General features: G+C 37.8%; 2 protein-coding genes across 5 annotated transcripts; one reads left to right on the top strand and one right to left on the bottom strand.

Annotated features, from left to right (window-relative positions):
- The first annotated feature begins 20550 nt into the window (after nt 1-20550).
- WNT3 (Wnt family member 3) lies at nt 20551-47348 on the top strand. The gene is made up of 5 exons (XM_081933895.1): nt 20551-20687; nt 39554-39795; nt 44206-44471; nt 45361-45846; nt 47298-47348. Exons 1-4 carry the CDS (start codon nt 20608-20610, stop codon nt 45838-45840), a joined length of 1068 nt encoding a protein of 355 aa, XP_081790021.1. The 5' UTR covers nt 20551-20607; the 3' UTR covers nt 45841-45846; nt 47298-47348.
- A 2650-nt stretch (nt 47349-49998) lies between these two features.
- On the bottom strand, nt 49999-119371 carry NSF (N-ethylmaleimide sensitive factor, vesicle fusing ATPase). Of its 4 annotated transcripts, none has more exons than XM_081932113.1 (22): nt 118822-118996; nt 113535-113620; nt 112367-112466; nt 110922-110961; nt 100728-100894; nt 99074-99181; nt 97930-98005; nt 92684-92839; nt 83229-83428; nt 78694-78859; nt 75113-75187; nt 73916-74103; nt 71204-71299; nt 70922-71078; nt 69020-69153; nt 66038-66104; nt 65432-65511; nt 58944-59078; nt 57450-57563; nt 55052-55107; nt 54432-54546; nt 49999-53897 (listed from the first exon to the last, which is right to left on the bottom strand). In XM_081932113.1, the coding sequence occupies exons 1-21, from the start codon at nt 118864-118866 to the stop codon at nt 54483-54485; spliced, it is 2310 nt and encodes a 769-aa protein (XP_081788239.1). In that variant the 5' UTR covers nt 118867-118996; the 3' UTR covers nt 49999-53897; nt 54432-54482. The 4 variants fall into 4 exon arrangements, with proteins under 4 accessions (XP_081788239.1, XP_081788240.1, XP_081788241.1 ...); XM_081932114.1 differs by lacking the exon at nt 118822-118996 and adding an exon at nt 119246-119371 and having other exon boundaries at nt 50000-53897; XM_081932115.1 differs by lacking the exon at nt 54432-54546 and having other exon boundaries at nt 50001-53897; nt 118822-118992.
- Nucleotides 119372-121896: the final 2525 nt, after the last annotated feature.

A 121896-nucleotide genomic window follows, 5' to 3' on the forward strand; every position in this document is an offset into this window, starting at 1 on the left:
GGGTCGCGTGTTGCATTATGGGTGCGGCACGCCCGCACACGACCCCCCTGCACTCCCCCCACTTGTGGCACGCGAGCCAAAAAAGGTTCGCCATCGCTGCACTAGATGACAAACATAAAACTACTTGTAGTAGTGGAATAATACTTTGTTAACTTGTTTTGGGCTACCTAGTTGGTCACCTGGATCAGGTCAATTGCTGTGCCGACCATTTCAAAACTGGCAGCTATGTGGACAAACACCCAACCATTTCTAAGAATTAGAGAGCAAAAATGGGCCAAAAGTTCAGCTCTCCTTGTTATTATCTCCAGGATGTGAAAGCTAATACCTACTTCCAAGTTTGCCAGTCTAAAATGCCAAAAACACTACAAGTGATCCACCTCTTGTATAGGCTGACCAGTTGTGATGAATGGAGGTAGTGCATTTGAAGGTCTGCTATTGTCTAATAGACTCTCGTGGACCACAGCAGGGGCTTAGAATGACACGTGATCAAAATAACAATACTTTAATTAGTTCTGATGCATTAAACATATGCCAACTAAGAACCTCATATACAATCTAAAACAATATTTACTAAGTTAAAGAAAGCTATGCTTGGGTTCACATATTATGTTAATATGCTTAACCGTGGTTTGTTGAATAGCACACAATTGGTCAGATTTACACAATATATTAAGCTTTAATTATGATATGCAAACCACAAGTGTCTGGGTACACACAATGTACTAAACCAAGATTTACACTATCACTGCAGAACACACTCCTGTTTAATTAGACTATGGTTAACTAAATTGACTCAATTGCCTAACTTGTGCAACACATTGAGCTACATACTGACAAGCCACATTTTAGTCTATGTGTTGTGGGAACTAAGCTTAACTTTGGTAGATTGCGCAACATCAAACTTCTGAAATAAATATAATAAATAAATAATGACATTACAGAAAGCAACCATGGTTGGATATCTACCAAACCTGTATATCTTTTCATATTACAACACCACTGTTAATCTTCAAAAAGCATAAATTACATAACTAATATCTCCTTGCATTTAGTTTTTCTTAACTTGCACTTTCTTTCTTTATGCACAACTCCCAAAGGAAGTGCATGGCTGGATATTTTGCCTTCCCTGGCAGCCAGACAGATGTTGGAGAGATTGTTCCTTTCCAGAATGGCATTTGGAGATGTATCATATGCAAATCCAGAGGATCCAATTGATGGTTGGGTCTTTCACAAGTCCTTTTATAGTCAACTACTATCCACAACAATTCCTCTTCGTAAGGTAGTTGCAGATTATTTGAAGAAATATTAATTTTGTCTAAATTTATCATTAATCCTGAAACAAAAAAGGAGTATGGTTAAAGTGGTACTTTTATAATCTATATATCTCCTTTGACAATTTTAAAGTAATTATTTGTGTGTGTGTGTATCTGTGTGCATGTGTACACATCTGTATTCATATGTGGGTTTGTGATATATAATGTTACTATTCAGAGATTATTGTTGGTGACCCTTTTGGTAAATTTTCCTATATTACTATTATTAGCTGCCCAAGTTTATATTGTATAAGATGGATGGTCATGTAAATCTTATAAATGATTAAATAAATGTACTAGGAAGACTTACACTTTTTGGTAATTTGTAAGTTGTCTTCTTTGGGTTATGTATACTTCCTGGTAATTACTTTCCAAAGAATGAATCTTCTTGTAAAGTGTTTGCTTTCATTACTCACTTCTTAGGAAAAAGGACCCCTTTTATTTTAATTATAATACTTTATTTACAGTCACAGACCAAAACACGAACAGTACAAAAGAGACACAGCAGCCAGTCACCAAAAGCCCAACTAAGGGAGGTTAAGCCTTTGATTTCATTAGCTCAAATAGAGATGTGATCAAGTGAGACACAATGCCGTAAATAAAATTTAAACCATGGAGTTTAAGTGACTCAAGTGACTATGGAGACTAGGCTGGTCAAGCTATAAGAAGGCAGTGCCAAGAGATAAATTAAAATTCAGTGACATTTAATTAAAACCCCATTGGTAACGCCCAATAAATATCTTGGCAAAATTTCCCTTTATTTTAAATAAACAAGTTAAAGTTTTTTTCAGACAGCTTATCTGTCTGGGCTGCAGAAATCAAAATGAACACCAGATGGCAGAAATGTATAGGTTTCTGTGCTGCCACTAGTGGTCATCTAGATTTCTGCAGCCCAGATATTGAAGGCTTACCAGAGACAATCCTGAAAGGTTCTGTGTGTGTGTGTGTGTGTGTGTGTGTGTGCGTGCGTGTGTGTGCACGCGCGTGTGTGTGCGCACGCGCGTGCGCGTGCGTGCACATTTATGCAGGCAGATTTTTAAATAGCTCCAATGGGTGCCAATGATGCCCCCCCCCATTTTTACTACATATGCATTATAGGAAGTGATTTGCTTGCCTTTTGCTTTTGGTTCACAGTGGTGACAGATTTTCCTAGCATATTTTTAATGATACTTCATAAATCTTTAATCTAATATGAAATTCAGTGATAATATGCACACATAAAAAGAAGACATTCATGCAGTGGATCTCAGTTCTTAATCAAACTTGTCATGACTTTGATTAGACTTTCTACAGCTTTGACAGATCATTTTTGTTAGATACTTGTTCTAACTACAGTGGTTTCCACCAAGGTCCTCTGTTCTGGAGGGAACAGAGGTTTAATCCTGTTGGTCGAAGGGTCTTACAGCTCCCTTTAAAAGGGCTGCTGTCAGACTCAACCTTCGCTGGATTGTTCTCACTTGTTGTACTTAATAAAGAGCTGTTGTTACCATTAAGCCTGTGTGTGCCTATTCATTACCCAAACTAACACTGGCGACGAAGGTGGGATTGGAAGGAAACTAGGCGAACTGAAAGAGCGTAGCAATCCAGCAAGTACATCCAGCCTGGAGCTCAGCGCAACTTCGAGCAGCCATTTTTGAGCGGCAGATTCCAAAATGCCCTCAGAACACAAAATGGCCATGCACGCCCCACCGATTCCGTATGATCCAGTCACCAAGCACTGGGACTCATACATACTATGATTTGACTGCTTCCTCAAGCCAAATGACCTCATGGGCCTTTCTGAAGGCCGCAAGAAGAACATGTTCCTCGGATACTGTGGCCGGGAAGTGTTGGAGATGGTGAAAGACCTCTCTGAGCTGACACCGCTGCAATCAGTCGCCTTGTCCGTGCTCCAGCAAACGCTGAGGACCCATTATGCCCCCAAGCTGTCCAAGCACGTTTGCCGGCATGAGTTTAACATCAGAAACCAGAAAGAGGGTGAGTCAATTAATGAGTACATTGTGATGCTTCACAAGGCCGCAAAGGACTGCGAATTCTGAGACCTTGACGAGCTGATTCTGGACTGCATAATTTGCGGCGTGCGGGACATTAACCTACAGAGAAGGTTACTCGCTAAATCTAACCTCACTCTGCAGATCGCATTGGACGAGGCCAGGATGTCCAAATCAGCCGTCAAATCTACTGAGACTCTGCAGCCCCAAAACGCTCCACAAGATGCCCGAAAGAGTACACACGTACATCACAAAGCTGCAGAGCCCGAGAGCTCAGAGGGCGAGGAAGATGACAGCTGCCACATGCGCAGTAGCCGCACCCAGCCAGCAACAAATTCAAACTGCGCCTCCCACTTTGTGCTAGCTGCGGAGGAGACCATGCCAGATCAGCTTGCCGTTTCCGCGACGCAACGTGCCGCACTGTGAGCGAAAGGGGCACATCGCTAATGTGTGCCGGAGTGAATTCCCTGCCACTGCCTGGCAGCCTAGAAGCACACCAAACCGCCAAGAGAGGCCCAACCAAAGGGCCTGGCAGAAGCCACCACAGCACTCAGAGGGCAATAGAGTCACCTACCACACGTCAATCGGCCAAGCACCAGGCAGCCAAAAAAGCTGAAGGTCACAGTCCTCATTGAGGACTCTCCATGTGAGATGGAGATCGACACCAGGTCATCACTGACCATCATGCCATGGTCTACCCTAAAGCAGGCTATCCTTAGCCTAAAGAAGAAGCATCTTCGCACCCCTGACATCTGCCTACATGATTATCAGGGAAACCGGATCCCCATTGTGGGCCAAGACACCTTCCAGGTGAAGTTCAAGCAGTTCAGCAGAAATCTCCCAGTGACAGTGGTCAGTGGCAACCTGCAGAGCCTCCTAGGGCTAGATTGGTTCCAAGACCTGGACCTAGAAGTGACCAGTATCAACGACTTGAAAGACGACGGCGCTGAAGCCATCTTTAAGGAGTTTGAGGACATCTTCGGCACCAGTCTGGGTAAGTATGTGGGGACTCCAATTTCCTTTAGTTTGGACCCCAACATAGCCCCAATAAGGCTAAAACCCACAAGAGTACCTTTTGCTCTTCGCCCCAAAATTGACAGTGAAATTGACAAGCTCGTAAGCCAGGGAATCCTAGAGCTGGTCGATCATGCATGCTGGGAAACCCCTATAGTGACACCTGTCAAATCTGACGGGTCTGTCCGCATCTGCGCGTACTACAAGTGCACAATAAATAAAGCGCTACAACAAAGTGCCTACCTTGTACTCCTTCATTCATTATGCCCCAGAATTTTTTTCGCAAAATTGAACATGGCGCAGGCATACCAACAATTGCTTGTATATGGTGCTATGGCGGAGGCCCAAACCACTGTGACACATTCAAATGTCACTGCCTGCAATTCGGCATTAGTATCACCACTGTTCCGAAGCGTCATGGAACGGCTTTTGCAGGGGATTCCTAGAGTCATCCCCTATTTCGATGACATCTTAGTAACAGCTGCAAATGAGACACAACTTTTCAAATGTGTATGAACAGTTTTGGCTCGAATTAGAGACAAAGGCCTCCGTCTCAAAAAAGAGAAATGCCAAATTAACGTGCCAAGGGTTGAATTCTTAGGGTACCTAATCGATGGCTCTGGGATTCACCCGACCACACAAAAAATTAAAGCAATTCAGGAGTCCCACACACCTCGCAATCAAACCGAGCTGCAGGTTTTCCTCGTGCTCCTTAATTTCTACAGCGTCTTTCTTGAAGAGAAAGCCACCGTTGCTGAGCCCTTACACCGTCTCCTGGTTAAGAATGCAAAGTGGTCCTGGGGCAGAGCCGTGGCTGCTGCATTTGCTGCGGTAAAATTACTCCTCTCAGTGGACTCCTTTCTGATACAATACAGCCAAACCCTGCCATAAGTGCTGACCTGCGACACTTCCCCGTTTGGCGGCAGCACCATTCTCAGCCACTGCATGCCCAACAGAACGAAGCCCCTATTGCATTTTACTCCAGGACCTTGTCTGCCACAGAGCGGAACTACAGCCAACTGGACCGTGAGGCTTTGGCTGCAGTGGCCAAAGTAAAGAGGTTCCATGAGTATCTATATGGCCAGGACTTCGAACTGGTTACAGACTACAAGCTGTTGTTGGGCTTACTGGCTGGGGACTGACCTACCCCAGTGTCATTATCACCCCGCATGACCAGATGGACCATCTTCCTAGCTGCCTACTCCTACCGTCTCATCCACCAACCAGACTCCATTTTGGGGCATGCTGACACTCTAAGCCACTGCCCGCTGCCTAAATTTCTCGCTGACTCTACCCCCGAGACACCAGTCCTCCTCACTGACTGCCTTGAGACTGGTCCTGTCTTGTCCGATGACGTTGCCCGTGACTCTGCAAAGGATTCCACCATCAAACAAATTTTGAACTGGGTGTGGAGGGGGGGGCAAGAGGCCAGTTGGGGTTGATTTCAAAATGTATTTTACCAAATGTGATGAATTATCGGTTGTTAATGGCTGTTTACTGTGGGGGGGGACCGGGTCATTGTTCCACCCAAACTGCGCATTGCAGTATTAGAGACTTTACACGTAGGGCATCCTGGAATTGTCAGGATGAAGTCTTTGGCTAGGAGTTATGTGTGGTGGCTAACATGAATGGGGAGATCAAAGAATGGGTGGCTACCTGCACACCATGCCAGGAGTCCAGACCAGCTCCCCCAGAGGTGGAGTGGGAGCGACCTCAAGCACTATGGTCTAGGGTACACATTGACTTTGCTGGCCCAGTTCATGGCCAGACATTTCTTGTAGTTGTGGACACATACTCGAAATGGTTAGAGGTAGTCCTGATGACCTCCACTACTGCAGAAGTGATCATCAAGGTGCTACAGAGACTTTTCTCCATGTACGGCCTGCCTGACGTCTTGGTCTCTGACAATGGGCCCCAATTCACGGCCATGCAATTTGAGACTTTCCTAGCAGCTCAGGGAATCAGGCATGCCCTGGTCGCACCATTCCATCCGGTCTCCAATGGTCAGGCAGAGAGAATGGTGAGATCTGCAAAAGAGACCCTCGCTAGGATGGGCCCAGGAGATTGGCAAACATGGGTTGACCACTATTTGCTAATTCAGCACATCACACCCAGTGCCACTACAGGGAGAAGCCCCTCCAAGCTTCTAATGGGTAGCCGGCTAAGGTCCCACTTAGACCAGCTACACCCCAATTATTCTGCCTTATCGCCCCCAGACTCCACAAGCAAGATTCGGACATTTAGCATAGGGGATTCGATATACACCCACAACTACACCAGGGGAACTCTGTGGATTCCTGCCACAGTGATAGGCATCACCAGCCCTTGCTCTTACCTCCTAGAGCTCGAGGACAGTAGGAATTGGAGAAGGCATATTGACCAACTCCATGGCCGCCTCTCCAACTCCACTCTTAGACAACCAGAGGTAACTCCTGCATGAGTTAGCCAAAGCCCTACCCAAATGGAATAAACACTCACTCTTTCCATGGCCAGCTCAAGCCCGAGGGTACCGGGAAACCTATCTGGTTATGTTGCAGGTCTGCAGTGAGCTCCGAACGAACCAGCTCTAGAAGCCTGTGAAAGGTTCCAGGAGCTTCCACCAAGCAGAGCTGCGGAGCAAACAGGTCCGTCCGACCTGTCCAAGGAAACCGCTCCTACTGAACTGCGCAGGTCAGGCAGAGTTACCCAAAAGCCTGCCTACCTTCGTGACTACGTAACAAGTAGGATTGTTCCATCCAAGAGGGGAGGGGTGTTAGATACTTGTTCTAACTACAGTGGTTTCCACAAAGGTCCTCTGTTCTGGCGGGAACAGAGGTTTAATCCTATTGGTTGAAGAGTCTGACAGCTCCCTATAAAAGGACTGCTGTCAGACTCAATCTTCAATGGATTGTTCTCACTTGTTGTACTTAATAAAGAGCTGTTGTTACCGTTAAGCCTGTGTGTGCCTATCCATTACCCAATCTAACAATTTTATTTCACTAAACTGCAAGTTAAGCTTAGAGGTAGGTGCCTGGCATTAATCTAAAATTTCCAGACTGGAGAGTCTAAGACAACAGGCCTCCCTTTGTGAATTTCCCCCATTGTAGTCAATAAGTACAATAAATGATTTGTATTCCAGTATACATGAATTATCTATAAAAAATGTAACATTTGAAGGAGTTCTGGGCAAAATTACAATCAATTTGTAGCTATAGAATAGATTGCTGAGTTCCCACTGTAGAAAAAGCTTTCTTCAGATACCAAATCTTAAATATTAAATCTAGAGGGGTGGAATGTGTAGTTCCTGGCTCAATGTGCTTTCTTGCCTCTTTACTCTTTCTCCATACTAATTTTCAGTATGAGTAGTCGATATTGAAGCTGCTTGCCTAAATGTTTCCCCTGCTTCCTGTTACTTTAAGTAACATTAAGTGTAAATGTCCTTTACGTGACGTTTTACAAGCTTGCCACTAATGATCTTGGGCATCTTCACAGCATTTTGGAGCCCAAATGCATGAAATTTCAGCCTTTCCCTCCCAATAGGCATCAAAGAGCCGTAGCAATTACCACAATCTCGGCGCTGGAGAAAGCTTTGTTTAGTGGATTTCAGACCCTCTGCACCAGGGAAGAGAAGAAACAGGGACACTGTATTTGTAAGGTAGCTTTGTGGATGAGTGAAGAATACTTGGGCAAGGAAAGTGCCCCTCCTGAATAAGAAATGGGAAGCTGCCTCTTGCTTGGCTCCACTTATAGGCAAGAGCCATTTCAAATATGGGGAAGGGGGTGTTTGCCACACATTCAGTATCCAGGAGGGCAAGCATAGGGACTGCTCTTCGTGGCTTGGGTGACGAGGGAGGTCAGGCTGGGATCAACGGCAGTGACAGATGGCGAGGGGGATCTGTAGCAGAGGCTAAGGACAGACACTCTCCCCGTCCTTGAGAAAGGAAGTTTTCGTGACACAAACAACAACCACCACTGACAAAAGAGGAAAAGGAGTAAAGACCTCCTGTGGGGCCGGTTGCCATGGAAACCCCAGGGAGGTTTGAATCATTGCCATCATTGCCTTGAGTTGTGGGAATCATTATGGGATGGTGACAATGAATGACATGCGCTCTTTCGGTCACAAGGCTAGCCTCTTTCGGTCATAAGCACTGACTCCTTTTCCCTTTGCGCCAGCCAGATGGGAGTCAAAGACTGGAAAACATTCCTTCTCTTTCTCTCTCTCCTCCTCAGTCCTATGCAAGATGGCAGGAAGCCGGCATCATGTCTCTGGTCAGACAGGATCCTTACTCTAACAGAGCACTGGGGTAAATTCCTCACTTGTTTGAGGCAACTGGTATAGAGAGGCATTATTGCCTCATGTGCACAACTGGGGAATACATGCACACAAATGCACATTCCTTTTAGGTTTTGATCTTTTCAAAATTCTTCGGACATGTACCTTGGATGCTTAAAATGGAAGCATGAACGAAATGGCTATATACAAATCCAGATATGTAATAAATGTTGCTAAACATGTTAGAGCTGCAATTATTTTATTACTGGTGCACATGTTAGGATAGAATAAAGAGGGCTAAAATGAACTTTTGGCACCTGTTGGACATAGCTGTGTTTAAGGAATTCTGGATAAATTCAATGCATTTCAGGGAAATGTATGTGTGAGCGGAGGGGAAGATTAAACAATAATTCTTGATGTTAAGGAGAGTGGTACTACTAGTTAGCAAGCATGTCCTTGTTTTCATCTACACAAGGAGCATAGGCAAAGGTGGATTGCTCCCAATTCGGCCTGGATTGAGAGACCTGGTAGTGGCGGTGATGGGAGGCTCCGCCCACCCGGCCGGATGCTTCTGCGCATGTGTAAAAGAGCCACGCACATGAGCACGCATGTAAGCACGAGCAAACCGGTAGCGCCAGGATTTGAAACCGACCTCTGAGCATGGGTGTAATTTTTGGGAGTTATTACCCAGCTAGCCAGCCCAAAAATGTTGAAATAATAATTCTGCCAAATGGCTCAAAGAAATGATACCATTCTCATAGCCTGTAGTTCTGTCACATCCTTTGTTGTAGAGCCCATGGTTGGGACCTTGCAAAATTTCCCTGCAATTCATATGTGAGTTACTACATTGAGGGGGGAAGCTTGTGAAGAAAAAGTAGGTCAGATCAACATAAATGGCAAATTATACTAACAGATTCCTGTTGGAGAATAGTGACTTCACCATTTTAAATTGGCTGGTTAAATGTTCTGAATTAGAAAAACTGCCTGGAACTAGAAAACAAGAGAAGAGGATTCCGATCAGTTTTTTCAGTGTTTTGCATGTTTGCAATGGCAAAAGGGAAGGAATTGTTCAAATTTGTGTACCCGCAAAGAAACAGACAAGTTCTGCTTATCTATAGGCAAGCTGTATATTTATAGGTATTTTGTATCCTTTTAGCACTGTTTATTAAAAGCCACTTTTATTTAACTATAGCACAGTTGTGCTCTGCTGTGTCCTTGTGACGCAGCTTTTACTCTTCCACAGTTCATGAATGAGGAAGGTTATCTTTAGTTGTAGTAGCTGTGGTATCAAAAATATTTATTCCCGCTTAGTTGCGTATTGTCTAAGCCGGGGTGGGGGTGCATCCTCTGGGCAGTGGACCGCTACTGGGTCATGGGCCCACTGAAGCAGGAGGTGAGTGCGCAAAGGTTCACTTGTGCATGCACAGGGTTTAGGTTGCACACACAAAACCATTCTCTCCACTCCCCATTGCCAAAACTATCAAAGCTGTCACTGCTGTGACTGTGTTACCAGTTTACAGAATCAAAAAGGTTGGGGACCTCTGGTCTAAGTGTAGCTATGACATGTGTAAAATCTGTTAGGAGTAGTTATAGACTAAAGGTAGACCTCCACTTAAGACCACAACTGAACCCAAAACGTACGTTGCTAAACAAGACAGTCAAGTGCCCCATTTTATGTCCTTAGTTACCACAGTGGTTAAATGAATCACTGCAGTTGTTAAGTTAGTAACAGAATTGTTATAAGAGGATCTGGCTTCCTTACCAACTTTGCTTGTGATGTCACAAAAAGTGATCACGTGATCCCAGGACACTGCAACTGACATAAATATGTACCAGTTGTCAAGCATCCAAAATTTGATCATGTGACCATGGGGATGCTGCAATTGTTGTAACTGTGAAAAACAATCATAAAGTCACTTTTTTCAGTGCTGTTGTAACTTCAGTCACTAAACAAATGGTTGTAAGTTGAGGATTACCTCTACCACTCAGCCGTGGGAAAAGCCTCACAATAAAGTTTGCATGGAGGATTCGGATGGTTCCAGATTCAGGTCAAGAATATATGACTGCACAGTAGGTGAGGTCAGGTCACCCCTTATTCATTTAAAGAAGAAGAAGGTTAAGTGTCATGTGAACTTTAAGTCCAATTCCAGCATGTGTTTTGGACTGGACCATCCTCCTATATATAGTTGACAATATTTTCCTTTTATTCATTGGCTGGCTCATCATCATAATTTATTGCATAGTTTATAAATTATACAGTAGTGTGATCCTAGTCATTTTTAGTTTATTCAGTGAACTACAGTAATGCAGAGCATGATTTAGTAGACTAGGCACAAACAGACACAACATTTTTAGTTATCTTTTTACTGAAGAAGACTATCATGTGGCACAAAATCACTGCTGTACTTCTGCCAAATTGTTACACCCTATGTCTCAGCTGGTAAGAATGGCCTAGAACACCCCTTAAAACCTAGATCTGTTTAAACGAAGTGCATTCAAATGCTTCTCTTTGATTCCATACTTCTAGATTTTTGTTTGTTGTTTCAATATTAAGTTTTAAAATGTTAAGTTCATCCAGAAGGATCCAGTAATGGTAGGATGCTAAAAAGGACCATGGATACTGATGGTGTTGTGAGAATGTCGTCAGATAATTAAACAGATAATTAGGTGGTGGAGGGGGTCATTTCATACAGCTAAATACCATAACTTCAAGCTTGTTTAGCTTGAAGCTAGTACATTAAATACATACTGACTGACTGAGTTTGACCATAACTTATGGCTTAGAATGAGATGCGAGTCATGCAATCTTGAGCTACTCATCAAACCATCAAATGTACAATATTTAGGCAATCTTTCATCTGCTCAAACTTTGATAAAACCCTAATCCAATATATTATTTATGTATTATATATTTAGATTAATTACATAAACATATGCTGCCAATTAAATTCATATGAAAAATATATAGAGGAAAAAATAGTAATAAAATTTAAAAATTATTAGACCAGCATAAAACTTTCATTACTTAACTATAAGCTTTATTTCTTAAAGCAAACCTTATTTGACAATTACGTATAGTGAAATCTCCTAGTAATGAACTAATTGGGGGTAGGGGGGTAGCTATTATTGGAAAGGAGGCCATTAAATCAGAGAATAGAGCATCCTGGGCACTTTTTCCATTTGCATGATAATTCAAATTGAGCAAATGACACAAATAATTTTGCACTTGGTTCTATTAAAATTAGAGGAAATATGTTTCAAAAAGGACATGCCACTTTTGGAAAGGTTTTTTTTGGGGGGTGGAGGGGGGGAATTGACTACTTCATTTCAGCAAAAGGAGCACCAGTAAAGCTTCATATATGGAGGAATAGTTGGTTAGTTATCCCAGGTCTAAGGCAGAATTCCAACAATTAAAACCAGCTTTTTTTAGTTGAGCCTTTAAAGATGTAATTGTCTTTTGAGACATGAAAATATAAATAGAACAATGGTTACTAAAAGAATCTAACTTGATGGAAACATCTTCTGAATCCTTTTCAAAGGTTCAGGGCCAAGTAAATTGCAATAGCCAACCCAAGTCAAGGTCTTTAAGATCAGCCGGGGGGGGGGGTGTCTACCTGTTTTTCAGTCTTAATAAAATTATACTACTGTATTGAAGGTCAGTGAGAACACCAGAAGACCTTGGTTTTACTCAGATATTAGTCCAGGTGGTGTTTTGTTTTGGTTTTGAGGTTTTTTTCCTCTGTAGTATCTCCTTCAGGACACACAAAGAAATTTCAGTTACAGATGAAAACTTAAAATGAATTAAAACTGATCTTTTTCCCCCACTCACGGTTGAACAATAATGCTATATTATATGTAATGCTTTCTCATCTTGCTTTAGTCTACTTCTAGATTTCAAATGGTACTTCTATGCCTCTTTATCTCAGTCTCCTACTATTTTGGGCCAGCTATGCCATTGATGTAGGGGACTATCTAGTCAAAATTATTGAAAGGAATGGGCCCTAGCATTGAATATGTGTACATACTGTGTTGTAGAAATCTTAATTTCCTATTACTCATTTTACTTCAGGATTAACTTGTGATGTTCTTTCATATAATTAGCAATACTCAAAAATAGAGTGTGCATTATAACCGATTGAAGAAATTACAAACCTTAAGAAATCCTGCACGCTCGACCTGATTTTTGGGCAGTGGATGAATGATCTAGATTTAGGGGATATTTCTATTCAACCCTTGTCATGGTCTGATCATTTCCTCATCAGGCTTGACTTCCATACCGCTACCCCTCACCGCAGGGAGACGGAACCGACGAGGTGGTTCCGCCCCAGGCACCTGATGGACCCCGAAAGGTTCCTGATGGAGCTTGGGACTTTTCCAGAATCCCTTGCTCACAACTCGATCGAAGCCCTAGTGGAAGCCTGGGATAGGGCGGCCGCTAGGGTCTTGGATCGCGTTGTGCCTTTGCGGCCTCTGACCCAGTGTCGATCCCGGGTGGCTCCCTGGTTTACCGAGGAGCTCCGGGAGACGAAACGCCGGAAAAGACGTCTAGAGAGTGGCTGGAGGGCCAGCCGGTCCGAATCTGATCGAACACTAGTAAGAATTCATATTAAATCCTACTTAGTGGCGATAGAAGCGGCAAAACGGCAACATTTTTCCGTTCTTATCGCGTCTGCAGATAACCGCCCAGCCGCCCTGTTTAGGGTGACCCACTCCTTACTTAACCAAGGAACTGGGGAAGACCCCTTGCAGGGTAGGGCTGAAGAATTTGTTCAGTATCTGCAGGATAAAATCGCTCAGATCCGGACAGGCTTGGACTCTGACTGGGTAGATTCAGGCGAGCCGACGGGGATGAATCTTGAGGAGACAATCTGGGATTGACCCTGTGACCCCCGAAGGCATGGACAGGATTATGGGGAGACTCAGTGCTGCCACTTGTGTGCTGGACCCATGTCCCTCTTGGTTAGTTTCGGCTTCCCAGGAGGTGACACGAGGCTGGCTCCAGGCAATTACCAATGCTTCATTGAGAGAGGGGTTCTTTCCCACCGCCTTGAAGGAGGCGGTGGTGAGGCCCTTCCTCAAGAAGCCTTCCCTGGATCCAGCTTCTTTAGCCAACTATTGTCAGGTCTCCAACCTTCGCTTTGTAGCAAAGGTTGTCGAGAGTGTGGTAGCACATCAGCTTCCCCAGTACCTGGATGAAGCTGTCTACCTGGATCCGTTTCAGTCGGGTTTTAGGCCCGGGTACAGCACAGAGACGGCATTGGTTGCGTTGGTCGATGATCTCTGGCGGGCCTGGGACAGGGGCTGCTCCTCTGTCCTGGTCCTATTAGACTTCTTGGCGGCTTTCGATACCATCGACCATGGTATCCTACTGCGACAACTTGGGGGGTTGGGAGTGGGGGGCACCGTTTTACGGTGGTTCTCCTCCTACCTGTCGGATCGGTCGCAGTTTGTGTTGACTGGAGGGCAGAGATCGACCCCCAGGCGTGTCACTTGTGGGGTGCCCCATGGGTCGGTTCTCTCACCCCTCCTGTTCAACATATATATGAAACCGCTGGGTGAGATCATCCGTGGTTTGGGGGTACGGTATCATCAATATGCTGATGATACCCAACTTTTCATCTCTACCCCAAACCACCCAAACGATGCCCTCGATGTGATGTCCTGATTCCTGGAGGCTGTGCAGATCTGGATGGAGAAGAACAGGCTCAAGCTCAATCCCTCCAAGGCTGAGTGGCTGTGGTTTCTGTCATCCCGATTTGTGCATCTTGCTCCATCTTTGATGATAGGGGGAGAAATTTTAGCCCCCTCAGAGAAGGCTCGCAATCTGGGAGTCCTCCTGGATACGCGGCTTAGTTTAGAAGAACACCTGACAGCTGTGACCAGGGGGGCCTTTTACCAGGTTCGCCTGGTACATCAGTTGCGCCCCTTCCTGGATGGGGATGCTCTGTGCACAGTCACTCATGCCCTTGTCCTTTCTCGCCTGGACTACTGCAACGCTCTCTACATGGGGCTGCCCTGAAGAGCACCCGGAGGCTTCAGCTGGTCCAGACTGCAGCCACGTGGATTATCCTGCACTGGTTGCCAGTTGTTTTCTGGGTGCGATTCAAGGTACTAATTATGACCTTTAAAGCGCTCCATGACTTAGGCCCAGGGTACCTGCGAGACCACCTACTGCCACCAATAGCCTCCCACCGTCCAGTACAATCCCACAGAGTTGGCCTTCTCAGGGTGCCGTCAGCCAGACAGTGTTGGCTGCTGACCCCCAGGGGGAGAGCCTTCTCTGTGGGAGCGCCTTCCCTCTGGAATGAGCCACCCCCGGAGCTTCGCATAATTCCTGACCTTCCGTCCTTCCTACGCGCCCTAAAAAGTTGGCTTTTCCAGCAAGCCGTCCTGGCCTGTTAATTTTTATCTCATTTTTTAAATGTATAAATTGGTTTTTTTGGGGGGGGGATATGTATTTAATTTCTTTTTAACTTTCGGGATGTGTGTTTTTTAATGTTGTATGCCGCCCTGAGTCCTTTGGGAGAAGGGCGGCATATAAATCCAATAAAACAAACAAACAAACAAACAGTTTCTTAATTTGAGTAGGCCACATAATTAAGCACAAAATTTGGATTTCCTTTACTACTGATTTGGAAAACAAATACTTAAAAGGACCTTCCAAGCATAGAACTTGTTTACTTTTGAATATCAGGTACTAGTCTACAAGAGTTTTTCCTTATGCTTGTAGATTTGTAGCCCCATCTGTTTTGGCACTTTTGGGAACCTGATGTTGGACTAGATGGAACTCTGGTCAGATCCACCAGGGCAATGGTTTCCAAAGTGATGCCATGAGTTCCATGACAACATGATGGTGTTGAATGAGAAATGTTTAAGTAACAGGTTCCATTGTCTAAAAACCCCTCTAGAGCTTCTAGTTTGGTGATTACAGACTCCATTCTTCCTTCCAGAAAGATGGCATTGTAACTTTACTAGGACTAGTCATGCCATATCTTTTTCTTGTCTAGCTCTGGACTGAGGGGTTCATTTTTTGCAGACTCTTCCAGACATCTTTCTGAATTTGTCGCTCAACTGACTTCCAAAACCAGCGTAAATCTCCTTGCTACCCCTTTGCCTTAGGTAATTTTCAGGGAAATCAAGACAGCTGCTTAGTGGATGAATTTCACCCTTGGAAGGGCAGCGGGGCCATTATGTTGCAGAATGCAGAACAAGTAGAGGCAAATACCTTAACTCAGCTTGTGCCCTGAAGCACAATCCAGTGGCCATTTACAGTTTGACTTTTTTAAAAGGTTGAAGCAGAAGGAAGGGGGAAGATTTACAGATGAGAAAAGCAACACAAACAAGAGATGAGAGCTCTTCCACTTCATGGAAACGCAACCTCTCTAAATCAGAGGAATCATTGCTTGGGTGGGATGGGCTGCTGAAGTTTGACTGAATTAAACCGAGGATGTTCCCAGCAGGAAAATAATGTAGAGCTTACTGCATCACATCGTGCCTCTGCTTCCCATAGAGATAAACCAGATGCCCTATTTTTTTAAATAATAATAATAATAAACCAAACTGTGCCTAGATTTACATGATACTTGGATACCAAGTTTTTAAAATCACAGTTGGTTAACTCAACTACAGATGATTGCAGTAGCAGAACACACTAAACCCAACAAACTACATTGTGGCTCTGTGTGCTATATACGCCCAGGCAGAAGGCACAAAATCTTTGTTTACTGCTTGTGATCAGCATCCAGTATTCCTTTGGACATGAATCTTTCATTGGTGGCCTCTGTGTCCACAATTTAATGCCCTCCAGATATGTTGAACCAACTACCAGGCTCTAAAGACCAACATGATAGCAAATTGTCTCTAATCTATGGAAATGGCAGAATATATTTATACACTACTGAGAGAAGGGAGCTCTCCATTTGTCCTTCCTCGTTTTGTTTAAAAACATGTATGGCTACTGCTACTTACCACTTGTTTTTAATTCATCATTATGGAATGGATCTATATTCATTGATGATTCATTAGAACTGGGAGGGGCTGTAATTCCTGCTAAAATTTGCTTATCCTGCAAAGGTCTTCATGTACTGAGCCAACTATTCTTCAGTTTAAAATCTCAGTCCTGAAAGTTGGCTAATTAAAGTAAATGAGCTTTACTGATTTATCATTGCACCATCAACATGCTCAGGTTCTTTTTCCTAATAATATAAGCAAAGAAAGTTTTAAAATTACAGGAAGTCCTCAACCTACGACCACAATTAAGCCAAATTTCTGTTGCTAAGCAAGACAGTACTAAAATGAGTTTTGCCCCATTTTTCCACCTTTCTTACCACAGTTCTTAAGTCTATAACACTGTAGTTGTTACGTTAGTAAAACAGCTGTTATGTGAATCTCGCTTCCCCACTGACTTTTCTCGTCAGAAAGTCACCAAAGGTGATCACGTGACCCTAGGACACTGCAGCTGTCATAAATACATGCCAGTTGCCAAGCATACAAATATCTGCCAAATGCAGATAATATTAAATACTGTTAAACTTAAACGCTGTTTTCAAAGAACTAGAAGGATAATGTTGATGCAGATTGTGATTCACCTATCAGAGTATAAAAATATAAATGAGTCTTCTTTCTTCATCTTCTGCTCACTGGTTCAATCAGGAGCTATACCATCCCTCTTCCCTGTCTGCCTGCTTGGGACTATTTGGCTAAACAATTTCTAAAATGAAAGCGATGGATGTTTTTCTGATCAGCTGATACTGTTTTCTGCTTCTTTAAGCTTCACGGTTTGAACTGTTTTTGCCTGATTGTTTCTGCTGCTGACTGGAAATCAAGCTACTTGCTTGAAACTAAAAATCAATAGCCTTTGTGTTCCTTTGACTGCTGCTCTGAACTCTCCATGTATCAGTTGCTACAGTAGGCTTTCAAACAGAGCAGAAGCCTTCATCAAGCTAATAAAAGCAAGTTCGGCCTGAAATGGGAGACACTGCACATGAATTTTCTCCTAAGTTTACAGCACCCTGTTTAGTTAATACATTAAATCCCTCCAGATTCTATATTCACACTGTGGAATCCATTATTAGTTGAAAGGTGACACGATCCAATGGCACACAGTATGCTTTTCTTGGAAAATATCCCTACATTAATTCCTGTCATTTCTAGTAGACTCTGGAGAATCACCATCTGAACATCACTGGATTCACTAGGTTTTGCCATCATGGGTTCAATTGTCTTAAATTATATTTGACTGGGCTTACACAACACAACACCCAAAGAAACCACAGGATAACTCTAGGGTTGATGTGAAGCAGGTTAGTCCTGAGCTACGTAGACATTCCATTGGCCTAACAGTGTAAAAGGCAATGTCTTCTGTTCCTATAAAAAGCAGGGAAAACAATTCATTTTGAGGGTACATATATCTTTTAACAGAAAAGACTTTTACATTTTTTTAATTTTTAAAGTTTAGTGTTGTCACTATTTATGCTTAAGCAATTTGTGTTTAAAATTCCAGATTTTACAGGACAAAGACAAAATATTAGCATTAGTTTTATTTATAAAGAAATAATCCATCAAATTTATTGTTCAGCCATATTATGAATTTTTTAATTTCACAAGTTGAGACATGTACATCACCCAGGCCTTTGGTGATAAACCAGTAGGGTGTCATAATTCTTTATTCCTGTCATGAAAACCATTTGCAGAAGTGAGAAAATTGGGTGGATCATAGTTTTATCTTAAGAAAATTAACAAATCTGAAGGGTCCTTGTTTCTTACAATCCCTTGTTCGGGAGTAAAAGCATATTTTTAATCCTTCCTCCCAACTGGCTTAGTTTTTTAGATTACATGCAGGGAAATGCTGTGAAGAGCAGTAGCTTGAATGCAGAAAACTGCTTTTATAACCAGCTTGTTTACTTACTATATTCAATTATTGATTAGATTTAATCATTCCCTCTTTGTTTCCTGACAACAACCCTGCAAGTTATTTCAAAGTCCCCTAGGGAGCTTCTGTAGTTGATATTTGGAACCAGATCTCCTTGATGCTAATCCAGTATCTTATTCTTTGTACGAAAGTGGCTCTCGGGAAAATATGCTCAGTCTGAAATTGCAGGTCATATTTTATCCAAACATATAAATAATTGGGGGTTGAGAATAGTTTTGGTTGAGAATAGAATCCCCTACTTCCAAGGCAATTTTACAAGTTATGCACCTTCACTGTCTTATAGCTGAAAAATTATCTGTGTTTTTCAACTGAATATCTTTAATTATTTATTTAAACCATTTCTGCCTCATTTCCTCAAGGCAATTAAAAACAAATGTAGGAAAAGCAGAAATGAAAAAGAAAAAAATGCAAAATTGAATTAACAATATGCCTATCTCTAAATACATGAATTACTGAAAGTCCTTCAATAGCGCCATGAAAGAACAATCACATCCAAAACATCTCCTATCCTTTTCTAGAGGCAGGCTTTAGGCTATGTGCATGCAGAGATGGGGCCAGGCGGGCTTCTTCAGGGAATCCATAATTGAAATGCAGTGACAGAGAAGACATTCATGCTCTCCACCGAAGCTGACCAGGACTCCAGATAGTCACTGTCACTTGGTGTGCGACATACTGAACTATTTCCCATAAGGCCACAGTATTGCCTCATCAATTGCATTCCATTTACTGATATTAATGGCCATAAAATATATTTCTTTGATTTCAAACACAATGATTCGCTTGCCATTCTACAGATTATCCAGGAGGAAGTAGGGGTCCAAGGAAGGATTTTCTGTTTCTTCATATTATTAAAGTGTTCAGGATGTAATCAGTTTGATTGTAAGCCAGCAAGGTAGTGTGGTGGTAATTCTCCTTTTATTTTTTACATTATTCTTGCACACGGTCAAAATAGTAACGATATTATGGTATGCAAATAGCACTAGAATCATGACAGACAGGAGAGGCTCTTGACATAAATATGCTTTTCGCTAATATTTTGCCAATATGTTTTCAAATTTCTCTTTCCAAAAGCATATTAATATAGTCAATAGTCCATGCTTAGAATCCAATTTGATCATGCGACTCTCTTTATTAAATATGTGAATGAAGAATGAGTGAAAAGTTTATTACATACAGTCAAAGGACCCAAGAATAAAATAACATAGAAAGAAAACAGCATACATTTTGACATTTCATGGGAAACAAATTATTCAAAAAATGGTTTCTTCCTTTGTGGGTAAATTAATCTCTCTTGACCCAACTTGTTGCATCTCAACCTATAAATGTGTAAAGGACTTAAAAAAGAATGTTTAGAAATGTCGGTATCAGAATGGACTGAGACCGTGATGTAAGATAGGAAATATAGTGCAGTTCATATATTAGCTCTTTAACATCAAAAAGCCTATCTTAAATGGCTGCAAATTCACATTTTGTACTTGCCATCCAACTGGCAGAGGTATACATAAGGAGCCCTAGAAAGCATACAAATGAAATTCAAGAATTTCCCCATTCTCACCTTACCTTCTAAGCTTAATCATGTCATGGCAGATGAGCCATAAACTGTACATCCCGTGGAGAGTTAAAAAAAATAGGGGAAAAACACAAAGGGAATACACTAGAAAACTCTCTTTCAAGGTTTGCCTATTACTCTCTGTAACAAGAAACATTGCTGTGTTTGTGTGTGTGGGGAGAAATGTTGGGATGACTGACAGCCTTGAACTATAGGCTCATCCCTCACCTTAGGCCGTGCAATCTGATTGGATGCTTCCTGACATCTCCAAAGCACAGCACATTTTAATAGACGCTTTGGTAGTTTGTCAGGGGTGGGTGGGGGAAAAGGTTCAGCGAGGTGCATTTCTGACCAGCACAAAGTCATTTTCCACTTCAGGAATATTTCTTGGCTTTGAGGGTGTGTGTACATGTGAGGGGGGAGGGTGGGGGGGTAGAAATACCTGTGGGTTTTTTTTCAGGGTGGGATTGTTTTGTTTTGATTTTTTTGGGGTCCTTAAATGTTTTTCTGCAAACTTCGTGGAGAGTGCTCTTCTCCTCAGCACCAAGCCTGGACTAATGGATTACCACCTGCTTGGATTAACTTTAGCTTTTTTCTTCGGTGATACAAAGGTCCTAGCCGGTTACCCTATTTGGTGGTAAGATTTCTTTTCTCCTCATCTCAAACTTTTTGGCAGCCTACCTCTTTCCCCCTACTTCAGTATATTTGCATTCTCTCTGCATCCTGATTCATGTTTCTCTCATCATTTTGCTTTTTCAGAATTTGTGCAAAGTTCCTATGTGCTCGCCTCGCTTTTTTCATTTTGGGTGATACTTAAAATATTTTTTCCTTTTGCTTGAAAAGCATTGTGTCTGCCTCAGTCATTTGTGCATCAGAATAATATATTGGAATGTAATTTATAAGCAGCAGGCATTGTAAAGACAATCAACTAAAAGAATATAAATATTAAACTACTATCAAGATTCACTATTTGGTATTTGCCAGCAGATCACAAATGTCTATTAACAGTGCTATGTAAAATGACTCCTTAGATGTGCTCTTTCACTTTAAATATATTTGCTTAATGATGCCAACATCTGCAGAAAAAAATATCAAGAAAACAACCAAGATCTAAGTTTTAACTTCAATATTTTTTGGGAATGACAACAATTTGACATTTTAATTTCCTGCTTGCTTCATAAAAATCTTGACTCCATTTAAGCAAACCAAGAAGATAAAAGCTAAAAATTATTTTGCCAAAGATTCATTTCCCTGTACTGGGACATGGGATGATCTGGGATTTTTTTCAGCAAAACCAAAATTTAGGTTATTAAAAATACTTTAGCGTTTAATAATCTAATGTTGGCTTTTCCTGTTGCTTAATTAAAATATCTCCTTATACTAAAATGTTTTAAACATTTGGATTAGAAATATCAACAGCTTCGAGTTAACTTAATATGGTCTTCCACTACCACTTTCAAAGTTTTCTTTTTATGTAAGTTATTCACTTAATTCCTTTTTAAATATAATCAAAAGTGTGGTATGAATATAAATTTAAAAATGTTTAATTTTGAAAAATAGGTTGTGTTGTAAAATTTTGGTTTAGATGCCTCATATAAATAATAAAGAATAAACATTCAGTATATTTAACAATGTTTTTAACCTTATTTTGTCTGATTATATGAAGATAATTGAGAAAAATTAAATCACAGCAACATCAAAAAATGCTTGTATTTTCCATGCCAAATGGATATGACTCATATATATTAAAGTTCAAAAAGGTTCTCCTGTCAGAATTTAGATTAATCAGATCTCTTTTAGCCTCAGGTTTGATGAAACAAACTTCCTATAAAAGAAGCTGTAAACTATTAAGAATCAAACGTTTTGTTTCAAGTAGAACTGTCAACGAGAAGTGATTCAGAGAATTTAGTTCAGTAAACAGAATCTGTCTGTGCTGCTTATTTAAAATTAAAAATTTCAGGGTATAAAGAAAAACCTTGGTATTTTAGTAAAATTTTGCCCTTCCAATCATACTTCTTAACGTAGAGAGAAGCATTATAAAAAATCTATTTTCTTCCAGTCTGCTTAATTTTTCCCTTCCCCTAAAACCTATTCTTCTGGTAGATATCTTTTGTCTCAAAGAAAAAGGATTAAGCCTCTGGATTTTAAAATACAGACATACATAATTCAACAACAATATGCACCTACGCATATTTTAGGATAATGAAAATTATCTATAGAGAATTTATAAAGCGTCACAGTGACTGAGCTGTGCTTTTGGCTTGTATAGTTGTGTTTTCTAGTACAGTATAGAGCAAATGTAATAATTACATTGAAAAACAAGGCTCAGAAATGAACAAATCAATTATCAATAATTGATAATGAGCTGTAAGTTAGTATATACATTTCATAGCAATCCTCACACCTTATTTTATTACATGTTTTCTAACTTCTAGTCATTCAGTTCCTTTCAAATTCAAGTGATTATTTTCACTTGATGTGAAAGTTTATGTACCTATATTTTGCATTATTTAGCAGGATTTAGGTGAATTGGGAAAGATCTGAATTTATTTAAGTTTCTTGCAAATGTTCAATCCCTCCTCAGGATATAATTCCAGCTGAAGAAGATAGTCAGTAAATAATTGTTTAACAAACAATAATAAGAAATAACAATCATGCACAATTTTGCAGAAATAAGTCAAAGTGCATACAAATATCAATGTATTATTTTATTAATGTATAGAAGGGGAGAGAAATTGTCAGTCATAAAATATGGGACAGCGGTCAACTTTCACATATATAAAAATGGTAACGTAATAATTTACTTCTGCATTAAAAAATAATCCAGCATTTTAAAAAAAGATTTAGAATTCTTCAAACTAAACAGTCTAACTAAATAATGTAATTTTGATCACCTAGCCTTATCTTGAGTCAGTTTGTTTGAGCTACATACTGAAATTCCAGGTGCAAAAGACAATGAGAAAGCTAGTTAGGGATGTTGGGAATAAAAAATGAATATATCGAAAAGTGTGAAAAAGGCAGGTTGCATAGTTTCAAATTGCCTGGAATGGGGAGGGGGGAATGAGGCAAAGAGGAGCAGGGACAGGTAGTGTGGGTTGGGTGTACACACATACATACATATACATATATAAAAGTGCAAAGGCTGGCTGAAAGCTTTGCATAAAGAAGAGAGCGAGCAAGAAAGGTGATACTAGCCTTAGTTTCATTACAATATTTTCATACGTAGTTCTGTATAGTAATACTATAGCACTATTAAATCTAGCCAACTGAGCACAAGAGCACAAATGTATAAAACCAGCCCAAAAAAATGAGATTCTCAGAGAATATGTGCCAGTATTTTTCTCCAGCACTCCATAGCCCATCATCTCAAGTTGTGATGACAGCTGTGTACGCTGTTACATGTCATATATTAGAAGAATATAACTGGATAACTGGGTAAGAGTGACCTGGCCATCTTTGACCCAAGCAGATATTAGGTATGACAGATTTCTCCTGGGCTTATGGAGAAGACAATGACCAGCATAGAAGTCAACTCTTAAATGTCCGTGGAGATTGTCAGTTATCCAGGTCATGGTTGTCCCAAAGGTTCTTTTCAAAAGGTAACTGGATTTCCTTTGTTTTTTCTTTGAAGACATTTTGCTTCTCATCCAAGAAGCTGAAAGAACTGAAGAATCTTCTTGGAAGAGAAGCAAAATGTCTTCAAGGAGAAAACAAAGAAAGTCCAATTGCCTTTTGAAAAACATCCTGGGTCAATTCTTAGATCCAAGACTAAAGGTGCTGTCATATACATGACTTAAATTGTGTCCCATAAAATTAGGATACAAATGGAAAACCTATGTTGGCTTAGATTTCTATATTTGACCCCACCTTAGTAATATTCGCTCTTGTGGAAAAGTACTTCTCCAATATGATCTTCAATTTTCCAGGACCACTTTTGGAAATCTAAAAAACAATGACCTCTGGCTGACCTTTAAAATACATCCCTTGTATATGCTTTGTTTTTTTAAAAAAAAATCGAAAGAGAAAGAGAGGTTGCTGTAGTTGAATTCAGATGCTAGTTTCTCCCAAACCTCCCTGATTTTCAACTGAATGATCGTTACATTGTTTGCTTTTGGTATAATCAAGTTCATTCCATATAGAAATAAGATTTTATAATTCAAGAAAATAGGGAGAGAAGCTTGATCATTAGGACAGGTGGTGGCATTCTCACTTGATTAAAAAGGAGCCAAGAAATGGGAAAAGTCAAAATCTAGAATTGCATCAAACACAATGACATTTTTTAAAAGGAGAAAATCTACTGTGATTTGTTTTTCTTTGTAAATCATGCTTTGGAACTGTGTGTGTGTGTGTGTGTGTGTGTGTGTACATATATATATTTCTTTCACTGAATTTTATAGAGTTTGAAAAGCTTCTGAGAATGCTGCAATATGTGTAAAAAAAAACCACAAAAAAGAAGGTGCAATAATCTTTACAGCCTGGGCTCTGGTCCCTGCAGAGGGCTGCTTTCTTTCTAGAGCTGTGATGGACCTGGAGTTGGATTTGCCTCTTCAAAGTGATATAGTCCAGGACTAATATAACCAGGGGTTGAATGGAGGAAGAATAACAGAATGCCCTGGACCACCTACACAATCCTACTGAACATTCCTCGGTTTATAATTCAACACTTGGTCTTCTTTAGAAAGTATCCTTGAAACCAAGGAGGTAAGGCCATCCAAAATACAGGAATGCCATAGGAATTGTGGAGGGCTTTGGGAATTATTTTTAACTTCATTGGCACTCTTGAGGGGGGGAAATGGACTGCAGTAAGAAGACCTTACCAGCTTCTTAGTGACAGAAGAAAGTACACAGTTTGGATTTACTTATTGTGCTAAGTCATTACAAAAAGCTATAATGTAGTTTGATTTGGCCCTACAAAGTTATATGAATGGCACCATACAAATTCTTTATTAATCACCATTTCTGAACTCTAGTATACTTAGATCTTTTCACTAGAACTCTACCAAAATCAGACTTTCCCTACCTGTCAAATGTGACACAATGCCATCTTGGTGGTTGGGAAGGCAACAATACTTTAGCAGCTGAATTTCATCTTTAACATTTTGCCTGCTGGCTTCAGATATTAATTGACAACTGATGTTGCCAAAAGCCCATTGGCAAATTGGATGCCAGCCAATGGATAAACAACTATTGAGTCTAACCAGTGAGATGAGCCATAATTATGTCTATGCATATCCAAAATCAGTATCAATAACATTTAAACTCCAGATGGTGCAAATGAATTTGGAAATTAGATCTATCAAGGAAGAAAGTGCAGAGATGATTAAATTGGACAAAGCTCATATTCCAGAGCTGAATCTTGGCAGTAGAACATTCACCATAGCTAAAGATCAGACATCCTGATCAACTCGCCAATCTACAGAAACCCACTATTAGAGTGTCCTTTCCCAAGCTGACCTTTTCTAGATATGCTGAATTACAATAGCCATCATTCTCAACCCACAAGGGATTATTCCTGCTGGATATTGATAATCAATGCTATAATTAGATACTTAGAAATAGGTTGATAAATACTGTATTAGGTGCACCTCCATGGCCTCACTTTAAAGAAAGGGTTGGATAAACAGAATAATCCATCTGACGTCTGTCCAATGATTCTGTGAAAACTGTAGAAGTTTTTCAAAGATAGGAGAAAAGCATTTGCACATTCTCAAAGGTATTATTCCATCTCACCTATTAAGCAAACTCTTCCCTCCTTTTTTGTGACCTTTATCTTATTTCAGGCTTTTCATACTTAAACATTTATCCCACTTAAGAGAATATAACAAATGAAATGAGTTGGAAATTCAGGTGTATGATTTCAGGAGTAAGACATTTGGCAACATTCTAGAATCAATAAATTGCAAAGAACATTTATTCCATTATCCCCCATAGTTCCCCTATGTATTCCCTAGATATTTACTGTGTAAAGAATGAATATCTCCTTTCCTTTATTTTTTTAAAACATTTCTGAAACTTTCCATCAGGCTAGCTAAAACCTTAGAAATTGCCAATACTGTATTAATAATTACCATGTTTCTAACATTTCCTATGACAGACATGTATGTATGTACATGAATAGTACAGCATAAAATGTTTAAAATTGTTTAGTTATCTACATGTAACTAGTTTACATAAAGTTGCTTAAATGATGTCCTCATAACTCTATACATAAAATGAAACACTCTGCATTCAAATATGACATTTCCATTTGGCTTTGTCTTCCACAAAAGCGGTTTTTCTCATGAGATGGATTTCCTGGCTAGCATTTATTATTTGGTTTGGTTTTGAAAAGGAGTAGTTACAGGCGTGCTTAATACCCATGGATGTTTGTTCTCAAGATGCACATTTTTAATTTCAGATTTTTTTAAAAAAATCATTCAGTTTAGGCTCCTGTGACCAGAAGTTTTTAAATTAAAATCTTGGATGCCGCGAAACAGTTTCTAGAGTCAGGTATGTTCTTGACTTAAGGCACAATTGGATAAATTTTGGTTAATTTCTTTCCATGCTTCCATCACAATTCAAAAAAATAAAATTTACCTCAATCTTCCTCTGGGGTATTAGGGACAAATTTAAAATAGCCCATCTCACAGATATTGTAACAACACCTTTGGATAAACATTTCTGATGCAATTTATACCACATACAAAATAAATATGGAATAAATTATAATTAGTATTAAAAAGACAGCTAGATGTTAAAAGTTATATAAAACAAACTGACAGTCAGATTTATTTAAATATAAAAGGCTGGGGAAAATGGACAACCCAGTATCTGAATTTTATTCATACTCAAATTGGCTGAAAAGGAAGATTTACAAAGTATTTTTTTTCTGGAATTCAGATCAACTGTTCATTCCTAGGAGTGAAAAGGTTCTCCTCTAGAGCAGCAGAAAACCAACTATAACTCGCCTCCTTATTTCTTTGGAAACTGTTAAGCTCCCCGTGGAATTAGAGATAATTAAATTTTACTCCCGACTCTTGTTCTGTCTGTTCAGGTACATTTAAAAAGGTTCACAGGCCAAGCAGAAATTAACAGACAAACATGTTAGTTTTTAAATTATGGGTTCCCGCCCACTCTAAAATATGATTCTATTATAACAAATTCTAGATTTTACCGTATTATCAGGTTGCGGGATTTCGAAAACATTATGAACACTTTTTGGACGGCTGCTCGTCTAGTCTTCTACACCTTTATGTGAGTTCAGATCGATCGATCGACCTTAGTGAGAATGATGGTTGAATTCTACACGATTGCACCATTACTGCAGATTTATTTATTTTTAAATCGGGTTCGAATGTGATAACTGTTTGCCGACACTCGGGGGTCATTTGCTTCCTGTGAAGTAAGAAACGCGCGTGCTGGGAATTAGGAAAACAGGCTGGCTTGGAGAGAAGGGCCGCTGGCTAGTCGCAAGGGAAGAATGAGGCACGGCAGATGAACCTGGGAACCTGGTGCTCAGGGCGGCCGGAAGGTGCGAAGGGAATTGACCCAACTTTCTGGAATGCAGCTACTAATGTACAGTAAGGGAACAGGGCTCCCGACATAAAAGCTCCAGGCGGATCTGATAAAAGATGACAAGGCTTCTGAAAAATGTTTAAACCTGTTCCCCTTCCCCTCCTCTCCTTTCTTTGGGCCACGACAGGGGAGGAAGCGTTAATGTACTCTTAACATTAAAGCCGATTAGGAGAGCCAAGACTCAGAGTAGGAAAATAATGAAACACTTTTAAAACTCATCCTGTTATTTCTAAATCGGCCACCGAGATTATTATTAAAACAAAGAGTTGGTGTCCTAGGTGCCTGGTGGGATTTAGATTTCTCAGACTAAGGAATTCTCTTCTAGACATATAAAAGGGGAGGGGGGGATCGTCTCCATTTCAGCATCTCCTTTGATTCAGATTTAGTAACATGAATTATTTAGGAAAGCAGACAGATTAGCAGTTAAAATCACAAGCAAGTGAACTCATAAAAGGTAAATTGTTGTTATTTAACTTGATGCTTTTGCAATAGTGTATTGTTTTATTTTGTACTTTTATTTACAAAAGCTTTCCAAATGCTGAGATAATACATCATACATTCATACATCATTTGCAATCTAATATATAAGAAAACAAAGTAGAGAAACATTGAAAAAAATAATCTCTCAAGGTTTTTATTACCATTGATACTACCTTTGACTAGTGTTAATTATGCAATTGCCTTTTCATTTAGTGTGCTGTATGAACAGTCATTGTTTGCAGAGTATGGTTTACAGCTTTATGAAAAGAGCATCTGGCTTTTTTAACCTATTATGGTTACAGAAATTGGCTTTGTGCTACGCAGAATCTATTTTCACTTAGTTCAGATGTTGAACTGATTAACCTGAACTCACTGGAAGAGTTAAAGGATATAGCCAAGATATGATTAATTATGAATAATCATGCTTTTAACCTACCTAATTATCTGAGTTCATGCAACCAATTGAACCAACATAGTTTTTCACAAACCACTAAATAACAGCTGGACAATTTATTATTCAGTCCAACATGAGCCTTCTATCTTTTTGTGAGGTATACTATGCACAGTGCTACTAACTGATTAAAACTCAAGCTTTGATTAGAAAGAAAAGAAAGAAGCTTAAGCTATTGCAACTCATTCATATCAAAGTAACCGCAAGATAACACATTGTAAGTAATGAAAATAAGGAGGAAAAATATCTGATTCTGAAGAAACTAAGCATTAAATTCAAGGACACACATCCCACAATATAATAAATTAAAGAGATTGGGGAACAGCTGTATTTTCCTTCCCTTCAGCCTCCTTGGACATTGATGGTCTCCTTTACAAAATGAAGTCAGGCAAGAAAGATTACTGGAAGAGGGAGGAACAACTCATACTAGGAGTCTCTAATGTTTACTGTAGAGGAGATGAATATTTTCTTCTGGTAACATCCTTGGAGTCTGCAGAGTTGACACCCACCTCCAATACACTTGACCCTTTGGCACAGATTAAGAGGGGTGTTGGTGAGAGGGGAGAGAAGGAATGAGAATTTTTTTTCTTTCTATAACTTCCTTTACTTGGGATGCAAGGCCAAGGTTATAGACTGATATATGTTATATACTTCTCATTAATTTCATGGAGGAGATTTCACTTTTACTTTTTATGTGAGACTATAAAAATGATGACTGAGTTCACATACTGTTGTAAGACATAATTGTTTGGTTTGGGCTTAGCATGATGTTTGAAGCCAACCATTAATATGTTTTACTTTGTAGTGTTAAATCAGCCAGTTTTGGCTTGTTTAACCGACAATAATGCAATGTATGAATTTAATAGGTTTTTATGATTTGAGGCTGCCCTATATCAAGTGAAATAATGAGTCTGAGTAAAGTAGAATTAACCTATAAAGCAATCCCGTTGTTGTTGTTCTTTTATATGGCATGGGCACACAAATAAAAATAATATGCCCAGAATTACCCAGATCTCATGGCCCTATTGGTTTATTTGTTTTTTTTTAATTACTCTATATTTTAAAACAAGCTGATATACTCAAACCTCAAGGATGACTGGCATGCTATTTTGTCATAGTTAAGTGCTCTCTCTGTGCAGGTTGGAATCTTCCATTCACAGTGTATTCTCATGAGTGCTCCTTGGTGTCAGATCTTTATTCAACCAAGAGTGCTGATTCTGAACAATCCGAATAAAGAACTGGCATTCTTTCATCCAAAACTAGTTATTGGAGTATGTGTATTATATAACTCCTGAGCAGAGTAATGTGAATGGGTTCATATATTTTATTAATTTCAAAATATATTTTGATTAGTTTTAGCTTAGTAAGTTGTGCAAAGAACTAGGTAGCATTTTACCGTATTTATAGGATAGATACAGAATAATAGAGTTGGAAGGGATCTTGGAGGTCTTCCTGTACAACTTCGTGCTTAAACAGGAACCCCTATAACATTTCAGGCAAATGGTTGTCCAATCTCTTCTTTAAAATTTCCGATGTTGGAGCCCCCACAACTTCTGGAGGCAAATAGTTGTACTGATTGATTGTTATATCTGTCAGGAAATTTTTCCTTAGTTCTAAGTTGCTTCTCTCTTTGATTGCTTTCCACACATTGCTTCTTGTTCTACCCTCAGGTGCTTTGGAGAATAGGTTGGCCCTCCTCTTCTTTATGGAATCCTATTAAATATTGAAACACTCCTATCATGTCACTATTAAACTAGACATACAACTGTTCTCCATGTTTTAGCCTCCAGTCCCACAATCATCTTTATTGCTCTCTGCATTCTTTCTAGAGCAGAGGTGTCAAACTTGCATCATCACAACATCAAGTGACATATCACAATTCCCTCCTTCGCTAAACCGGGCGTGGGGGTGACTAGTGTGTGATGTATCCGGCCCAGGAGCCGCAAGTTTGACAGTCCTGTTTTAGAGTCTTAACGTCTTTTTTATATTATGGTGACCAAAATTGGATGCAATAGTCCAAGTATGGCCTTACCAGGTCATTATAAAATGATAATAACACTTCACGTGATTTTCACTAGTGGCGAATATCTGTAGCTCAGATGTAAGATGAGGATGGCTCATTCTCCGAGCTTGTGGGTTGGTTTCTGAATGTTTCATAAAGGATAGGTAACATATTCAGTGTAATAAATAGCAGAACACTGAAAACTCCTAAATTACATTGAAGATGTTACCTACCTTGGTAACGAAATGTTCAGTAACCAATGCACAAGCTCAGAGAATGAACCTTCAACCACACTTCACATGATCTTGATTCTATCCCTCTGTTACAGTGGTAGGTTCCGGATTCCGTTGCAACCGCTAAGGTTGCAATGGGGCCTGGCGTCGTCCACATGTATGTGCACAGTGCGCATGTGCACACATGCGGTGCGCGCCTATGTCCTTACCTCAGCAACGCTCCAACTGCTCAGCGGAGCATTGTGCAGGTACCGTGTGCTCCGTGCACATGCACGGAAGCGCCAAAGAGCTCAAATACAGGTAAGGAGCTCGGGCGAGCAGGTGGGTCCTCCGGAGCACCGTACCAGAACGGTACCCAGTGCTCCAGGCAGGCACCGGTACATCTGTACCAGGGCATATTGCCTGCAACCACCACTGCTCTGTTAATGCACCTCAGAACTGTATTGGGTTTTTTGGCAGCTGCGGCATACTGCTGGCTCATATTTAAGTAATTGTTAGCTAGGACTACAAGATCCCATGTGCACTTACTACTATTGAGCCAGATATCACCTATTTGATACCAGTGCATTTGGTTTTTCTTGTCTAAATACAGAACCATCATTAGCACCATTTCTGGCTTTAGAGTTTACTGCAGCCTTCGAATAATCAAACAAGAATGTTCCAACTTCATGTCAGCCATACATTTGGATAGGGTGGGGAGCACACTTGGTGACGTAACTTGTCATTTCTCTTTGGCAGGAGGCTTGTAGCAGTATTGGTGCCAACAACTTAGCTGCCTGGGTGCTAAAAATAAGTCATTTCTTGCCCTCAAGTCAGGTTCCCTCCAGAGTTAATAACAACAAAGCAAGCAGCCTGCTAAAGAAGAGTTATCTCAGGCTAATCACCTCCCTGGGGCAGAGAGCTTGTCAGAGTTCAGGCAGGCAAACAGGTGATGCTGTTCCTAAAGCAAAGACAGAGAGGATTGACCACAGCTCTTCCCACACATGCTCATAGAAGATTCAGTCCTGACCTGCCAACAGGCCTGATATCCTCTCCTGAGCATTTTCAAAATTTGAAGCATATTTATTGTAGAAAATATCCACTGGAAATGTCTATGAAGATTCTCAGTCATACAGATCATGGTTGTCCCAAAGGTGATTTTTTTCAAGAGGCAACTGGAATTTCTGATTTTTCTTGAAGATGTTTCACTTTTCATCCAAGAAGCTTCTTCAGCTCAGAAGATTTGATTTGATCATCCAGGAACATACTTTCTCAGTAATGCTACTTTAGAAGTCTAAAACCCAATGGAGATAGTTTCATGGAACAAGGTTAGTAATGTTTGTTAGGGTTCAGTTAATATCAGTGTAGTCCATTAACTAATTTTCAGTTCTAGGCCGAAGAATCAATTTACGTTAAGAAGTGCTGGATTTTAAGAATCTTATTTTAAGAAGTGCCTATCTATGTTAACTGATTTTTAGTCAACAGGACTAACAGGACATTTTTTTAAAAAAAAGTGAAAATGGCAATCACAATCAAAGCTACAGCCATTTTTATGTGTGCCATAGAGCTTCAATTGCACCATCTAGGACTCCATCTTCTTCTCTCTTTTTTGCCACAACCTGCAGACAATCCTGCCCACCACATACTCCACTGGAGGAAAGGAAGAAAGATTGAGGGGATGCCATCTCTAGTCACATTTTTGCTGTGCACCCACTTACTGGCATTACTAGATTACCTTCAAAGGAATGCAACTTGTAAGAGAAAAGTGGGTCCCTACCTCTGCGCTACTCTTCATTGTAAATACATTTATCTCCCAATTCCTTTTATGCTGGTGAATGCCCCAAAAGGCATTTAGGGGCAACATCTAGCATTTTAGGTTTTATTTTCAATATGGTTGGAGGAGCTGGGAAAGATGATTAGTGGTGGCCAAATTCAGAACTGACCTTACTCAGAAACAAATTCTATTGGGTTGATGGAACTTGTTTCCACAAATTGCCATAGATGCTCCAGGGTACCTTTTGAATGTACAGTTGTGGGTGATTTTGTGTTGCTTACATGGTGGGCTGATTCCATTGTGGAGGTCTATAGTAGAAAACTCCCATTATAGGGACAAGAGGATTTAAGCATCTTCTAATGAGGTAGCCAAGGAAACGGCCCACTAGGGTTAAGGATGCCATCAACCCCTGCGGTTGCCCTTTAGATAAGGAGCGCTCTCAGCTGGGAGAAAAGAAAGGATCACAAGGAAAAGAAGCTTTGGAAACTCCTTAAGACATCTGAGGCTGTTGGACACTCCTCTTGTTCTGTCCTGCTTGCTTTTATAATAAAATTCAGACAATGGCATTTGTTGACACTCCCCTGCATTCAAGTGGGAATGCTGGAGAAATTCTCAACTTTTCTATTTCTTCAATAATATTCAGGTTCCATGCAAGCTCCTTGGTCTTATTTCTGGAGCAGCACACCTACCTTATTTTAATTGTTATGGACTTCCTCTTGATCTCTCCACATATGGAGTTTCTTCCAGTTCTTAGCTACTCTTTTTTATGCAGATAACTGATAGATATTTAAATAAATCCACACAAAGAAAAATATTATTCTGATTATGCAAGTGTAATGTCATTCCTTTTGCACTCTGATTAAATGAAGGTGTACATACTGTATGTACACAGCATCAAGTAATGAGTAAAATGATGGAAACAGAATTTCCATTCATTCCACCTGGGCCCATCCTAAAATTAATTTTAGAGATTCTAGAAGATAGTCCTCTAATATTGTGTAATGTTGCAATGGCAAAATGATGTGTGTGAATATATTAGATTCTGGAAAAGAGAGAGAAAAGCACCCTAGAAATCTTAAGTCATACTCTTAAGATTATGCAAACAACATCTGTATTAATATTTTATTTCATTTTTTTTCAAACATGGGGTTCAAATTTTGATATTTTGCACACTTTGCAAGTTTACAGTCTCCCATTTTACAAGTTTTAGCTTGGTTTATTAGTACTGTTTTGTTACGGTTGTTTTACTTATATAAGCCATTTGTATATTTAGACAGACAGGCACTTGATGTTAATACTTTAGGGCTAGTTGCCAATGTTGACTTCCCTCTTGACTGAAAATGTGGTTGCATAGGATTGTGATATGAATAGCTCAACGTAAACATATCAGTTGGAGGAATTAAGCTAAAGGAGAGAAGGTAAGCAGGATAGCAGCTGATATGATCCATGCTCATTTGAGAGCAAAAGGAAAAAAGAGGAGGTTGGGAAGCTACTGTAATTAGTTTAATTAATTTTTCAGCTCCAAAAGGAATAAGATGGGCATTATCCACATTACAAGCAGACATGGAGACAGTTTTTTCCCTTGTGCCATCACTCTGCTGAATACCTAATTCTCACAGTACTGTCTTATGCCTAAGTATATTTAACCATTTAGTATGGCTGTATTACTATTATCCTTCTCATCTTTTTTATTACCTTTTCTTGTTGGTATCATTATTAGGATTATTATTACTCTGAGAGTTTATGCACTGGAGACAAATTCCTTGTGTGTCCTGCTCTGTTCTGTTCTGGCTAGGTTACGTCTGCATATAAATACATTATCTAATAACTCATCACATAAAATTATGTTGTAGTTTCATTGGTTTGGAGTAAGGGGTATGGGTGAATCAGATCATTTTGCCTACATTGTAATCCATGTGCTTGTAATTTGTTTGTTTGTCAAAAAAATCCAGCAAATATCCTTACTATTTTATTTCAATTCAATCAATGATTCTACTCCCAAATTATATTAAGCCTTTTTCTCTGTACTATATGTGAACCTACTGTGGCTTGGTAAAACAGATAATATCTTAGCCATGATCAGCTATATCATACATATAATCAAGTCAACAAGGTTTGTTTGGTCTGTTCCTAACTTGTTTTTCAGACACCCATAGTATTGCTAGCCATACTACTCCAAATATTCTATCAACTTTGGGGTATCAAAGCCATCTGTTTTCTATTTTTTGTGTGATATGTTTTTTGCCCAAGTATTTGCTAGGAATTGGAGAAAGATCTTTGTGTAATGAAATTAAATGCCTGCTTATTTACTGAAAATCAGGAATATGTTATAACCTTTCAGACTAGCACATTAAAAGTTATAAGCTTTCACAACCTAATTACACCATGCATCTGATGGTCTGTGAATTATAGTTCACAAAGATATGCTAATAACACATTTAATCTGAAAAGGTGCTATCAAATTCCTTCTGACATATGGCTTCCATAGACTAATACAGCTCTCTGACCATAGTATCAATTTATTTATCTCCCACCTTTATTGTTTTTATAAATAACTCAAGTGGCAAACACAGATAATGACTCTTCTTCCTCCTATTTTTCTCCACAATTACAATCTTGTGAAGTGAATTTGGCTGAGATCGAGTGACTAGTGCAAAGCCACCCAGCTGGTTCTCACACCTAAAATGGGATTATTCTACTATTATTCAACCACTACACCAAACTAGCTCTCGTGAGTTCCTGGGACTCTTTACTGTGGCGTGTCTCTGTCTGAGTTCTTGGTTTTTCTGTTTCTTTGTTGGAAACCTTGTGGATTATGGAGGATGGAGGGCTGAGTGCTTTGCCTGTTTGTACCTTCATACATGTATTTACCTCCAAAGGAAGCAAGGAGCAAAAGCAATTCAGAACCAGCAATACAAGTGAGTGGAGTGGATAATTTATCATGACTGCATCCCTCCTTTCCTTCAAGAAGCTGCAGGATGCATTTTTCCATTTCCCTCCCCTGTAGTAATCCTGTGGAACATGCTGAGAACTAGTGATTCAGGCAAGAAGCTGTGAAGCTAAGCCATTAATTCTACATTACTGATTCTGGTCAAAGGACAATAAACTTACGATGTTGTATTGGTTCGCAGGTGATAGTACTGGCATGTAAAACATGAAAATGAAACAGAACAATTCATTTTATATTTATGTAGCAAATGGGGAATGACCTGCTGTAATGGGCTGTGAAAGTAATGTTAGGAGACAGGAGGAAAAGGAGCTACAGACTCGGCAGTGGCCAGACAAGAAATATCTCAGCCCACAGAAGAAATGGGGGCAGAAAAAGCATCTCAGTAGGGACGCTTTCTAATTCTCTGGAATTAAGGCAAGGAAGGGGAGAAGGGCTTTCAGACTTGCATGGTTCTGTTACTGCAACCTTACAATAAAGGTAAGTATTAGTATTTATGATTTTGGTTACTTATCTGGACTGCCTGGAAGGGCTGACACCTGCTCATCCCAAATTAGTGCTGAGAGTACTCCGGATAGCCCCCCAAAAAAACCCTTTTTCCCAATAACTTATCTTTTTGAGTAGAAGTGTAAGATAGGAATAATCAATATTTCTTTAATGGGCACTACATAACACTCTTTGGGCTTTTGGTTTGCTAATAATTGATTTTAACTTTGGATAGACCCTTTGAATATGGAAAAAATAATAGAAAGGTGCCACTTGAAGATTGGCTGAAAAGTAAAGTATTATTTTCTAGCACTTAGTTTTCTAAAAATGCCACTGGACCCCATTCCTAGGCAATGAAAGAGCTAGAATATTGGCTAACGATCAATATCCCCAATGTTCTCTCTAAATGGGTATTTTATGACTGGCCATGCTTATGTGGGGAGCTTGTTAGTGAATAGGGAAGACCCTCCCTACTAGCAGCAAGCATTGAGGACATGGGGTCAACCTTTCAAATTGTCCAAGAGCCCTCAAACAATTGCCTCTCTTTAATTACCACAAACCCAACTGCATCCAACTTATTTGATAACATTTGGAAATACAAGTGTTTGTCAACAGCTGGATTTCTATCCTTTATTGGGGAGTGATTAATGTTTCTCAATATAAATCAGGCTTATGATATTTTCGTCTTCCACCTGCAAACAAGATTACATGTTTCTCTCCAAATGTAGGTGGTGAGATTATTACTTTTCTTTTTTTAATTATTAATTTTACTATTTTCCCTATTGTTCTATGTTTGAATTTATAATAGGTTTAGAGAGACTCTTCTCACCACTCCATACATTTGTTATGCAGTTGTTGCCTAATGCTTTTGGGATTTGGATGACAGATCTAAAAATCTATGTTGACCAGAGAGGACACAAATTGAAATTCATCACATATCATATTATCTGGGTAGGAAAGATTGAATAAAAAAACAGAGTTGATGGAATTAAATTGATCATAAGTCACAAAGGCTTTGCTAGGTCAGACCATGCAGCACATCGAGGTAATAAAATTCGTCTACAGGTACTAAACCCCAGAAACTCAGATTCAGCACTTTTTCTTGGATAGCTCCCTTTGCAAGAAAACTGACCAGCCCAAGTTCTAAACATTCATCCTTTTTAAACAACTAACAATATGACTTTTTCAAATATTTAAACACAATATTCATTGTGCTCCATAGAACACCCTAATATAGCAGGTTTGTTACTTATGAACCTACCAACCATGTAGTTAGGAAAGCAGCACCTTACTAGGCTTAAGTATTAATGGCATCAACATACACGGGGGCCTTTACAGAAATGTACAGTACAGGTAGTCCTCAACTTACAACAGTTCATTTAGTGACCGTTCAAAACAAAACATTGAAAAAGGTGACGTATCATTTTTTACAATTATGTCAGTTGCAGCCTTCCCATGTTCATGTCATCAAAATTCACTCACTTGCTAACTAATATTTTTGATAGTTGCAGTGTCCCAGGGTCATCTGATCATTTTTTGCAACTTTCTGACAAGCAAAGTCAATGTTGAAGCCAGATTCACTTAACAAACGTGTTACTAACTTAACAACTGCAGTGATTCACTTAACAACTGCAACAAGAATGGTTGTAAAATTGTTTTGCTTATCAATAGAAATTGTGGACTCAATTGTGGTCATAAGTCAAGGACCACCTGTATGTGTAAGAGGAAGAATATTTCCACAGGGAGAAAGCAGAATTTATAGTCTATATTCTGGCAGCAGAAAAGGGGGTGAAGGATATGAATTACAAGACCCCCAGTGCATTCTAGAGGATTGATGGGGAGGGGGGAATCCTCTGGCTTCACAAACAGATTTTCTAAAGTACCCATACTTCCTGAACTTTGCCATCATACCCTATGAAATGAATGTGTAATTCTAATATTTTCTGTCTACATCTGTGCAAATAAGAAAATTTAAGCAAGTTAAAAAATAAGTCCTAAAGATAACCAGATTAATATGTTGATTTCGTAGTAAGGCTAAAAAGATATTTTAGTGGTGTTAATAGTATCCATTGAGAACGAACGAGACATTGTGATTACGATGTTGGATTAGGGCTGGTAAAAGTCTCCCTTAACGCCACAGGACCTCACTCAGCCTCAGCCCAATCCACCTTGCAGAATCTTTGTGATAGGAATAAAATGAAAGGAGATTCTTGGGTAAGACAAAATTTGCTCCTAGGGAAGAAGCAGAATATAAATCTAAAATTATATTCATTAATGGGGCAAACCATAAATCAAAGAAGAGATAACCGTTATCTCATTCAAAAGCAACATCTTATAATTCTTCAGAAAGGGTGCCTCCAGGTTTTAAGAGAAATATTTTGAATGATGGAATTTAAGATGTCTGAGAGAGAGAGAGAGAGAGCACTTTGAACTTTATGCCATGCTGTAATAGTTTTTTGATAATTTATATAATTATGTTTTGGCATGAACCACTTAGGCAGAATTAATGCTTATCTGACTGTGAAGTTCAGCAGGCATAGCATTGGCATCAGATATAAATTTTATCCCAGCCAAGTTGGGATATTTCCAATTCCCAGCACATTTAGCCAATGTGGATTGGATAATGCTATTATAAGTAAGTGATGTAAAATTAAATGGGAACTTTTGCCCAGAATCTGTTTCAAACATATTAACAGAAGCATGGCTTGGGATTTCATATAAGGTGATTTTTCTGGCCATTTTGTGTTAAAATATCCTGGTTTCCTGTCTGGATTTATTCAAACAAGAACATTCAACATATAAACCAAATCATACACAGTTTATGCAGTTAGATTTTTTTTCTAACTATGAATATGAATATTCTAAATATTTTTCTGACTCTTCTATGGTATCTATCATTGCATCTTTAAATTTATTTTCCAAATTTACTTTGTCTCGTTTTATTTAATTTATTATTGCTTGTTTCTAATCAACTGGATCAGTTCTTATTTCTCCTTCCCTGCCTTTCATAATTTTATTCATTTTTAAGAATTTTTCAGGAAAAAAACATTTTCAGCAGAATAAATTATTAATCAATTAATTATCTGCCTACCTCCAATGGGTTATGAGACAATCAATGTAATTCATAAGTTGTTGAATTCCAGTGTTATTTAATACAACCAACGGTAAGGAATGATAGCTTTCAACAATATATTGAAAACCACATATTGCTTACTTCCTTATTGCAGAAAAAATATTGCTCATTTGAAAAAGAAAGTTGAAAGACAACTGAGATCTTTTAAACAAGTTATCCTGGATCAGTATGTAAATTACCGATTTTATGCTAGAATGTTTCAATATTATGCAAAAATAAATCTAACAAATCTTGAGTAGAAATAGTTGAAGGAAGCATTTGACTAACATATCTACGCTACAGATAAATCAATCATTTCTGAGTTTATCTAGAAGAAAACGTAGTAATCATTGTATCCTTCAAGAGAAGAACCTATGAATTAATTATGTGAGATCCACTTTGGACAAACATACGTTGCTGGAACTTGACATGTTGGAGACCCAGAACACTTTCAGCTATAGACTGTATCTATTCTCTCCATGCAGGTCCCTTGCATTAGGCCAGCAATATACATCCCTGGGCTCCCAGCCAATTCTCTGTGGTTCAATTCCTGGCTTAGTGCCTAAGCAGCTTCGCTTCTGCCGAAACTACATTGAGATCATGCCTAGTGTGGCTGAAGGTGTGAAGTTGGGAATTCAAGAGTGCCAACATCAGTTCCGGGGGAGACGTTGGAATTGCACCACCATTGATGACAGCTTGGCTATTTTTGGGCCTGTTCTAGATAAAGGTATAACACATGGTATGCTGGGGGTGGGGGGACATTAGGCAACGTGTTTTACATGCTGGAATATTAGCTTCTGTGTTCTCCAAGTATTAGGAATGTTGTGGGGTCAGGACTGGGAAAGGCTCTGACATTGGGAGAATCAATTTCATCAGAGCAAAAAATGGTTAGATGAGAATAAAAAAAAACAACCTCCCAATACTCACATATTGTGATTAGCCATAGTTGATTTCCTTATCCTTGGTTGAATAAGTCATTGTGATTTTAATAAATTCTGCATGCTAGATCATAAATATTGGGTTGTAAACCACAAATGGCTTATACTAAAACCAAAACATTGTTATGACATAGTGTAATTTATGAACTCAGACTCTTTTAAAATAGTTGCATATATTCATGGTTTGAGTCATATTAAAATCTTAATATGAATTCTATAAACTGAATTCTAATGCTTCATGTGAATTCAGTTTCACACTGAACAAACACATAGTCCTGAACAAATTAAAGGAAATATACTGTATATGTCAGGGAAGCAATTATTAAGAGGATGGTAAAATATTCCCAAACATACTTTCATAGGGAAAGAGAGAAACCTATTATTCAATTATTGAGTAAACCAGAACCAAAGTCTCTCAAAGTAAGTGCAAGTCATAACTCCAAGGTTTCTTCTTCTTCTTTTTTCCTCCAATGTCCTCCAGTCTACATTCCCAACTGGGAAGTAACTGAGATATCTTAAAATAAAATAGTCTTACTTGTAAGAACTGACCATTTTGTGAGAATGTAATTGCACTTCAATTGTATACCAGCAGTCCAGAGAAAATTATTAGGAATTGCAAGTCCCAAAGAATGAGGCTTTATTATTTATGTTAAAATTTCTGAGTTTACTGAATATATTTTCTTCAGACAACTGAAAAAAATGAAAAGGGTATTTTAAAAATGTGGGATTTTCACACAGAAACTAATCACCATCTAGAACACTATAATACACTATATATAAAGCAATGGAAAAGATAGCAGTAATTTTTATAGATATGGCAATACCTTGAGGAAGGGGATGGTAGAAGAACAGAGCAAAAAGAATTGGAAAAATGTAAACTATAGAGCTCTGATGAAAGAAATAGGTAAATTTAGCAAAAGTTTATAATGAAGCAAATGTTTATGACAACTAAATATTTTGGCTTTATCAATTGTGAATTTTAAAAAACATTTAGAAAGAGCACACATTACTTGCTACATGTTACTTGCATAATTCTTAGGTTCCTGGCTGGAACTCGAATTTCAAATATGTGGTTCGCTTTGTTTGTTCTTTGAACTGTTATTAATTAATAAACACAAATAATAATTTTAGTTCTATAATTATTACTTCATGCAGTAAGTTCCAATCAAGCGAAACAGAAGGGCTGCAGAAATGCCATGTTTTTGCATGATAAATACAACTCATTTTAAATTTTCTTTACATGTAAAGAGAAGGAAAAATGTGCATATCTCTTTCATATTAAAAAAGAAATAATCCTATACAAAAGTAGCACTACTATTTTGAATATAATATATATGCCAATCACTAAATAAACATATCCATATTAGTTTTTTGGCAAAATCATGTAAGCACTAAGTACTTACATTTTTTCAGAAGCAATATTAAATAATTTACTTGTTTTTACACAGATACAAAACACACCTCCAAGTCAGTGTTTTGACTTCTGGTGACTGCTTAGGGAATTTTTTTTGGTAAGCTTTTTCAAAAATTGGCTTGCCATTTCCTCCTTCCTAGATGAAGAATGAATGACTGGCCCAATATCACCAGCTGGCTTTGTGCCTAAAATGAGACTAAAATCCACAATCTCCTGGTTTTTAGGCCAATGCCTTAACCCTACACCGAAATAACTATGAGGACCATTATTTCAAACATTAAAAAGCAGGACTTCTACAGAATCACATCCAGAAACTATTATGTATAACATCACTATATGACTGTTGCTACTTACAAGATCTGAGATAGTAAATTAGCTATATTTAATAGACATATTACTTGTTTTGTTTTGGCTGAATGAATAAGGAGCTCCAATTTAGTTACACTCTTTTCATTAAGAGAAGCATCCATCTGATCTGGAAATCTAGCAATGTAGCAAGAATTGTTCTGTGCTTTACATCCAGAAAAAAAAAGGCTGACAAACGCAGCCTGCTTAGTATATCAATAACTGATTGGCATCTTAAGAACTTCCTGTTTGGATGACTTGCTTTTCACTAAAAGGGTAAATTTACTTTAGCGTGGAGATGCAGATTGATATGCATATGTTTCTCTGTGCAATAGTTATGTTGACATAAATAACTAAATAGCATAAATCCTTGAATGCACATGTGACTTTTTTTCCACTGTATGATCATTTGTTTTGTATAGGGCAACCGGCAAATATGTGAGCCCTACACAGGAGTCTCTCCTCAGAAAATGTTCAGCCTAAGAAAGTAAAAAGACAGGTGAAAGGGTTGAGGTGTGGGTGGGGTGTATGGAAAAAACAACAACACTTGGGTCACATGGTATGCTGAGAGGTTAAAATGTGTAACCTATTTTTACAGATAATTGTTTTAGAATTCCATAGCAAATTAAGGAAAGGAGCCTGCCCATATTTCTGTGGAACAAATAAGTACAACAAAACCTGTATCTCGAGGGCTTCTGTGTTTTGAGAAAAGAAGAGAGACTGCTTGGCTTTGCAGGCTGCAAATGGCCTACAGCATTGTGATAACCCAGCAGTGTTTTTCAGCTGTGACACAGATGACAAATTTGCATTTAAAGAGGAGCTGGGAGCTAAATGGCAGAGATTTCAAGGCAGCACAGTCGGTGGGGAGGGAGAGAAAATGAGCTTATGGGCAAGAGAAAAGAGCTAAGCTGCAATCCCCACTGTGCACCAGAGCAAGGGATATCATTCCTGGCCTCGAACTGCTTCACAACCCCGCACCATTCACACGCCCTTTGGCCACTTAAAGCTCAGGAGGGGAGAAACAGCATTAGAGGACTCAATAGAGATTTCCGAGCCTGACTGGTGGGCTCTCAGGGGGATGGCAGGGCAGGGTGAGTAGAGGCCCCGTTGCCAAGGGGTGGCCGCAGAGAATGCCAGCATGGGCACCACTGCGCCTGGCGGAAACATTCCACATTATGTGGGTAATACAGTGTGACACTCCACAAACAATGGCAAATCGAGTGTCCCAGCAGGTAACAGGGTCTGGATAGGAGGCCATGACAGTGAAGCTCTGTCGAGTCCCTAATCCACTCAAGCTCTGCTCCCCCCTTGATGCCTCTGAGAACTTCAGTTGTATCACTGGGAAACCTCTCCCAGCCACCCCCAGCCCCCTTTTCCCATCTACGAGAGAATTCCAGGGTATAATTGAGAGGGGGTTAGTGGGATGTGGGCTGATTCTTCTATATACACAGGCTCCAGGACAGTTTTAAATTACCCCCTGGATTCCCACTTTGAAGATAGCATCCCAGATCCAGTTACTCTGGTTCATTCCCAAACTGTGAATCCTAGAGTTCTGCCTAATGAAAAGCAGTTGCATTCTCCCATTACTCTTCCTTTTCAGAGACAGAACCATTTACCTCGCTGGAGCCTCGCATTACTTACTGTCCTGTTCAAATGTTTGCTGGGAACAATTATTTAAATTATAAATGCCACTATTTTAAAAACTAACCTCAAAGGGCCAGAAGACTCTTCAAAACCAAGTCAGAGCAGGGCAAAATGATAGTCCGCATCTTCTCCTTTTTCTTCTCTTCCTCTTTTAAAAGGGGTGCTTTTCCCGATTTATGGCTTAGGCTCTGGCTTAATGCAGTGTATCAAGGCAGCTCAGCTGGTACTTTATTAAAATTAATGAAACTACAAAACCAGACAAAAATAGAAAGGAAGGGCAGTCGTACACACACATTTAATGCTGTAAATGTAAATGACTTATCCAATTATTTGCAGGAGATTGTTTATTGTAACCAACTATGATTCTGTTTTGCACAGAACATATTCACTGGATCACCTTAATGCTATGCCAGCCACAATTGTAGAGGTCAGATATTTCCTATGTCATTCTGGAGAGATCAGCTAAATAACTTTCTCATGTTTTGCTGCATTGTCCCACATACTATCCTTGTGCTCTGTTCTAATAACATCTTTGCTACTTAAGAGCTTCAACTGGCCCAGGAAAAAAATATTTTCATGTCTGAAATAAGCAAGACAATTGCTAAATTCTGTTCATAGAATGTGAGGGTCACTTCAGTGTAATGCTGGAATTAACCTGTGATTTCTGGTGCTATGTAGTTACAAATTGAATTACTTTAGTTTTTAATTATTCATATTCCCATATTTTTGTTATATCATGGAATAGTTTTGATCGAGTGTAACTAAATAAATTGGGTCTTTCCACCTTCTTTTCCAGCTACACGAGAATCAGCTTTTGTGCATGCCATTGCCTCTGCTGGTGTAGCATTTGCCGTCACACGCTCGTGTGCTGAAGGTACTTCCACTATTTGTGGCTGTGACTCACACCATAAGGGACCACCTGGCGAAGGATGGAAATGGGGAGGCTGCAGTGAAGATGCTGACTTTGGGGTACTTGTCTCACGAGAGTTTGCAGATGCCCGAGAAAACCGTCCAGATGCTCGCTCTGCCATGAACAGGCACAATAACGAAGCTGGAAGAACAGTGAGTGGTTTCCCTCTTTATATTCTTCTGAAAAAGAATGGGCCACAAATCATTTTTGCCCTTCATTCCTGGGGATTCATGGCTGGAAAGTTGGTCAGCACAAGAGTTCAAATCTCAGCAGCCCTCTGATCCAGACTAAAGCACTGTTGATGGCTTCATTCAATGGCAGATAGAAATGTCTCCCTCTTTTCTCCTTATCAGCTGCAGCCATTCAAGGCCTGCCATTCAATCATCTTCTTCCCCTTGTCACCATAGCTCATGACCCACCAAGAGACAGAAGAAAAACATATAGAACCCTCTGCCCTGAGAGCAACTGTGTGCCCATAGAAGTAGCATTTCTGGAGATTAGGAAAAAGAAAGTAGATAGGTGTGTATTTGATGACTCAGGCAAAGGGACTAGCCAGTTAAAGAGATCAATTACATTTTTGGCTTATCCAAAATTCCTGAGGCATTTGCTTAAACTATCATGATAAGGGAATGACTGCCTGCATCATTCTCCAGGCAGGTTGTAGTGACTACAATTTTCATCACCCCTTGTCAACACAGCCATGCTGTCTGATGATGATTCGAGTTTTAACACTTCTAGACAGCATGAAGTTGGAGAATGATGCTTTTTTAAAATTATGTTCCTAAATTCATGCTATCCCAATTCATTATAAATTATTAAAATAACATAATTCTGTTATAATTTTGAGGAGTGCAATGCCCTAACAGTTTGATTAACCATCATTGGTCAAACTAAAGTTATTCCTCTAGAAGAGAGGACAGATGTGTTTGTCTTTTTAGTAGCAGGTCAAAAGGCTGTAAGGACAAAATTGTTCTAATGAAAATGGCATAGAGGAAATCCTAAAAGCTTGACTCGCCTGATTTTTTGTTTCCTTTTGCACAGACTATCTTGGATCACATGCATTTAAAATGCAAATGCCATGGCTTGTCTGGCAGCTGTGAGGTTAAAACATGCTGGTGGGCCCAGCCAGACTTCCGGGCCATTGGTGACTACTTGAAGGACAAGTATGACAGTGCTTCAGAGATGGTGGTAGAGAAGCATCGGGAATCCCGTGGTTGGGTGGAGACACTGCGTGCCAAGTATGCCCTCTTTAAGCCACCAACCGAGCGTGACTTGGTCTATTATGAGAACTCACCCAATTTTTGTGAACCCAACCCTGAGACTGGGTCATTTGGTACAAGGGACAGGATGTGCAATGTGACCTCACATGGGATTGATGGGTGTGATTTGCTCTGCTGTGGCCGTGGCCATAACACTAGGACAGAGAAAAGGAAAGAGAAATGCCATTGCATCTTCCACTGGTGCTGTTATGTCAGCTGCCAGGAATGCATTCGTGTTTATGATGTTCATACCTGCAAATAAAAAAAGGTATGTGTGGGGCAAAGGACTACCTAGAGCAAAATAGATATTTTGTTGTTGTTGCAATAGTAGCTAAAGAGTTTTGAGAGGGAAAGTGAGTTTGAAGTTCATCTCCATCCTAAGCAATCTTAAATAACAGGCAGTGTGGACATGCTTCACACCTGAAACATCTGTGAAGACTCCTGTGCTATCATTATATGACATGCTCAGGAAATACAAAATGCTCTATAAGAGCAATCATTATTAAATAAAACCTTACATGAATTTTAATGCAATGAATTTAGAACTTTCCCTAAGTTAAGGCTATAGAAGACTTCCTTCCCAATGTTTTTGGCATTAGCTACTATTTCTTATACACAAGTATGCAAAGTGGGGTCCCAAATGTGATCTTCCTAGGATAGTTGCTCAGCAGATGACAGAAGACACTGGAATATGGATATGTCACTATCCGAATAACTCTTTTAAGAACAGAGAATAGCATTCAACAGGACAGTAAACAAAACGTAAGAGGCTGAATCATACGGGGAGAACAAATAAGGTGGTGTGTGAAATATAGAAATAAATAATTCTGTGAGTACTGAAAAAAAAATATTTAGGGAAACACATTCCAGATATAAACACTTCTTAATTAGATTGTCATTAATACAAATACAACAGCTTTCTCAGCCTTTACCACCTTTCGGATGTGCTGAAGACAAGGCCCGTAATTTCAATTGAGTACTCATGCTGCTTGGAACTTTTATGTCTGGGACTCACCAGTGTGGGGGGGAACTGAATTATGAGCAAATGGAAAACACAGAAAGCTGTTGTTCTACATAGCAGAGCTATCAAAATTAGGATCCTATCACTATTCAATTTCCAGATTTTTGGAGGAGATATAAATAGCAAATTGACTATAAACCATTTCTTTCATGACTTCAGTTAGAAGGGTGGAGACTTATTAAATATGTAAGTCATAAATCAAACTCAAATAATAAGTCAAGTTCTCTGAAGAACTTGAATACCTGTCCATTTTATGCTACGTAGCTTGTCATAATAAGCATTTTAACATATAATTTTTTAATTTTGAACAATGGATCAACACAGCACAGATTATTAGAGAAAATTTGAAGGAACAAATATGCTTGCAAATGCAATATGTTGCTTCCGTGCAAAGTGTGAAATGCTGTTAACACAATAGGACACAATTTGATTGAATGCAAAGTTGTTTAAAAAAATCAAGGGTCAATGGACTAGTTCAACTATGGAAGAATAGGGTCAATCAACAGACTAACCTGTTCCTCCCAAAGTGAATCCTATTTCTATCTCACCTTGTGAAGGTTACTAACTTAAAGAAAACCAAATCCATTCAGAGATAAGAGAAACACAATTTAGATTAGGAAAGAACTAGGAAAGTTCATGTCACAACAAAAAATTGTGATCATTCATTCCATTTGCTTATTAATTTTCTGTGGAAATAGCTCTATGGTATTGCTGGAGGATAAAGCGAAAGTGAATGACTGCCTGGAAACATAATAGTTAACATTCCTGACTCAGGATAATGGAGAAGAAAAAAAGATAGCATGCCCAGCTTCCTTCTCAACTAAGGCAGGCAACGATGAAATAAACTCCTTGAAAACAATCCAACCGGACTTCTTCAGATAGCCTACTTAGCAACATCTGCATTTCTTCTTGAACAGGTTACATTATGGCGGCTGACAATGAGTCTGAAGTTCCTGAGGTAATGTTCCCAATATTTAAAGGTTATTTGTTTTGCACATATGAGAATATATTTGTTTAAAAATCCCTATGAAAGGAGTAAAGGTGTTGCAACTGTGACAGACACTCATTGTAACTATTCATGGTAGTAAATGATGTTCAAAATGCAGAGGAGGAAGAGCCAGGCTCAAAAAAAATGTGAAAGGAACAAACTCAAATGATAGCAGGTAGTTTTTCCTAAACACTTCATCAAGTGCAGTTATTTTATGAATAATTTAATTTTCCCTCCATGTCCACATTCATACCCTGCCCTATAATCATGTTTTTTTAAATCTGCAACATAGCTTGGATTTTGGAGCTGAAATGTTAGAGTGACAGCATTTCATTTTTTTTCAACTGACCAAGCTTTTGCTTAGTACAACTTTTAGTCTTCTGACCAACAATGATCCATCATAGGGAAACACACATCATGTTTAACATACACAAACATATACAGTATGCATACCCACAAACTTTCAATTAGAGTCCCAGAACACATAAATAGAGATTACAGCAGGGGTGTCAGGCTGGATACGACATGTGATGGCCATGGCCATGCCATTTAGCAAAGGGAAAAGTCGCAATACGTGATGTGACACCACCACGACAATGCGAATTTGACACTCTTGGACTAGAGGAAGGGAAAGTGAGCCCCTGAAATACCAGCAGCCAGCTCCTTCTTCAAAATTTAAATTTCTATCTAAACCTGCTTGAAAATGCTGAGTTAGACTGAATTAATAGAAGAATGAGTTAAGATTGGCAACCAATCCATTGGGGCATGTTCTTTTTGTTCTGTTTTAACCAACAAAGCTAACAATTATTCTTGCTTCTCCCTCCAATGATTCAAGTGAGCAATTCTCTCTCTTCACTCAAGCACCAAGTATTTGTCTCCATAGACACTTAAAATGTCAAGATTCCTGGAGAACAATAAACGTACTGAGACAATGTTGATACTTCTTCCCCTTTTACCTTTATTTTCAGACTTACATATTTCTGGATACTTAGAGCAGTGTTTTTCAACCTTTTTTGGGCAAAGGCACACTTGTTTCATGAAAAAAATCACGAGGCACACCACCATTAGAAAATGTTAAAAAATTTAACTCTGTGCCTATATTGACTATATATAAAGTAATTCTCTTGAATAGGAATCAAATAAACACAAAGAAAGTATTTTATAATTACTTTATTATGAAATAGTAAGTAAACAGACTCGAGTCGCGACGTCTTCTTCTCTCCGCTGCTGCGCACACTGTGCTCAGGCAGGAAGGAAGTCGGAAGATGATGTCCTACTGTGATAGGTCCAGGCTGGAGTCTGGACCAATCACAGCCCGGACATCAGAAAAGTGGAGGGTGTCCCCCTGAGGAGCGCCAATCGGTGCCCCTGCTGGCCGAGGGTGGGGTCAAAAACCCCACCCCCCCATACCCAGGACACAGTCCGGCGCCCGCCTAGTGGGCGAAAATTTGACATTTTTTTTTTAAATCTTTCGAATTTTTCCATTTTTCCCACGGCACACAGACAACATCTCGCGGCACACTAGTGTGCCGTGGAACAGTGGTTGAAAAACACTGACTTAGAGGATACTATTAACTATCTTATTTTGGAGTGTTCTAATTTCTTTACATAGAGACAATGAGACTTCCTACGTTAGCTAAGGTATCTGCCCCTCCTATCAATACTACTCCTTTCCCACTGAATAGATTTAAGTTGCTGCTGCTGACTTCAGGATACATTTTTCTTAAAATGATGCTCTCCCTGAAATTTTAATAATTTTAAGTTTTCTATTATTTTTATCTTTCTCAAACACATAATTTTGCTTCTGGCTCCTTCCAAAATACTGCAGTGGTACCACTAGGTCAACCCACCTAAAGTTGAATCGATGATTTGAACTTAACTGGAAAAGCTGAGGATGATTGTTGCTAACAAGAATATATTTTCTACTTATAAGGTGCTCCAAAATATTTGAGATATGTAATTAACATCTGCTTCATATTACAGTTTCTTTTCTTCTGTTCCAAACTAATATAGATCCTTGCTTCATTGGAATTTGCCATTTACACCTCTTGTGCATAATGCTGTTTTCTTAAGCCTTCTCAAAATGTCCCACTTTGTATCGCAGAGATAAGAGAATTTAATTCTTGGAATGGATTCGTAGTGAACTTTTTTTTTTCCATTTTTTGGAAATAGCACAGACTGTGGGTAAAGATGGTCTAACTAATCTTATGTGGCGCTGTCATGCTGATAAATTCACTCAACTGGCTTTATTTGCCAAACCATTCCCTACAGTGTACTATACCTGTACTATATTGTTTAGCTAACCACTATCAGCCAAAAGAAAGATGTTTATCTACAGCCTTATCATCCACTTAATAAAAACTTTTCCATTTTTTCCACTATTAGCATAAATTGCTGCACATCTACCATAGATAATCTTTCTGTCCAATTTGATCCTTGCTTGCAAAAATAAAAGAAAACAAAAAGTATTTTGTTCTAATAATCCCATTTATAATTATAGTATAGAGGTAAATTAATATTAACCAACATTCATATTAATTAATAAGCTAACAAAATTCAAACCCTGAGAAGAGTAACTACTGTTAGTCAGTTTTGACATCACTGAACATAGTTAAAATATTCTATCATCAAATAGAAATATGTTCTACTAGAAAAGCAGGAACAAGTTTATGATCAACTCAGCCTGCTTTTAATCTCTTAGAATAATTTAAAATGTGAGGAGGAAGGAATACTAGGTATGTTTGCCACCTTGAGTTATTTTTAAAAAAATATTGGTGGGCTATTTAAGCTTCCAAATTTAACTTCCAGCAATAGTATTTTCTGGTAATTCCTATCCAAGTATTAATCAGATCCAATTCTGCTTATTTATTTTTTTTGAGATCAGCCAAATTCATTGAGTTGCATGATCTAACTTCAATGGGTCTAAGAAACCTCTAATTTTAAGCATTTGTAGGAGAAGAGGAGCCGAAATATGCATTCCAATAAGTTCTAATCATCAGTCAGGAAACACTGAAAATTGGTTTGAAAATGCACTTGCTACATTTCAAGGGAAATATTTTCCATATTTTTGCCACATTTAGAATGTATGCTTGCTGTCACATTGAAAACTGGCTTAAAAGGAAGTTACTTCAAAAAGTATATACTCCTTATTAGACATAGTGGCTTTGCCATTTTTTTTCTTGCTATGTAGATATTCTAGATGTAAAAGAGGGTACATAGTTATATGAAAGAAAGCCTCACAATCTATCTGCTTCCTTTGCCCTCAACCTGCTGCATCCAAAATTCTTTATTAAGCAGAAGACATTTCCCACAACCTGGTGTTCCTTTAAAAGAGTTGGACCACAACTCGCAGAATCTTTAAACAGCTCATTTTAATAGATCAGCGATGACGAGAGCTATCAAAGACATCTAGGAGAACACCAGGGGACAAAGCAGCTCTAGAGGGTATTCATCTTTTTTTTTAAGTTGTATTCTGAAAATGCTGTTTTTATAATTATTTATTATACAATGTATATACCTTTGAGTTAACTAAGATTATATATTATATAAATATATAGATATATTTGAAGAAAAAAATCATCTTTTCCTTGGTTCTCATGTCAGTAAAGGTACACAGGCACTTAAAACAATATTTTTAATATTTTCATGCTGTTCCTGTGGAAGGTGTGGACATAATCAACTATTATGTAAAGGAAGTGTTGCTGCCTATGATTTTTAAAAACAGTAGCATACTGTAATTTTTCTGGGTTATAAAAAGAGATCTGAGAAAATGCAGTTGGAATCCACGAAGTACAGCAGAAGGAAATTGCAATCTTTTTTTTTTTTTTTTTTTTTGCAATTTAAGTATAACTGCTTTCTATTCTTTTTAATCCTAAGAATTTCAGCAATTATATATAGTAGAGATACCAGGACTTCAGTATTGGCCCAAATTTTAGATAGGCATTTCATGTTTGCTTTTAGCTAATCCTAATCCCTAACTTTTGTATCTCAGTAAATTTAGCCCTGAAAGCTAAATTTAGCCCCAGTCCAGTCAATTTTGGCCAGATGTTAAACTTAATAAAAAATATTGTTCTCTCCCAACTCTATCACAGGTTAAATGTATCCTTTAATATGTAATAGTGATTGCTGGAGAAACCTTGTTCCTTTGAAATGAGCATTTTTTGCAGATCTTTCAGGAGAACTAATTTATTCATCCCGTCATTTCAACTCAGAAACCATCAATACATTTTAAACATCTGTGCCTTTTTATTGCATCCTGCATTTTAACATACAATCAATCTTTATATATATATAATACAAATATATATATATATATATATTTGTATTTTTCTTTCTCAGTATAGCTTTGGACAAAAAAACCACAATAAAAATGTTTATATTATTTGATCAAGACAATACAATATGTATGCTTTGCTTTCAGTGAAAAATGAAGGGAAATGGGAGGGGGGCGGGTGGAGGTTTGGGAGAACAGAAGAGAAAAGTTCACCTAAAAGCAGTTCAATCATATCACCTACAAAACATGGGAGTCTTACACCGTCATTCACACATTATCGTTCATGGCAGAAAAATCAATAAATATAAATCTGAGAATGCTAATCCACAGTAAAATAAATATCCATTATAGTTCAGGTACCCTGCAAGAGTTTCTAATACTGCAGGTCTGTTTTTTGCAGCACAGAATTGGAAGTTGTCAAGTACTGTTTTTATTATTCTAAAATTAGGAACTTGGAGAAACAAGGAAAGGAAACCATGCCAATAATGGAATAGCCCATTTGTTGATTGTGAGTGAATGGGTTACTTTTTAGGGCCATGCAATGAACTTTTTCTTAAAAGAGCTTAAGTGCCAATAAATGCTTCGCTGTAAGAAGGAATGACAGCTGTGTATTTAGTTTCCTTCCCTTTATACCTATTTAGATGATCTTAAACTCAGCTGCATCCCACTCCTGCTCTAGTTCATCACTCCCTATACTACTAGGCAAACTCCCTTTGATGAGAGTTGCAAACAAATTCCTTAGTATGATAGGAACGGGTAAGATGTGTTATAATTAGTACTAGGAATAGGTGGCTAACTTGCTCCAGTTTAAGTAGCTACTACATTCTTTAGGATGTTGGTCAGTGTGCTTCCCCTAAAGGATGGAATGGTAAGAAATAAGTGATAGAGCATTCTAAATCGCAGCCTATTGCTCTCACTGATTCAATATTGTATTGCACACCAAAAATCACAAGAAAACACCTCTGGAAAAGACAAATTAGGTTTTCCCTAGTTTCTACTATACAAAATATGAGGCCAACAGCAGACAAGAGCAAGCACAGTGACTGAGATTAATTGCTAGACATGTGACTGAAGTATCAATAAACTACTTGCTAAGTGGCAGAGGAAGGAAAGTAGATACAGTATGATCTCAACATCTTACACCTACACACTTGACAGATCTCTTAAAAATAATTCTGTGCAACATTTTCGTAAAGGAGACTGATTGTAGCAGGTAAGGGCCAATGTGACAAAAGAAAGAAGAATGTTCTGAAAATGTTATGGCAATCAAGGGCAGTTTGCTGCCTATTCATAGTTTAAGTATGTCAGATGCTCTGCTGCTGCTTCTGTAGCTGGTGATCAAATTATATTGGACCTCAACTAGCCGAGCTACTGCAAATGCTGCTATGTGCTTGCAGGCCAGCAGTTAATCTTGCCTAAAATCTAGGTAGAAAGCAGCCCTTCGATCTTAATTCATCTGAAACTAGAGGCAGCACTTTACACCACACACACATATATATATATATATATTTCTTGAGAGGAGTCTGAAACCCCACAATGTGGGACAAATCTACAAGAACAAGCAGCTATTTAACAAGATTGAAGTGGGAAAAATTATCACAAAGAGTTTATAACCATGCAGACTGTTACCAGCTTTCACACTGGACTGATGTAAGCTAAGAATGGAGGGATTTCCCCATGTTTTATGCCTGAGTTTCAACATTAATGTCTGTAGGTCTGTACATGGCGCATTTCCACTCCTTTGCTTGTGCACCAGTATCAATCAAGTGAGTGCATAACACCAAAGCAGTTATTCTAGAATAAGTTTGATTTGTCACAATACACCAGGATATCAAAGACAAAGGTAAAGTACTTAGTTGTGTCTAACATGCAAAAGAAAAAAAGTTGAGGAGAATCTCTGAAGAGAACCAAGCATTATGCAGTTGTCCAAATGTGCCACATGGAAGAAGGTCCCAGAGAAGCAGTCTTCTGCTTGGCTGTTTTCCAGGTCACCAACCTTTAACAAGGTTTAAGCTTCATTCTAAATCCAGTGGACTACTGCAAAGAGAGAGAGTGCAACAGCCACAAGGATAGGCAGGTCTTGGGGAATGGGTGGTGGCACACAGAGATGGTCATCCAAAAAGGGAAACTGCATGCAAATTCACAGGCCAGTTGTGCCCCAGATATTACTCTCAACAGCTGCAAAAAAAAGAGGGTTGTACTCTGACTGCATTAAGACAGGATGTGGGAAAATGGCAAAGCTAGAAACTGTTTTCCTAACATGCTGGTTAAAGAAGTGAATTCTATTTCATCCCAGCATTAGGTGGTCACCTGAACAGGGATCATATGGAGCTCATTTACTAATGAATGAAGTAGCATTTTAATGTACTGGCCCAGTCCCTGCTCTGGAAGTTATGAAAGGATTACATAATAGACTCATGAACACAAATGATGCACTATCCTTCCTATTAGACCTGAATAGATCTAACTAGAAGAAAAATGGTATCAACATCTAAAAATATCTCTAATACTATCTTTTGAGTGGTTATGGTTTTACGTGGGCAAATAAATACATATGTAAGGAGAACACACATTACTGTAAATTTTCATTCACCAAAACTCCCTCTACTGGAAGCCAGCATGTCATGGAGTCAAAGTGTTAGCTTTGCTTGCTCCTTGATGTGCTAGTTTTATATATTCAGAGAATCTGAAAAGGTAAAAGCCAGAAGAAAATTTAGGGTAGAAACATTTTTGAGCATGAAGCATTGAGTTTGAATCTGTTGGTGACAGAAAGTGGCCTGGAACTAGAATATAAACCAATGTGTGAGTTGGGATTGTAGAACAGGGAAAAGTGTAACGTTACTAAGTCATCAAAGTCAGTCCTGAAATATTTATGCATATGACTTTGAGAAACACAAAGCATGGCTTATATGCATGCTTGAGAGATTAAAAACTCCATCTCCTTTAATACATACACACACAAACACATATATGCATTTATATAGCAATATCAGCTGTCAACACAACAGTGTGACAAGTCCTAAACAATGGAACAGGCTGATTTGGGGGTGGAATAGTTCAATAGCTGTCATGAATTACAACAAATGTTTTTATAAAACAAAATTTACAAAGCACACTCCCACAAAATCCCTATCTGGCCAGCAATAAATAGTTCTTAAGCATGCATTCCTAACAGTTATTTTATTACTTACGCTCCTTCCTCTCGTAGAAGTGCCAGGAATTTTCTCACACGGTACTCAGGATCCATCTTCATAAATTACATGTATTCAAAACACATATAGTTAATACACAGACACACATTCCAGTTAATCACAACAAATTCAATGAACAAAAGGAAAGTTAAGAGAGGCAGTATCAACTAGACCAAAAAAAAGTTTTATCACAGTTAATATGTTTTTTTTTAAAACTAAAGAACCAAAGATAGTGCATCTATAGCCTTTCTGCTTCTATTCACCTCATTCCCAATCTGATGTTGGGAAACAGTGCCTGGCTTCAAAAGCAGCCAAGTACTAATCCAATATTGTCAGAAAAAAAAGAGAGCTAAGCAGATACATGACCATTCTGTAATTCCTGCATTCAGCCCAAAAATTTACAAAAAAGAATTGCATGCTGAAATATTAAACCATGCAGATCTTTGCAGTTGCTAAAATAGATTTCAGCAGGCAATGAACATGTTTGTATAACATACTAAGCTATAATAAGGATTAAGGGTAAACACACCAGGCTAGGCCTTCCTGTTAATGTCTACTGGTTCCTCCCATGGATTGGAAAGCTGTGTCAATTTTACAGCTTCTATTTGCTCCCCATGCTTTTTGGCCATTGGCAAAAGACAAAATGAACATTGATCTTTCTTAAACAAAAGAGCCTGCTGAAGAACATGCTATATTCACGATTGCAGATCTACTATTCTATTTTTGCCTCATTTCAAATCTAACTTCAAATGCTAAGGAGTATGTCTAATAAAAGGATAAGAATGATAGGATGACAAAAAATAATCAAATAAACTGTCTTCCATGATTCAGCCCCTATTCCCTTGTTAGCTAGAAAGGAAAGAGGGAACACAACACATTCCATTCTGTAGCTCTTTCTCTTTGAATATTAAATCATATGAATTCAAGGTACTAAAATGCAGGATCAGCAAGAGGGATCTTCTTAAGGCAATAAAAAGAGTGAAATTGGACATCACCAGGCCAGAGTCAAATAGTACAGGTCTCTGCCTATTACACTTTAATAGGTGTGAGCAATAAGTTACTGACTTTTGCCTATAGCTATGAAAATAAAGAGACAAGGGAAAGAGAGGAAAAAGTAATCTAGATAAATGAGTTTGTACCCTCAAGTGACATCCAGTCAAAGCAGATCCCAAGCCTTATACAAGTTTCAACAGAATTGCAAAGAACAAGTCACTCAGAAGGGAGTGGGGAAGCGTTATAACACAGTGACGAATTGCATACTTCTTGCCCTATACTTAAAAGCTGTCCGAAAAAGAGGTAAAAAAGTCTTCATTTATAGTTATACCAGCTGATTAGCAGGCATGAGTCCTAGAAAGGTATAAAATTGCCCATATGCATCTCAGTTATTAATGTATATCTGACCTCCATTTTCATTTGACTGGCACATTTATACCGAAGCTAAGAAATGTAAACTTTAACTAGGTTCATGGACTATGCCCTTTGGCAGGTGATCGGATTTCACTAGCTTCTTTTGCATAAATTGTTAAGCCATCATTTTACAAAATAATTCACTAGCTGTCTGTGGAGAATTATTTTAGGTGGCCAATAATAATCTAGATGGCATGAAATTAATTTTAAAAACTATGTTGATTCAGATATTTAACTTCTAATCACCTGTAGTTTTATATAGCAAATGTGAATGATTAAATCAATGTCAAACTCTAGTAGAAACTAGATCCCTAAAGTTTTGCCTCCTAATATATGAGAGGGGAAATGATTTAAACACATTTTTCCCTTTTGCATGACAGATGCAACAATTTATTGAAGTTTCCTACAATCTGGAAATGAGTCCCATTAAATTTGGAGGGCCCTTGGTTAGAGAATGAATAGTTGTAAATTTTACAAGGGAGTCTATGCAAAGAAGTTCCCTCTCTGCTAAGTGGCCCCACTGTAATCAAGTTACATTCTACTTTGTGAAGAAAAACAAAATATTTCAATACAGGGTTAACCTTTGTTAAAACATAGCTGAAAGTGAGACTCCAGGTCCATATTTTATTTGGTTTCATTATTACTGAACTATCATAATGCAGGGACATTAACCACTCTGAACCTTTAGAAATTAGAGATTGTATTTCATAATTAATTCCTAAGCAGAAATAAGAACATAAGGCCTTATTTTTTATTTTTCCCAATGCCCAGTGCCTTTTAAAAAAATACCCTGGCTTGACGAGGGGCCAAGCAACCTATATGTCTAGTTCAGAGATGGGCCAGATGTGGCCCTCCAAATATGTTTTTCAGCTCTTGCCAACTGTAGGCGACATAAAAAAATGATATGGAATCCTTAACGGCAAACCAATGAAGTTCTGGAGAGCCACATCTTTTATTTTCTTGACTTGATCTAAGGGCAAAAGCATTTTACCTGCATTGACATCTCAATTAACATCAGGAGTTTCTTGATGCCAATCCAGACTTCCTTCCCTTTGACGTTCTGAGCAATAGTGCCGCGTTCCTTGTCTTTGAAGACACTCAGGAGCTAAAAGTTGGAAAAAGAAAGTTACCTAAGTTATAAGGAAAGCAGAGTCAAGGGAATGGATGGGATCTGGTTAACTCTGGACTCCATTTTCTTCTTATACAGCAGGATTTTTTATATTAACTACTCGAAAGGTAGAAATTATGAGTTCTATTGATGTTCAAATCTTCTGCTCCAGACAGAAGCAGATCAAATTAAAAGTGAGGCGTGGACATGGGCACTGTTGTCTTCTTCACCTTATTTTACCTTATTCTATTATTTCAGGCATTTGTATAAACATGACACAATACACACAGAGATATCATAAGATTTAAAAGAGATCCTTCCTACATAATGCAAGAGGAAGCAATGTCTCTTTTGAAATGTTGTTAATTTTAACTAACAGGTTGTGAACAACTTGGACTGTCACAGTCAGTAACTTCTAAAATCAATGGGGATTAATAACAAATGTAACTCTGTCACTTCACTGCAATTAGTAAATCCAACTACTAAGAACTACAATACTGATGATATAAACAGAAATCCCAATTTAAATGGAAATACTAATGTTAATTGTAAATGTTGCAATAAGTTGATCTAATTAAACATTAGTTCAAAGATTGTTTTCAACAATTTCAGTTTATATAAAACCATCAGTATCTGGGATGCGTAATTATCTCTACTGCAAATTACATAATTCAAGAGATGTTAATTAGAAAACAGCAGCTGTAACTTAAATACGTATACAATGCAATTTGATTAATTCTAAAATCTTCAAAATCAAGAATCTTCTAGAATCTTGCCTCTAAAGGAATAGCTATATAAAACTGTTTAAACAAATAAATGTGGACATTATAGGACCTTTTAAAATAATGATCGGCAGACAAGTAGTATTTTTGGACAAGGAAACTCAACTACTGGTAAATCTTTCCTACGGAAATATTTTCATTTTAGGTTGTAATTGTTCATGTATTTTTAGATGGCAATTATTTCTAAATAACCATGGGCAGAAGAAATATTTATTGCCACTTCTACTCTTCATTCCAAGATAAAGTTATATTTTCACTCGTAAATATTGTTGTAGAAAGATGGCCTTGACAGAGATATGCAAGATCTGTTGGCTAGGCTAAAAGGGAGGAAATCTAAAACTGCTAGATAATATTCGGAAGTGGCTCAGACAGACAACTCCCTAATTCACAAAGTAGTGGGTGATGCAGAACATAGCTGATCTTAATAGCCGTAGCTTCAGCATTCTTGTAAAGCAGATTTCCTGGTATGGGCTACCTATTAAGGATAACAAAATAATTTCAAAAGATCCACTGACTCGATTTGTCTAACATTCCGAAGAAATTCGATTCTTTTTTTCAGATTCCTTCCTCCAGGGCACACTAGTGATCTCCTCACCTCCAGGGCCTCCATGAGATGATCACCAGTAGCAATGTTGGGAATATGGATAGTAGTGCTAAACGCATCCAGCATCTCCATCTCCTGCAGGACATCTTTGCGACTAGTAGTCCCAACAATCAAGAGCTTGCGACCCTAAATATTAATAAAAAAATGGGAAGGTAAAAGGTAAATGAAATTGAATATTTTTGAAAATAACTCAAATTATAATTTAACCCTTTGCTTTCATCATTCCTTTGCAATAGTTGGCAGCTTAGTAAGCTCATCCTGCTGGACCAGTTCAGTGCTCCAAACCACTTTTTTACGATGAGGCAAATCACATGAAGCCAGGAAAGCCAAAAGACGCAGTGAAAGCAATGGTTTCTCAAATATTGTTTTTTTAAAAAATAGGTAAATATGGAAATACCATTCTGTTACCAATGATAGTAGCTTTTGATACCCGTACATTCCATGCATTTAACTCTTTTTTTAAAAAAAAAAAAACTTTAAATGCTCTTTCCAATAAATCTGAAAACTACTGTGACTTAGGGAAGACAATACTAAGGGAATTCCCTACATTCTTGTGAAAATATACTTTCTAGATTTCAGTTAAGCATAGCTTGGATTAGGTTACTAGTATAGTATAAAAAAGGAAAAAGTTCCTATCAAGCAAATGAAAAGTATCAAACTGCCAGATTCATCACTGATCTTGCCTGGATTTCCAAACACCTCTGTCTCTCCTTGGTGAGATGCTGACTAAAACAGGAAACTGGAAAAGATAGCCCGAAATGCAACCATACTCAGATACTGCTTGAAAAGACACTAACAAGCCATTAAAGCAAAATTAACACTTCAATTGAAACTATTAAAATAAGTAATTTAAAAAACTGTATTCATTTAATTACATTTCTGTAGCACTCAACATCTAAAACACTGTGGGAAATTCCCAAAATAAATGATTTTATAGTAGATACTGTTCACAAAATTGTTTCTACTGTTCTTAAAAGTTAGTGGAGCAGTTGGTTTTCCCCATAAATTTATTTCTATCCTTCTGATTCTTGTGAGTCACCCCAGTGCTTGAACTAACCTTTGGCAAGATCAATCTGATTAAGCACAAACAGTGGTGAAATATGTGAAAGAGAACAGTTTTGTCAGCTGCTGGAAGTAGAGAAAGCTATGCTTTTAAAGCCATAAAGCAATTATGATGATGAAAGATGGAGCCCACCCAGGAAATAATTTTACATTGCCAACTGGAAGGTCATGAAGTTTAAATGGTGAGATGGATATCAAAACACCGATATAAAAAATGTACTTCCAGACGAATCTTTCATGTAAACTAGGAAAACAATTAAGGTATTAAATGATATCATTTTTTTAGCTCAAATGGGCAAGTACTGCAGTTCCTTCAAAGTCCATTCAACCAGGGTGGACTGGCACTAGAAACCAGGTTCTGGTCCACCCTCAGTTACAGAAGTCCTCTGAATGACCTTGGTCCAGTCATTCCTTTTCAGCCCAACCTGCTTTGCAATATGGTTGCTTTGGAGAAAAACAGGAGAGAATGCTATTTATGTTTTCTTGAATGTCTGTACAAAAGGCAAGGAATTCAAGGTGACCTGGACTTAGATCTCTTGCAGGGGCACAGGGATTCATGACTTATGACATGTTTGACCCTCCCTTGGGTTCAGCCTGGTCATTCCCAACAGGTGGTAAATAATGAGTTTAAACTAAACTTATTAGGTAATATGAAATGGGAGCGCTAGCACATATCAGAGTGTGGGAGTCCTGGTGCTTTCTAAGCTTCGTTGTTTTCTTGCAGACATTTCACTATCTAACTAGGTCACATCTTCAGTGCTAGAAGGAAGGGTAGGAACAAAAATGCAGGTGCAGTGCAATGAACAAGTGCAGTGGACCATACTTCCTCACTCTCCAGATATTGCATCAAATCAGGTGAAACAGTTCCTTTCTTAAAAATCATACTTAAAAGCAAACCATGATTGGCACTGCCATTTTTCCAAATAGAAGAAGCTAAAAAAGAATTGCAATTCTTTGCAATTTTTGACTCCCCGGGTTTTATCCAAATTTTCAAGAGTAGGAAAACAATCTGGTCTGAAAATTGGCCAAGATATAGACAAAGATTTTTATTCTCCTCTCTCATCAAGAACATTCACTGTGGAATTTTGAGAACTTATTTTTAAAAGTTTTATTGGATCTTGCAAAAAGGTATAAAACCTGGGCCAAATTATAGTAGCAATGGCTATTAAATAAAGCTGCTGGAAACAGATTCTAATTATTCAACAGAACATATTAATGTTACTTTTGGGGGTGGGAGGGAAGCAAACAAACTCTCCCTCTCCAATTCAGGTGAATCCATAACAAAGAAAGCCTAATATGATTCTACCACATCAGCATTCAATATTAAAAAAGTAAACAATTACAGTCTGACAATTACATCTCCAATTATATGGCTCATTCAATTTTCTGACTGCACATGTCTAAGATATTACATTTTTTGAAGAGGGGAAGAATGTGGTACATGTCACTCTTGTATGCACTGGATTCAAAACAAGAGTAGCTGATTCATAAAGGGTATGGAAGGAAATCATCTCTATTTGTAAGCGTTTTAGCTAAAAGATTAGCTGTTTTTCTGAAGCCATGAGGACACCAGTTTTGATTATCAACTAATCCTAAGATCTAAGAAAGTACTTTCTACCAATGAAAGAGAATCGTTGTAGCTCAGGGCTGAACTGTGATGTCCTTGGTGTTCTCTGAACTTTGTTGTTTCCACGCTCAGAGAGCACTAAGAAGCCCACCACATACTTCCTCAAAGATATCAAATCTTTCTATATGTAAAAAAGGCAATTTATAGAATGAGGTGGGCTATTAATTTACAATCTAAACTTGTTTATGGGAGACTGATCTTACATCTCAAGGTTGTATCTGCAGTGTAGAGAAACTAGTGTAGTGTTTCCCAGCCAACCTATCTATGAGCCTTACATAGCAAATTGTCCTCAAGAGAAAAGAAATGCAGCCCAGCTATCTGCTACATCACACCCACGGCCACAATTAGCAAGTTGCTGACAGGGAGGCAATGACATTGTGGGAGACAGCATTTCCAATCACAGTGAAAGAGATTAGAAACATACATAAGCAGGTGCCTTTTTCCCAACACAGTGTGGGGAGAAAGAAACCATCTTCCTTAGGATTCCCTAGCACCAGACTATTAAGTACAGGGTTAGGTCTATGAGAACAACAAAATGCCCCTAGGAATAGGATTATTTTTTTTTTAATATATGGCAAATTTTTATTTCTAAGGTTGGTTGTCATTTTTATGGAAGGAAAGAAGAGATTTCATTTGGTATAAATTGTCTTGTGAAATGCCAAGACATTCTGGACATAATTCCTAGAAAGAAATTATTGTCTTTGGGGCTGGGAGCTGGGGGGGGGGAATCAGTAACAGGTTACATTTTCCCATTATTCTAGCAATGTTAGTTGAACATTTTTAACCTTTTTACATTTTTATCCTCATGTATGGATTGCATGGTCCTTCAGCTTTTAATAAAATATTGAATGAAGCTACAAAGAGTTGAGCAAAATCTGCACCATTCTTCCCAACTGCTGGCTATGCTTACTACAAATTCTGCAATGGGCATCATTTACATTATTTAAACTCTGAGGCCATTGTTTCACTGAGAGTTTTCAAGTTCCAGAAAAAATAAAATTAAAGCCATCAAATTATGGACTATATCCTTCTCAAAGACAGCAGAATTAAGGCATCTCCATCCATAAAGACTATAGAAGTAAATAAAGTTACGTAGGTACGTACATACATACATAAGTAAATACGTACAAATAAAATCTGTGAGGCTCACAAAATAATTGCTTTGTGCTAAAACATTGGTCTAGCTCCAGTAAGTACCATAGTACGTATGTACACACACACACACACACACACACACACACACACGGAAATTTGTAGGACAAACATAGGGAGTGTGTCTTAAGCAGGCCCATCAGAAGATCCCCAAAACAGTTTGCTGGGTTTTTCATAACATTACCGAAATTGTCAATCTAGCTTAAGGGGGAAGAGGGGGAAAGCGGGGAGAGTAGAAGAGAAGGATACTGCACTGGGCTTTTACCCTCTAAGTCTAATTGTTACTTTTTTCATAGGAACCAGCAGGGAACCCCATGTGAAGCCTCTGTGGGGTTCCCGAGCAGAGCATCCAATGCCTTGTGTGACTCTGCATGTAGATGAAGGAAGCCTTTCGGGCTGCTGGGTTGTTACTGCTCCTTTCTCAGAGAAATGCTTTTTTCTCTGGCTTGGCTCCCTGCTGGGCCAGCGCTTTTCAATCTTCCTCTCCGCCCCCCCCCCCCAGTCCTTGTAAAAAAATCCTCTCCCCTCATCTCTCCTCTTTGCAAAACCCATGGAAACATGAAAAAAAAATAAGAGAGCTCAGAGACGTGGAATTATTATTTTTCTTTTATTTTGGAAAACCTACTTTAATTTTAAAAAGCTTTAAAAGTCTGTATAAGAAAATATACCAATTCATGAATATAGACCACTTGTATGGAGGAAAAGGACTGGATATTTCTTTCTTTCTCTGGATGGATTTTTACAAGGACGCTCCACATCTAAATGATGTCTGCCTGTCTGCACACACACACACACATACACACACACAGTGGAAAGCTGATAACCTGGTTTCGAAAACCAAGTGCCATGCAACACGGTGAACTCCCTTTCTTACCCTAGCTTATGTCTACCTAGCAGTTCAAAAGCTTGCAAATGCAAGTAGATAAGTAGGTACCACTTTGGTGGGAAGGTAACAGCATTCCATGTGCCTTTGGTGTATAGCCATGCTGGCCACATAACAACAGAAAAAGTCTTCAGACAACACTGCCTCCCTCAGCCAAGAAACAGGGATAAGCACTGCACCCTAGAGTGAGATATGACTGGACAGGGATTGGGACAGACAGATACACACACACACACAAACACACACACACACACAAACAAACATAAATACATACATAGGAAGTACAGATCTACCTACATTAATGACCAAAATTGTGGAAACCTTTTGGGAAAGGTGTATTTTTGAGGTTTGATGGCTAAAAACACCACTTATTTTAGTAATACCATAAAATTATATATCAATGGAAAGATAATTTAATCAAGAATGTAATGCAATGAAGTTTATTCAATTATCTGTATTCTATGAAATGTTATAGACAAATAACCAGAAAAAGGAACCACAACTTGTTTAGGTTGGTATCAGGTAGCTTTCCTTCATCTGATTGTAGCCAATGAGCATGAGTGTTTAGAGAGCCAATCAGGTCTCATCTCGTTTTAGCAACGAGCCAATCTGATCACAGTAGGATTCAATTATTGATGTCATGTATTGAAGCTGAGAGAAGGACATTTGTCAGTGTGATATGTGATTGCTATCAAGATGGTTGGAGGTTTTTTTTTATTCTTTCATTTAGTGAGCTTGTAAAAAGTAATAAAATTTAAAGTAATGGTGCAAAGAGTTGACTAAAACATGGGTAAAACCATTTACCTGGACAGAGGAACAATGGGACAGTGTTATTTGGAGTGATGAGACCAAGATCTCCTTGTTTGGTAGTGATGGCATAAAAATACACTTTTCCTAAAAGGTTTTCACAATTTTTGCCACTACTGTATATAGACAGCAAAAATGCCTCCCTGATTAACTGTTTTCAGTTTTTTATGGTAAACCCCAATGCAAATGCAGTGAAGTTATTTTCCAAACGAGAGAGAGAGAGAGAGAGAGAGAGAGAGAGAGAGAGAGAGAGAGAGAGAGAGAGAGAGAGAGAGAGAGAGAGAGAAGATTTTAATTGTTAGGGCCCATTTTGAAATCAAATTTGGTTATCTCCTCCCCAAGATCCGGCATGCTCCTACCCTTCTAGTCTTTTAAAAAGCCTTAAAAACCTGGATTTTCCCTTAAGCATCGAGGTAGTATATGTTCAGAGCCTAAAAAAGCTATATGTTGTATGTGAATGGTGTGGTGTTCTTCAGGAGTTTTTATGTTAGTATAAATCAATGTTTTTATACTTTATTACTGTTTATAGGCCATGCAAAATTATTGATCCATAGCATAGATATCTATTTTAATCTAAAAAATAAAGCCTGAAAGCCCTTCTACAGCAGCTTCATAATGACATTACCATGCATAGCAATATCTATACAAGCATGCCACTATGCAGAATAACATATGTTGAATTATTTTCCTCACTAATACCTCAGAACTCAGAAATGCTAATTTTCTCCTTAATATATACTCAAAAAATTAGATAAAGCAGAAAGACAAATTGACTTCTCATCCAATACAAAATATATTTAAAACTCTTCTAATTGAAAGGAAAAAAGGCTGCTCTGTAAATACTTCACCTCTTTTATATGAAATTGTTTCATTGTTCTTTAAAGGTCTCAGATGAGCACATAGCTCAACTTACAAATACTTTGTCTTGTTGCAAGACAGGATACTTACCTTAGGTGGTGCTTTTTTCAATAACACCAGAAGGGCCTGTAACACCAGGTTGGAGAAACGTGGCCCGATTGGAACATAATCTGAAAGTTTAAGATAACAAAATAACAATACACATATTTACACAGCTCATGGAAAGTCATACAGAATGGCAACAAGTTCCAACATTGTTCCATTTCAAAGTTTGGAAGTCGGGTCAGTTATACTCCTCCAAGTGTAGTATTAAGGTAACTAGCGCTCCAATTTCATTTGAGCCCTGCTGCTGCTACCTCAAATGTGGTTAATATCAAGTAATGCCAATTACGAAACTAGCTATGATAACAATAAACCTTTGAGTTGATAAATTAGAGCAGGTTAAATAAAACTCTCCTTTAATCTCGGGACCCAACCATCCTTCCTTCTTCTAGTGTCATGTTATCTTCCCCTACAAATAATAAAAGGTGGATACAAACTCAATCATCTACACCCGCATAAATTGCCTCCAAATTGCTACCTCTATATCCAAGCTCAAGCACACCAGGCACAAGAACCCTTGATTTCATAAAAAATCAGTTGTTTGTCCCAAGCTCATCTGTTCTTCACAGATATTCCCTTTAAAGGCATTCTCACCAAGAAGCCGTTCAATGTCATCCACTACCACACAGCTGAGCTGAGACTTGTAAGCATCATCAAAGATCTAAACATCAGGAAACAGAAGCAACAAAGCATTTTGTTAATGGAGCCTTCAAGGAAAATAATAATAATAATAAAGCTTTGCCACTTGGAACTTAAGATTTACATTCTACCAAATTCAAGTGTTTTAGTTTAACTTGTTTTAAAAGAAAAGCTCTTTCACTGAAGTTATAATAATACGAAGGGAGAAACTGATTTCTGCACAAAGCACATTCTAAAATTGGAGATTAAGAAAAAAGTATTTTGTATTATAGATAGCTGGTAATTTTGTTTTCCTCCTTTGAAGGGTTCATTAAGTATTTGAAATTTTTGAATGTAACTGCCCCCAAATTTTTGGAAATTATTCCTCTTCTTATCCAGCCCTATGCCATGTAAAATATGCTGACAATATTTTTTAAAATTTCAATTTCCTAAGATTTGGAAGACAATGATGTTATCTGTGGCCCATCCACATTCTTAAAATTAATTTTTTCTTTGCTTTATTGGGAAATAGCTCTTTCCTGCTGCAAATGCAGATATGTATCTTTCCTTACATAGAAATGTGAAGACCTTTTAATTAGATATACTAGATTTTTGTTCTCTGCACCACTCTTTTAGTAGATTCACAGATTACGTGAACTTGACTCATTTATACACCACCAAACTTCTCTTTTGTATTCCCTAGCATTTCAGTTTAATATCCTACATAGCCTAAATTTATTATTCTATATGATTAACCATAATGATCATTATTCACTCTGACAACATCCAGGGAATAACAATGAAATTCAAGATATCTACTGAAAATGATTTTTTTCTCCTGTGTTGGAAGCACTGTTTTGAACAACATTATGAAACTGAAAATAAAGTAAGACAATTTATATTAAGCTAAAAAAAATGACATTCTCTTGCACTTCAGAGAGTAGCTGTAGAAGACTATTTTAACTATCTATTGTACTTCAGACAGATTCTGTTTACATGGGTCTTTTTCATTAAATATGACCAAAATAATTGATACCCCTCTCTTCTCCCCCTCCCCAAAACCTAATTTGCAGTAAAGTTAAGTTGAAACTGGTACAAGTAAATGACATCCAGAGACACTTTGCTTTTGATGCATGACTCTCATCCTTTTTCTAAATAATAAAACAAATGAAAATGGCATGGATATCATGCTATCCCTTACAGGTAAAAAGTCACTACTGGATTTCAGTGATTTTTCAGGCAAACTATTTACTCGGGCTATTTGAATAGAAAAAAGTACTGTTTGACTATTTGACCAGGAAGACCCCATTTCTGAAAGGCAAATACAAAAGTCCAAATGTTTGATCTTATCATGTAAGTCCCCAAATGTGTATCTAGTGCAGCTTTAAGATGAGAACTAGGAATTACAAGTATAGAGGTAATACCTAGATCATCTTTAATTATTGGCTAAAAGTAATATTTAATCCAACAGGCTGATTAGCATGGGTAACTTCCAATCTACCTGAAATGTATTCATTAGAGAAAAACTAGAAACCTATGGCTTCTCTAATGAGGATGGGATTTGACCAAGCAAAAAGATTCCTGAAGTCACTGACACAACCAGAGCTGGACACTCTTCTAGCACCATGCTAGCCAGTTATTAATAATCCTTAATAAATAACAGACATCACAAAACATTTGTTCTGGTTAGAGTCAATACAGTCCCTCCAGCAGTTATTGACAGTAAGTATCAAAAAATTCCTTTCCATGAATAATGTTGCCTCACATTGTAGAATGCACTGCTGCACTCAAAAATTTGCAAAAAAAAAAGGGAGAAACATTTATTTATTAAATTCACATGTCATGCATTTCTCTGATAAGGTGACTCTGGGTGGCTTACAGATCATAAATAAATAAAAAACATTTACAAATTAAAAATTATGCAAATTAAAAATGTTAAAACTGGGAGGGACGACGACGACGACCCAGGAATCAAATGCTAGATGGTATAGGGATAGGGTCTTCTTACTCTGTCAGCCATTTCCAGCAGTGAGAACCCCCCTCAGGGCCTCACACTAACTGACAAAACCAAATTGTAACACCCTTCTGGAAGGCCAAAAGAGTGGGTCCAGGTTTCACCTGCTGTGGTAGAGTGTTCCACAGAGTTGAGGCCAAAGTGGAAAATAATCTTCTCTTTGGCCCCATCTTCTGGAATCCCTTGGCAGACAGAGTCTGTGCAAACCTCTTCTGTTGGCTTAAGAGGGGCGGGCTAATGCTATTGGCGTGATTTGGCCACTCCTCAAATTGCTAGTGTAGAAGTCTCATTCAGAATTACAGAAAGTACTTGATTGCAGTTATTGCCTCAAAGCAATCCCCTGTGCTATGAAATACTGATATCCCTAACCTAATATTTCATAGCACACTTTAAGGCAATGATTGCAGTCATCCTTAAATTGTGATTCTTTGGGGGCAAATGCAGGGTACCAATATTTTTGGCAAGGCTGTACATCCAGTAGGAGAATTTGAGGAAATTTCCCCCAACAGGGAATAATCACATTGAAGGCGGTTGATGAGTTAAGAGGCAATCTCCCCCCCATGCATTTTCCTCTCTCCTTCCCCATCTTTTAACTATAATTCTATTTTTCATTGTAATTTCCATTTTTTTGCTTTAGAAATATTTATATTTTATGATTTTAATCTTTTAATGCTGTAAGCAACCCAGAGTCACTTCAAAACAAGATGGGTGGTAAGTAGGTAAATAGATGAATAAATAAATATCTGTTTTAGCTTTTTGAATATTTTTTCCTTTGCTACAATAAAATTATTTTCATACTCGTGTTTCTTAGATTCTGATTTGAATTCAAAGCTACATAGCTAATTTGTAAAAATATTTAACATTGCTAAACAGAGCAATAGAGAAAAATGATTTAGTAATATATCAGAAAAAAGATTAGTTATAAAACAGGTTAGTAATTATACCTTCTTAATTGCCTGGCACTTGGCAGTTTCTGAAAAGCCAATCATTTTATCAGGAGAGCAGATCTTGATGAAGGGGAAATTAGATTCCTCTGCAATCTTTGCAGCTAAAGCTGTTTTCCCACTATGTGGGGGACCTGTTGGCGAAAAATAGTCCAGGGATAGACAAAAGGAATAGCATGTCTTGCCAGTCATAAAATACACAAAGTCTCTCCATGAAAACCGAGTACCCATGGAAGAAAATGTTTCTCCATTTGGCTGAGACTTACATGAACTTTCATGTTCTTAAAATAGCTATGAATCTAGAATCTTCATTGAGACAGAAATCACTTTTAATACTAAACCATGTGCTAACCTCTAGGAACATCATTAAGTTTATCTCCCTGATGCATTGGCTCTTATGATAGAACAGAGGTTATCTATCTATCATCTATCTATCTATCATCTATCTATCTATCTATCTATCTATCTATCTATCTATCTATCTATCTATCATCATCTATCTATCTATCTATCTATCTATCTATCTATCTATCTATCTCACCTGTTCCGACTAGCGGGCCTGGCATAATTACAACTGTTCCTCCTGGTAAATGTACTATTAACTGGTTATTTTAGGGGTATTGTTTTTAATTTAATTTGTGTGTGTTTTAGGGTTTAAAATTATATTTATATATACTGGCTCTGTACAGTTCTTTTAATTCTATTTTTAACCTCCTCCATTCTAACTGTACATATTCAATTCTATTTATTGTATTTTGATATATTTTTACATGGACTGTACACCGCCCCGAGTCCCTTTTGGGAGAGGGGGCGGTATAGAAGCACGGTTAAATAAATAAATAAATAAATAATATCTATCTATCTATCTATCTATCATCTATCTATTTATCATCTATCTATCTATCTATCATCTATCTATCTATCTATCTATCTATCTATCTATCATCTATCTATCTATCTATCTATCTATCTATCTATCATCTATCTATCTATCTATCTATCTATCTATCTATCACATCCAACCCACTGATCAACCATCATTAACTGCTTGAAGGTATCCAAAAGAAATACAGAATAATTTTGAAATTTCTTTAATTTGTGAGGTCAGGAGTGAAGATGGTACAGAACGTCTTAAAATGTTATCAACTCCATTCATCTAAACAACAGAAATTGTAATTGGGGGTTTAAAACTATCATCTCCCACTATCACTAGATACAAGGACTCCTTTCTTGATATTTTTTATAGCACTGAAGTTTCAGGCTTGCCTGGATAAAATTAATTAATTAAGCAATGCTATTACAAACTGAATGAAGACTTGGTGACGATCCTTTTGGATAATCTACTCCTAGAATTAGACAAGGACAATGCTTCATTGTTGCTTTTGATGAAACTCTCAGCAGCTTTTGATATAAACAATTATTATATTTTTTTGGATTGCCTCTTTCCCAGTTCTAAGCTCTACATCTATCTTCATGATTTGCACTCAGACACATAAATCTTTTAGAAGTTTTAAGAAGATAAAGCAAGATAGAGAGCATGTATTATTTTAACCATAACATTAGATAGCAGCACTAATCATATGCAGAAAGTCACTTCAATGGTTCCCAGTTTCAGTTTGCTAATTGTTAGAAACCATGTTATAGCATTTCAGATATCACACTAAATATGATTTGAGGTTATGCTGAATTAAGTTTCTGTACGTTGTTAAGAGGGAGAAGAATATACCAATCCACTTTTTCTCACAGGGGTGCCAGAAACCCTTTTTATAATCCAATACGATACTAATAATCTTCCTTTAGAAATTGCAAATCATTTCAGATAGAAGCAAGCGCTCTCAAGCTCAGCATTCTTTCTAGGAGCAGACCACATTTAATTCATCCTCTGTAGAGCAAGCAACATACCTTCCAAAAGAACACTGACCAAGGGAGTACGATCACTATTTTTGGCCTGCTGAACAAGAAGCTCCCCATCATCCAGCACCCTAGTAACAGGATCACCCCACTTAATAATGCCATTCATAATATAGCTTGCATAATCTTCCTGATTGGTCCCAAATGCCTGTGGTTGGAAAGAAACAAATGTAGCAAAGCAAATAATGAACAATTACCTCCATTTGCAAGAGTGGGAATGACATGAACTAGTTCTTCTGTTTAGCAACAAGAAGAAATGAAAGACACACTCACCGGCTTAATGTCATTCTCCAATGAAGTCAAAAAGTCTCCCCTTGTCACCTGCAGAGATTCTGCTTTTTCCATATCAACTTCCACCTTTGTGCTGGCCTAATGAAAATGGGAGATGGCACATCAATAAGACAGCCAACAAAATCATAGATTAAAATAGGTCTACAATAAGTCTCTTTGAATAGGTCTTCAACTACCGGAACTTCCAAGAAAAATCTCAAGGTAGTTTCAGTTTCCCTTTAAATAAAAGAAAAAATATATATATATATATATTTTTTTAAAAAACAAGTTTCTTGGAAACAGAATGTATCAGAGTAGAGTTCATGAGTATATGCAGAAAGTAAAAGAAACAAGAAGTTTAAAGTATATAAACATAGGAACTGGTACATGTCTGATGAGTGTGAAGAATGGTTTGTAAGAACAAAAAGTTATGGAATGGTATAAAAAAGTGTTTGAAATAAATTAATTTTAGTTATTTCCCCTTTTCATCTCCTGCTTTATGTTATACAAATAATTTAGTTGTACTATTTCTTATTTCGTTACTGCACTTTGCATAAATAATATTAGTTATTCCAAAAAAGAATCAATGAGTAAGTATGTACATATATATGCCTGCACGCGTTCATTCCTTTTTATTTGCTTCTGTCTATGCTACTGAACGTTGTGTAATTAGGACAGTTGAGCAAACTGTATGATTTGAACTTGGACCTTTCTATTCCACATTCATAAAAAGATCCCCAGCATTTTCTCTCTGATATCCTTACACAACATGATTCTTTATTGAAGATTTACAATTCTTCCTTGTTAAGTGCCCAAGATAGTGGAAAGATACTGTCGCGTGGCACATTTGGACTTCAATTAAGTCAATAAATGCAAGAATGCATAAAATCTTTCTATATATTAAACCATTACATTAAGAAATGTGACAAAGAAGTGTGCAGAAGTTAACTAGCTTCATAAGTGATTCTGAGCTGGGGGAACAAGGGAGTGACTTGAGAGAACCAGGGAAAATAGATCAGCACTATGGAACCTGGCACTCTATAGAATTGCCATAGAAAAACTTTCTTCCACTTCAGAGTTTAGACCATCTTTAAAGTGCATTTTCCTTAAGGTTCATTTTTATAAGCCACAAGGGTCTCCTCCCTCCCCAAATTCATCTGCAGAGCATACACACTAAGAGCTATGTGTTCCAGGATGCATTCCAAGCCCAACACCTGTTACAGTCACTGCTAACAAAAATCAGCATTTCAACACTCTCCAATATAAAAAACTAATTTAGCTTGTTTCAGCTAATCTCTAATTTACTCATCCTGACATTTCACATCTGACATCACTCATTTCCTGCTAAAAGCCCAGTGACCTTTACAACTAAAAATGAAGGAGAAAAAGAAAACAGGAGAAAGAGAAGAAAGGAAAGGAAAGAGAAACACTCCAATAAATATCTCACCCTGAAATCAGGCCTTTGGGAGCCAAGTAATAAAACTGTTGTAGATGTTCACCCTTTTTGTGCATATAATTTATGATATTATATGTGTAAAATCTAATCCCATTTCAATATCTAGTAGTAGACCAGGAGGACAATGTTTTGTTTTAACTCAGAAATAAGGAGACAAATGTTTGATATAATACGATGGAGATACAATCTATTTCATGTATACTACCAGTGTATCAATCTTAGCATTTATATTCAAATTTGCATGCTTTTTGCCTGTGCACTTGTATACTTTTTGTCTCTTTGTCAAATGAATATTTCATTAGGTGAGCATAGGCATAATTTTGCACTGAATTTATTTAAAAATCTAATCCATATGAATAGGCAGCCAAATGTTATTTTCAAATTGAAAATAACTGGAAAATAGGTATGCATTCTATGAGGGAAACATTCCAATCCCAGTTTGTTCCAAAATGGAAGTTAAAGTAGCTCCAAAACATTTAGAAACTTCCGTTACAAAGTCAGAACATTTCATGATAGAATCTCACAGTACTATCAGCTATAAGTGCCTGCTCAGTCTTGTTATAGCATTTAACAAAGATGAACCCTGCCTCCAACAGCTGGCCTCAATACCGGGAAATTAGCAGGTAAGGGGAAAAAAAGCTTGGGACTATGGTGCTCAAAGAGCTAAGAAAGGGAAAGAAGATGTAGCTTTTGTATCATACTGCCTAAATGATGTAGACACCTGAACAACAAATAGGGTGGTCATTTATTTTATCTAGTTTTAGATTACAGCAGAAGAAGCTGCATGCTTCAATATTCTTTCATATTTTTTTGAAATAACATAAATCTCCCTTGAAAACTATTTTTGTTACGTTTTCTTCCCCCAAATATTGATAATTTAAAGATTTATTCTGCCTTTTAGGGTTAACTCTTAAATTATTTATAACTAAGGAAAACTCACAAGGGCATTTCTTTACCCTCCTACCATCGGAAAGCATAGCCAGCCGCATAAAGAGGCTAAAGAACAGTTTTTATCCGTGGGCTGTCAGACTCCTGAATGCAAAATAACATCATAACTACATAGTACGATGGACTTGCAGAACCGGTGCAACATGTAACATGTTCACACTGGTGCAATAGGACTGGGTGTCTGTTAATATAATTTATTGGGTATGGGGTATTGTAAGAAGAACAAAAGAGGAAGCGGCACAAAAGGACAGGGACCAAGCTCATTATCTAGTGCATCTGAAGAGACTGGGTAGTGCTAAGGAAGAACAAACCTTAATATGTCTGTTCATAGCTGTGGACTGGGCTGCCCGAACCAGACCCTCAAGTTCAGCACCACTAAAGTTCTTGGTCTCCACGGCCAGTTCTGTAATATCCACATCCACAGCCAGCAGTTGGTGGGTTCGCATCCTTGATGTGTGGATGTTGAGAATCTGCATTCGACCTTTTTCATCAGGCAAGCCTAAACAGATAAGTTGTCATTTTGCTTTAAACCATTTTTTTCACAATGATCTTTTCAGATGTAGTGTGTCTGCAACTTTCAATATTTCTTGTCAAGATCTTAGTTGGGGAATTCTAGAAGCAGTTGTCCCCAATACATCTGGAGACAGCCAGGTTGGGAAAGGTTCTTTGGACATTACTATTTTCTCCCATGATTGCAGTATTGTAACAGGCTAAGTAACAACCTTTCTTTCCCAAATGCCAGTCCCCTGAGTTGATTTGAATGAGTGGGAAATGGGGTAGAGATTACACCTCATTTTCAACTAGGATGCAGTGGAGATTTATGAATCATTTCGTTACATTTAGGCACAAATAATGTCTGACTGGAGAGTTATGGAAACATCCACGCAACTTTCTTAGCAACAAATCTTGCAATTGCTTGGGGGGATTTTGGATTTCCCAGGCTAGACTTTTTCCCTGATATTCCTTAAGAGCGTCCTGTCTTATCCAAATCACATTTGTACTTTCCCATATTTGCTACGGATGAATATAACTACGGATGAATATAGCTTAAACTTCTGTAGCTGTACCTACCTACAGTATACAAACTTGGGAATAAGAACAAGCCAACATGTGGAATGAAACATTAAATGTCCTTCTCTATTGCTGAAAATGGAAAAGACACAAGAATTCAAGCTCAAGGCTTGTTGTAGCTTGATATTCTTCTAATACAAGAATTCAACCATTTCTGTATGATCCCATAGAGGAAAAGACAATTTACATGAAGCCAAACTAATGGCTTGTGATCTGCAGTAAATGTTGCTTTTGTCTTTTGTTCAATCTCTGTGAGTATTTTTCAGTCATGGGTATCATGTTTCTGTTAGTGTAATGTTCAATAGAATCCATACTGCACACCTTCCTTATTCAACAGGCCATAGAACCATATTTACCAAATTATTTCCTACCAAAACTTTTCAATGCCTACTATTTGTTTATAGGTTTTGATAATAATTGTTGCCCTGATTATTTACCAATCTCCATTTTCACTTCCAGTCGTCCAGGTCGTAAGAGTGCTTCATCAATCAGGTCTGGTCTATTGGTCATACCTGGACATCAAAAGAAATTACTACTAGCTTGAACAAGAATGAGTCCACATACTACACCTGATTCTTAGGTTAGCCGTTTGAGTCTTCTAGGCACCAAGCAAACAATCTTATTTAACTGTTATGTTTCCATTAAGCAAAAGTGACAATCAAATATAGCATTCCCACCAGGCATGATAATGTTCCATTTACCTTTTATTTATATATGGAGATCCCAAAAGGACCTCAAAAGGTGTATGTGTGTGTGTGTTGATATATCTGATATCTGTGAGTTGCTGTCTCAAGTTTTACTATTCAAATGAATGAACATAGTTCTATACTACAGGTCTATACTACAGGCCACCCAACCAAACAGAGGAAGTAGATGAACTTTTTGTTAGTCAGCTAACTAAGGCATGTAGGAAGCACACCACAATAGTAATGGGAGATTTTAACTACCCTGACATCAACTGGGAAACAAACTCTGTACCAAGTGGAAGATCCAACAGGTTCCTAACAAACCTAGCAGAAACTTTGTTTTCCAAAAAGTAGAGAAGGGAACAAGGGGATCAGCCATACTGGACTTAATTCTTACTAACAGAGAGGAAATGATAGAAGGTGTTGAAGCCATAGGAACTCTGGGGGCAAGTGACCATGCAATATTGGAATTCAACATTATCCAAACACAAGTAGTAGAACAAAGTCAAACTAGTGTCTTGGACTTTAAGAAAGCTAATTTCAATAAACTTAAAGAGAGCTTGGGAAAAATTCCATGGATGAGAATCCTCAAGGGGAAAACAACTCAAGAAGTTTGGGAAATTTTGAAAAATGAGATTACAAAAGCCCAGTCTAGCACAATACCAATGAAGAAGAAAAATAACAGCTCCCAAAAGAAACCAGCATGGCTGCATAAAGAACTATCTGACAAACTGAAAGACAAAAAAGGTAAGTATAAAAAGTGGAAGGAGTGGGACATAACTAAGGCAGAATATCAGCAAATAGCCCGAGCCTGTAAAGATGAAGTGAGGAAAGCTAAGGCTCACAATGAAGAAAGGCTTGCCACAAAAGTAAAAATTAACAAAAAAAGCTTCTTCCAACATGTTAAAAACAAGAAAAAAGTCAAGGAAACAATTGGTCCATTGCTAGGAGAAAGTGGCATGAAGGTGACAAGCAACAGGGAGAAAGCAGAACTATTTAACTTATGTTTTGCATCTGTCTTTACACAAAGGGATAAAATAGTCCAACCTATCAAAAGCAGCACCACAAAAATCAGATTAGGAACACAAATTGAAATAGGGAAGAAAATGGTAAGTGAGCACCTGTCTACCCTAGACGAGTTCAAATCACCAGGACCGGATGGATTAGCAGACGAGATTTCAGAACCACTGAATTATATCTTTCAGAGATCCTGGAACACCGGGAACTACCAGAGGATTGGAAAAGAGCTGATGTGGTTCCCATCTTCAAAAAAGGGAAAAAAATAGATCCAGGAAACTACAGACCTATCAGCCTGACCTCAATACCAGGAAAGATTCTGGAAAAAATAATCAAGCAATGAATTTGAGAACACCTAGAAGTAAACAAATAGCCAAAAGCCAACATGGATTTGTCAAAAACAGATCATGCCAGAGTAATCTTATTGCATTCTTTGATAATGTGACAAAATTAGTGGACCAGAGGAATGCCGTCGATATAGTTTACTTGGAGTTCAGTAAGGCTTTTGATAAGGTAGACCATCACCTACTACTAGATAAAGTAGAAGAATGTGGGTTAGACAGCATCACCACCAGATGGATTCGTAACTGGCTGACCAACCGCACTCAACATGTAGTCCTCAATGGAACTGCATGGAGGGAAGTATGCAGTGGAGTACCCCAAGGCTCTGTTTTAGGCCCGGTACTCTTCAACATCTTCATCAATGATTTGGATGAGGGAATAAATGGGGAACTCATCAAATTTGCAGATGACACCAAGCTGGCAGGAATAGCCAACGCTCCAGAAGATAGGCTTAAGATACAGAAGGATCTTGACAAACTTGAACATTGGGCACTATCTAATAAAATGAAATTCAATGGTGAAAAGAGTAAGGTTCTACATTTAGGCAACAAAAACGGAATGCACAGGTACAGTATAGATGATACCTTGCTCAGTAGTAGTAACTGTGAAAGGGATCTTGGAGTCCTAGTGGACAACCATTTAAATATGGGCCAGCAGTGTGCAGCAGCTGCCAAAAAAGCCAACACAGTTCTAGGCTGCATCAACAGAGGGATAGAATCAAGATCACATGAAGTGTTAATACCACTTTATAATGCCTTGGTAAGGCCACACTTGGAATACTGCATTCAGTTCTGGTCGCCACGATGTAAAAAAGATGTGGAGACTCTAGAAAGAGTGCAGAGAAGAGCATCAAAGATGACTAGGGGACTGGAGACTAAAACATATGAAGAACGATTGCAGGAACTGGGTATGTTTAGCTTAAGAGAAAGAAGGACTAGGGGAGACATGATAGCATTGTTCCAATATCTCAGGGGTTGCCACAAAGAAGAGGGAACTATTCTCCAAGGCACCTGAGGGTAGAACAAGAAGCAATGGGTGGAAACTAATCAAGGAGAGAAGCAACTTAGAACTGAGGAGAAATTTCCTGACAGTTAGAACAATTAATCAGTGGAACAGCTTGACTCCAGAAGTTGTGAATGCCCCAACACTGGAAGTCTTTAAGAAGATGTTGGATAGCTATTTGTCTGAAATGGTATAGGGTTTCCTGCCTAGGCAGGGGGTTGGACTAGAAGACCTCCAAGGTCCCTTCCAACTCTACTATTGTATTGTATTAATATGTGGATAGGATTGCTATTAATCTGCAAACTAATCTGCAAGAAAACAAATATAAGATACAGTATGACAGAGAAAGAAAGAAGGAGGGAGGGAGAGGGAGAGAGGGGGAGAGAGGGGGGGGAACTATCTTGCCTTGTACTCCCACTAACATGAAGTAAAAGAACTGGTTCTTCCACCAGTATTATTTTCTGGGTTTGTTCTTACTTTTTCTTTTCCAAGCAGTTATCACATATTTTTAATACCTTTTTTCTGTTTTCCATTTTATCTCTTTTAATTATTGATTTAGTTTTTACAATTTTAAACCTTCTTTGAAAAGCAGTAGTATAAAAACCTACTACAAAAGATATTTTTGATAATATAAAAAGCTAAGAATGTCAATTAAGGGTTAATAATTCTTAAGATTGAATATAAATAACTCGTAATGTATTATTTTAGTTTTGTTATATGTTATCCAGGTTAACTTGTTGTGATTGGTGGCTATATTAATAAGATAAATAAATAAATAATTTCCCTATTAGATAAGATAAATTATCTAAGTTTGTCTAAGGCTCTAAAACTTTTGCTTTAGTTTCTGAAGAGTGAGACATTCATTCTTTGCATCCAGAAATATCTTGCATACATGTCTCCCTGAAAATACGTCAAAGATATGGCAAAGTCTCCCTCTCAAGAGAACTCAAGAGAACAAGGCAACTGCATACCGATTACCAAGATATTGTTCAACTGTTCAACACCATCAATTTTAGACAAGAGCTGATTCACAACGGTGTCATGGACTCCAGTGCTGCCTGCCATACTCCCTCGTTGTTTGCAGATAGCATCAATTTCATCAAAAATGATGATATGGACACCACTGTTTGCCCCAAGCTGATGAAGAAAAAGCAAAGTATATGATTAAAATATTGTCCTCCTTATTCTAATAGCTATCATAGTACTGTTTTAAGGAATGCAGAATAAAGCATTTAAGTTTGTAAAAAACAATTCCACTCTAATCATAATAAAGGGAGGAAGCTTTCAATATTCATTTGGTTTAAGGCTTATGGCCATAAATAAAGCATTTATTGTGGACCCATTTCCAGCTTCAGTATTCCAGAACAGCTCAATTAATAGTAGATTAATTCGTATTATTAAGATTATGAAGGCCACTAAAAATACCTTAGGGAATAGAATATTACAGTATGTACACTCAGAATTTTATGAACAAACATTTTTTTAAGAACCCATGCTCCATTGGGTCATCCTTTCGAAGGTATTTCCTTACCTAAACAGAGAAATAGAATGACATGGATGGGCAAAAAGGCAGTGACAACAAGAGTTGTCTGACTTTCCTTGTGGGAAACTGGCAGGGAGCATCATAAATCACAACACATGACCGCAACTAAATGAGTGATGATGATGCAGCAACCAGAGCTTTGTAAAAACAACTGATGAGAAGATCCTTGAAATTTCAATTACAGTAACAGTAATGATGGTACTTCAATGGCAGTAATGGGGTCAAAATTTTGTACCATTAAGTTAATAGATTTGAGGTACTTTGATTCAAGCATTTTTGCACTACGATGCATCATTTGGGATAATGGTGCATCATAGTGCAATCAGAAAGATTACAAACAGACAGGGGAGTTTTAGTAACATAAATATAGATGTAATTCACTCCAAAAACTCAGGTAAATTACAGAACTCCCAGTTACATTGACTGAATTCCATTTCTGGCCAAGTCAACAATTACAAATTCTTAAAGCTATTAGAAAAAAAAAACATATGCAATATGAAGTATTTATTGGATTGCAATTAAGCAGAATGAATTATAAGACACAAAGGATTGCAGTTCTTTTCTCAAGAATTATTACTGGCATTTTAGATATTTGGATTTTCTGAATCTGTGTGTATCATTCTGCTGACTGATATATACAACATTTCAAGTGAATGGTCCTACTGATATAAAGACGAGTGAGCAAGTAACATTTAGAATTTGTTTATTTTATAAAGAAAATTATGTAATATTTGACACGGCAGAGTGAGAAATAAACTCTTTCTAGAGATTGAGTTAGTGGTACAATAATTGAAGCCATATTCTTCCTGCAGTTGCTGATCAGTCTCACCTATATGCATTTTAATCCAGTCCTACATTGGTAATGGGCTTAACTCACTACCATTTGTTGATTTTCTAGGTTAAACTAATTATTTCAGATCCTGCCCAAAGTTTCTATGGGTTTTCTATTTTCTTGTATACCTCCTTTTATGCTTGGAAATATATTTTGCTGCATGTCCCATTCAGGCAATGCCTTGATATTATCCAACAGAGTATCTAATACAATACAACAGAGGTCCACAAAGGCTTGAAGAAATGGTATGATTTAAATCCTGAGTTACGTTTTGGGGTTCCATAGCCATGGTTCATGGCCACAAAAGGGGATCCACAATGAAGAAAAGGTTGAGAACTATTGCAATAGAGGATTCCTTCCTTCCAATGATGACAAGTCTTATCCAAGTCTAAGTTACCCTCAAATTACCATCACCATGCTTACAGCTGGCACATATTTAATTATTATTTGGGAGTTTTATGCCGCTGCAATCAATTGCCTCCCAGAGTCTTACAAAACTTTAATCAACACTAAAAACATCTATATTGGCCAAACCCAGCAGTAATCTATAACTTGTCTAAATATAGTATAGACAAGATATATAGTTATAGTATATCTATAACTTGTAACCCTCACTAAACATGCAGCATCACTCCTTTGGGAGCGGTAATCTTCCATTCCATCTCTACAGTTCTTATATAGTCAGGGCAGCATGATCCAATGCAGTAACAAGAAAAGGGTTGTCTTCATCTCTGGAACAGAGGAGAGGGACCTTCACTGAAAATACTTGCATCTTCCAGATATTGACATTGTCTCAATAAAGAGACTGGAGCTCCCTCTTGGAGCTCACTGAAGGGGCAGATTGCATGAAACCTATGTCTTAATACATAACTGAAAGTGATAACCAATATCCTGCTTGGATGCAGTACTTGGAAGCTAAATGCTCCCCAGTACACTTCTTGTAATAAAAATCTTACATGCACAAAATAAACCAAGCTCACTACTCCCCATGTGATTGCATTCTGGATCAATTGAAGCTACCAGAAGGTCTTCAAGGGTGGCCCTATGCAGTGCAACATCCAAATGTGAGGTGACAATTACTTAAGGAACTGTCAATAGGCTTCCTGACTCAAAAGTGGTCGCAACTGGTGCAGAAGGTAGAGTTACACTGAGGTCTTTCTTCAAGCAGAAAAAGAAAGTCCAAGAAGATCTCCAGATGGTAAACCACTTTTGAATAGGATGGAATAATTCATTCATGGTTAATGATTATTTCTAGAATCTGACAGCTTCCAAATGTATAGACATTCCCTCTTATTTGGATTAAGTCTAAGCCATTTTTTCTTTATTTAGATCCTAACACAGTGTCTAGAGACATAGGAAAAGTACTTGATCCCATCCCCTATTTCTTCCAACCTGCACACTGATATCCTATGGAGATAGAGCCTTTGGCAGCTTTATTTATGTATTAATAATTAAAAATAATAAAATATCTGCCTATCCAGGTCCTTGGGAAGGACTCAAAAGTTAGATAAAATCCAATTTAATATCTGGCTGACTATGTAGTGAATCAATAATTATTCCAGGTTCTTAATAGATGAATAAAAATGCCAAATCTAATCTAATTTAATCTTTCTTTTAGCTTTTGTAATATGTGTTTTTATGTTGTACGCCGCCCTGAGTCCTTTGGGAGAAGGGCGGCATATAGGTCCAATAAACCTAAACCTAAACCTAAACTTAAACCAAATCTTGTCTAAATATCTGTCTGGCCTTTGGTAAAACTCTCGAACGTTCAAAATGGTTTTCCAGAATTATAGCTATCAGCGGATTGGGGTGAGGGTTTGTTTTTTGTTTTAGATTGTGATGTTTTTATTGAACTCTTAAATTTATTTTAACTGGAACATGATGTCCTTCTAGAATCTGTGGTGAGAAGTTCATTGTGATAAGGGCATATGGTTTGTAAAATGTATATAAAGGACAGCTGGCCCAAATCAGCTTTGATTGTTAATGAAATTTTCACATAATTGGCCCTGACTATTTGAACTGACTAAATGGAGGCAAGAGCAGTGGCTTTTTAATAGTGGACCAGAATGATGGAGCCTTTGTTAATGAAAAAAATGAAGTAAGAATCATCTTTGTTCACTTGGATTCTAGGAATGTTTTAATAATGTTCAGTAGCAAAGATTCATAAAAATCTAAAAGTGGGCAAACACAGAACTGTACAATATTTGAGCTTTTTAATACTTAGAAGTATTAAAGTAAAGGAGGCTTGATAGTATTATAATAATACTTATTGCCTCTAATAATATCAGACAATATGCCTCTAAATAAAGTTGTTTGATTGATTGGTTAGATGGGTAGCCTGACTTTCTTTGGAGAACTTAGTTTCCATAATAGCCATCCTCTGAGGTAAATTAGGGGGAGGGTATATGAAGGGCAGAGAATCACATACTGAATTTTCCACAACTAATGGTAGATTTCTTTCTCCAATCCTACTGTAGTACAGTTCTTTAATGACTATATCATAGTGGTTCCAGACATTAAAAAGCATTTGCTGAAGGATTCTATGTATCCTTGCACTGTTTACTGACTTTTCAAATCAACTAGTTAGCCTCTGTGGGAACAAAAAATAACAGTCCTATCTGCAAACTGAATCAACTCTCCTGTCTCTGTCTTCCTCCACTCCATTCTATAGTTAGGGTAGCCAGACACATTGCTACGCTAAATTTCCAAATGAAAAGATTTCTAAAATTGACTGACAGTCATTGGAATAGATCCAAATTCTTTTCCTCCCCTAGAATACCCACATTAACAAAACTGCAATCCCATGAGCTACTTACATCTCAAACTGCATATTACAGAGGCTGTTAAAAATAAAATATATCTTTGCCATTTCTTTCACTCATCAGGTCTAGTTATTTTTAATTGGAGATCATTACTGCCCAACTTTACTCAATTTCGTTGTTTATGAGAGGACAAAAATACACCATACAATGATGCAATCTCAAGCCACACATTTCTTAATAATAGTTATTACATGACATGAAGACAAGTTGCTCCTGTAGCAGTTAACATATGCTCTGATGATTCTACTACTAGCCTGAATCCTAACCCAAACAGAACACCATGTAATTCTTTTCATGTTTCTAAATTACCCTCTTTTGTTCTTCTTCAGCATCTGCAAAGAGCTTGCGAATGTTGGCCTCTGATTCTCCGACATATTTGTTAAGGATTTCGGGCCCATTCACAACTTTTGGCTCCCTGGCATTCAACATTTTGCCAATCTGCCTGGCCATAAGTGTCTTACCACAGCCAGGAGGGCCATATAAGAGGATACCTTTCACATGTTTGCAGCCTAAAAAAAAAGAAGAGAAAACACAATCATGAAACTAACAAAGAAAATCTTTTTTTTTTTTGCCAGAACAATAATGGGTGCAAAATAGAGCAGCAATTATTACTTGCTATTTATACCACAATTTACCAGAAAACTAATAAACGTATCATCTTACCAGCTGTCTACTCTTAGGCTTTTCTCCATAAGTACATTTCAAAATCATAGGTATTACTATATAAAATTACAAACAGCTTTGGACCAGAACAGATTCCCAGTAGCCCAATAAATCTGCCCTTTAGCCATTTTTGGAGACTGCTAAAACTGCTTTTATCTTCTGAGGGGCAAAGGATGATAATGGTACCCAGGCACTGGCTCAGATATAGAACTATATGCAATTTTTTGTTCTTGGCAAAAATATGTAAAGCAAATCATAGTGGAGGCTATAAATCTAGTAAGTGAAAGAAGAGGAGTGACTGTCAAAGAGATAGGTACATGACCTTATTTCTGTAGAAGGAAATCTGAAATTAGAGCTATAAAGTTTCTTCCTGTAATTGTTGGGGAGTTGGGGATGAAGCACATGGTAAATATCCCTCTGATTTCAGTAACTCCTCCAGAATACCTCAGCTCAAGCAGATTAATTCCCTTTTTTGTTTCAGTCACACAATTATTTTCTTGTCATAGATTTTTATGTTTTTTTGAGATATCCCAGCATGTACTGAAATTAATACCTTATTTTGGGGTGATTTTCATTTCTTTTCTAAGAAACTTGATGAGTTTATTGTTTACAAAGATATACAGAAACATGCTGCTAAAGAGCTTCTTGGAGGCTTCCAGAAGGAATCTTCTAAATGTAATTTAGACTGCAAGGAGACATTTTCCTCTTTTCTGTTCTTTTGTAATCTATCCCCTCTCTGCTAATTAGGCTAAACAATTCAAGGGTGGAATGGGTTCTATCCCAAAGCTTTTTTTTATTGCAGGGGAAAGATGTACAACCAAATTTTTAAATCTCATGTCATACACTTACACAGACTCACATCAACTCTAGCAGTCACCTCCAAAAATTACTAGCTATTATGAGATGAAGAAGACTAATCCTCTTCCTTTCTTCACAATTTTGGTGAACACTTTAAAATTTTCATGGCTCATCTGGTTAATTATTAGGCTCAGAATCTGCCAGTGTCCTGTATTTTGCCTTTACAACTACTTTTAACAGTAGCAAAACAATGAGCTAAAATGCAGACATTTTCCAAACAGGAATATTGTAGAGAGGAAAGTATATGAATTTTATATATTATATTTATAAAAATAAATAATTTCTGCGCAACTAAAAGAAGTATCTAGAAAATGATGGATATATAAGAAAATTATTTCTGAATAATCTTGTTTCTAAACACTCTCAAGTCACCTGAGTCTATAGCAAATGTATTAAACAGCAACACTGATTAAGATGAGTGGGCCATCTTCTGATGCTAGGTACTACACTTAACTTCTATATGCATGTGAGGGAATAGCAGGTGAGAAGATGAAGAAAAGTGGACAGGGCCATACCACAAACAGAGCCTGGCTAGGATTTTCCAGTTTTTCCAATACTTAGGTAAGGCAATAGACTTTTGTTTGTTTGTTTGTTCTTTCATGTGTAATACAAAGCTTAATGCATTATCCAAATATTGTAATGAAGGAGTATATAAAACACAAACATAGAAAATGTTTACATATTAGGATATGAAAATAAACTTACTGGCAGATGACTAAAGGGAAGCATGGTCAAAAGAGCTAACTTTATTTCTGGCAACCAAGATTTGGGATCTTTCTGAAAATGAAGATGTTTTAATCCTATGTTATTTTATTCTGATATTCTCGTATTGTAAGCAGCCCAGAATCCTTTGACAGAAAAATAGGTGATGTACCAATTCAATAAAGATGAATTAAGAGAATGATATTATACCAAGTTTCTGAATTTTAGCTCAGGTGGGCTTTCAAGTTGGAAAGGCAATAACATTTTAAGATGGGCTGAGTCATAGCAACCAATAATGGCTATGACTCATACTGTTGATATTTGTAATTTTTTCTAATGCATCTGCTTTGCCATTACCTTGATGGGGAGCTGGATAGAGAAAAAAATATTATTCAACTCTTAGGTATTTGAGAGAGACAGATAGAAAAGCAAACACTCAGTGCAAATGGGGGGAAAGAAAGAAAAAAATAGTGGAGGTGAAAGACTAATTATACATATGAACCAGCAAGGTGGTGATAAATTAAAGATGATCCTTGTCAAATTAGTGTCAAAGAAGAACCTGTTAACTCAGCAGATAGGGAACACGATCTCTTGTGTAGCCAAAAATCAGTGAGGTGGGATTTGAATGATGAGTGATGCCAGAAAAGGGGAATCCCAGTTTGCTGAGATGAGAGAGGCTACAAAAAAGCTAGGAACAAGTCAGAACAGATTTTGTACGAACAAGTTTAGGGAATTTCTGTTGCCAGGCAAGCCAGTGAATGTAATCCCTTGATGCTGTACACTAGCCTCTTACTGCAAAGGCAACAAGGTAAAAGGGATACACCCAAAATCTCATCTACCTGAGGTATGCCATTATCAAGCAACTGCATGTAACTAGAATGACAGAGTTTGCACAAGACACACAGATATATTAACTTTTATTTGATTGTGATACCAAAAAGTAATTCTTAAGGGCTTATGCACACTAATCCTCTCTGATAACAATAATTTACTCTGGCAGAAACTTCAATGCTACAGGACTTCAGTGGAGAGGAAACTGACTTGGCAGAAAACAAAACTTTTCTTTTTAGTGTTAGAGATACTATTAACAAATAAACCATTGCTATAAGAGCACAAATGAGATTTGCAACTTGACGTTCACCAGATGTTTCATACAACAGCCATAGTCCTTTACTACTAGGCACGTTAATTAGGATTGAAATCGAAAACCCCTGGAGAATACCAGATTATTATTCCAATATTAGATTCTTAGGGCCGTTACTTTAAAGATTGGTCTACATATTTAGTTCTATTCCTTGGCAGCTATAGCTCTTATAAATAGGGATGTGCTAGCGTACTTGTCAAACGTATGTCACTTTTCTTATGTATATTTCCCAATTTTTATAGGTCTTCTTGCTATCCCCTCGTGAATGCATATAAGAAATAAATGAAATTATTGAAGTTAATGCATCTACTTAGGAGTTTGCCTATAAATCTGTACAATTTAGATGTGTCCTTGTTTCAGATTCTGTAACCTCTGTTATAGATCTGCCATCTTTTTGGCAAAGAAAAGGTTATTGAATTTTTCATTGATTAAAAAGTCAAAAAAACAACAACCCCACCCTTCAAAATTACTCAAATGACTCTTGTCCCTTCATCTTGGTGAGACATCCTGTGGAACTCAGAATCAATAAGTTATACAGCAATTTAGCAAGCACTGGTGAAAAATATCTGATGAATATCTTTATTTTCTAATTTTTATTTTCAAATCCTCCTATACCTAATATTTATTTTATCTTGTGTATGCCTTTTGATTCCTAGTGACTGCATGGACTAGTTCCTGCATTTTTCTTGGCAAGGTTTTCAGAAGTGATTTGACATTGACCCTTCTTAGGGCTGAGAGAGGGTAACTGGCCCAAAGACACACAGCTTGAGTTATGCGTAAGGTGAGTATAATACTCATGGTCTCCTGATTCTAGTCTGGCACACTAATCTCTACACCAAACTAGCATTCTTTTACCTACATATCTACATTTTTTTTGTAATGGCCCTCAAAAAGTGTACATTTTTCCAGTGCATTTAATTTCCTTGAAATTTCTGAAACTCTTTACACAGATGTCTTACATGTGGTTTTTTGGAAAAAAATATATAATTATAAACTATATTAAATAACCTGTCTCCACTTGGTTTCTCTAATAGTTTTAAGTTATAGATTACCACTTTCATATCAGTTGAGATTCAAAGTGTATCATACCAGAATTTTAATGAAACCCCTTTCATATAATTCTTATTATTATAAATTTTCCAAGATGTTGTCTTAATTTGTAGAATATAAATGATTAAAATTAAGTCTGGCATCAATTTTAATTCTAAAGAGAGTAAACTTAAGCATTCAGGAAAAGGGTGCTGCTGACAGCTGAGTAATAAATGTATTATAATTCTCTGGGAGTTGTCAATCTTTGCTACAGTTTTTGAAACAGACTAGTTGCAAAAATAATGTCCATCAAGACAAGAGGTCTAAGGAGAAATATTTTTCTACTCTCTTATCCTTGATCTCTGACCATTACATATAACTTTCTTCTGAAATAGTGATTAAGGATAACCTACCAATATTACAAGTTTCTGTTTTATTGGCCCCTGGACTGTAAGTAATAAAAGCCACTGTAGTCTCCCAGCCATATGGGTAATGACACTGCTATTCAGAAATTTCAGAAATGATAGCACAAACCAGGTGAAATAACCCAGCATGTTCAAGACATGCAGCCCAATTCCCAAATCCTACTTGATAAATTTTGATTAAGATGGGGAACATGCACTAAAAACAAATGTTTTGAAACCATTCATGACAAAGAGCAATAGGAATTTATAAAGCTGCCACACATATAAAATCAAGTTATCCTAGATGGGTATAGCACTTTGTAATTAATAATTCTAATGGAAGCAAGTCATGAGGATAATCACACTAGGTCTCTAAATATGGGGAAGTCCATCTGAGACCTAACAGTACTAATGGACCTATTCCCTCCCCCTCCATAAAGTTGCCTAACCCCCTTTTAAAATTAAAACTGTTCATTATTGGAAAAAAAACATATTTCATCTGCTCTGAATCTACCAGTTATCGGAGGGCTGCCCAGAGTTTAGTATTTACATCAGCAAGGGTAAAAGTCAGTAGAGCTGATTGGCAGGAACTGCAGGAGCTGGAGATGCCACAGATTAAACCTGGGACCTTCTCCATACAAAGCACACACTTTACAGTTGAGCCCTCCCCCACACTTTCACCTCTTTGCACCCAATAGCAGTCTCTGTACAAAATGTCCCCACCTGGCCAACATGGAAGACTCTGGAAACATGAAGACAGGCCTCCTTTCAAATAGACAGGTGATGACAAACTTCAAAATGAAGCTACTCTGCATTTACATCTTATCTCCCTTCTGAGAGAAAAGCAGGCAGTGTATCCAAATGTCAGCATTGTTAACAGATAGCTTTTAAAACTGAGCCTCTTCCTTAAGATAGGTGTATCTAAATGCCTCTGCTTACCATCATTTGCTGATCAAAGGTCACTCCTTAAACAGGGCACCAGTTTTTAATTATTTGCTCACCCACTTGTAACACACAATTCACATGGGAAACTATGCCCATCAAAATAACAGAAAAATATATTACAAGGTCCAAAGACAATGTTGTCAGTATGCCATTCTCAGTAGCTTGACATTTGATACAAATTAAAAGGAGATAAACCACATCATTAAGCTAGTTTACAAATACCAGTCTGAAATGCCATTTACAGGATTATTTGTTTTGCTTTAGCTCCCAATATCCCAATCACTCAAACTGCCACATTTCTCATATTGTTCAGTGCATGGCTAAGTGACACTCGTACAACAGAAATAAACCATATTTGGGAAAAGAATGTTAACACACAATTATTAGGCACAATAACTTGTCTGGTTAAGAACAATGGGATGTATAGTTAAAATAACAGGCCCGGAAAGCTGTAAGTTTATGACAGCTGCTTTAACAGGTTAGCTTACAGAAGTCACAAATATTTACATGGAGAGGAGTGAGAGAGAGAGCCAAGAAATTTTAGAATTCTAATAGCATCATTTCTATAACATCTTAGTGTTTCACAAACAAAAGGAGAAATGTTTGAAGATTATACTTCAAATATCAAAAAGAAAGGACAAATTGGAGATGAGAATACTGTATTGAATGTTAGCAAATGTACTTTCCGTATTTAGGCATGACTGCAAGTGGGAATTAAAATGAAAAGTTGCACAAGTTGCATAGTTAAAGAAACTATTGTCCAGACTGAAAGTCCCAAATGCTTACACCAATACATGACATTGGTCCAGGAAATATACTGAAATTCGGTGAAAATGACAGTATTATAGAATGCATTGAAAAATTCTTGTAACCATTTTTGTAATCAAGTTCTAAAGATTTCTGGCCTTCTTGTATCACTCATATCCAATGATAAGAGTCGGAGCAAGTAAACTTACTCAAAAGCAGATAAGATATTAGTTAAATGCATTGTGGCTCTTTCTAGTGATTACAAAGTTTCTGAGCATAATATCTATTGGCCTCCAGTACTACAGTAAAACCAAGACCACCTGCAGGAAAAATGACAATGAAAGAAGATGAATTGGAACCAATAGACCCTCTAGGATTTATGCAAACTGGAGAACAATTATCTCTTCCGATGGAATGCAAACAAAAAGAAAATCAGATTAAAGCAAGAATTCCTAATGCGTATTGAGAAAAGCCCTGGGCTAAAAATAAAAATTGCACATATTTAAACATAACTTGAGCCCAAAAGTGGGACTGAGAGCTTGCTTTTTATTATTCTTATTTAACTACATTTCATTTACTGTAATTTTAGGCTTTTAGCAAAATCACAGCCGCAGAGGAGACACACCAGCAGCCTAACTTTCTAAGAGCTCAAAATGAGAAGGCAGCCCAAAACGTGCTTGAAGATTACAGAATAGGCCACCAGCATTGATGGGTTACAGCCCACTTAACCTTACTTTCAGCCATTGAATTTTAAATTTTATATTATTGATCCATAATTGCTAGCAATTTTCTATAGGTTTAAAAAATCTAGCATTAATATTTATTGTAAAATACATAGCTATAAATCTAGTGTTATTTTCTCCCATACACTTCTTTGACACAAGTAAACTGACACACATGTCCATTCTATTTTGGAGTTGATTACAATATTTACCCATCAAGCATTGCTTTCATTAACTCAGGTTTATGGTGTGGCAATATTTATTAACATTCCTGGAAACTGCAGTTATGGAAAATGCTTCTGGGTATTATGTATAGGAAGATCCTTATTTCCTTAAATGGTTAGATCATTGAAATGATATTTAAGGCCCCTAATTCACAAATATTCAAGGTTATTTGTGGATAAATAAAAAAATGCAATGAAAATCACATGATCTGGGAAATGATAAAGAGGCCTAATATACCTTAAACATTTACATTTATTGCAGTAAGAATTTCATCATTTGACACTGCTGATTTTTCCATTATGCATAGATTAGCCTTTAAGAAGCCATAAGCTTTCTCATTTTGTTGTTAAACTCCAACTAATAAGCTTCTCTTTGGCATTTGAGAAGAGTCAATGCAGTTTCTTCACTGTAACAAACTTGTTTCTTTCTCCTTCATACTGCATTCTTGAATAGTTACTATTCACTTCAAAGGTAGACTAGATGATCTCAGGATGAAAGCTACCTCCAATTCTACCACTCCATATCTAAGGCCTCATAACAGGCATGTCTTTGTGGATTCAGGAGAGTGTAGTTGATTTATATTCCTGTTTTTCCCCCACTTCATTTTACAAATGGAAGAATTATAGAACCCCTATTCTGAAGCAAACTGTAATGCAGATGATCAATCCCGCCAGGCTATACAGCTGGCACATTTATCATTTTTCATTTGTGAGGCAGAAGAACAGAGAAAGGAAAACACAGAGGGAAAAGATCTTCTCCTGCTATACACAGACTCTAAGTTTTTTCTTTTCCCCTCATGAATTATTATGGTAAACCTGAACAGATGTCAACCTGGCATTTGGGCTCTGAAATATAGTTGGAAAAGCAAGTTATAACTAATGCAGAGAAAAAGGATGGGTGTCAGGAAGCAGCCCTCTTCTTCAAATTTCAGATACGTTTCTCTTGCCTAAGGGAGGGGCCTGTCGGGAAAAAAATGAAGCTGCAATGGGAAGCTTTGCTTACTAAAAAGCAACTTCTCTATTTGAAAACGACTGTAGCTTGTCAGGGGAAACAAGCCTTTTAAGGTTATAAGAGACTCAACCCCCATCATCTTCTGTCAGGAAGTCACAAATTTGCTGTCTTCTGAAAAATTAACCCAGTCCATGGCCAACAGAAATTTAAGAAGTGTAAATTGGTTGAGATAGAACAACTCCATGAGACAAGGAATGGCTGCCCACTGTATCTCTTCCACATCTTGTCTATTTTCCCCTTCCAATCTATAATTTTTGAAGACTGCCTGGACAAGTCTGTGCAGTTTTCTTGGCAAGGTTTTTCAGAAGTGGTTTACACATTGCCTCTTTCCTAGGGCTGAGAGAAAGTCACTGGTCCAAGGTTACCCAGTTGGCCTTACGCCCCAGGCAGAACTCATGGTCTCCTAGTTTCTAGCCTGATGCCTTAACCACTACACCAAACTGGCTCCCTTGTGTCCTTTACTGCACTTTAAAAGAAATATACTGAAGCATAACAATGGCATATTTCCAGTTTTAATTAAGAAGTAAGTTTGCATCATTAGACATTTAAACTGGCAGAGTAGCCAATCTAGAAACTGTTTTAGAAACAGTAAAAATGATATAATTTTATCTATGTCTTGTTAGTTGAATTGTTTTGTACGAAAAAACAGTTTATCCAATCCTGCCCATTTCCCTAGATTGATTTGAAAGTGATTAAATAGATACTTACTGTCATAGGAGGAGCCTTTAAGTCTTCCCTTTAGCTAAGTGAAAATTTTAATTTGTACCACATAAGCATTTTAAAGCTAAGCAAACATTGAATTGCCTATGTTGGCAGACTGAATATGTTTCAAAGCTTTAGAGCAGGGATCCCCAAGTCCCACTCCATGGACCGGGCCACGGCATGCCAGAAATTGGATTGTTCAACAAGCGAAGCCCCATCCGCGGGATATAGGCAGTGTGCAAAACCACTCTCCCTCTGGTCTGTAGAAAAACCTCTCTCCATGGAACCAGTCCCTCGTGCCTAAAAGATTGGAGCCCACTGCTTTAGAGTATCTGTTGATTGTGCAATGAACATACTATCATCCACCCAGCTATTTTTATTGACCTTACCTAGCTTAAAGCTATGGGGAAACTATATTTTAGTTTTCTTATCTCACAAATCTTTTCTACATTTCTTGCTATGACAGTTTTTATATTTCATTTCTCTCAATCCATATTTTCATCCTGCACTAGCCCTTATTGTGTTCTTTTGGACAGGGCTGTAATTTCTGTGATGTGCACTGGGGTCATATAATATCGTTAACATCTACTCATGTTTATGTTTGATACAAACCCATTTGCTCCACAATCTCAGGTGGGAATACTCGAGAGGCAAATGCCCTTCGGAATATGTCAGAAAATTCTTTATCAAGACCTCCAATACCCATCTTCTCAAAATTCCAATCAGGGTTGATGATAGACTGACGATTTTCCCGAGTTTTGGATTTGCCTGCAGAAAAAAAGAGCAAATTCAAGGCCAATAATTTTAATCGGAACTGTAATAGATGGCTACGATACATTTCATACACTATTACATATGTCTGATGCATAGAACAGTTTATTAAGAACATGAGCTAAGAATTATTTCAAACTCATTTAGTTAAGAATAGACTGAAAGATTGCAGATAACTTCATTATAATAGAAAATAGAAAATATCACCCGTGTCTAATGTGTTTGCATGTAATACGCCCACTCAAACAAAACATACATACAGTATACCTTTCAGACTTAACAAGAATTTAGTTAGCCAAGCTTTCATCCCCATCATTTCATCATGTTTTAATAAATTATGTATGTATGTATAGATTCCCTGCAAACAAAAAGCACTATTTTAAATTAGTTTAAAAATTCTTCTCTGTTTTTTTTGCAAGTAAAGGATCTAATAAGATATAATAAGTCATAGAATCATATAATAATACATCACAGAGATTGCACTAGATTTCCTATATTTTTCATGGGGACAGTCCAGTACACCATGCTGAACTTATTTGCTCATGACCTGATAGGTTATGAAAGATTATTGAAATACCTGAAAACCTTACTTTTCCTTTTGTTTAGGAGAAGAAATTTTCTAGTTTTCATAGATTTGGAAATATTTTTGAAAACACTGCAGAGTACTGTAGTCATCTAAGCCATTGTATTTTCCATCCTTCCAGCAGCTTTCCTCTAAGAATAATATTCTAACAATGCCAAACTAAAAATCTGTCCGTGATTAACTTGAGGTTGAAGCAGAAACAAAGAATGTTCTCTCCCTCCCTCCCTCCCTCCTTCTCTTTATCTACCTTTCATATTTCTTATCCACCCATCTCCCTCAGAGAGGAGTTCTGGTTCGTGTACCATACACTTTGGCATAAGGAAACTGACAAGAGAGGCACACCCTTATTTTTTTGCAAGTACAGGAGATTCCATCAACAATTTGTTTCCAATAATGACTTAATTAATTTGAAATAGTAATTAATAACAGTCAAAAATCTGAATGAACTTTATAAATTAATATTATCACCCAAGGTTAATTTTAAGAAATTATAAATTAGTAAAGAGCAAAAACATATTTTTCTCAATGCATGAAAGGGGGGGGGGGGAGAAGATATATTTAACCACTATGTATTAAGGGGCCTAACTATTCTAACTATAAATCATTCTAATTGGCACAAAGAAAGTTACTTATATATTTCTACACAGGAGATATAGTAGTTATTGGTAAATTAGATCCTGCCCATCATTTCACCAATCCATTTTGAAAACAAATTAGAATTAAAAATCAGTCTCACATTTTTCTTAAAACTAAAAGGGAAAGAAGAATTTTTTTTAAAAAAAACATGGTAATGGCTGCAATAATATGCATCATCTTATGTATGCTTATTTATTGTTGCAGAGGCTTCCATAACACTAAATTCTTTCCTGCAATAGTCTCACATGATAACTCTTTGGGGCCCAGAAATGTGCTTTTAAACTGCCCCTTCACACTAAAATCTGTTTTTTTTAAAATTTGAGTAAAATAACTGAAGATAAAACAGAACATCGTTTCTACAACACTTGGGACTCAAGAATGTTGGCTGGCCTGTTGCAAATGGCTCAGAGTTCTAACAATCTATTCAGCTAATGTACTTCCCCCTTCTGCCTTCCATTAAATTTCTACCTTGAAAAGCCAATCTAGCAGGCCTATAATTTGTAAGGTACATCACCTAGGGAGTTAAGGCTAGTGTAATTCAGTCTTCTTGAACTTGGGGATCTATTTTAAGGTGTGGAATTCACCTCCCAGAATTTTTCAGTTAACATTGAGAATCCTGGGAACTGAGGTCTACACTATTTATATAGCAAAGTCTGTCAAGCTTTTTAAATAATATTTTTATTATATTTTCACAAAAAGAACAGATAAATGACTCAGACCAGGCACTGGAACTAGGTGAAATAAAGGATTAAAAGTAAAAAGGAAGACTAAGAGTTGACATGAGTCCAAGTAAGAGTGAAGGAAAAATAGGTAAGAAACAAGGATAAGAAAAAGGGAAGAAAACAAATCTACAGCAAAAAGGGCTAATTAGAGAAGGAGTTTGAAAAATGTACTGGTACTGAGATCTAGAACACCTGAATGCTTTGGACAGTTGTGCTGTGAGGATTGATGTAGTCTGACAAAATCCATTCCAGGAGTTCACATGTACATTACATCCCTTTTCTCTTCATCAGTTCTTCTTGCTCTTGCTCTCTAATTCTCATTGTTCCTAGCACTCTATAATCTCCATGCCACACACACATTCTTCCTATTTCATATGGTTGCGTTTTGGCATCTGTTTTCTTGAATGCAAAACTACACTGGCCCTTGACATGTTAGTTTCTCCAAAAGGTATTAAGGAGGAGTGAAACAGGATCTCTGCTGAAGTATTTTGTTATTATGTGCAACATATTGGACAATGGTACTCTATAACAATGTCAGAAGATCTAGATAGCAATAGGCCAGTGATGGCGAACCTTTTAGACACCAAGTGCCCAAACTGCGCATGCGCGCATGCCCAAACTGAAAGGTGCAGGTGTGCAAATGCACACATGAGCAGACATGCACATACACAGACATGCGCAGGTGCAAGCACAGATATGTGTGCATATGCAGCAGAGACCTGAAGACCAGCTGGCCAGTGGGAGGCAGGGCGTCCCACCACTGGCAGAGCAGCAAGAGGTAAGATCTTTTTGTTTTGTGAGCTTCTGTTTTGTCATTTGCAGGGAAACAGAAGTTCACGAAAGAAGCACCACAGAGATCTGATCTGGGGAGATGGTGCACGTGCCAGCAGAGAATGCTCTGCATGCCACCTCTGGCACGTTTGCCATAGGTTCACCATCACTGTAATAGCCTAATGGCTTTGGAGTCAAAATAAAAAAAAGTGTTCAATGAATTGGCAATTTGCAGGCTACAAGAATTTGAACAACAGAAAAGTGGAAACAAGAATGAGAAGGAATAAAGAAAATAATGGGGGAAGTACAAGACCACAGTTAGGGCTTTGGTTATGAGGGGCTGTATAAATTGACAGGAAGGAAAGTACAGAGACTTGAACCCATATATCAAGAAATCAAAAGTAAGGGGGGGGGGGGAAGAAGGATTATGTCCTTACTTTAGTCTAGATTCGGGGGGGGGCACTTCATTGTTACCACTCTTGTCTATGAACAAGGTGCAGGGAGGTCATAGGGAAATTCATTAAGAGAATTAAGGTAAATGGTTAGCTTTTAAGTTGCAGAGGTCTAGTATTTTATGTTATTTCCAAGGAAGCAGCAAAATTAACCACTCAGCTTTTCCATTTTATTTTTCTTATTCAATACTGCCACATCCTGGCCATAAGTGGTATTTGAAACTCTGACAGCAAAATAATTGCGGCTTTTCTTTCATTCCACAATACACTGTTTATTAACCATCAAATCCCACAAGCATTCTCCAATCCCAAAAAGCGGTTATAACATAGCAAACCCAAACATAATTAGGAGAACCAGCAAAGCAATGCAAGTTTCTGCTAAATTAAGTAGATAATTTTCAAAAATATACCACAAATTTATTTAAAACACAAGGTTGTCATAAAATGTAACATTTATCAGGCTATACAACATGTAAGCATAAAAGCATGTATAGATTGTTCCCAGATCCTGATAAAATCCTTCAAATGTCAGATTAGTGGCATATCTATATTATCAGCCTTTTATCCAGGCATGGCACACTGCATATAATAAATCCAGAGGTTAGACAGAGTAATTTTCCACATCCAAATGAAAAAAATAAAATGTAGAAAATCCCTCATTATTCAATCAGTTTCAATGAAATGAATTTCCCAGGGGTCATCAGTGTGGCTTTTTTTCATCTGAAGAAACAGCAGAGAAAGGAACTGTCTAGCCAAAATATGATATAATGGTTAAGGAATTTGACCAAGACTTGAGAAACCTAGATTCCTCATTCAGCCAGGCAGACTCACTGATCTAGGGCAATCATTATTTCTCAACCCACCCATCCATAATGGCTTTGCTGGGGAGACAAGATTAGAAGAGTACTATATATGCCACCTTGAGATAAAGAGTGAGATATATACAGATCGTAAGCTCATTGTCATGGATTCTAAGAAGTCCCCTCAGGATAGAATACAATTCTACATGATCAATAAAATAGAGAGGCTGTACAAGAACAATTGGGAACATCAACATACAACAGTCAGTATATCTGTGAAGAAATATATATATAACAAATCAGTGGTGGGTTGCCAATTTTTTTACTACCGGTTCGGGCGTGCACAAACGTCTGGGTGGGTGGGTGGAGCCTCCCACCGCCGCTACTATCGGTTCCCCCAATCCAGGCTGAACTGAGAGCAACCCACCTCTGTAACAAATGCATTTTAATATGTATTTCCCGTGGTGTATTTGTTCTTGCCAACTTTCCTCCCAATGCATCTCTTTAATTTGCACATTTTTAGATGTTCTTAGTATATTTACTAAAAAGGAGTACATTTCTAAAAGACAGTTCAAAAATGAAATAAATGTATTTAACCACCATTCACTTTACTTTTCAATTCAAAGGAGTATGACTAAAGTAGATTTATCTAAGAATGTGAGCCAACGAAAGTACCTAAAATTTGTAAATGCCAATAAAAAGTAACTGAGTTCACATTCTCATGACATGGCTATAGGATCCTTAATTATTAAGTGGGTGACATCTCTCCTTATACTTCTGGATACTGAAACTTTTTCCATGCTTCTTTTAAAGGCTCAAAAATGATAATTTTCCTTTGCATCTAGTTACTACCAACTCTTTTCTATATTCTTGTTTTTCTTAAACCAAGATGTCATTGGTACCTTTGGTTAAAGAACAGTGTCTTCAGGAAACTGAAGCATCTGATGTTTTGTAGCTCCTAAAAGCTTATCCCCTTTAATAACATCTGTTGGTTAGAAAAGATGAACTTGATTCTACTACTACTAAGTCCATATAAATGGGGAGACAGACTAGTTAAAAATGGATTAATAACTTTTGTGACTTCTAGTTGGAATCCAAAACTATTTCTCATCATTAGACTTACCAATAAGAGTGAGAGAAGAACTCTCAGCCTTCTCAAATGCAACTTGACTATTTCCCACAACAAGACCAATTTCAATCTAAGCATGGAAACAAAATACACAAATAAAAGCCTTTAGGAATAATGACATTTTCAATATTTCCCACTGGGATGCAGAAGGCAAGAAACAAATTAGCCAACAGCAAAATATAAAGTTATTTTAATCCGACTGGCATTCTGCCTTCGCGCTATTTTCAGCAGCATGTTCAAAGGAGGCTAATTCGTGATTATCTGCTACCTGCTCAATCTATGAAAACAGGAAGAGGATCAGGCATCTAAGGTTCTAGAAAGGAAAACAGCTGCCAGCACAGAAGGTAGATGCAGAAAATACCATCACTCACACTGGGAAATGACACAAGTGGGAACAGAATAGTTCTAATATAAGAACATAATAAAGTTAACAAAATTTGCCATATTTATATATGATAAATATACATGATATACATTTGGCACTTAGGATTTGATCTCGATTTCTAGAAGTATTGTTGAGCCATATGCTGTTTCTTAAAGTGTTTATTTTCTGAATTATTTCTTCAACTTCTCAAGGTTGGTTTGATTTTCACCGAGTATGAAATTCTCTTAGTCTGAGAACTAGGATTGTGGTAGTTTTGCATGGTTCATTTTATGAAAAATTAATGTTAATTCACCAAATAATAAAAGTACAATGCTTTCCTCCCTTTAAAAATCAAATAATTACTTTGTTTGGGGTGCCTTTTGTTTAGACTTCAGACAATTTCAGAGACATGGTGATGACAGCCCAGAATCAGGAGGATCTGAAATCTGCAGTCCATTTTTCATCTTGAGGGGGAAGGGGGTATTTCTTAACATGTCAGCTTGTTTTGTAAGAAAATCAAGTTTTCAAAGACTTCAATTTTTCTGCCAAATTTCAAGAGATGTGGTCTTGGAGAATTCTAGGAAGCCCTCAAGCTGCTGCTTGCTCAATCAAATGGGATATTCAGATAGAATTAATACAAAATTGGCCAAAGTACCTGCAAGAAGTTCACCACGAGTGCCCTTTCCCAAATTCTGGGGCTTGAAAGTTCAGCTGCCATTTTTCATGCCATGATCTTTATCTTAAGACTGCATACTTATACAATTTGCAACTTACCTTCTGTTTTTTACTTGTGGTACTATCTCCTTTAAGAATACTAGGATCCATAGCTTCAATGTCCTTGACCAATAAGCCAAAAAGTTTGTCACTAAAGCTAAATACAAGCTGCAGGAGTAAAGAAAAATACACATTAAAATAATATAACAGGATAGACAACCAATGTTCCACATACAAAATTGGGTGGTATGGTTTATCCTAGTTATCAGAAGATGGCACATTGTATGGTACATACTATGAAGATCAGGGCCTCTGCTGATCTGCAAAGTACAGGCAGTCCTCAACTTACAACAGTTCATTTAGTAACCATTCAAAGTTATAACAGCACTGAAAAAAGTGGCTTATGACAATCACGTGCATAGTCATATGAACAAAATTCAAATGTTGGCAACTGACTCATATTTATGACAGTTGCAGTGTCCCTGAGTCATGTGATTCGCTTTTGTAAGCTTCTTATAAAGTCAATGGAGAAGCGAGATTTACTTAATAAACATGTTACTAACTTAACAACTTCAGTGATTCAATTAATAACAATGGCACAAAAGGTTAGAAAATGGGGCAAAATTCATTTCACAACAAAAAATTTGGGCTCAATTGTGGTTGTAAATTGAAAACGTCTTCCATAAATTGAACTACAGGTTGCTGAAAAATCACATCCCTGAGTGACAGTCTCTTCATGTCTCCTTTAATCACTATCAGGTTGTATCTTATATCATACAGTCTATCTGTTCACCCATCTTTATTATTAATTGCTGGTGTGGGTAGAGAAAAAAATATGTCATTGATTATATTATAATCCAGAATTAAGAAAAATTGTTTTGGGTTAAAGAAACACTCCAACCATTCTTCATACTCAATGGGAACTTTGGAAGTAATCACCTGAATGCATCTGGAAGGCACCGTTTTTCAATTTCAAACCCAATATCAATTATACATTATTTACTTCTATTCTGCATTATTAATCACCCTGGGCACAAAGCCAGCTAAGTCACTTTCTCTCAGCCCCAGGAAGGAGGTAAAGGCAAATTATTTCTGAAAAACCTACAGGAAGTCTCTGAGAGTCAGACACAACTGAATGGAAGAAGAAAAAAAACTATTATGCATTCCTTGATCTCTTACAGCATGGATCACTGGATCTATCTACATTTAGCAGCAGGAATAATTTTAAGAAATGGTGAAAATATAACTTATTTTTTTAATTTTTATTGCAATTATTATCCCATCTAATGGCTACAATAAACACATAGCTTGTCTTGTACCTAAACTGGTCAATCTAGTGTCTTCCCTTTTCTGCTCTGATAAACTTGGCAAAAGATTCTAGCAAGCAGAGGTATTCTCCAACAAATGTTGCAGAATACTATGGATTACTTGAGATATTCTGGTTGCATAAATACATTATATCATTCAACAGGTTTTTAAGTGATGTCCTTTAAAATGTTGCCTACATCTAGGCATCAAGAGCCCAAAATAATCTCCAAAAGTTTGTAGCCTACAAAATATATGTATATGCTAACAGAAGGCCTTTTATTATTTGCATTATAAAAGGAAGTGTATGCAATTTATCATTCATAATTATTCCATATCTTGGTATCAAATATAAAGGTTATTGCTAAATGAGAAACACACAAATGTGTAAAACCATTGGAACACAAACCTGCTGTCCAACTGTGAATGCTTGGTTATTGAATTGCTGGATGAACTCTGCTGCCATTTTGTCTGAGTCATAGGGATTTGAGTCAATACTTTTCTTCTGCAGGAAGTCTATCTCAATAGTCATAGTGCCAATACATTGCTTGGTCTTATCAAAGTTATACAAGGAAACTGTAAGAAAACAAAAACCATTCTTCAACCATGATTCCTTTCAGTAGAACTTTGTGTCCAAAGAAAATTAAAAAAAAAACATTACTCATTTAATAAAAAACATGGATATTATGAATTGCTCATAATATTATGTGCCTCTAATGCATTGATTGATTGATTGACTGATTGATTGATATTTCACTTATAAATGACTGGAGGGGGGAAATGTAATTCTAAAATGAATATATGAGCCAAAAATGTCTTTTTACAAGAAAATTTTGTTATCATTTTGTGTGAATTCTAAGAACTCTGTAGGTGCCTCTAGACTTTTAATCCCTTTGAATCATTTGTCAATACTTAATGTTACATAGCTATCTTTTATTGTCTAAAGCAGGGATACATATTTTGGCTTACATTTCTTATGATAATTTCTTACGACCCATGACCATTTCTGAATCTAAACTCAAAAACATTTGGAAAACATCAAGGTGCCTATTATTGATGCAAAGGTATAAAATAATTATATATAGAATCTAAAAGGCTATCTTTAATTGATTTCTTTTGTCCTTCCAAAAAAAGTTTAACACCTGTTGACTTTTAGGCCCCAACTGTTGTTAATTTTATTAAAAAATCAAATTTTAATTTAATATTGAAACTTAAGTTAATTCAGAATACATCCAGATGAAAAAAGGAAATTATGGGGGAGAAATAAAAGAAATGAAAGGCTTTTTGCATTATGCTTTATTTTCTTTAATTACAATAATTCTTTAATTACAATAATCAATCCTCTCCCTCCACAATTTTTTTCTTTCATTACAATTTCAAATCCTTCCTCCTCACAAAAAGAAAAATCTTAAATGCTTACAAAATATCAACAATTATCACTTCAAGCACACAACAGGAAGTAATAGTAATGTTTTATATATGGGTGGCACAATTATTTCATTGTTTTTGTTGGCTTTATTGTGATCAGTTTAGGATTACTGCATTTAAAATAGGTACCCATAATAAATTTAATAAGTAAATAAATGTGAAATTTAGCAGAAATAAAGGTATGATTGTTGCTATATTCGTATTTGCAATTTACTTGCATATTTGTATTGTGGTACATACATTTGTATTTGATTTGGGAAAGCCACACAATTCTTTTTCCCACATGCAACATGTTAGAAATTGGAGGGAACATTATTTGCAGCTGATATCATATAAATAGTCAGTCAACTCTGTACATACTTTGTAGAAAAATAAGTCTTAATAATGCTTAGAAGAATTAATACTTAACATTAGTTTCCTTCTATAATGAACTATCTTTCAAAATTGTTAAATTTTATCATATTGTCACCAAGTGTGAAAAAAAAATCCTGTTCCTACTTTTTTGAAATGTTTGTGTTATTCCAGTTATTTTAAAATTCTGAACCAATAAGGCATTTTTGACAATTGTCTCAAAAAAATTTCATCTTTATTAAATCTTGCAATCAATATGAATTCTCTATCATCTGATCACTTTTTGTATGAACACTTTCATGAAAATAAATATTTAATATTGAAGCAAGTGGTAATAAGGCCAGAGCAAATCATCTATATTTATTATGTACTATTACATGCTGTTTTTAATTACTGAATAATCTCTTATAAAGTAACACCTATATTTGCATCCAACCAAAAATATTTATGTAAACATTCTCTATGGCAATATGATTCAATCTGTAAACCAACTTAAAACTTTTGGTTCCATAATAAATTTTATTATCAATAAGATTTGATAGAGGCAGTCCATATTTTTCTTTCACATCTTGCATTCTAAATTTAATCAAAAAAATTGCATAACAAAATAAGGTGAGTTATTTCTCACAATCTATTCAGTTCTTATGGCTAATATTTGGAATAAAATATTGGCCTTGGGTAAAATGTTCATTTTTACCACTGATATTCTTTCTAACCAGAAAAAGTTTAATTTTTTCTATCTGATGATTTCTGCCATAAGTTTGTGAGTAATTATTCTTGAATAAATTTGGATATTTTTATAAATCTATCAATAAAAAAGATAAAATGCTTTTTGTCACTTGGACCAACAAATATCTGTTTTGGATTAAATTTTATAATAAACAAGTAGATGGATTATTTTTCTAAAGGATATTTAGGTCTCCATGTGTTTAAGAGAAAATGCAAAGACATGTAGTATAGGATACTTTTCCTGTTCGTTTCTTTTGTAAGAACCAAAGTTGCAAATATTTTAAGAAAAATATTAATATCTCCAAGAATCTGCATGTCTCTCACTGTAATTTTCATAAGATTTTGCTTCACTATTATTTCAAGCATAAATTGCAGCAACTGCATTTTTCCCTAATTCCATGTGAACTCCCTGTTTCATTATGCACATTTAATTTAATTTTATTTTATTAAATTTATAGACCACCCCCTCTCCCCAAAGGGACTCGGGGCGGTGTACAGACCACAGTAAAAATATACAAAAATTAAATATTTTTAGAAACCCATAAAAACAGATTAAATAATAGGCTGTACAGTATAATTAAAAATTAAAACAACCTAAAAAACCTACCCCTAAAAATTTAAAAAACAGGCTAGAGGGACACAAAACTACAGTTAGGCCAGGCCAGCTAAGTTGAACAGGTGGGTCTTGAGTTTCTTACGGAAGGAGCGGAGATCAGTAGTTATTCTAATATCGGGGGGGGGGGAGGTCATTCCAGAGGGTCGGGCCCATCACAGAGAAGGCCCTGCTCCTGGGCGTCGCCCGCTGGCACTGCCTAGTGGACGGCACCCGGAGGAGTCCCTCTCTGTGAGAGCGAATCGGTCGCAGGGATGTATGGGGCAGTATGCGATCCTGCAAGTAGCTAGGTCCTGTGCCATGGAGCACTTTAAAGATGATAGTCAACACCTTGAAACGCACCCAAAAAGCCACAGGTAGCCAGTGCAGGCCGCGCAGGAGAGGTGTTACATGAGAGTATCTTGTACCTCCCATAATTGCCTGCGCGGCCGCAGCCTTCAGGTGCATCTCAAGGGAAGCCCCATGTAGAGAGCATTGCAATAGTCCAGTCGGGACGTCACTATCGCATGGGTGACTGTGTGCAGGGTGCTCCGGTCCAATAGGGGATGCAATTGGCGCACCAGGCGAACCTGGTGGAACGCCCCCCTAGCCACGGCCATCACATGGTCATCCATTGACAGCCGGGCATCCAGGAGGACGCCCAAATTGCGTGCCCGCTCCACGGGGGCCAGCTGTTCGCCCCCGATGGCCAGTGATGGAACCCACTGGTTGAACCGGGGCGCCGGTAACCACAGCCACTCCGTCTTGGAGGGGTTGAGCTTGAGTCTGTTACTGCCCATCCAGACCCTTACGGACTCCAGGCACCGGGACAACATTTCGACGGCCTCGTTGGGGTGGTTCGGGGTAGATATGTACAGCTGAGTGTCATCAGCGTACAGATGGTACTCGACCCCGAAACCACGAATGATCTCGCCCAGCGGCTTCATATATGTGTTGAACAGGAGAGGCGAGAGGACCGACCCCTGCGGCACCCCACAAGTGAGCGGCCTCAGGGTCGACCTCTGCCCCATCAGCACACATTGCATTCGGCCAGAGAGGTATGGGGGAGAACCACCGCAAAACGCTACCCCTTACCCCCAACCCCTCTAGACGGCGCAATAGGATACCATGGTCGATGGTATCAAAAGCAGCCGAGAGGTCTAATAGGACCAGGATGGAGGAGCAACCCCCATCTCTGGCCCTCCAGAGATCATCCACCAACGCGACCAAAGCCGTCTCCGTGCTGTGGCCGGGCCGGAAACCGGACTGGCGCGGGTCTAGATAATCAATTTCATCCAAGTGGCGTGGGAACTGTTGTGCCACCACACTCTCTACAACCTTCGCCAAAAAGCAAAGGTTGGAGACAGGACGATAGTTAGCTAATATAGCTGGATCCAGGGAAGGCTTCTTGAGTAGGGGCCTCACCACCGCCTCTTTTAGGACGGCTGGCAAGAACCCCTCTCTCAAGGAAGCGTTGACTAACTCCTGCAGCTAGCCTCGTGTGACCTCCCAGGATGCCAGTACAAGCCAGGAGGGACACGGGTCCAATAAACATGTAGTGGCTCGCAGTCGCCCACGCAACCTGTCCATATCTTCGGCAGCAACAGAGTCAAACTCCTCCCAGAATGGTCTCTCAAGAATCGCCTCTGGCGTCCCTCCTAGACCACTGCAGGAGACCCACTTGCTGCGGATCTGAGCGATTTTGTCCTGCAGATATACCCCAAATTCCTCTGCTCTACCCTGCAAGGGTGCTTCCCGCGGCCTCTGTAGAAGGAGGGAGCGGGTCACCCGAAACAGGGCGGCAGGGCGGTTGTCTGCGGACGCAATAAGAGCAGCACAATATCGACGCTTGGCCACTCTAAATGCCACAAGGTAGGTCCGTAAATAGGCTCTTACCTGTGTTCGGTCAGATTCAGAGCGTGAAGATCTCCATCTACTCTCTAGGCGTCTCTTGTGGCGCTTCATCACCCTCAGCTCCTCGGTAAACCAAGGGGCCTGGGTGGATCGCTGCCGCAGGAGAGGCCGCAAAGGCGCAACCCGGTCTAAGGCCCCGGCAGCCACACTATTCCATGCGGCCACTAGGTCCTCCATCCGGGAGCGGGTCAGGACTACAGGAAGTGGCCCAAGCTCCGTCTGGAACCTATCAGGTTCCATCAGGCGCCTGGGGTGGAACCATCTAGGACATTCCGGTTCCGCCTCCCCGCGATGGGGAGTAGCGCCCGGGAAGTCGAGCCGGAGAAGTGAGTGATCTGACCATGACAGGGGTGTAATAGCTAATTCCCCTACTCCCAGATCACTCCTCCACTGGCCAGAGACAAAAATAAGGTCCAGTGTGTGGCCTCCCTCATGTGTGGGGCCCTGAATTATTTGGGTCAGGTCCATGGCTGTCATGGAAGCCATGAACTCCCGAGCCACCTCGGATGATCCCCCCGTCGATGGCAGGTTGAAATCCCCCATAATCAGTAACTTGGGGGTCTCAACCGCCATCTCGGCAATCACCTCGAGGAGCTCTGGCAGGGCCGCTGATGCATAGCGAGGAGCCAAGTATACAATCAGCAAGCTCAACTGTTTCCCTGAGCCCCACTTCACGCATAGAGACTCACACCCGGATATCTGTGGCACAGTGAACTCTCTCGGCTCCAGCCCTTCCTTTACAATAACCGCTACCCCGCCACCCCTACCCAGGGCCCGAGGCTGATGAAATGCACGGTACCCCGGTGGGCACATTTCCACGAGGGGGAGACCCCCCTTGTGGCCCAACCAGGTCTCCGTAATCCCTGCAAGGTCCGGCTCCCCCTCCAAAACCAAATCATTGATGAGGGGGGCCTTATTGGCAACGGACCTTGCGTTGCACATCAGCCTCATGCCCTGGCTCTGTAAGTCTTGACCACCTAGGGTGCGGGGGTTGGGACAGATGACCGGTCGTGTCCAATGACCGCAGTCTCCCAACCGGCGACAAGATCTTCGTCTGCCCTCGCGCCTACCCCTCCCCACGACATATTTTCCAAATTCCCTTCTCTGATTCAGTGCATTTTTTCCTGTTTACTAGGGGCCACAAATTTTTGATCTCTTTATATACTAGCAATTAATTGTCTTTTTTTTAAAATATAGACTTTTATTAGACATGCATATGTATTTCCCTTTTTCAATTTTCAACAATCTCTTCCCTTTTAAATTGGTTCTTTTAGTTCATTAATATTTGTTGAAAATATTTTGATTTAATCCATGGTGTTGGCTATCAATTATATTTATGAAAGAACAGCTACTGTTTGATCCATTATTTGATCTGTCTGGAAGTTCTTTAGCTTACTCTGTTGCTGTTAATGATGCAAGTATTTTATTAATCTTTTGTATTATTGCTACCGTTTCTAAAAATCTTCAGATGAAATTGAGATGCCCATTTGCATTTAATCTCTATCTTTCTTGGGGTTCTCAAAAATCTCATATCTCTTCACCTTCTATCCAATGACATCTGATAAAAGCACTTATATGTTCAAGTTTTAAAGAATGCTACACCTTTTTAAAGCCAGCATTGGCTCTCTACATGGGGCTTCCCTTGAGATGCACTCGGAGACTACAGTTGGTCCAGAACGCGGCCGCGCGGGTGATTATGGGGAGGTCTAGATACTCCCCTGTAACACCTCTCCTGCGCGAGCTGCACTGGCTTCCTGTGGTCTACCGAGTGCGTTTCAAGGTTTTGATTATGATCTTTAAAGCGCTTCATGGCATAGGACCTAGTTACATGCAGGATCGCATCCTGCCCCACACATCCCTACGACCAATTCGCTCACACAGAGAGGGACTTCTCCGGGTGCCGTCCGCCAAACAGTGTCGGGGGGCGACATCCAGGAGCAGAGCCTTCTCTGTGATGGGCCCAGCCCTGTGGAATGACCTCCCCCGTGACATCAGGATTATTTCCGATCTCCGCTCCTTCCGTGTACAGTTGAAGACCCACCTCTTTCAATCATCCGGCCTGGCTCAACCGTAATCTTTTCATATTCCTCCTGACTGTCTTTTTTAAATTTTAAATTTTTATTGTATATTGGATTTTTTATTAGACGGGGCATGTTAATGGTTTTAATTTGTCTTAATGTTTTAATCTATTACCTCCTCCGTGCATGTATGTCTTTGTATATATGTATGTTTATATATGTCTTAGTGTACGCCGCCCCGAGTCCTGCCCGGAAAGGGAGCGGCTAATAAATCCAAATTTATTTATTATTATTATTGCATCAGCATTTCCTGATAATATATATATGGTAAGTTTATTTTATATATAGTCCATGAGTTTATTCTGTAGATTTCTCAAATTTGTAATGATTCTTCTTCATTCAGAGTCACTGAGAGTGAGGTAACATACACGTTTAAATTATCGTTATCTTCATCAATATCATCTAGATCAATCTATTTTTAAAATAGGTGTTCCACTTCTCTTTCTAAATTATATCTTTTCAAAATATTATGGAATTCCTCTGAAATTTTATATATTTTCTCTGACATTTTTTAAACTATTTATAATCTAGCCTCCATTTTTATCTCTGACCTTCAGATTCCTTATCTGGAGGATAATAGTTGTCATTCTGCATCTATATCTTGCCTATTTATTTATAGGCATAACATTTAATCTAGAAGCATTCATTACATAACTAGTCAAAATGTATAACTCCTAGTCAGTTATAAAAGCATATTAAAATATTTCTAGCTTTTGTAATAATGTGCTTTTTATTTTATATTAAAAATTGCTATTACAAAAAAGGAGGAATGGAAATAAATGTTAAACATGGATAGATACAATATCTCCCCTAGCTGCCCATGAATGGACAAGTCCCTATAGAGAATCAAGTCTCCCACTTCAAAGACAAAAAATAAAAAGTTTTGCCATCAGCATGTTTCCTCAGATGCAATTGACTTAATTTCCTGTATATGAGTTTGGATTTAACTATTGCATATATCAGGGATACAAACAGTATTGCAGAGTAGAATTCATTTTCTAGTAACCTTGACAACTGTAGCAAAAATTAAGTAAAGGTATCTCTCTTTTTGTCTTAATTGCAATCAGTTTTATTTCATTTGACAAAACTTTCAAAGCCGTTAAAAGGCTAACTGCATAGCTATGCCCTGAATTACAGTCACTAAAAATAAAAAAGTGACAGTTGCAGAAATTAGAATATGCCACATAAAGGTGTATATTTCCATGCATCAACTTAATATATTCAAACTTAGGAAACAACCTCCAAATTTAGATACAGGTGGGAATTATACCAATCCAATCACTAATTAGCCTTCATGTTTTGTAAGTATTTGCTTTGTAGGAAAAGATTTCCACACTCCCTATGGGAGATTTTCTGATAAAAAAGCTGAGAAACAAACAGCTTTAACTGAAAAGAGAATACATCTGTGACGGTAATGTTAGATTTAACAGATGCAAAGAGGCAATATATGCAGTTATTATACCGCAATGGCTATACAGTTTTGTCTAAATCATCAAAAAGCAATTTAGGATGTTTGAAGAGTGTATTCATTTATTTTCTTATATTACTGAACAATAAAAATATGAGTTTTTACTGTGTAAAATGAAATGGTAGAATACATCTCTTCCTAAAAACTTGCTTCTCATAGAAGTATAACTAACTGCAGTTATAAAGCAAAAGACACACACTCCAGAAAATATTAGCACCTTGATAATAGAGACAAGAATCTCATTGCTAACGTTCTTTTTGAGAGAGACTGGGGTGAAAAGGGGGAAATTTCTGCTAGAATACAGGAATACAATACAATACAATAGCAGAGTTGGAAGGGGCCTTGGAGGTCTTCTAGTCCAACCCCCTGCCTAGGCAAGAAACCTTATACTGTTTCAGACAAATGGCTATCCAACATCTTCTTAAAGACTTCCAGTGTTGGGGCTTTCACAACTTCTGGAGACAAGCTGTTCCACTGATTAATTGTTCTAACTGTCAAGAAATTTCTTCTCAGTTCTAAGTTGCTTCTCTCCTTGATTAGTTTCCACCCATTGCTTCTTGTTCTACCCTCAGGTGCCTTGGAGAATATTTTGACTCCCTTTCCTTGTGGCAACCTCTGAGATATTGGAACACTGCTATCATATCTCCCCCGTCCTTTTTTTCATTAAACTAGATATACACAGTTCCTGCAACCGTTCTTCATATGTTTTAGTCTCCAGTCCCCTAATCATCTTTGTTGCTCTTCTCTGCACTCTTTCTAAGGTCTCCACATCTTTTCTACATTGTGGCGACCAAAACTGAATGCAGTATTCCAAGTGTGGCCTTACCAATGCCTTATAAAGTGGTATTAACACTTCACGTGATCTTGATTATATCCCTCTGTTTATGTAGCCTAGAACTCTGTTGGCTTTTTTGGCAGCTGCTGCACACTGCTGGCTTATATTTAAATGATTGCCCACTAGGACTCCAACATCCCTCTCACAGTTACTTCTATTGAGCAAGGTACCACCTATACTGTACCTGTGCATTTCGTTTTTCTTGCCTAAATGTAGAACTTTACTCTTTTCACCATTGAATTTCATTTTATTAGATAGTGTCCAATGTTCAAGTTTGTCAAGATCCTTCTGTATCTTAAGCCTGTCTTCTGGAGTGTTGGCTATTCCTGCCAGCTTGGTGTCATCTGCAAATTTGATGAGTTCCCCATTTATTCCCTCATCCAAATCATTGATGAAGATGTTGAAGAGTACTGGGCCTAAAACAGAACCTTGGGGTACTCCACTGCATACTTCCTTCTATGTAGATGCAGTTCCATTGATAATAAGCATGCAAATCAATAATAATAGTACTTAGACTTATATACCACTTCACAATGCTTTACAGCCCTCTATCAGTGGTTTACAGAGGCAGCATATTGCCCCCAACAATCTGGGTCCTCAATTTACCGACCTTGGAAAGATGGAAGGCTGAGTCAACCTTGAGCTGGTGAGGATCAAACTACCCAACTGCTGGCGGTCAGCAATCAGAAGAATTAGCCTGTAGTAATGCATTCTAATCACTGTGCCACCATAGCTCAAATGCAAAAATCATATAGATATTTATTTACAATTGTTAGTTTTTCACCAATTCATTTCTAACTTCATCCAAAGTGATATTTTATTTGCTCCTTTATCATTTGATTATTTAATAAAGTAAAATGCACTGTGTCCCCATTTCTCTTTTCTGATGTATCTATTTGTTTGGCTCTTTTCTCTTTTGATCTGCTTGTTTTATCTTTATCATCATTAATTTTTAAATATCTTACATAAAGCTTTTATTTAGAGATGAGAAATAATAATAACAATAATAATAATAATAAACAGGCATTTAAAGATCAGTGTAACTATCCCAGCACAGTATTTCATATAGATAATGCCAAACAGAAAAAAGAGGATTAAAAAAACCTGCACTGGAACAGAATTCATTCCAACATAAAGAGCTTTAGAAAAAAAAGAAAAGTTTCAATTAGATTAGATCAAACAATATACTAATTATAGTAAAAACTTACCATCTATTTCTTGCCCAATAGAAAGGCCGGCCCATTTTCTCTATAGAGAAAAAAATGCATACAATTTACCTACATTAAATATGCATATATATTCACAAAGGAAAATACCTATCTAAAGTTATAATGAATAACTTTTGTGTAGCAGCCATATGCACATAAAATTCATGTCATGCTAAAACATAGTTGCAATCCTAGATTACTTTGTCCCCTATAGGCAACATGCTATTATTGGCCTATTATACTGTACATAGTTGTTACGAGCATAACAGGATATCACTTCATTAGCAACGTGGTGGCTATAGAATGAAGAGCCCCAAGATCCAGATGGCTCCCATCCTGTTAGTGTTCGAGGGGACATGATTGTTCTCCCAGATCCTGGGCTAATGTGACTGAAAGACCCTTCTTCTAAGGTGAGATAGATGGATATTTATGGTGTCTTCCAGGTTCCACGTCTATTTCTACTTCTTTTTCTTTTTATCTAATTTGGTTTTCTTGTATTTATTTAAAAGGTGGGTTTTATATCTTCAAAATGAGTAGCAAATAATTTTGTGTTTTTTCTAGTAATCATGCTCTGGCCAGGGATTGTTATTGAATGACTCGGGCCAATTTTTTCTACCTCTGATCTAGAGCAGCTTTCCTCAGACTGGCATCCTCCAATGTTAACTATGCTGAAGAGGAGTTCTAGTAGCTATGATTCCAGCACATTTAGTATTTATCTACTTTTAAGAACTGCTAAGGACCAGATTATATTTACTATGCCTTGATACATAAAACTATAGAACTCAGAGTGTACCTTTTTTCCCCACGATTGGAACTCTATTAAACAAAATAATAGAAGTAAAACCTTATTTTGCAGCTCAGCAAGCTGCTTCTTTTATTCTTTTATTAGAATGAGTCCTACTCACTCACATACACTCAAGGCTACGCTGTTCTTCATTCACAAGTCCAAACTGTTAGCTAACACCACAGGGGAATCAGGGAAGCCACAAAGATTAGTCACATTTTCTGAAGGTTTGTTGCTAAATAGCTAATGAGAAGCTACATTTGAAAGGTGTTGGTACAAGAAACTGAAGTTATTAGATCAGACAGAAAATATTATTTTCTTTTCAATATTGGAGCTACACAGAATGCCTATTCTGCAATAACAATGCTATCACATCTTGCATCATAGCCACAGAGGTCATCAATCCAGCTGCTTGATTGCCTATATTGTATCTCACATAACATAGGTCTCTGTCTTCAAACAACCCACTTTTCCTAATATTTTATCAATAAAAAGTGCTTTACTAGAACTGAATAATTTTCTTTCATTTTCATAGGATATCTAGAAAGCATACTTTTCTTTTGAGCCACTGCAATTTCAATTTTTGTTGAAAATAGTTACTTTTAGTAGCAATATTGCTTGTATTTGGGATCAAAAAGGAAGCAAATAATCAAAGCCATACCTGTGGCAGACTGAAAGCAATGCTACTTGGCACAACAGATGAATGACTTCTCAGGGTAAAAACATATTTATGGTTAGGTGAGGTCTTCACAACTACATGCCTATAAAGAGTTTGGGAGAAGAGGAACGAGAGGTGGAAAAAACATAATTATTAAAACCTTTCAATATCTCAGTCAGCTCAAGCAATATCTGTTCTATGAAATAACTGAAGTCTAATATCCAAAACTATGCTTTGCAATAAATACAGTACAATATTTCATTTCTTGAGGTTTTTTTAATGAAATAATTTCTGACTAATCATAATAAACAGCAAAAAAAGCCAAAGGATTGGAAAGGTCCTTTTTTTAAAAAAAATTCAAAACGATTTTCCAGAAACAGCCTTTCTTACATGTTGATAATGAAGCTTCTAGAAGGCAATTTTCAGGTGAAAGTTATCATACACCTTAGTTTACTTAATATTAAAAAAATTGATATACATACATAACTCTATATACTGTAGTTTTGGTTTGAGCCAAACTAAACAAATGAAGTCACTATGATTTTGTTGTCTTCAAGTAGACTTGACTTCTGGCTAACCATACACACAAAACCTTGATGTCTTTGGAGGGTTTTTTTTTGGGGGGGGGGGTAGTTCTTTATTTCTAGGACTAAAAGTGAGTGGCTGGCCCAAACTTATCCAGATGACTTCCATGTCTTAGACAGGACTCCAATTCACATTCTTCCACTGCTAGGCCAAATTGGCTCTCATATCTTCTTTGATAGTTAAGATGGAAAAAATGAAAAATTAATCAATATTATTTTTTGCCAGTAATATGAAAATCTGATTAACAATCAGATCAATCAACGAATGGCTTTCTATAACCCAAATATCAAGGATAATGCCTCGTCCTTTCCCCCTTTCCACACAAAAAATTCTAATGCCAAATAAAATACAATTCACAGAACTGATGTTTTAACACAGTGTGTGTGTGTGTGTGTGTGTGTGTGTGTGTGAGAGAGAGAGAGAGAGAGAGAGAGAGAGAGAGAGAGAGAACTCATTTAGCACCTTGCTAATAATAATCATAAAATTTCAATACATATTACTATGCATAACTTTGGGGGGGGGGGGGAACAGATTGAAGAAAGCCTATTTCTGCAATCTTTTCTAAAAAGAGACCAATCGAACTTACAAGCCAGATTGAAAGTCCTTTTCATTGATCACGGCACAATTGCTTAAGGAGAGTTCATCTGTGGGACATCTTGCAGCTTGCATAATCTGAAAAGAAAATAAGAGACAAGGGGTCAATAATGAAGAGCATGAATACAAAATGGCTTTAATTTTTGAAGTTCAATCTTATTTTAGAATAAGCTATGCAAATTCACCGTTTCCCGTTTGTTTAGCATTTGTATATTTTTGAAAATTTGCGCTGAGAGCTGTCACACACCATTTACAAATATAGTTGGCTGATTAGTATAAGAAAAAGAAACTTAGTTCTCAGTACGCCTATAATAGAAGGTAGGACAGGTTAATCAAAAAACACAATGATGTTGTACACAAACTGTATCACTTCAAAATGTAAGCAGTTATGTACATCTGAAGGAAGAAATGGTGAAGATGGTTCTGTGAAAAACAAAGCCAACAAAGTAGGTGAAAAACCATGAGCTGGTGTGTATACCAGTTCTTTGGAATCTCCCCAGCCAAGTAATAGCCCACAAGCACTCTAAACAGGTGCTCTTCAGCAGGGGGATTACAAGACAACTATCACTGGAAGAGTTTGAGTACTTAGAGATGACAGGAGTAATCATCTTGCTCATAACCATTATTGAGGCCTTTTAAAAGACACTAAGTTTGCAAATTTCCTTTCCTAATCATATTCATAAATTGCTTTATAACTGCTTCAGTCAAGTCTGAAAAGTCTGAAAACATTCTGTAAGTTTTCTTTTAATTCTTAATAAAAAAAATATTTAATTTTTTTTTAAATTCATAGCTTTATCAGACCAAAGCAAAAAGCTAAACAAGTCTTTGGCCTGATATAAGTTATAAATAGATTAAGGGATCAGATAAATTTGGAATAAGAGTTTGGAATTAATTATTAAAAAATCCTTCTTGTAAGAAATAGATTTGTTTCGACTTTTGTAAAGATGACTAGCTTTAAAAATTGGTCACTATAGGGAACTAAAGATTTTAGTTAAAGGAGAAAATACATTAACTTGCTTAACAGCTAACTGGAGTTATAAAATGATGCAAAACATTAAAATATTGAAAATACTGAAGGACACATTTGAAAAATGGAATTGAAAATTAGTAACATTGTCAATAGTGATGTTTACTTCTACGGATAGAATTTGTTCAAAAGACATTATGGAACAAATAGCAGAGGAACAAGTATCATTTGAGAAGATAGAGATGGCATTGAAATTGGATCTACAAATAACAGGCTACACAATTGATATAAAAAATGATGTCTCACTGGAGAAATCAGTCGACATTTCAAAAATCAAAAGCACAATAAATGAAGAAACTGACCTGGATTGTGTATTTATTTATATCTTGAAATAAAAAACATTTAACCATATGACCTGCAAACCTGAACTGTAAAATAGTGTAGCTCTGATCTCACCACAACACGGCTACTACATAAATAAGAAAAAGTGAGTTTTATAATGTCCTCAAAAATCTGGGTCATGAGACAAGTTGCCAGAGATGGTATGGGTGGGGGAGGTGGCAACAGAAGCAGGAATATGATCGAAGAAAGGAAATACCTTTAAATTAGGAAAGGGATTGGGCACTAGAGTACAGGGAGAAGTACTAGGCAAAATGCACAAGGAATAGTCTTGCAGTTAACCCTACATCCGTTTAGCATTAAATTAAAATGCTAAGAGATTACACAAAGATGAAAGCAAATAACAATGACAGATGGTGCCCAGATTTACAATTTTAGTATAAAGAACTAAATGACCTCAGAGCTATGCTGAGCAAGAGCCAATATAGGAGGATCCATAGTTTCATCCTGAGCAGTAAAAAAGAATTATCATCCTATTATTTAAGATTGTCTTCAGGGTGTAAATACAACTGTCCTACGTCTAACTAAAATATTTTATATCTGGGACACATACTCTCTTAAGATTAAGTACAATTAGAGCCATACTAAGTCATCATTTCGGAGATATTTTATCTGGTGTGTTTCGGACTGTACAAGAGGCGCCATGTGGTCAGAGATGGTATGATGGAGAGAGCAGCATGGGTCGAGAAGGGTATGTGGGACAATAGTGAGGATCATGGTGTGTGAGAAAAATGCTGTGTCAAGGAGGGCATGCTGGATCAGAAAAGGTGTTTGGGGTGTTTAAGAGATGCCATAGGTGTCAGGGAAGGCTCAAGGGGGGAGGCCATATGGGCTGGGGAGGGTGCAAAGGGATGCACCAAAGGTGCTGCATGAATTGGAGAAGGTGGGGGGACCGCCTGGGTAGGTGACTTATGGTGGTGTTGCCTGTGTTGGGAAGGCTGTGTAAAATTTCCTTCCTCCCTGTTCTTCCCTCCCTCCTTTTTTTCCCCTCTTCTTTTCCTAGTAGGCAGATATCTCTGCATAGAGATATGCTTCTATGGGGAACACAATGAAGCTGACTAAACTACATTTGTTTGCCAGGCTGATGTCCTTGCTTTTCCATTATTTGGCTCATGTTCATCATTGCTGTACGACCCAGTGCAATCTGATGTTTTATTTCTGGGCTGCATTCACCACTGAGCGATCTGACACCCTAGGAAAGTGAATTTTTCCATGAATTTTATCTCTTCACCATTAATTTATATTTTAATGTTTTCATTCCTTGCAGAAATGATAAGCTTCATCTTTTTGTTGTTTAGAAAGAGACCAAACTCCTCATGCCTTATTAATCCAAACCTTTATTCACAAGATCCCTAAGACCTCCTGCTTGAAAAAAAACATGGCTGCAACTTGCACAGAAGACAAGATTAGATGAAGTTTCTCCAGGTCATGATCAGGAAAGTCCAGGAAAAAATTCCAATCCAGAAATCTGTTACTTTCTAAACTTGATACCACTCCGTTTTGATTACAGATCTCATCGTTCTCAGCCTATATATTAGTGGGTAAGATGATTGGAATGATGGTCCCAAAGACCTGGAAAGCACTAGGTTAGGGAAGCCTACTCAGCCATAATACCTTTGATTACACTTATTTCTAGCCTGATGAAGTTAATAGTCCATATGATGTGCATTTGATCCATAAAAGCTGAAGCAATGGAGTCTATACATGTAGATCTACCCCATAGCCTAAATAAGTACTTGAGATTAATAACAAAGCTGGAAAGAGATGTAAACAGCATAGGGACTAGGAAAGTGAGGAAGACTAGTTTGGGTGTAACAGAAGGTCAACAATCTTCACTTTTTATTTGCTAGGCTGGTTAAGGCTAAAATTCAAGATGTTTCAAAACATTCATATTTCATTTACTCTTGGAATACATCCATCCATATATGAAGAAACATATCACTATAATTGCTCACTGGTATGCATTTCATCTACAATGACTATTTAAATGGATGCATTTTAAAAGATCACATCTCTACTAGGATGATTAAGCAGAATCTGCTCAGCTTATGGCAAGCCTACATGTCCTTTGGATTTTCTTTCCAGAATGACTAGTGCTGATTTATATGGCAAATAGCCAGGCCAAATATTTTGGCATTGCGAGTCTAGTTTCTTTAAACTTAAACAAACACAGCATTGCTACTATATGTATCCTTTTAAATCTTTTGCACAATTTGAATAGAACTCAAGTCCTTTCTAGTCACCCTTTTTGTTGCTTTAACCAATCTTGCTGGATGTCCTTTAAAAATGAAAGCTCCCAGACTATTTCAGGAGTTGATTCATAACTGAATGATGGGTACAATTCTATAACTATCAATCAGCATGGTCATTACAATTTTGAGACTGATAAAAACATTTTTGCACATCCTCTAAGCTGCTAATTCTCAATGTGCAGTCCACTGCAGCCTACCTCTGTAAAAGCATCACAGCCTCCTCCCCAGTTAGTCTGATCAACAACAGCCCATCCATCTTCTCAGCTCCATGCTCTAACTAGCAGCTGTTCATGAGAATGGGTTAGGGATGAAAAGTGGTTCACAAACCATACAAGTATACAGGTACTAAGGTGAACATCCCGAATGACAGTAACAGACTTGCGGTAGTTATCAGTTGTTGAAGATACATATGCTATTCTAAGTGCATTGTGCTCTTGGAAAAAATAATAACTAAAAAAGAAAAAGAAAATTGGAATAGGAAATACAATGGATGTCTTAAAATGGAGTTTCATTACACTGAAAATCCACTTGCTCCAGCAGCTCAGTATTAATAAATTTTACTGAAGAAAATTCTTGACCAGCATACTATACTAAGAATCATTGTTCTCATGGTTTGGAGTACATAAAATAATGAAGGGATAAATACTAAATTTTATATTGAAAATTTTGGGTTAAATTTAATTTTTAAAAGCCTTCAAGGACAAAGAAGATGGAAAAACATGAACAAATGCAAAGGCAATCATAATTATAATTCTATTCACCAATAACTGAAAAGTCTCATTTTCTTAAAATGTACGAAAGACATCCTTGTTTCATTAGGTGGTCACGTTTTTGTTGAAAAATTAAAATTAACTAAATTTAACATCAAAAATTTCAGCCCAAAATTAAGTATTTGTCACTTGAATTTGGAAAGAAACAATAAGTATTAGTACCTTTTGTTTGAATGCCAGTTCCTACTGGATTCAATAAAATATTCCCACTGGCATATTTTATGGTATTTTCACACTAGTGTTTCCAATTGCCATGTGACAGTCACATTTTTTCAAGCCACAGAATCTTGAATAGATCACATGTCTAAATCAAACAGTGCTCAATCCAATGACTCTCTGAACATATGAAGTCATAAAAATTCCCTCACACCTCCTACGTAAGAATGCAATATAAAACAAATTTCGATGTTCTCCCATACAATGGGAAACCACTGCAGAAAACATCCAAGTTGTCTTCCACCATTTTCTTCACTGCAGTTAAAAGCCTCCAATGAAGTGGCAGTATATTAATAAAAGTGGGAGGATACTGAGGAGTCAGTTCTCAAAACCAGCCAACATCTTTTGACCATGTAGCTTGGAGCTGTTTTTGAATTTGTTCAATGTTCTTGAATATTTGTTACACAGAGAAACATTTCAGCACTGACAAGTGAAGACTTCCGTCTGTGCAATGCCTTATTTAAGAGTAACAAACGTAGGAGAAAAGGAAGTTTTTGTCAAGTTTTCAAACCAAGGGGGAAAAAACACCTCCTCATCTATTTCAAGTGTATGGAAATGAGGTTTGCCCTCCCTTCTGCTCCCCTTCTAGGTTCACTGCAGTGATCTGAACCTAAGAAATGGGAGGGGGAAGCAATTTGCTAAAGGCTGGTGAAGAGATGCTACTTTATGACTCACTGTGACGGTTCTCAGAGAGGAAACATAGCTAGATAGTACATGCATTTGTTCTGCGGTTGTTGTTATTTTCACATACGGAATTTTTCCACGCTTATTAAACAAATCCCACTTTAAACGACGGGAGGATCATCGTGTAATCGAAGATCTCCTCCCTATCAATCCCTTGAGTTTTATTAGCTCGGAGGAGAGCGTTTGCCACTACTCCACAAATCCTTCAAATAGGCTCTGATGCAGATTCGGGTCCTGCCGGTCCTACTTTTTTTTTAAAAAAAAAAGGCAGAGACACCACTCCAACAGAGAAGAAGGGAACGGAGCTCTTAAAATAATACGGCCCTAATAATTTGAAAAAGAAAAGGGTGGGGGCAGAAAGTGTCTTGCTGACACGTCATTGCCCCCGCCTTCAGTCATTCATCGGCTCACTCACCCGGGCCGCCATCTTGCTCTTCCGCAGCCGAAGACGCGACTGACAGGGGATGCGAAGACGCCAAGCGCGAAATCTGCTGAGGAGAGGGCGGGAGGAAACAGTTACATCACTTGCTGGAGGCGTGGTCAATCCACCTCCCGCCCACTTCCGGTCTTTCCTGCTTTACTCGTTCCTGTGTACATGGGGAGTCAGGGAGGATGAGCATCTGCATTGCTGGATGGCGTCTGTAAAATATTCTCCCTGTTTAGACCCACGAGTACCGTATACAGAAGAGAGTAGTGAATGCTTATTTAGAATCATAGAGAATTGTTCTCAGTTTGAAGGGAGGAGGGTAGGCAATCGCCAAGATGGACATTAATAGGAAGCTTTGAGGGATTTTATTAAATGCTGTCATCTTGCAGATAAGCCTAAGGTTTTTCCACTGGCGAGGCTCATGGCTACTTCACAAGCTGAGAGAATGAAGGTGGCTTAGAAAATATACCATAGCTTTTTACAGTATATATAAACAACGGAGCCATAGCCATAAGTTTATTTCTGCATCCATAGTTGGAATTTATTTTTTAAATGTACATTTAAAATCAACCAATGGCTAAAAGCAAGCATAATGACTTCAACTTGTTTAAGAAATATTTGAGAAGAATAAGAAATATTTCAGCCATCCATACCACTGAGGAGGGCAGTATACCAAAAGCCACTGAGCCTGTCACCTCCATGCTTCGAAAGTGGCCAGACCCTTCACAGACACTCTCTATGTTGTAGAGGCATTATACAACCTCTTACAATACTATTGACCCTTTCTATATTCTTGGATTAAGTGGGTAGATTGTGTGCTATGAAAGAAAGAAGAAACATGGGGAAACCTCTTCTTCAACCCATTTTGGTGCAGAGAATGATCTCTGAGCAACTGATTCAACAGCATCAATACAACTAAGGATGCATGCCCTGAGCAGTAGTTATAGACACTAGGATGTTCATGTATTTTAAAGTGTTTAAAAAGACCAAGAAGTAAATATAAACATGAAAATACATACATGCCAAAAAGAGCATATTTTAATAAACTGCTTGAAAGGAATTTCCCTTGCAATTTGCAAATAGATCAGCAGATCATGTTGTCAATATGGCTCTGCACTACATTCTACAATATCAGAGGTGGGTTGCTCCCGGTTCGGCCCGAATTGGGCAAACTGATAGTAGCGGTGGTGGAATGCTCCGCCCACCCACCTTGACACTTCTGCGCATGGGCAGAAGCGCCGCGCGTGCACAGAAGCGCACCCGAAATGGTAGTAAAAAAATTGGCAACCCACCACTGTACAATATACTGACTCTCCAAGGAGTTATGCAATTGGTCTTTTTTGTAGGCTTCAGCTCAGCATTCAAAACCATTATTCCAGATATTCTTTTAACTAAACTGATTCAGCTAGCTACATCAGATAACACTTGTAAGTGGATCATAAGCTTTCTAACAGGAAGCAGCAGGTGAAGCTAGGCAAAATCACATCAGATACCTGTAGAATTAACATAGGCCTCTCAAGGGCTGTGTGCTCTCTCTATTTCTCTCTATGCACCAATGACTGCATCTCAAAAAGATCCCTCTAGTAAAGTACTGAAGTTTGCAAATGATAGAAGAGTGATTGGTCTCATTCGAGACAACGATGAGTCTGCATACAGACCGGAAGTTGGACAACTAGCCTTATGGTGCGGCCGGAACAATCTTGAACTGAACACGTTAAAAACTGTAGAAATGATAATAGATTTTAGGAGAAGCCCTCCTATTCTACCACCTCTTACAATATTAGGCAAAGGCAAAGGTTCCCCTTGCACATATGTGCTAGTCATTCCCAACTCTAGGGGGTGGTGCTCATTTACGTTTCAAAGCCGAAGAGCTAGCGCTGTCCGAAGATTTCTCCTTGGTCATGTGGCTGGCATGACTAAATGCTGAAGGCACATGGAATGCTGTTACCTTCCCACCAAGGTGGTCCCTATTTTTCTACTTGCATTTTTATATGCTTTCAAACTGCTAGATTAACAGAAGTTGGGGCAAGTAATGGGAGCTCATTCCGTTACGTGGCACTAGGGATTCAAACCACCAAACTGCCGACCTTTCTGATCGACAAGCTCAGCATCTTAGCCACTGAGCCACCACATCCCTCTTACAATATTAGGCAACACAATATCAGCAGTAGAGTCCTTCAAGTTTTCAGGTTCTATAATATCACAAGACTTAAAATGGACATCTAACATCAAAAATGTCATTAAAAAGGCACAATAAGAATGTTCTTCCTGCACCAACTCAGAAAGTTCATACTGCCCAAAGAGCTGCTGATACAGCTACCAGTGGTGAAATCATTTTTTTATAAAAGTTTTTTTTATTTTTTATTTTCAAAACAAACATAACACTTTAAATCTTCCTTCTTTACATACTGTAGAAAGTGTATCAGTTGGTTACAAAAGACTTTCGTGCGTCTCTTCCACAGTCATCAAGCATAATTCATATTAACTCAAGTATTTTAACTCAGATATTTATACATGTTACCATCATCATACTTCCATTTACATTTGACTATAATTGTTTAAACGTCCTTCATTATAAAATATACCAATATTTAATACAAAACCACATACTGGCATTTCATTTACTATTTCTAAAATCC

Source organism: Natrix helvetica, assembly GCF_964273705.1.
Source record: "Natrix helvetica genome assembly, chromosome: Z".
NCBI classification, from domain to species: domain Eukaryota; kingdom Metazoa; phylum Chordata; class Lepidosauria; order Squamata; family Natricidae; genus Natrix; species Natrix helvetica.

Coding starts and splice junctions, on each gene's coding strand:
- NSF (XM_081932113.1), bottom strand. CDS start 118,866: ATGCATGTACTATCTAGCTATGTTTCCTCTCTGAGAACCGTCACA. Junction 99,182..100,727: donor CATTCACAGTTGGACAGCAG/GTTTGTGTTCCA, acceptor TTACTCCTGCAG/CTTGTATTTAGCTTTAGTGA. Junction 59,079..65,431: donor TGAAAAAAGCACCACCTAAG/GTAAGTATCCTG, acceptor ATTAATATTTAG/GGTCGCAAGCTCTTGATTGT.
- WNT3 (XM_081933895.1), top strand. CDS start 20,608: ATGGATTACCACCTGCTTGGATTAACTTTAGCTTTTTTCTTCGGTGAT. Junction 39,796..44,205: donor TGGGCCTGTTCTAGATAAAG/GTATAACACATG, acceptor CTTCTTTTCCAG/CTACACGAGAATCAGCTTTT. Junction 44,472..45,360: donor ATAACGAAGCTGGAAGAACA/GTGAGTGGTTTC, acceptor CCTTTTGCACAG/ACTATCTTGGATCACATGCA.